Source organism: Ambystoma mexicanum, chromosome 10 (assembly GCF_040938575.1).
Source record: "Ambystoma mexicanum isolate Mex_15411 chromosome 10, UKY_AmexF1_1, whole genome shotgun sequence".
NCBI classification, from domain to species: Eukaryota; Metazoa; Chordata; class Amphibia; order Caudata; family Ambystomatidae; genus Ambystoma; species Ambystoma mexicanum.
The window spans coordinates 262,873,330-263,017,508 of record NC_090932.1 but is presented as its reverse complement, the minus strand read 5'-3'; positions in this window follow the sequence as shown (position 1 = coordinate 263,017,508).

The following is a 144,179-nucleotide window of genomic DNA, read 5'->3' as shown; positions in this document are numbered from 1 at the left end:
GGCGCACGCGGGCGCACGCTACCTCGCTCTGCTGCTCGCGTGCGCTGCCTCTGCGCTAAAATCTATGAATCACCCCGAAGGTGTCAAGTGTCTGCTCCCCTGTCTACTGCCTGTCTGATGACTCATCAGTGGATACAAATCATGGGGGAATATGCAGCCTGTGTATCAATGGTGCCATGGGCACAAGAATCCTTATCAAACCCTTACTGCACTATATGCTGCAGAAATTATATGCCCACGTGGGTCAGAATGAGACCCGGATCCCCATGTCAGAGAAGGGTGCACAGTCTCTTCAATGGTGGATAAAGGAGGAACGTGTGTCCACGGAGTGTTTAATGCAAAATCCCAACCCAGTGATGATAAAAAACTGATGCTGGTGTACTGGGTTAAGGTGCAGCCCTTGCGCATGACTCCTGCAAGGTCTTTGGTCTCCAGATGGAGATGCATCCCAGTTCCCTGATGGCATCTCAAGCTCTTGCAGATTATCTAAGCAGGAATGACCTCCCATTGCAGGTATTTACTCTCTAGCCCTGAGTTTTCCGCCAGATTTGCAGTCACTTGGGGCATCCATGGATGGACATGATAATCGCAATGGTCAACACTCGGGTGTCTAGGTTCTGCTGCCGCCTCTTGGAGACTGCTGTTTGGGGGTGATATGTCATATCCATCCCTTGGCTGAAGAAAAATCTTGTACCCTTTTCCCACAAATCCCTTGATCCCTCCGGTCCAGTCCAAGGTGCAGAGGGAACAGGTGCAGGCTCTGTTGGTGATTCACCAGCGGATGAGGACAATGGGGGTTCTGTGTGTTCTGTGACTTGCTTCCCTCTTTCCATGGGCTCTCCCAACAAATCTGTCTCATCTGAGTTTTCCCAGCCTGCCTCAGAGCACACTTAGAAGATTGCATCTGTCAGTTTGCAAACTGAATGGGCGGGGGAGGGGGGTTTGATTGCTAATAGTATTTCACCCAATGTAGCAGGTCCCTTACAGAGAGCCCTCAAGTTGTCTACCCTTAAGGTTTATGCAAGACATTGGGTTCTTTCTCAAATTTGTGTGAGAGTTGGCACCACTCCCCTCGGTCGTGCAGTCCACTCACAATTCTTGATATTTTGTGAGATGCGTTCTCATTTGGGTTGGCTCTGTCATCCCTCACAGTCCATCTGTCTGCAATCAGGGTAATGAGGGAACCTTGGGGAGGTATTGCTTCTGTGGACACTTATTCATCCAGTCCTTTTCATTCTATCATCGTGGGATGTTGCTACGCTGTTTGAGGCTTTCAGGGGGCCTACCTTCAAGCCTCTACAAGGGGTATCAATTAAGTTGCTTCCCTTGAAGGTTGTGTTCCTAGTAGCCATTACTTCAGCATGCCTATTGGGTGAACTAGGAGCTTCATAACTCTCCATGCCATATGTTCACTTTCAGATTCTGGGATGTTCCTAAAAATTCATCCTTCCTTTAGGCCAAAGGTCGATTCAGAGTTCCATGAATGGTAGGACTAGTGGTTCCCCCTTTTTCCCTCCTTTTTCCTCTTTACGCCGTCTGGGTGTAGAGTGAAGACTCAAGGCATACATTGTAAGGCTGGCTGTTTTTTACTCCTGCAACTCTTTGTTGGTCCAGGTACCACAGGAAATACACTTTTGGTGGCTGCTATTAGCCATTGCTTTTGAGAGGCTATCTCAATGGACTATGATCTCTAGGGTGTCCCTTTGCCCTGGGTTTTCAGGGTAGTTCCACTAGAGAAGTGGCTGCTTCTTGGGCAGAATCTAAAGGGGTGTATCTGAGATTTGTCAAGCTGCTACTTGGGTGTTGCTATGTTTGTCGTCAATATAAGATGATCCTCAGAGAGGTATCTCATGGTTCATTTTGTACCGTTCTGTGTGGTGCTGATTCTGAAACTGAATAACTTGAAGTTATCATAAATAAATAGGTGGTGTTTGTTTTGCATTCTTCTTGATGCTTTAGCCATCTCAGTTAAATGTTCTGCTTGGTGCATTCTCATTGGTTTGGATTGTCATAAGGAAGATCGGACGAGGAGGTAATGCCATAATTACTTACATTTAATCTTCATTACTCCAAGTCCAAGTCTTCCTCTTCCTAATCGCCTTGCCTTCCCTCCCTAGTATCCTGACTGGACTAAGATTCAGGCTTGTTATTTTCAGGCAAGGGTGTGCACAACGGGTACTATATGGTCCCTCCATGGATGTGACTGGACTATTTAGGAGAGCAAGTGAAGAAAGACTTTCTTGAAAAGGGTCAACTCAGGGCCAGTGCCCCTCATTGGGATCGGACTGAGAAGAGAAAGACTTGGACTAGGAGTAATAAAGATTACTGGTAAGTAATCACACCATACAATCATCAGTAAATAGGGAAAAGGGCAACAAATTGGCACCTTGCATTCTCCAGCAATGGGACCATCTTAAATGAGCCATCAAGTTTGAAACAGCACCCACGTTGTCAATGCCAGTAGTCAGTAACAGCAGACGCATAGGAGGCCTGTGTGCGATGGTAAGGGGCGGTAATGCAGAACACCTATTAAGTCGAGTATCAGTCGTGCACTGGGACACACGGAGGTAGAGGCATATTTTGGTCATTAGCAAAACAGGTTTAATGAACAAACATACGACTTGTACCAAAGGGGAAAAAAACACCTATCAAAGTAACAGGGCACAGACATGATAGTTAAATAGTGGACACTGTTGACTTTTCAGAATAATTTCCCGCGTGTTCTTCTAATTAATAAAGAGTGGCAGCCTCAGTGCAGTAAATGAAAGAAGAACTTCAGGGAACATACATGGAACCATGGAGGGCCCTATGCAGCGCACATGGCTGACACACAGCAACCGTATTCTGGCAAAACAGTGACACATATTGTGTTTAAAAAGTGAAAGAATAGCCAGCAAATCTACATTAGGCCGTGGCACGGCTTTTGCTAAACATTCTGCCATTCGTCATTATTGCAGGCACTAAGAAGCTACCGCCCTCTTAATTTGTGCTAGCCTTTGTGGTGTGTAACGCACTGCAGACCTCATGTTGGAAGTATCTTTCTATGGTTAATCTTTTGCCTCGTGGCCCCATTGTTTTTTTCAGGATGCACACAGACCTCAGACGACTATATGAAGGTTTCATAGTGAGAGATATGATTTAAAAAATTGAATGTAATAAACAATTTAAGAGAAAGCTAGAAGAGACGAAATGGAATGGAAAGAACAAATGGTAGTTCAAGATGATGGATGCTCTACTCTACTTTTTCCTAATGGAATTCAGAGTACACACATTTCACACTATTTCTTTAGATCAAAGAGAGGAGTGGATACAAAGGATAGAGCCTCGACATTTCTTGCAAAATGTGACCTTGTTGCGGCAGTGAAAGAAATATACCACACAGAGGTAAGTGGAAGAGAATATATAGAATAAATATGGTTATTTAAATAAAAAAATCCTTTTAAATGTATATTAATTATGGCAAGAAGTTATTGCCCGATTTTTAAACGTATTTCTTGGCGGCGTAAGTGAACTTACTCCTAGAAAAACGTGCAATTTATGCATTGAAAAACTGGGCCTGAATTACAAAAGCAAAAAGAAGCGAGTTGAAACGTTGTGAAAGCATTGATTTGGGTACCTAAATTAACGTGATTACAATTCAGTAGCTTAACATAGTAGTCTCAATGGGGAAGATGAGGACTACATGGATGTCAAGGCAGTGGCCACAGATAAGTAGTAACAGTTGAAGAAGTCACCCCAGATAGGTAGTGCTTGTTTGAGTCCAGTGACACTCTGAATTCAATATCTGTGGTTGCATGCTCAGAAATGGTTCATGTCTTTGGCTTGACGGGGTCTTAAAACCTCTACCTATAGGTGAGCAATACTGTGCCCTAGCCACGGGGATAACTGCTCTCATTATTGTTTCATTTCCGCGTGGCATGGCTGTCAAACCTGTAATGCAATCTATCAACCCCCATTGGAATTAGGGTTTCTGTTTACAAGCTGCAAGTCACGAGCAATTAAAATACCCTCAAAACAAAGTGTGCGCATACGGGCAAACAGTTACGACCTAAAACTCTGAAATATATTTATCATTCAGCTAAACTAAATGGCACTAGTTATCCTGCCTGATTGGAACCTTGACACCATAACACAGAGTGGAAAGCCAGAGCTTCCCTTACTGAGCTACAATGCTTGCAATAAATGAAGTCCCAATGCAAACTATCAGTTCCAGTTGGGGTCAAGGTTTCTGTTTCTATATACAAGTAATTTGCAAAGAAAATAAGAATAACAAGTTCAAAGAATTTGGAACTAAAAATAAAAAATCGGAGGCTTTTTTGTTTGGTGTGAAGCTCAACTATATGGCAAGAACAACTTTCTGGATATTGTTTTTTTTCTCCTTTTCATGCCAGTCAAAAATGTAAGGAGGGAAGCGCCATCTGCAAACTATAAATCTTAATTGGAATCATATGTTCAGCTGCTATCAACAAGTCATATAGAGTATATATTTTTTTTATCATAAAAACTATTCGCAGCCAGGGAAGGTGGCTGAGCCAATCAGGTGGCTGGAACAACGGGAAAGAATACACCTTCTCCACCCGCTGTTTCCAGCGACTTAAGGCCCTTCCACGGGTGGCACCATCTTTTTTATTTCTGAAAGTGGGGAGGCAAAAGGGAGCACAGTGGTCGAAGTGTACAAAAAGAAGTAGTGGAAATATGTTCCATTCTGGCTTGCTCCCTCTCCCCACAAACCCCACCGCCATGCCCCCTCCCACGCAGAATACAAACCCACAAACACATGCACCTGCAGTTTAAGGGAATGTTCAGTGCAGTGCACTGAAAGTGCGAGTTTCAACTTCTTCCTACACTTTTTGTTTTTTTAAATGAAATCATTTCGGTATGGTTTCTTTCTAAAATAAAAGTATAGGAACAGTAAAACTTAATTAAAAAAAAAGTGAAGGAGGACCGCTCCCAACCGCTCCTGCCCACTTCGACCACCACCCGAGTGAAGCAAGGATCCCTTAACAAGGGCGGTGGTGCCAATAATGGCATGTGGTCATTTGTGTTAATATTTGTGATGTCATCTTTGATGTCCTGGGTGTTAGTCTTATCAGTGCACAGTGGTGGCGCGAGTTATGGTTGCTTAGCTTACCATAACTTGCGAATTTCTGGGGTTTTCCAGTTTTACTTCGAACCATAACGTCCCTTTAACAATGTTTTTTTCACCGAATTTCATAGGATTTTAGTAGCGCAACTTAACTATAACGTCCCTTTAACAAAGTTTTTTTCACTGAATTTCATAGGTTTTTAGTAGTGCAACTTAACCATAACATCCCTTTAACAAAGTCTTTTTCACTGATTTTATATATTGATAAACTTTCTGTATTAGGTACAGTAAAAAAATATATATATTTCTTTTTACACAGAAATGTCTACTACTTTAGAATGGCTGGAAGAAAATGTTCCTCGTGATGAAATAAGTGAAAACATTGATACTAACTTTGCATCAGGCCATGCAGTTGGCTGCCTGATGTGCCAGCCTCCAGGGGGGGCCACCACCAGCAGGTGTGAATGAGAGTGTGAACGAGGTGCAAATGGGAAGCAAAATTAACACGCAGGATTAAAAGAAGTGCTTTTAATCCTGAAAGTTAATTTTGACATTTCAAAAATACATGGCCTGATGCAAAGACCGGCATTGGCCACACACACAAACACACACACAATACACACACACACACACACACACTCTCAGACAAACGTGCGCTTAACGCACTTGGCGCCTATGCTGAACCTTCAGACACCCAGAGACGCCTGTGGCATAGGAGTTAAACGCTGTGGGCAGACTCGGGATGTAGCACCAGGCCACACGTGTGTCTGAGGAGCAGGACTGGGTCCCTGTCAGGTTGAACCTGCGTAGTCACTCGTCTCGTAGCACTTAACTTAGATCTCTGTGCCTTCTAGAATATGTGCTATCATGCATGTATAACCGAAATTGAAAACCCAAAGAACCTCAATTTAAACTGGTAGGAGTTAAGAAAATAACCATTTGCTGAACGCCTCAATACTGTGGCCACCATGAGGTGTTCTCAGAAATAAGGGAAAGTCTTCTTAAAAATATAGGGCACACACATGCTTTAGTTTACCTAAACACCCACACGTGGTAACACCTCTGTTACAAAAACAAAGCACACTACTGGGCATAGCAGAGTGTGAAGAGCAGTCACACAACCTGCCGCGAGCATGAGTTTTTGATGAACACTTGCATAGCTGTCAAGTGCTCCCATATTATGTCCGATAACACGAGCCTGTTCTTACTTTTGACTTTAAATGCTGGAATTTGTAGGCCCATACTTAGCACAGGAAAGATGAAACTACTAATCCATTCATGCAATGAGAAAAGCCAGCAATGGCTCTTAGTGGCTCACATGGCAGCTATGCACTTGGACATCAAGTAGTGGCAGGGAGTTTGGAAATGCAAGCAAGGTTCCAAAGTGCACTGACTGGACAGCAGGATAGGAAGACGACCATTGAATGTACCGTGAAGCATATTGGACTGAAATCAATGTTTGGCAGACTAGTTACTGATACAGTCATTGGAAGCATGTGTGCATTTATGCATTGAAACAACTTCCTTTATAGCACAGACATCCTCCTTTGTCATGTTTGAAAATGCCAGCATAGTCAGTTGTATAGAACCTCTTACCAGAAGTCTGCTAAGTAAGCTCACAGTGTGACAACTCGTGGCATTCCTTTTATAAATGCCTGGCATTCTATGACCGGCCCTCCTAATGGAAAACACCACACTTCTCTATATAATCAAATTATTGCCCATTACTTTATGTGTCCTTTCCCCAAAAAATGTTTTAAACACACCACTCAGACATTTAAAATAATACAGAAACAGAACTTAGAAAATGGATCTATTAAAATAATAGTGCACTCAGAAATATTATTTTACCAAGTGTTCAAGCATGTACTTCTAAGCATACATTGATCGATCGTACAAACATTTCCTATGCGCCTTACTGTACTTTTACTCTTTTTTACACATGCAAAATCAGGCAGCAGGCGCGGCCATCTTGTGATAATCTTATCCGTTCCTGCATCGCCCAAGGTGAACTGCCCTGGCGGCACCAATGAATATGCCCCGCCCTTGAGTTTAACATCACCAGACCTAGCGATATGCTCCACCTATCTCCAGAACATTAGTATACAGCGTAGTAAAACGCACCCAATCATCACCTACATCATAACGTTACTTGACACAGAACCTGGAATATCAACACACATTATCTCACAACACAGCGCGTCCCAATTTTGAATATGAAACCACACTTTTAAAGGAAATACCAAATTGTATAATTTGTAAAGTACTTTTATTTCACAATAAACGCTCCAAGAACATCCCGAGACTTACATATACAAGCAAATAGGTAACTGTTTTCTTAGTTCTCGATCCACAAATGTTTATCGTGAGTCACACGATATTCCTGTGAAGCCTTTGCATGAACTTCCTCTAGGCCACCACAAAACATATGAAGTTGCTCCTTATTGCTCGTATGGCGTACGGGCATATGGGCCTGTGCCGATCATCCCAAAAAAGGGTCACTGGCATCCAACTACTGAGGTATATCTGTAGCTGACGTTTAAAAAAACATCAGTTGGTATCTGGAATCCATGACAAATGCAGAAACTCAAGATGTAGCTGTTTAAAAAAAAAGAACACAAAAATGTGTCTCAGTAACCAATCTTTTTACAGTTTATCCTTTTAACCATCAATTTGGGCCCCTGTTACAACTATTGATAAACATGGACGTCAAACAATGATAACTCAAACAAAAGAACGTGCACATTACTCTTCAGTTTGCTGTACACGTTAATGCTACAGAGTATGGTGAGCTCGAAATAGGATACTAATGCTGACGCTGCAATCAGAGAGCTAAATAAAACCAAAAAGAACAGATACACAGAATTTTAATGAAATATTAGCGTTCAATTACTCGTTTGTGAACCTGGGGGAACCCACGACTGCACTACACCAATCTCGATGCTGCACTCCTCATATCCCCACGACAAAAAAACTGCAAACACAAGTTCTAATTGCGTGTCATTGCAATATACCACACACAATACAATTTATCCCACCAATATTGTCACCAAATTATAATTTGACTAGTTCATGTACAAAATCCTGCAAAGTAAAACTTACATGATATTCAGCATTTCCATTGTATCGGCGTAAAGTAAGCACTCTGTCCACTTCAATGAAATTGCATGTTCCTTTCTCAAATGTTTGAATGGTGAACATTATCATATCTGAAAGTCTTACATCCCTCCCTTCATGCATTCCGTTTGCAATCCTCCCTTTGTTTCAAGGTCAAAAAACAATTGAACCTTATACTGTGTACCATGCGTGGGTCTGCTCAGCTAGGAAACAAAAATTCTACGGCACTGACCTTCACTCAGAATGGAAGCAGATAGCGATTCACAGCACAGAGACATTACAAATATTTTTGAAAAACATATGAATTGTTTGCTACCATTCACCAATGTTGGCGACCCACAGTCACGCCACACCACCTGTCAGCTCAGCCCATCTCCTGTTCACACAGTAACTCAAAACCAACATCATACTAAAGTGAAACAGCCAGTAGTGCATTGATTATATCCACGGACAACCACTACGGCCGCGGACATGGCGAACACATCAGGGGCACCTGCCACCTAAACAAATACAGTATTTGACCCATCTCCTACTCGCCAAACCCCCCCAAGCACTTCTGCACACCAACACACTCCTCAAAATTGCATTTTGCCTCTGTTCACTGCCACGCTGTCAGTACACCTTCAACAAAAACAGCAAAATTACTTCCTTCTAAATTAGTGAAAGGCATTTGTACAAAGTAGTTTGTTTACGATTAGATCTCAAAGAAAATGTACACAATCATACACCACAATCTAAAATATTTACTTCCAAAGGTATCTTATAACGCAGTTCTATTACAAACTGTATAATCTTAACTGCATATCCTACCCAAACCTTAACATACAAACTCTACAAATGAAACAGTACACACACTTTTGCATTCTGGATATTTGATGAATGTTTGATTCTATGGGTGTGTTATGCTGCAGTGGTTGTGTCCAGGGCGTAGAGGCTTGGGTGCATGGTCTATGGCCTACGGCCTTTGGCCACGCACCCAATACTCTATGCCCTGGCCCAACTATCGTAGCATAACACACCTATGATACCAAACATTTTGACTGTGGGATGTGGGCTGCTTATAGGGGATATTGACAGCAGACATGGCGAACACATAAGGGGCACCTGCCACCTAAACAAATACAGTATTTCATCCATCTCTTACTCCCCAACCCTCCCCAAGCGCTTCTGCACACCAACACACTCCCCAAAATTGCATTTTGCCTCTGTTCGCCACCACACTGTCGGAACCAAGATGGGGGGCGCATTGAAACAATGTGACGCACCTCACGCCTCACCCCAGCTAATCAGAGAACACGTTGCATGTCTGCGGACATAATGCAAGCTGATTAGACAATCAGTATCCTGTCCGCGGAGCGAACAGGAAAGTGTGTCAGCGGAGCGGACATAGATATCACAAATTGCATTTTGGCCGTTTATTAAAGAACTACGGATGAATCTACACCAAATTAACAAAAGCATGCTTTCGGGACTAAGCCGCTGCTCCTCCATCAATTTTGGGGGTAATCCGTCCAGCGGTTTGAGCTGCAGGCGTGCGCACATTTTTTCCCCATTATGTCTATGGGAAAAAAAGAAGTTTTGGGTCCGCCCCCCTACAACTTTGCCCCCCCTGGACCAAACCTCACCAACATACAGAGTGGGCCATATACTTTTTTTGCAAAGTTTGGTGAGGATTCGTCCAGGGGGAGCGAAGTTATAAACCACCCAAAAAGTGCTCTTCCTATGGAATTAGCAATTTAACCATGACTACACAGCCACTACCGTATGGTAGTGGCTGTGTAGTTATGGTTAAGTTGCTATAGGAAAAGCACTTTTTGGGCGGCTTATAACTTTGCTCCCCCTGGATGAATCCTCACCAAACTTTGCAAAAAAAGTATATGGGCCACTCTGGGTTTCTTAGCAAAGTTTGGTGAGGTTAGGTCAAGGGGGGGCAAAGTTGTAGGGGGGGTCCCAAAATTTCTTTTTTTCCCATAGAGTGATTGGGGAAAAAACTTTGCTCACGCCTACAGCCCAAACCGCTGGACAGATTTTCACCAAATTTGCGGCAGGAGCAGCGTCTTGGTCCCGAAAGTGTGCTTTTGTAAATTTGGTGAAAACCCATCCAGTATTTTTTTAAAAAAATATGAAAAAGTAGGTCTCAAAAAATTTGTGATATCTATGTCCGCTCCGCGGACACACTTCCCTGTTCGCTCCGCGGGCAGGACACCGATTGGCTAATCGGCTTGCGTCATGTCCGCAGACATGCAAAGTGTCCGCCGATTGGCTGGAATGAGGCGTGATGTGCGTCAGATTGTTCCGATGCGCCCGCCATCTTGGATCCGCCGACACGCACCGGCGAACAGAGGCGAAATGCAGTTTTGGGGAGTGTTTTGGTGTGCAAGAGTGCTTGGGGAGGTTTGGGGAGTAAGAGATGGGTGAAATACTGTATTTGTTTAGGTGGCAGGTTCTACTGGTGTATTTGCCATGCCCGCGCTGTCCGGGATTTTCGTAATTAGTGAAAATGAGGGGTGTCCTAAGGATCGTATTCCCGTCCGTGCTGTCCGCAGGCAAGTTGAAACTGTTCTAAGGACAAGCACTGTGTCAGTGGACATAAAAATTGACCATATGCCGCAGTTAAAATGTTTGATTCTATGGGTGTGATATGCTGCGGTAATTGTGGCCAGGGTCTAGAGTCTTGGGTGCATGGCCAAAGACAATGCACCCAAGACCGAAGTTATAAGTACTGAAGTTATAAGCCACCATGGGTGTGATATGCTGCGGTGGTTGTGGCCAGGACCTAGCCATGCACCCAAGACTGAAGTTATATGCACTGAAGTTATAAGCCAACATGGGTGGCTTATAACTTCGCTTTCCCTGGATGAATTCTCACCAAACTTTGCAGAAAGTGTGATATGGGTGGGCCCATGTAGACAGTTAAAATGTTTGATTCTATGGGTGTGATCTATGGGTGTGATATGCTGCAGTGGTTGTGGCCTGGGCCTAGAGTCTTGGGTGCATGGCCGCAGGCAGTAGGCCATAGGCCATACACCCAAGACTCTAGGCCCTGGCCCCAACTACCACAGCATATCACACCCATAGATCACACCCATAGAATCAAATATCTTTCAAATGTTTGTAAATCTACAGTTTGTGTTCTTTTTGATTTGTATAGTTTGTTAAGTTTTGGCTACGTCATGTCATTAAGATTGTAGAGTTTGGTAACAGGCACTGTAGTATAACATATCAATGGAAGTGAACATTTTGTATTGTGGTGTATGGTTAGATGTTTCTTCAATGGTTCTATTATGCAGCAGTATTTATGTGTTATATTAGAATATACTTACAGTTTGATTTTTTGAGATTGAATATATTTTTTTCATGAGTTGGGTAACTGGAGCACATATTCTTTTTCAATTTCTGTGATAAAAGAAAAGAGCATGTTAGTGTAAGTATTGTATAAAGACTTATTACATTGCATAATAGACATTTCAGCTTTTTTATTACCCTCATATTTAGTAGTTTACAAACCAGTGTACTGTGCAATTTGCTCAGTTTCTGTGTTAGTCTTTCAAATCATTGGGTCTGTGGGAAAAAAAATCCATGTTGGATTAAAAAAAACCTTTTTGTTATGCTACAATCTATTTGTTTGTTTGTTTCCAGTGTTCACTTGCTGTTTCTGGCTAATGTTCTATCTTTTGGCTTGTTGCACATTTTTGGAGCAGTTACATGCCTGTTGGCGTATTCAAACTGTCTATTTTTTGTTATAATTTAGTGGTATTGATTTATCTGTTTGGTTGTTGCAAAATCTTGGGGCAGTTAGATACCTGTTAGCGTATTCTAACTATTTATAGTTTTTTAATTGAAGTTTTGTTAATGTTTAAGTACAGATTAGTTATTAAATTTTGGTTTTAAGAAGAGTAAATAAGCGTTTGTAAGATTTGCTGGTAATCTCTGCTTTAGAGTAATGGTACTATCATTACATTCGAACCATCCACATATCTTTTTTATATATGCAGTGTAGTGACCTGCATTGGGGTTGTGGCTCCTGCGTGGTAGATTATACCTATTGTTGTGAATGTTTTCTTAGCAAGTGATACTTGACCATGTGTAAATCCAGTCAGCTTGCAGTTGTTTTTGCTACCATCTGCATTGTAACGTAGAAGCATTAGTATTACGTATTTACTATGTGTTTGTATTAGTAAGGGGGAGCAATTATCTGAATTGCAGCTAGTACATAATCTACCATGGTTTGCATTTTGTACAAGTTGCTGAAATGGAACAGATTCACAATTAGGTATGGATACATACACGAAGCGCTCATTGTGGATTTATTCCTGTGTCACATTGTTGCAGAGAGTGCATGCATGTTTCCACATGTATGAAATCTGGAAGATTTCATTTATAGGTATGTTTTTGTTTTCCAGTACTTGTAGTAAGTACATTAGACATTCTTGTGGATCTTCTTGTGAGTTTATAGTGAATTTCACCATTCCAGCACAGTAGTCCAATTCTTGTCTTATTCCATGAACACTATACGTGTTGTCAGGATTGTTTGTTGTGTTTCGATGAAGTACTAACATTTGCAAACACAATTGGTCTGTACTGTGCAAGTAAATCTTGTCAACAATTGGTGGCAATTGTAATAGAATATTCATTGCTACATTTGCTTAGCAACTTACACCAGTTATATTTGAACATTTGAATGGACCAGATAGTTATGTGTCCAAGTCATTTTTTCAGAGTGTCTGTTTCTTCTTTGAAGAAGTACCTGAGTTACTTTGAGTAATCGGTTCTTCTTTGGTTGTGGTAATTGATGAAGTATTAGCTTCTTTTACTCTCTTTGGATGATTTGCAGTCAGATCCTGTTGCATTTCAGTTTGAATTAGTTTTCTTTTACACCATTTTCCTTTTTGCGGAACAGGATATGTTTTTAGATGGGGGTATATAGTGAACGTAGTCTATTGTATTCTAAAATGCAAGGAATATCAGCGTTTACTTTACTTGCATCAAAGTTTATTAGAAATAGACTGTCAAATGTACGTAAGAGTGATAGTGCTATGTAGCTCATGCCTTCTTTAAAGATTGTGTTACCAATATCTATTAATGCTTTGTCTAGGGTAAGACCTTGTGATTTATGAATGGTGACTGCATATGCTAGAGTTAGAGAAAATTGTTCTTTGCGTACATACATGTCTTTGAAGAGAAGGAATCAAGCTGTTGAGCGCCCTATCCTTTTAACTTCTGAAAGTTTGTCAAAGAGAATATTGACAAACTGAATGTTGTTGTCACATGGGTATGCTTGAAAGCCAACAACTGTACCCAGTGCTCCATTAACTAGTCCTTGCTCCACGTCAAGGTTACGTTTAAGCATTACGCTACAGTTTAGGGATAATTGTTACATTTTCTACAAACCAGCTGTGTTGGAGATAGAATTTCCTAAGGTATTTAGTCTTATTGTGGCTTGTTGACACATGGGTAGTGTCATACCATGTACGTCCAGTTTGTCTGTGGAGCAAATTTCAATTATTGGTTGCATTTCTTTTTTCAACATTGTTTCATTGAATTTGGAACAGCTTGCAAGAGTTGGCATTAAGGACATCAAATTGACATTTTTGTGCAGTAATTGTTCCATAACATCACTAGCACATGAGTTATGGTCATAAAGTGCATGGATGTGCCAGGTTTTTAATATTGATTGTGCTTCCTGAGATAGTACACCAACTCTAATACTTTTTAAAATGTTGGCGTAAGTAAGGTCTGCAGATTGATGCATGTTTTCTGTTCATTGTCTTTATTGGAAATGTTGCCAAAGGTTGACATTTCCTATGCTGCCAACAGTTTTACAGCAGAGTTTGTGTCCTAAGGTTTTAAAAATAGGTTCACCTTTCACTGGTGTCAATTGAAGAAGATCTCCGAAAACAATAATGTGTTTTCCTCCAAAGAGCTCTTTGTAGTTTGTTTTAAGTACTTCTTGCAATCTGAGGTAAATCAAAGCCAACATTAGGTTGGAGACCATGCTCACTTCATCTATTAGTAGCATTTTCATTTGTTTTAACACTCTGCATAGTTCCATTGCAGCTTCTGTAGAACAGTAGTCCTACTGTTTTTAATATTCTAATTTGTTTTGGTGTTCTACTGGAAGGAGTAGTAATCGGTTTAAAGTGGCACTGCCTATGTTGTAGGTAGCTAAATCTGTGGGGGCAGTTACAACAGCTGACTGTTTGTTGTTTGTCAATTGTTGAAGGAACTTGCTGATGATTTTGATTAAGAATGATTTGCCAGAACCAGCTTCACCACTGATATATAGTAGTATAGGTTTGTAATTTTGGCAGGTACATTCTTTATTTTCATGTTGTACACCATGTGCAATTTATTTTGTTACTTCTTGAAAAATGGTGTGCTGCTCTTTGTTCAGTTTTTATTGTAGTACAGTTAAGTCTTCTGTATCTTCTTCATAGTGACACATGGTTCTCTCTACTTGTGTCATAGCTAATTCTGCCTCATTTGCTATTAGTGGCTGTCCCAGTGGTTCTTGACTTCCTGTTACAGAAGGTTGACTACAGTCGGCAGTGTCCTTATCTAGTTGGGCCTGGAGTTCTTCTTCGTGTTGCTGTTCATTGTGCCACAGTGTTTTGTATTGCATAAAGTTTCTATCGGTGATAGTACTTTCATTTGCTTTGAAAGCATCTTCATAGGAGTCATAGTTTTCTATTATCTCTTCTTCTTTTCTCCATGGTTTAAACATTTCTAGCAGGGACATGTAATATAGTTCTTTCAGTTGAAGAGTTTTTAATGACAATTTGATATGATTAATTAAGGTTCGTTTGGTAAGTTTCACTAAGCTGCCTTCACAATCGGTCACTCTATATCTACCTTTTTTTTCATCAGCTTTTATATTATTTTTTGTATGTGAAGTTTTGGGCTATGTGGTATAGACACATGGGGCCTCATTACAACCCAGGCGTTAAGGGGTTAATGGCACCGTAAAAGGTGTTGGCGCCGTTAAACCCTTAACGCCTGATTACGAGGTCCCTTTGCGGGTTGCACTTTAACGCCTGCTTTTAGCAGGCGTTAAAAAACCAACCCGCAAAGGGACCTAGGAGCTAATTACGGCACCGTAATTTACGGTGCCGTAATTAGCGCCTTCCCCATTCCCATTGAGCCCTATGGGCCAAAAATGGGAATGGGGAAGGGGCCATGGTGAATGGGGAATTACCGCCCCGCCAACCTTGGAATGGGGCGGTAATTCCACCATCACCATGGCGGACCCCGGCATGGACCATGGTGCTAATAGCACCATGGTTTAGCGCCAGGGTCATAATGAGGCCCATTGTTTCCAAAGTGGTACTCTTGTTTGGTAGTATGTGTCTAGTAAATTGTTTTTCAAAATGCCATGGCTGTTGGGCTCATTTTTGGCTATTGTTTCTATGTCCTCTCTGAACTCGTTTTCTAGATTTAGCAGGACCAAGACTTAGCTATACTATATGTTCAGATTTTCCATACAAAGCAATTCTGGTGAAACAATCTTCAGCTTCATAGGAGCTACATTCTCTATGAGAGAGCATTGTTATGCCTAAGCTGTACAATTTCTGAGATAGTGTTTTGTCTGATGATAGGTCATTCCAGGGGTCTTGAAGCTCTGTTTTTTCTGCTTTTGTTAAGTAGGCCGTAACATATCGTGCAATTGCAGTGGAATTGTCTGCAATGTTCTGTACATCTATGTTTGCATTCCATAAGAGGGCAATGATTGCATTGTAATCATTGATATATTTTGATTCTTCTGTTCTTTTTATGTAATACGTGTTCTTTGGTGATTTACCTTCAACAGTATATCTAACTGAAGACATGAAGTTGTTCACTTCACCTGTTTCTGTAACTGGTCTAGGGAAACCAAAGCGGCATTTGGTGAAGTATTTCCCTTTGTTTTTGTATTTGCGACGACAATATTTGCCACATTTGTGTCTTTGAAATTTTACAAAGTGTGCATGAAGATCAGTATTTGTTGCTTTTGATGGAATTTCAGAAGTGACATATTTTTCGATAAACTGTAAAACAGTGGAATCACTGCCTTGAACAAAGGTAGGTGCATTTTAATCCATAAAATCATGTGGATATGTGGTGCTCCTCTGGCTTGGTATTCTTTTCTCCAAAAGAACTGTTGCACTTCTCCGAGGAGAGGAACAGTTTTATTACAAATAAAGTGTAGCATAGCAATGAAACGATGATAGAAATATCTTGAAACATTAACAGGATCTAGAGAGCAAAGTTCTCCAGGTGTTAGTATATCTATGTTTGTTTTGTTTTTGTTTGATATGTGTAGGAAATCATGTAAATCTTCCCATGCATATTCTGCACAACTTAATGTAACAAACCAAGTGGGTGGGCCAAGGTTTCTTATCATACAACGTACATCTCCCTGACGTCGGAACCAGTACTCTTTCGTACCATGCATGTTTGCTAATAGATTTGTAATGCTTGATTGTAAAACCTCATCTTTTTCTTGCACTTTTTATGAAAGTGGGTTCCTGATTTCAATATGTATGCAACTCCGTAACATAGAGTTGCTAGTTAACGTTCAAAGAGTAGGTGGAATATTTATTCCACATTTTGTCTAAATCTGGGATCTTGAGAATACATTTGTAACGAGCGGTATTCTGATGCTGTTATCTGAGTGGGTCTATCATCGTACCTTCCTCAGTTGCCAGTAGGAAAGAGTAGAGGAAAAGCACATGCTTCTATACTTTTTTCCCATATGCTGATTGGTGATCCTTTGGTTTGTCGCATTTGGTACGTTTCTAGTGTGTCATCTATGGTGTCATTAGAGTGTAATGGATACATTGTAAAATGGTCTAAAAAATATTGTATACTGTAGCTGGATCTAGAAGTTCAAATTGACCAGTTTCTGGTGACTCTTGAATTATTTCAGTTATTTCCCTTAAGTTTTCTTCAATATTTATTTCTTTGTAGTATTCATTATTGTCTTTTATATTGCAAGGCTTGTCTAACTTTATGTAAGTCTATGAGTTGTTGCCAAATTGTTTTGTCTTTTGTTGGTACACCATTTACTAAGACAATTAAAGATTGCTCTATTGGACGTTGCACTTCCAGAGTGTGCGCATTTTCTTTCAGATCTAATGGTAAATAAACTACTTTGCGATGAATGCCTTTCACCAATTCAGAGGGAGGTAATTTTGCTGTTTTTGGTTGAAGCCGTATTATTGTTTGAAATGGGTGCACTGTTTGAATTATGATGCTCTCATGTAAATTGAGTTGTTGCAGGGGTTTTGGTAGTGGGAATAATTCCAAGTTATTTGTGATAGCATGTGAAGGAGTTTGGTTGTTGTCAGGTTTTGTAGTGCAGTAACTGCAAAGTATTAAGGGGTCAGTTATTTCGTATTTGTTTTCTGCTATAAGTTAGAGAGCTAGTTCAAACCATTTGGAATCTTCATTGTCTTCTATTTTGTATGTAATGTCTATAGTTTTTGTGTTACTTTTATAAAAAGTTCTGTGGCAACACACACACACACACACACACATGGTTTGGTACTTCAGCAGATGTACTTTTAAATGTTCGTATTTCTTTTTTGTATGTGTGTAGTAGAAGGTTGCCATGTGAAGAATTGTTGCTAGTCTGTTGTAAAGCTATTGCATTTTGTGAGTGGCTTTCACTTACAAAATAATTTTTCTGGATATTGTTGATTTCTTCGAGTAGGTCTTTGGGTGTACCATGTAGAAGAGTGTTATTTAAATTGGCTAGTGCTGAAGCAGGACTTTTAGTATAGTACAGTTTATAGACTAGATTTCTTATAGTTGAATGATGTGTTGATATCATTTTGATATGATGGAACGTGCTTTTGCAAAAAGGTCCTGAAATGCAGGCTAATGAATGTCCTTGTAGTCCTGTGTATTTGCGCACTGGACAGGTATCCATATTCTGAAGCACTTTAATTTTGATTTTGTCTTTACCTTTCACATACTGTTTGAGGACCTGGCGTAAAGATTTGAAAGATTATTTGGGAATGTTACACTTTGACGTGCATGGCCATTTGTATACCGGACGTTCTGGTTCAGTCGAATGGAGAGGTAATTCTGAGTTTTCTGGGGATATTTTAGTAAGCAGTATTTCTTGTTTCATTATAGTATTATTAATTTTTTCATAACCTCGTCCACTGCTATGTATGGCAATTGTGTTTGTTTGGTTTTCTTTGTATGTTTCTTCATTAAAATATGGTTCTGTGCTCGTGGTGTGACTGCATTCACCTCCACAGATATTTAAGAAGTTATTTTTGTTGAAATTCCATTTATTGAGAAGTTTTTTTTGTAATTTAGTAGTTAGTTTTGTTAGTACTTTCATTCTGTTTAACACTAATATGAATAACTTTCTTTTGAGAAGGAATGCACTGCCTATTAAAGCTTCTAAGATTAATTTTCTACGGTAGGTTTGAAGGGTTGTGCATGATTTGTCTCCTGTTTTTATAAGATTCTGAAGGACTCTGTGGCGGAACATTTTTGCTAAAATACTTTTTTTGGTATGGTTACTTGCTAGTATATCAAGATTTATAGGAGCAGTTTTAGCAGTAGTGGTAGCCGAATTCTTGTTAAGCATTTTTCTTTCGTTTTACATTTTGATAGAGGAGGCAAAGTTTCTGTACAGGAAGCTTGTATTGTTTCGTTAAATGACTGTATTAGCTGTTTTGTTTGAATGTTTTGTACAAACTCTGGTAGAGATGGATGCTTATTTTGGAGAATTTTATTTTCATTTGCTCTATTTCTGCGTTGCTTTCTACGGACTTGCTTTTTGGTAGGCATTCTTTGGGGTCTGTTAAAAAAAAAGAAGGTATGGGTTGGGCCGTTCTGCAATGTATGTGGGCTGTCTGCATGATTGTCTGAATATGATGGGAAAGATGTATGTGGTGGTGTGCATTGGGCGTTACAATTATTTGGGAAAGCTATTCTTCTATTTGTGTGTTACTAAACTGCGGTTCAGATGAGAGCAGAAAGTGAGCTAGTGGTGATGAGAAGCATTAACAGTAAATCTAATGGTATAAAATTAAAACAGTTCTTTGTTTTGTAGTACTAACATTCTAAGGGTTGAGTATGTTATTTGTGTTCCAAAAAAACAGGGATTTGTGTGCCATTCTGCCTGCTAATCTCTGAATAAATGAGGATTTGTGGGCAGAATGGTTCAGAAATTGCTGTTTTTTTGGTGCACAAATTACATGAATGAACCATACAGTGTGTTTGAGGAACAGTAAGAATATTAAGGTAGTATTGTACTTACTCTTTTTTTGTGGAATGAGCAGGTTTCTTCGGATATGTTATTTGTAGTTCAGATGCTGCTGATTTTCAGGAGAGTGGTCTTCACTGCAATTGTAAAAGAATGAAGTTAGTAATTGTGTGTGTTTATAGCACTGATGTTAATGTAGACGTTGATTTTTATGTTTTTGTGGTAGTATTCTTGTTTGATATCTGAACATAGTGTATGCATGCATTTCATTTGACTATGTACAGCCTTTATATTTTATTTACAATATGGTAGTTCAACATGCTTTGCAAATGAGTAGAATTGTAAGGGCATGAAATTCACTTGGTTTTTTAAAGGTGTGTTGTAGATAGCAGACAGGTTTGGAAGTGACAGTTGATTATAGTAGATGGGAAAAATGTCAATAAGTTCATTTTATAGGTAGACATGCCAACAATCGGGAGCACCTGAGAGGGAGATTTCACTACAGCAATTGGGAACATTTATTTTTACCATAGGATTGCATTTGATTAGCATTAATTTAGGTGGGAGACAGTAAAAAATCGTGCGATTTTTCAATGAAAAATCCGGAGTCTCGCCCTTAAATCGGGAAGGTTAACATATATGTATAGGCTATGCAGGTTTAGTGGCATTACTCTGTTTATATGGATTCATAACAGTTGTACATGTACTGTGACTAAAATATGCATACCTGTAGTTGTATTCATGCATGTGGACATGCATGGAGCTGTAAGTAGAAATCTTGGAGACTTGTACAGTGGTTTTTGTAGTAGGTGCTCTCCAATGATATGAGACTTGTACTCAGAGTGATCAACAGTACATTTGGAGTGCGGAACTCTGATGATGGAGTTAGATGTAGAGGTCTTGGATGTGATTGGTGGATGGTTGTGTGACTGCTTACCTGTATCCAATGAGGGAATGGCACCGAGAGTGATGTGGAAAGGGTATATGGGCTGGCTAAGAGTTACGTGCCGCGCGGACACCGCGGCTGTCCGTGGGTACGGCGTGCCACATGCAGGGTTTTCCAGCAAATCTAGTATTTAAAGGGGACTGTAGGGATCAGCCAATCAGATGTTGATGTTGTGGATTTGTGTAAAAAGAGAGTGTCTGTAGTGAAGATGGCAGAGGTGGAGAAAGTCAGGGTGTTGCTGCTCGGAGATATGTTTGTCCATGGTTTACAGCAGTATGCTCAATGCAGACTTGTGGCAAACAATTTCCATGTTAAAGGAGTGGAGGTGGTGTGGAGCGCTGTGCCGTATTGCAATGTAGAGGGAATTCTGCAAGTTTGTGAAGATATGCACATGGTGAACAGTCCCCATCTGGTAATTTTGCACTATGGTGCTTTCCATTTGGGCTACGACAGTGCCCCTACTTTGTTGGAAGATTTGGAACACTTGGTTGAAGCAGTAATGAACATCCTTCCAAATGCGAAAGGAATTTTTTCTGGATTACTACCTGGATTACTACCTAGGGCAATGTTGGACAATAGTTCTGTTTTTTGTCCTCAGCAAAACATTGCTAGATGTGCAATCAATCGAGGCATTTGTGCTTTCATGCTTAGAGCTGGTATGTTTTTCTGTAATAATGAGAATATCGATTCGAGTAATGCTGTTTATTTTGAAGAAGATGGCATATATTTATCTTTTTTGGGAAATGCCATGCTGTTTTGGAATGTAAGGGTTGCTTTGGAGAAGGTTATGTGAATATTTTAGCTGTGAAGTAAGAAGGAAAAACCCACAAAAAATACAAAATAACAGATGTCTGTCAGGCATCTGCAAAAAAAACAAAAAAAGGCTCTTTTCAGAGCCCACCTCAAAGGGGAAATGGGGCACACTATTTAAATGTACATTCACCACGCTCAGATTTTCAATATGTCCGCGGACATGGCGGTAGTCTGCAGACAGCGCATATTACATATGGGGATTCTGGAGTGGAGAGGCATGCAAATGAGAATGAGCGGAGGTACGGATTGGTAAGTAAAGTTTACTGGGTGTGTTGTGTAAGGAGAGATTTTTCCTGAGAGAAGAACAGATAGCTATGGCTGTGTGTTTCCGAAAACAGATTATCTGGATTTTGGGAGACACATGGATACATTGTTTGGAGGTGCATGCAGAACTCTGTGGAGTAGCTGTAGATCTTGGATTTCCTCATGTGAAAGTGCACTGGCATGGAGTGCGTGGAATGAAGTGGCTGGACTTGGTACCTCTCTGTGCTACTTTAGAGACAGAGCATCATCCGAACATCATTATAATTCATTGTGTAGGGAACAGTTTAGGACATGTGTCTGGAATTTCTTTGCAATTTGCAATGAAAGAAGGACTTTAGAAGGTCATGGACATGTTTCCGAATTCCCAAGTAATTTGTTCTCATATTGCACAAAGACAAATGTGGCTGTGTTCTTCTTTCTTTATTTGGTCCACAAATGGAGAAAGCGAGGCGCAATGTCAATAAGGCTGTTTGTGCCTTTCTGAGAGATGTTGGCATGTCCTCTTTTCACAATGAAAATGTTATGTTTCGTACCACATACATTTTTATGCTGAGATGGAGTCCATCTTACTTATGCTGGCAATCAGATTTTTCTGAGAAATGTGCAAAATGCATTTTGACCTTTTTTGGAATTATAGTAATCTATTTTGCAGTAGATTTTGTAGCCTGGGAAGCTACAGAAGTATGGACAGAACAGAATCATGATTTTACTGAATATGTGGTTATCTGGCTTCGATATATAGATGACTTATTTGTAATTTGGAAAGGGACAGAGGTTGGTTGGTATGATTTTGTAAAGCATCTGAACCAAAATGAGAACAACTTAAGATTCACAGAAACACACAGTCATTCCTTCATAACTTTCTTGGATGTTAATTTAAGAATAGTGGAGCAAACTCTAAGATGTGAATTACACAGAAAACCCACAGGATCAAATTCGCCACTACACGCAAAAAGCAGGAATCCTAAGAGTTTGATCTGGAGTGTACCATATGGTGAATTTATAAGGTTAAGACAGAACAGCACAACTTTAGAAACATATGATGCAGAAAGCAAAATCACAGCAAGAGGATTTCGACAACAGTGTTACCCTAAAAAAGTCATTGAAAGAGCATATTTAAAAGCCAGAAGTCATGATAGACAAATCCTCTTGGCAGACAAAGAAAAAGCTATGAATAATGAGAACGAGGAAGTAGGACTCATACTCACGTACGATAGCCAAACCACAGAGGTGAAACGTGTGTTACAGAGACATTGGAAAGTTTTAACAATTGATAAGGACATTGGAGGACTGCTGAAAAAACATCCAGACATCAGTTACAGAAGAAATACTTCAATCAAGGATAATTTGGTCCACCGTTTCATGGATAAAGAAGTAGCCAAGGACATGAGTGCCTGGTTGACCAATCGGAAGAAAGGTTTCAACAAATGCACTCTGTAACGCTCACCTGATTCCCACAGAGGCGCCGGTCTTGACTGGGTGAATGCCGTATCTTCAAAGGTGATGCGTAACACACGGTTGGCTCTTTGGGCTGGACCTCTGTGCACTGTATGTCTGACTCGAAGAGTAAGATGTCTGCAGATAGAAAATATGGGATTAATGAACTGGGGTTATTGGGTGCCTCTCTCCTCTTCCCTTTCTCTTCTCCTGTAGAACCCCAAAGGTTAACGCCCTCACCTTAGGTAAGTGAACGCCGAGCTCTCCATCTGCCTCGGGGCAGGGTGCCGTAACCAGTTTCTTCACTGGATAAGGGTGCAGGCCTCTTGACCTCAGAGGACTGCTGTCCGTCGTTAACTGCACGAACGGTAGGTTCTGGGCACTTCAAATGTCTTAAAAGTCTTTTTTAATGATATCTCTTGCTTTGCAGGGTTCCGGCGATGGCAGAGGGCGGGCTGATGAGAGTTGAGGATCGAACCCGCGTGAGGAATAGAAGCGCCTGGAAGCACGTAAGTAAGCGCTTGTAGCCTGCTTCACGATGCGCACTAACTGTCCCTTTTATCTTGCAGGTACAAGTTCGGAGCTTTAGAGAAGTTGAAGGGTGCTGGAATACCCACTGGATTCGGCGTGGGAAGGAGTAATGGCACGTGAGTAATAAAGTTGCCCAATGTCTTTAAACGCACCTTATTTTGTCTTTCAGATGCGGGATGCAGCGCCGAAGGCCTCCGGAGCGTGCGAAGAGCTGGTAAGCTTTTGTCTTTCAGATGCCGGAATGCAGTGCGAAGACCTCCGGAGCATGCGAAGAGTAGGTAAGCCTTTGTCTTTCAGATGCCGGAATGCAGCGCGAGGCGTTGGTGACAGCCGATGGAACAGGTAAGAGATGCGGTGCCACTGAAGACCGTAGTGCTAACCTGTTCTTTCTTTGTCTTTACAGGTGCTGCTGAAGACTGGATTCCAGGATGGTAAGCCTTTGTTCCTTTAGGCCCAGGATCAGAAGCAGAAGACACGATGAGCGTTCTGCTGCAGAGAATGCAGAATAACGCAAAGCAAGATTCATCCATCGGGTGTGGTTTAAATAGCCTCCTGTAGTGCTTAGGTGTCTCCTTCCACAGCCACGCCTAGGTAAGAAAAGAGTTCCTGCTTTCCAGAAGAGTTCCAGTGTTCTGAACCTAGGGAGTGGCTCCTGCCCCACCCAACAGGAAAAGTAGTCCCAAACAGAAGAGGATCAGGGGTTCAACTGGCAGGTAAGTAAGCAAGCATGGTCTACTGCAGGTAAGTCCACCCAAGCATTATGAGCCCGGCGCTTCCAGCGCTGGGACTGGGCATCTTTATGAGCCTGGTGCCACTGGCGCCAGGACATGGTCCAAAAGGTCTCAATTGGGACTGGCTGGCACTCGGAACCGGGGTTATGGGTCTGCTTCCAAGGGAGTCGGGCAAGTCCTGATCTTTTGGAAGCAGAGATCATGACAGCACCCCCCCTCAAGGCCCCTCCCAAACCGGGCTTCTCTGGGGGTTTGGGCTTGTTAGGAAATGTTCAATGAAATCTTTTGATTAGACGAGGCGCGTGGACATATTCTGCAGGTTCCCAGGATCTTTCTTGGGGACCGTAGCCTTTCCAGTCAATCAGGTAAAATAGTTTAGATTTGGAGATCTTGGAATCCAGGATGCTTTTGACTTCAAACTCGAGTTCTCCATCAACTAGAATAGGTTTTGGAGATGTAGTTAGTCGGGTTTGAGGTTGCACGGGTTTTAATAGAGAGACGTGGAAGACCGGATGTATCTTCATGTGAGGGGGCAAGTCCAACTTGACCGCTACTGGATTTACTATGGTAGTGATGGAATAGGGACCAAGGTATCTTGGGTTGAATGTGCGTGGTCCTTTTAGAGGTAGATATTTGGTGGATAACCAGACTTGATCTCCTACTTGATATTGGGGGGCTTCCTTCCGATGTTGGTCTGCTCCTTTCTTGTATTGTTCTTTAGCCCTTTGAAGGTGAGAAACAGCTTCCTTAAAGACTTGGGTGATTGTAGAATGCAGGTGGTCTACTGCTGGTGTTCCAAGATCTTGGAGTGGATCCAACTCCGAGGTTCGAGGGTGACTACCGTATAAAAGAAAAAACGGGGTCTTCCCAGTTCCCGAGTGGACAGAGTTATTGTAGGCATATTCGGCTATCCAAAGGATATCTTTCCAAGTTTTTTCAGTTTGTTGTAGCATGCAGCGCAAATACTGTTCCAGAGTTTGATTGGTCCTCTCGGTTTGTCCGTCGGTTTGAGGGTGGTGGCTGGTCGAAAGTCTCACATCAATTTGAGCCGACCGACAGCAACTTCGCCAAAAATGAGAAATAAATTGACTACCTCGATCCGAAATTAGAACTGAAGGAAAACCGTGCAGTCGGACAATGTTTTCGAGAAATTCTCGGGCCAGAGTTGCTGCTGTTGGTAAGCCTTTGATTGGAATGAAATGCGCCATCTTGGAGAATAGGTCCACGATTACTAGGATCGTATTGTATCCGGAGCATGGAGGTAGATCGGTGATGAAGTCCATAGAAAGCGTATGCCAAGGGCGAGGCGGGATGTCAATAGGGCGTAAGAGGCCGGCTGGTTTTTCCTTTTGACTCTTGTTTTGGGCGCATACTCCACAGGACATTATAAAGTCTCTGATATCTTTTTTCCAAGACGGCCACCAAAAGTAGCGCTTGATCTTTTCCGAGGTCTTGGTCATACCGGGATGTCCTTCCATTAAAGAATCGTGATAACAAGAGATTACCTTTTTCTGTAAATCTGTGCTGGGCAGGTATAACCGTTCTTGGAAATATAATAGGTTGTCATTCACCGTAAAGTCCTTTCCCTGCAGATGCCAATTCTGTATGTCTGCTGGAGTTACCAGTAGCCTGGCTTTATCCTTAACTTCCTCTATGGATTGTGTGGCGATTACACCTAGAATTCTTTGTTCGGGAATGATAGGTACAGGTTTAGGATTGATCAAATGTTCTTCCACTCCCATCCGAGAAAGGGCATCAGCTTTACCGTTTTTTGTACCAGGTCGATAGGTAATTATGAAATCAAACTCGGCAAAGAATAGTGCCCAACGGAGTTGCCTAGAGGATTGAGCTTTTGCGGTTTTCAAATATTGCAGGTTTCGTTGATCTGTAATCACAGTAACGGTGTGTCGGGCCCCCAGAAGATAATGCCGCCAAGCCTTAAAGGCGGACTTGATAGCTAGAAGTTCCTTATCAGTAATAGTGTAATTGATTTCAGGAGGCGAGAATTTGCGGGACCAAAATGCCATGGGATGCAACTGATTGGTTACTGGGTCCTTTTGTGATAGAACTGCCCCCATGGCAAGGCTCGAAGCATCAGTTTCAACGATGTAGGGGAGTTCTGGGCGAGGATGTTTTAAGATCGGTGCAGAGATAAATCTAGTCTTCAAATTCTGGAAAGCTTGTTCCGCCTCGGTAGACCATTCAAAACGTTTGTTTTTCTTTAACAAGGAGGTGATGGGCTGGACTATTCGAGAGAATTCGGGGATAAACCTGCGGTAAAAGTTAGCGAAGCCTAACATGCTTTGAACACCTTTTACGGAGGATGGCGACGGCCATTTGAGAATTGCATCGACCTTCTTTGAATCCATACGCACTCCGCTAGGTGATAATATGAATCCCAAGAATTCAACTTCAGTCACGTTGAAAACACATTTTTCCAACTTAGCGAAAAGTTTGTGTTGACGCAATCTCTCGAGGACCATTTTCACGTGTTTCCGATGAAGAATAAACGAGGATATCGTCAATGTAAACAACAACACACACATCTATGAGCTCTCTGAGGACATCGTTCATAAAATATTGAAAGGCGGCCGGGGCATTGCAAAGTCCGAAGGGCATGACCTGATATTCAAATAGCCCATACTTGGTGCGGAAGGCCGTCTTCCATTCATCGCCGTCTTTTACTCGTACCAAGTGGTAGGCTCCTCTAAGATCCAGCTTTGTATATATGCATGCTTTTCTGACTTGGTCCAGGAGTTCAGGGATCAAAGGTAACGGATATCTATTCTTAACGGTGATCTGGTTCAGGGCGTGATAATCTATACAAGTTCTAAGGTCCCCTTCTTTTTTTGGAACGAAGAACAAAGCTGAGGAAGCAGGGGACTTGGAAGGACGAATAAACCCATTCGCTAGGTATTGATCCAGGTATTGTCGGAGGTGAAGATTCTCAGGCTCGGTGAGGGCATAAATTCTATTACAAGGAGGAGTAGATCCAGGTATCAGGTCTATCTGGCAGTCATAAGACCTATAAGGAGGTAGAGAGTTAGCCTGATCCTTCCGGAAAACATCTTGGAATTTTAGGTATTCAGGAGGTAACTGGGGAGCCTCCGAGGAAATTGCTGCCAGTGCAACACCACGTCGAGGGTGACAAGTAGAGACACATTCTGGAAACTGAACCGTTCTTGCTCGCCAATCGATCTGAGGATTGTGCTTCTCTAACCAAGAAATCCCTAGAATAATCTGGAACTGAGGGTCCTTGATCACATTGAACACGATCTTCTCATGGTGTCCATCTTGACTTACTAGCGTCACTTCTTGGGTGGTATGCGTTACTGGTCCGGAGGCTATCTCCGTACCATCCACCGTAGTAATGACGTCCTTTACAGCCTTTGGACAAAGAGTCAGATTCATCCTCAAAACCATTTCATGATCCACATAATTGCCGATGGCACCGCTGTCGACGTAAGCTTCAATCGCATGTAATCGATCCGGATGTTCAGGGCTAATGAGGACCATAGGTATCACGAAATGCGAGGTCACGGAACTGGGTTTAACGCTCGGCAAGAGGACCTCTATTCTTGTCGGGCGAGGTCGTTTCCCTGCTCAGAGTTTGTGACCCTGGTAACTGCAGCTCCTACTGCCTTCTTGGCTGGTTTCACCGGACAGTCTCGAAGAAAGTGCCCCGAGTTTCCGCAATAGAGGCATAATTGCAGCTGTTTTCTCCTTTCCCGCTCCTTTTGTGTTAGTGGTCCTTTCAGGCCCCCTATTTGCATGGGTTCCCCGGAGTCTACTCCTTTGGTAGGAATTGGTGGTTTGGAAAATACTCGAGCATCAAACTTGGAACGATCAGCCTTCCTGTTCTGCAGTCTGTGGTCAATATGAACGACTAAGTCAATATAGTCCGAACAGTCTTGCGGGGGATTCACTACTTGGGCTAACACATCTTTGAGCTCTCCACGTAGACCTCTATAAAACAGCGTAATCCTTTTGTCCTCAGGCCATCGAGTTTCCACTATCAGTCTGTTGAAAGACGCAATATAAGCCAAAAGGTCTTGATTACCCTGTCGCAATGAAAGGAGCTCATTGTCCAAGGCATGCCCCGGTGAATGTCTTGCAAACAGTTTTTCCATACTGAGCTGAAAAGCTTGAAAATCATGGAGAACCGGATCATCTTGATTAACTAGAGGGATCGACCAGTCTGCCGCATTGCCACTGAGGTACGAAAGCATGAAAGCTACCTTAGCTTGATCAGTTGGAAAGGCTGCTGGCCGGCATAAGAAGTGCAACCGGCACTGGTTAATAAATACTGCAAACCTCTTTGGGTCACCAGAAAATCGTTCGGGCGGAGCCAGAGGTCCATTCCCAGGTAGGTTGATGCGGGTAACGGAGTTTGTCCGGCTTGTGACTGTAGCAATTGTCTAGCGAGATTGTCTGTTCGCTCCTTGGAAATAATCAGTTCCCTTCTTAGAGCATTCGTTTCCTGACGGGCTGCATGCACTTCTGCTCTTAGTTCCCCAAGTAACTGGGCTAGCTGGTCGGTAACCGAGGTTTCCATAGCGCCTGGGTGGGAGTTTTGCGGTAGGCTTTGCGTTCAGTAACGCTCACCTGATTCCCGCAGAGGCGCCGGTCTTGACTGGTTGAATGCCGTATCTTCAAAGGTGATGTGTAACACACGGTTGGCTCTTTGGGCTGGACCTCTGTGCACTGTATGTCTGACTCGAAGAGTAAGATGTCTGCAGATAGAAAATATGGGATTAATGAACTGGGGTTATTGGGTGCCTCTCTCCTCTTCCCTTTCTCTTCTCCTGTAGAACCCCAAAGGTTAACGCCCTCACCTTAGGTAAGTGAACGCCGAGCTCTCCATCTGCCTCGGGGCAGGGTGCCGTAACCAGTTTCTTCACTGGATAAGGGTGCAGGCCTCTTGACCTCAGAGGACTGCTGTCCGTCGTTAACTGCACGAACGGTAAGTTCTGGGCACTTCAAATGTCTTAAAAGTCTTTTGTAATGATATCTCTTGTTTTGCAGGGTTCCAGCGATGGCGGATGGCGGGCTGATGAGAGTTGAGGATCGAACCCGCGTGAGGAATAGAAGCGCCTGGAAGCACGTAAGTAAGCGCTTGTAGCCTGCTTCACGATGCGCAATAACTGTCCCTTTTATCTTGCAGGTACAAGTTCGGAGCTTTAGAGAAGTTGAAGGGTGCTGGAATACCCACTGGATTCGGCGTGGGAAGGAGTAATGGCACGTGAGTAATAAAGTTGCCCAATGTCTTTAAACGCACCTTCTTTTGTCTTTCAGATGCGGGATGCAGCGCCGAAGGCCTCCGGGGCGTGCGAAGAGCTGGTAAGCTTTTGTCTTTCAGATGCCGGAATGCAGTGCGAAGACCTCCGGAGCATGCGAAGAGTAGGTAAGCCTTTGTCTTTCAGATGCCGGAATGCAGCGCAAGGCGTTGGTGACAGCCGATGGACCAGGTAAGAGATGCGCTGCCACTGAAGACCGTAGTGCTAACCTGTTCTTTCTTTGTCTTTACAGGTGCTGCTGAAGACTGGATTCCAGGATGGTAAGCCTTTGTTCCCTTAGGCCCAGGATCAGAAGCAGAAGACACGATGAGCGTTCTGCTGCAGAGAATGCAGAATAACGCAAAGCAAGATTCATCCATCGGGTGTGGTTTAAATAGCCTCCTGTAGTGTTTAGGTGTCTCCTTCCCCAGCCATGCCTAGGTAAGAAAAGAGTTCCTGCTTTCCAGAAGAGTTCCAGTGTTCTGAACCTAGGGAGTGGCTCCTGCCCCACCCAACAGGAAAAGTAGTCCCAAACAGAAGAGGATCAGGGGTTCAACTGGCAGGTAAGTAAGCAGCATGGTCTGCTGCAGGTAAGTCCACCCAAGCATTATGAGCCCGGCGCTTCCAGCGCTGGGACTGGGCATCTTTATGAGCCTGGTGCCACTGGCGCCAGGACATGGTCCAAAAGGTCCCAATTGGGACTGGCTGGCACTCGGAACCGGGGTTATGGGTCTGCTTCCAAGGGAGTCGGGCAAGTCCTGATCTTTTGGAAGCAGAGATCATGACACACAAGATGCAATATGTGTAAATTTGTAAAGAACTGCAACACCTTTGAGCATCCAATAACAAAATCAACTGAATATATCAATGAAGAAATCACGTGTGATACCGAATATGTAGTATATATTCTGATGTGCAAATGTAAAAAGTGGTATGTGGGCAGTACCAAATGCAAATTAAAAATAAGGGTGCAACAACATGTGAGAGCCATACAAAACAAAGGTGCCAACTATCCGATGGCAAAACATTTCACTGAATGCCATAAAAGTAATATGGACAGTTTTGCTTTCTTTGGTATCCATGCAATTGAAAATGGCCCGAGAGGGGGAGATCGAGCAAGAAAGCTCCGACAACAAGAAACCCGTTGCATCTTGGACTTTGAAAAAAAACAACTGCAAGGCCATAACATAGACGAAGAACTATACACTTTCTTAGGGCACTAATATAAGCATTATCATATACAAAACAACCTGGCACTTCTTACCAATAAGGACTGACTGATATAAAGTGTTTTCATAATTGGGTTTTAAAAGTGAAAATCCATTATTGTCTGTATTTTTAACTGCACTTTTTTGATAATATGTTGTGTATTTTGGGGGTTTTTTATGCACCTTTTTTTATATTAGTCACCATGTATGTTTTATTCTGGTTATTGTGAATGTATTTTACTGCAGACTAGAGACATTGAAGAAAAACCGGGGAGGTAACTCAGTGTAAGTGCACCAATAGATTTCTACACTGATTTGAAGTTGAAAGCACTAAGCACTTTATGATAATCGAAGGCTGATATGCACTAAAGCACTAGGCACTTTAGTAAGCTGCTAGCACTAGGCACTTTTTTCATGCACTATGCACTTTAAGTACAAAGGCACAAAGCACTTTATTTAAAGAGATTGTGCAGATTGGACCATGTTGAGGGACTTTTTTAAGGATCTAATGTAATGGATTAGTTGGTTGGACAATTTATATTGAGTGAAAAGTAAATCCTTAAATGATTACTCAATCATGGATTAACGTAGCTTAACTTTGTAGGGATTAAGCCCTGTTCAAAGATGTCCGCCGGCCGTACCAACACAATTAAGTCCCCTCTTTTATGTTCATGGTTGTTGAATCCCCTTGTCCCATTTCTATGTCTGCAGACAAGTTTTATGTATTTAAACACTATGGTGGTAGCACTTGTGTGTTGTGAGCAAGCGGCAAGTAACGCCGCGAAACGCGTCGACTTTTCTGGGAAGCTACAATGCTGTATTTTAATGAATAAAGAAGCCATTATGGATTTGCTGGTCACAGACTAATTATTCAAGCCTGGTATGAAGGAGAGTGCTCCTCGCATTACTGACGTTCAGCCAGTCCTTTTGAAAAAAAAAAAAAAAAAAAAAAAAAAAAAATATATATATATATATATATATATATATATATATATATATATTACAGGCCCTGCAGTAGCAGCCCTGTAGTTATGGTTAAGTTGCTCAACCCATTGGAAGAGCACTTTTTGGGTGGCTTATAACTTTGCCCCCCCTTGGTGAATCCTTACGAAAACTTTGCACACAAAAAAAATAATATATATATATATTACACAGCCACAGTAGTGGCTGTGTAGTTATGGTTAAATTGCTAATCGCATAGGAAGAGCACTTTTTGGGCGGCTTATAACTTTGCTGCCCCTGGATGAATCCTCACCAAACTTTGCAAAAAAAGTATATGGCCCACTCTGAATTGTTTTGCAAAGTTTGATGAGGTTTAGTTCAGCGGGGGGCAAAGTTATAGGGGGTCCCAAAATGTCTTTTTTTCCCATAGACGGAATGGGGGAAAAACTTTGCACACGGCTACAGCTCAATGGCTGGATGGAATTTCATCAAATTTGCGTGAGGCGCAGCGGTTCGATCCCGAAAGCACTTCCCTGTTAGCTCCACGGACAGGACACCGATTGGCTAATCGGTCACGTCATGTCCATGGACATGTGACGCGTTCACTCATTGGATGGTGAAGAGCGTGAAGTGCATCAGATTGTTCCGATGCGCAGGCCATCTTTGATCCGTGTTTTGGTGTCCGCGGACATTGCCACAAAAACATATAAAAAAACACAACATTGCAGTTGTTAAACTTATCAAATACTTTCCGGGGAGGTGAGGGTTGATGAGGATGGGATGGGATGTGGCAGCAAAAAGCAAAAATTTGGTGTTTTTTTGTCACGAAAGTCATACGATATATTTGGAGGTGTTCCTCAATATAATGTGCATAAAGTACAGGCGAAGGACTAATGTGTCTGTGTTACAATGTATTTAAAATAATATAGGAGTCAGACTGGTGCCCCCTAGAGTCTGGCATCTGAGGCAGCCACCTGCAGTGTTTGATGGAAACAGCGGCCCTGCACGTGTATGCGAGTACAAGTTCTCTTGAATGCGTTGAGCCATGTTGTTGCAAAGTGAGAATGTATTTAGATTCTGAGTGAAGGTCACCAGCTTTGATTTTTTCGTTGCGAGCTAAGGAAGCCCATGCTTGGGACACAAAGTATAAGGTTCCATTTTTTTTGACCTGGAGAGAAAGGGAATATTCCATAAGGAATGCAGTGAGAGGAGGTTTGCAATAATGAACATTTGATAGGGTTATGTATTCAAAAGTGTGTAAGGAACATGTAAAATCAGTTCATGAAGATTCTTTGGTGTGTGCGCAGTGAGCATTACGGTCTGAGTTACGCCAAGAAAATGGAAATGGTGAATATCATGGAAGTTTGATTTTGACGACTGTACACTGGAACTTTAACTTATTATTATCTGAAGATTAATTTTGGCAATGTAACTCAAGTACTTTCTGTGTGGTTGTCTTTTTTATGTGGTTATGGGGAGTGCAGAATCTAGGTGCATGTAGACTATCACTAGATTCACCCAGGTTCAACGCTAATATTCATTTAAAATGTCATGTATGACCATATCGAATTGTGTATCAGTTTCCAGGTTGTTTTTGTCTTTTTTTAGATTGTTTGATGTGTGTGCTAATCGTTAGTTTAAACTCTGTGCTGAATTAAGAAATCAATAGACATATTGTAATAAAGGTTGGGTATTGATGCATATTTTCTGTTATGTTTTCCAAATAGCTACATGCTGCCTTACTGCGATTGCCATAGATTCCAGATGCCAAGTGATGGCTTCTTCAATCAACAGATGCACGTAGTCGTCAACGGCTGGATCACCGTGACTGTTTTGTGGGACGATTGCCCAGGGCCCATGTGCCCAGACGCTGCACTAGTGATTAGGAGTAACATAACATCTTTTATGGTGGTCTAGGCCCAAGTTGACGCAGAAGCCCTGGAATTCACTGTGCGACCCAAGCGGCTCCTTTATCGAAAACAAACTCATTGTGTATGGCAAAAGAACAACGTGTGCCTCACGATTAACATTTGGATCACGAAAGCTGAAACAAATTTGCAATTTGATTGAATATGGGAATAGTCGGATGTTCTTGGAGAGTTTATTGTGAAATAAAAGTACTTTACATATTGTACAGTGTTATTGTTTTCTTTTAAAGACCGATTTAAGATTTCGAATTGTGACGTGCTATGTTGTAACTTAACCATAACATCCATTTAACAAACTGTTTTCATTTTTCATTAAATATATATATATATTACATGGCCATGGTAGTAGCCATGTAGTTATGGTTAAGTTGCTGTTTCCATAGGAAGAGCACTTTTTGGGCGGCAAATAACTTTGCTCTCCCTGCACGGATCCTCACCAAACTTTGCATAACTGCCGAATTTCAGGTTTTTTTTTCGGTTTTACATTGAACCATAACGTCCCTTTAACAAAGTTTTTTCACTGAATTTCATAGGTTTTTAGTAGCGCAACTTAACCATAACGTCCCTTTAACAAAGTTTTTTTACTGAATTTCATAGGTTTTTAGTAGCGCAACTTAACCATAACGTCCCTTTAACAAAGTTTTTTCACTGAATTTCATAGGTTTTTAGTAACACAACTTAACCATAATATCCCTGACCTCATATACATGTAACATAGAACATACTAACCCCCTCTTAGTGATTTTCATGTCCGCGGACTACCGCCATGTCCACGGACATATCGAAAATCTGAGCGTGGTGAATGTAAATTTAAATAGTGTGCCCCATTTCCCCTTTGAAGTTGGCTCTGAAAAGAGCCGTTTTTTTTGTTTTTTTTACAGATGCTTGACAGACACCTGTTATTTTGTATTTTTTTTCTTGGTTTTTTTTGCAACCCTTACATTCCAAAATAGAAAGGCATTTCCCGTAAAAGATAAAGAAATGCCATCTTCTTTAAAATTTACAGCATTACTGGCATCAATATTCTCATTATTACAGAAGAACATACCAGCTCTAAGCATGAAGGCACACAAGCCTCGGTTGATGACACACCTAGCAATGTTTTGCTGAGGACAAAAAACTGAACTATTTTCCCATATTGCCCTAGGTAGTAATCCAGAAAAAATTACTTTCGCATTTGGAAGGATCTTTATTACGGCTTGAACCAAGCGTTCTAAATCAGCCAACAAAGTAGGGGCACTGACGTTGCCCAAATGGAAAGCACCATAGTGCAAAACTACCATATTCAGACTGTTCATCGTGGCCATGTCCTCACAAACTTGTACAATTCCCTGTACATTGCAATCAGGCACAGTGCTCCACACCACCTCCACTCCTTTCACATCAAAGTTCTTTGCAACATGCCTGCATTGAGCGTACTGTTGTAAACCATACACAAACATATCTCCAAGCACCAACACGCTGACTTTCTCTACTTCTGCCATCTTCCCCACACACAGTCTCTTTCAATACAAATCCACAACCTCGACATCTGATTGGCTGATCCGTACAGTCTTCTTTCCATGTTGGATTTCCAGGAAAAACCCGGATGTAGCACGCCCTGTCCACGAACAGCCGCGGTGTCCGCAGACGGCGTCCACTTTACTCTCTGTGCCATTCCCTCATTGCATACAGCTAAGCAATCACACAATACGAATAAAGTCCTCAGAACACCCCCATTTTGTGAATTTTCAAACATTTAAGGACAATTATCATTTCATTATTCAACATATTAACATCACAAATATTATACTTTCATCTTGTACTCTGCACACAATGCTATGTTTCTCCATTAGTAGCTCAGTATACTAGATCGAATCCTATAATACAATGCTATTTATATCAATGCATCGTTCAAAGCACTAATAACGGTATATTTATTGCAATATCCTTGACACATTTTTCGCAACATTATAATAAAAATCCCTAGTACACAAATTCCATGAAAAGTACATACATATGTGATGTCATCAGTGATTTCATTAATGACATTTGCGATGTCATCTTTGATGTCCTGGGTGTTAGTCTTAGCAGTGCACGGTGGTGGCGCGAGATATTTTTCATAGCTTACCATAACTTGCGATTTTCAGGGGTCTTTCAGCTGTACTTAGAACCATAACGTCCCTTAAACACATTTTTTTTAATATCACGCAAACAATATACAAACATGGCGTGCAAAAACCAACTTCTCACAGATGGCTTTACACAGAATGTTGCAAAGTAAGAATTTATGCTCGTTCACAGTGAAGGTCAGCTGCTTCCATTTTTTTCTCAGGCCCCGGAGAGGCTCACAAAGCGGACTATAAGGTTGTATTGTGTTTTAACCTTGACAGACAGAGATTGTGATGAAAGACTTCTCTTGAAGGAGTGTTGCCAAAACGTAAGAGAAGATAAGGATGACATTTCTGAAACAAAACCACTTTTATATATTATATCACTATGCGAAAGATCGTTCGCGCACGCGGAGTCGTATTTTGGAACTGCACTACTCGTAGACAATGGAAATTGCAATTGTACTGTAAGTAACCCTTTAGATTATTTTATACCACATATAATTACAATAGCGTAGCATTAAAGACCGCTCAATTTGAACTTGTTCGTTGAAAGTGGCATAATGTTTTCTACCGCGCACTATAACCGCCGAATTGATCCTCTGTCGTTTAGAGGGCTCTGAAAAAGGCAGATGACACAGGGTGGGTTAATAGAAATAATTTAACCGGTCTATAGGCGGTCAAGCGCTCTACTCGCTGTGCCACTTCAGTGTAGCCTGTCAAGTGGCACAGCGAGTACAACGCTCGCTTTGACATCCATGCACAGCTTTCTAACGCAAGTTCGAATCCCGGCAAGGCCAAACTCAGCCTTTCATCCTTCCGTGGTCGATAAATGAGCACCACACACCGTGGTTAATAATAAGCACCACTTAGATACCTCACGGTTCTTAGCGCTATATGAATGGGAAAATATTATTATTTTATTATTAACATACTCCGTTGCACTATCTTCAATAGCAAATAGTTTCACGCCCTAATAAATAAAATGATGATTTTTAATGAAGATCGGCTGGTGAGACTGCCAGGTGCAGGTCCAAATATGCAACTTCATGACCCTCACCATTTTATGGGACAATCGCCAAGGACCAATATGCCCTTACACAGTACTAGCGGCTACAAACAACATACCAACCAATAGGGTGGTCTACTGGCTCGTTGTTGGAGCAACCTTCCGATTATCAGAGTGACCATTTACTGCTTTTATCATAAACCAACAGCCTATCTACCACAAAGGAACAACGCGTGGCTCAAAATAAACTTTTGCTGATCGACAGCAGAGACAATAGCAAATCGCTGAATATTCACTAAACATTTCATGTGAAATAAATGTACTTTACCAAATGTACAATCCTGCTGTTTACTTTTAAACCACAGTTTCATATTCCGAATTGTGGCGCACTGAGTTGTAAGCTGATCTAACACCCTCTGTACCGCAAAGGAACATCGCGTGACTCAACATGAACTTTTGCGGATCGACAACAAAGACAAATGCAAATTGCTGAATATTCTCTAAACATTTGATGTCAAATAAATGTACTTTACAAAATTTACAAATTTGCTGTTTGCTTTTAATTCACAGTTTCATAATTCGAATTGCGGTGTGCTGTGTTGTGACATAATATGTGTTGTCTTCCCGGTTCTGTGTAAAGTTACTTAGGACTGCAGAGAACTGGGCGCGTTTGATGACGTCACGGAGAGAGGCGGGGAATATGAATGCTTTGATAATATCAGGCTTAGGGGCGGGAGATATGATTTAGTGTCGCAAAAGCAAGTTAGCCAGGTCAATAGCGCCAGTCATAGGATTATCACATAATGTTGGCGCACACCAGCCAGATTTATCGTTTCTTTAGTGGACAAAAAGTCGGTTGACGCCCATAGGAAATTGTACTATTAGCGGACAAAAGGATAGGTCTTAAAACACTTTCACCCTGACAACGAACAATACAAACAACTTTCTCAGAACACCCCGTGCAAACATTCCAAGACCCCACCAGTGTTCTTAGAACACTTTCAAGTTGACACCGAATCCATTCTGTTTATTTACGAACATTCCAGAACAGTCGTGTTGTCCGCAGACAAATCGAACACAACAAAAGCATGTAGCACATAAATAAAATACAACTTTGAACCTATGTCATACTCACCCGTCCTCCCCAAAGACTTCTACACACCAACACACTCTACTAAATACACATTTTGAACAAACTTTCACTGCGCTGTCTGCGGACGTCTGCAAATGCAAGATGGCGGGCGCGACAGAAATTCTGACCCGCATCACGCACCACGCCACCCAATCAGCGAACACGTCGCATGTCTACGGACATGACGCAAGCCGCTGGGCCAATCAGGGTGCTGTCTGCAGAGCGAACAGGGAAGTCCGTCCGCGAAGCGAACACAGATATCACTAATTTTTTTGCCTTACATTTTGGTCATTTTTTAAAAAACTACTGGACGGATTTACACCAAATTTGCAAAAGCACGCTTTCGGGACCAGGCCGCCGCTCCTGCCGCAAATTTGGTGTAAATCCGTCCAGCGGTTCGGGCTGTAGCCGTGCGCAAAGTTTTTAACCATTCAGTCTATGGGAAAAAAAAAAGTTTTGGGACCCCCCTATAACTTTTCCCCCCCTGGACTAATCCTCACCAAACTTTGCAAAAAAATTCAGAGTGGGCCATATACTTTTTTTGCAAAGTTTGGTGAGGATTCGTCCAGGCGGAGCAAAGTTATAAGCCACCCAAAAAGTGCTCTTCCTATGGAAACACCACTTAACCATAATTACATGGCCACTACCGTGGCCATGTAATATATATATATATATATATATATATATATATATATATATATATATATATATATATATATATATATATATATATATATATATTGTATATATATATATACAATTCAATGGACAAACATTGTTGCAGGGACGTTATGGTTACAGGTAAAACTGAAAACCTCCAGAAATTCCCCAGTTATGGTAAGGTACGCAACCATAACTCACGCTACCACTGTGCACTGCACGACTAACGCCCATGAACTCAAATATGACATCATAAATGTCATTGATGACATCACTGATGCTATCAAATGTTTCTTTAGTTTCCATAACAAGCCTCCACAAGGGATTGTCAATATAATGTTGCCACAAAACTATCAGAGGTCATTGGGAGACCTATCATGAAATACATAATTCATTACACAATCCATTGCACTACAGACTTCTTTCCAGTATAGCAACCGGCTCATGCAGAAACGTAGGCATTGTCTGCGGCATGCACCATAGAGGTCCAATATTCAAATGTTTGCCATGTTAGATAATATAATGATGAATATTTTATTTTGAAAGTTTCGTGTTCTGTGAAATATGTAATAAGTAGCTAATACCTCCTCACTTACTACATATTTGTACTACTACACAGAAAACATAAAGAGACCACTATGAGCACAAACATGCCCATATACCGGGAAAGTACAGTAAGCAAAAAAGCAGCAGTATTACCAGAAAGTGTTCATAACCTAACTGATTATCTTCATGCACAGAAATGATTGCTATGTTTCAGGCCTGCTTCTTTCCCTATGTATATGTGTCATATGATGTGACTGAACCCTTAGGAAAGGAGTTTAAGGACATATATGAAGGTTAAGGTCTACAAATATAGTACCTTTTGAATGTTTACTTCCTGACTGTCAGTGAAGAACACCACCTGCCCTACATATGTCAGTAAACAAAAAAAAGAGGGAGCCAGACATGTGATTTATTTTATTATTATTTTATTTATTCAGATTTATTTAAAGCGCACGTCAGCCCGGGGGCATTGTGGCGCTGTTACATGAAGGCATACATAATCTGGTTACCGTGGAAGGAAGATGGTTACAAAGCAAATTTTCATTACAAGACACATTTCGTATCAGACACATTTCGTATCAGACGTATGCGAGCTGGTGTGGGTGAAGGAAGGATGAAGTCAGTTGAATAGAGTGGTTTTGAGAGATTTGCGAAAGGAATACAGAGAAGGTTCTGCTCTATGATGGCATCTGTGATGTTATCAATGATGTCATCTTTGAGGTCATGGGCGTTAGTCCATGCAGTGCACAGTGGTAGCGCGAGTTATGGTTGCGTACCTTACCATAACTGGTGACTTTCTAGAGTTTTTTCGGTTTTACCTGTAACCATAACGTCCCTATAACAACGTTTGCCCATTGAATTGCGTAGGTTTTTACTAGTGCAACTTAACCATAACAACCCTTTAACAATGTTTTTTGTCAGTGAAATGCATTGGTTTTTAGCAGGATACCCTTAGTTTGTAAAGATGTACTGTGCAACATAGTGAAACTGCTGCCACCATGTTAGTGCGGACAGCAGTAGCGGACTATGCGTCTGTTTGTGGAGATCGGGTGGCATCCAACCTGCTCAGGAAGGCAACTGCTCTCTTACAAAGTGGTACCAATAACCAAACTGAAAGAGCATATACAAATAGCACCATGTACAGGAATTGCAAGGGAAAAAAGAGCATTTTTGCAAATTGTGTACTTAGGAAGCAAACAGGACAAAGGCATAGGGAGTACACCATAACGGAATGCATCAACAACAGAAGTGACGTCTGCCCTCAGCAATTTTACCGCCCTGCTACTGTAAATGGGAACAAAGAACAACCGGCCAAAGTAAGGAATATAAAAGTACTAATACCGGAGCGTCACTGCAATGTAATAAGGACACTAAACTTTGTCTAATAATTGCATAGGTGCTGCAGTATACAATATTACAGAAGCACAACGTGTCTTTGTTGTAACGCAGTAATGGCAATCACCTTAGAGTGGCAGGAAGAACATTTCCCTAATGACGCAATGACTTAATGTAGTAACCCCATTGGTATGCACAGTAGTGTGAACCATACATTATGTAATATATATTGCTGCATGTACACCAGACTCATTTTCTTTTTGGTAAGAGAACACATTGGAAAGGAAAGCAAGGCAGTACAAGCAGCAACCCTTCCACAACAGCATACAAGCATAGGAAAGGAAAGAAACTCTGTGCATAGGAAAATGGACAGCCTGGAAGCCAAAGTGGATGAATTGGTGAACAAATGTGCTGCCTTAAAGATTGCTACAATGATATATTTTGGACAAAATGAAACAGCACTGGCACACCTGCATGTGTACTCCTTCCCCATGTCAGAGGCCACCATCCCCTCAAAATCTGTGTGATGGGATACGTTACGATGATACATCAATCTCTTCTTCCCCTCACAACCAAGTTGTGGAAATCCCCATTTCCCCACAATAAGTATCCACTTCTACTACCCCTTCCCTTTGCTAAAGGTGTGTTTGAATGTGTAAAAGTAAACATTAATAATGAAAATGTTGCTGGGTGTATGTGTGGTATTTTTTGTTTTCCTGAAATGCCGTTCTGACTCATCGGTACACAGTCCTCATTGCAATGACCGCAATTAAGAAAAAGGTAGGTGTCCTACGGACACCACAGCTGCCCGGCCTATCCACAATGACAATGGAGGCATCTGTATGACGCCAGCAGGCTCTGCATGTCCTCATGTTGTCCACCACCTATCAATGCGTGTGGGAGCGGACGTTTGTTTGTTGTGCAAATACACTCATGTGTATGTGTTCCTCCGTGTCCTGGTAACATCGGCAATGTGCAGCATATGCAAAGAAACGTTAATTAGGTCGAGGCAGCCACCCACGTCCTACAGGTAGCTATACAAATTAACATCCCACCTGCTGTACCCCATAAATAGCCAGTGTCTCCCAAAATGATTGGCACACATGTGGTGCACTATTAGTCAGTAGAGCAGTGGCAACGGTGTGCATAGGACACCCATGCACATGCGCACAACGTATTCCGCCCAAAACCGGTCCAGCGGACAACCGTCCCAAAAGGAGAACAGTGGTGATGTCACCATGCGACCGCATCCATGCTGCTCATGGGCCCTTATTGCGGGGACACGAGCCGGACCCTCGAACAGAGGCAAAGTACAGGGTTGAGCAATGTATGCAGTGTTTTTTGGACCTACACACTTACATACTCACCGCAATGTGCAGTTGTACATGTATGTATGGTTTTGAACAATGTAGGCCTATTTTCCGGCTGAAAGTTCTACACAGCAACCCTACAAAAGGGCACACTCCAGAGCTGCTCCACAATATGTTTGAAGCTTTTCAGAACAGATTATCAGGCCACATAGGTTTGCCCTGTAAGTGATAGTGCTCCAAATCTGCTGTGCTACAGTGTATTTGCAACTAATAGCAACCATTTCAGTCTGGCTGAGTACGCACAGTAATGGAGAACATTAAGTAAAACCCTTGCTGTGACCCACACCCGCAGCAACGATAGTCCCAATTGTCCCAATCTCATGGGTATGTAGCGGTAAAGAGAAGTATGCGCATGTGCGTTTCTCCAAGGATGGCGAGGGCCGTGTCCCAGTGAGGCACAAACATTCCTTCTTCCCTTTACACTTTCTTCTTTGCAGCAGGCTGTCATTGTGTACTCTTAAAACGTTGCACATGTTTCCACCAGTGACATTGAAGAGCTCTCCATGTAACAGTATCAGTTCTGTACAACAGTCCTCTGCATACACACCATCTCCAGAAAAGTTGTGCAATCCCTCTGCCTCCACAGTCCCATTTTCATGGCCGCCATTCTGAAAATCCCTGGATGTGGCTTTTATGCTGCGTGTGGGCGTGGTGGAATAAATTGCAATCAGGGTAGCAGGATTTTGTTGTAAGGGAAAGCTCTGAAAAGTTTTTTTTTTAATAGATGCTTCCAGAGAAACACTTTTTTTCGGTTTTTATTTGCTTTTGTGTTTTCTTGTGCTCACATTATTACAGTAAACTCCTCACTGCATCATGTAGACGGGCAAATAAAACTGCATTACCAATGGGTGACAACAAAATGCCATTTGCTTGGAAAAACTCTGCATTTCCACAACAAATGAGGTCATTGTTGCAGAAGAAAAAAGACAAGCAGACAAAAAAGTATACATGCTTCTGTTGATGAGACCCCTTCCGACCTCTGGCTGGTGACAGCAATCATTGGAATAGGCCCATACTAATCTTGGTGGTATACACGATAAAAGCACCTTGGCAGTGGGAACTACTTTCATCGCCTTCTTTAGTTGACGGTACAGACGGGAACAAGGCAGGAAACTCAAATGCAACACTCGATAGTGCACGACCACACCATGTACAGTAGCTAAAGTGGCCACTCGTCGACATACTGCAAGCACAGTCCCAAAACTGCACACATCGCCACAGCACCACAAAGCCTCCACTCTCTCCAAATCGAAATTGCCATAAATGCCTTTTTCAGCGGCATACTGGAACAGATGTTCCATAAAGGCATCACCGACTATCAAAACAGTGCGTCTCTCCATCTCTGCCTGCTGCCCTCAGTACACATAGTAATGGAAAAATATGCTGCCGCCCTTTCCTGTGCCTCACACAATGAGCACCTGAGAGGACATTCCCCACAGTCCCATTACCATTGGGCAGCATGGTGAAAAGCGCAGATTGCGGCACGTGAGCTACCCCAAGTACTGTGAGGGCTGCGCCCCAGTGAAGCAGGAGGAGTCCTTCTTCCTATTGCCGCACACCCTGAGCAACTGATTGGAAAATCCCCACAGTCCCATTTCCATGGCCACCCTCCTGAAAATCCCCAGATGTGGGTTTCATGCTTCGTGCGGGCGTGGCAGAATAACTTGCAGGTAGGGGGACTTCGTTGCAAGGGGTGGCTCTGAAAATACTTTTTTTTTTAGATGCTTCTAGAGAAACACCCTTTTTCTGGTTTTTATTCGATTTTGTGTTTTCTTGTGCGCACATAATTACAGTAAACTCTTCAACGCATCCTGTAGACGGGCTAACAAAACTGCATTACCAATGGGTGACAACAAATGCCATTTTCTTGGAAAAACTCAGCATTTCCACAACTAATGAGGTCATTGTTGCAGTATAACATTCCACAAGTGGACAAAAAAGTGTACATGCTTATGTTGATGAGACACCTTCCTGCGTCTGGCTTGGAACAACATCCATGAGCATTGCCCCATACTCTTCATGGTGTTATGGATGAGAAAAGCCCCATGCAAGTGGGAAAAAGCCTCTTCACTTCATTCAGCAATCTCCTCAGTCGATGGAACAAATCTAAGCAAGCCACGTAACCCATATGCATGCCGCTGTAGTGGATGACGATAAAATTGACATTAGCAAAAGTGGCCAGGTCTTTGCAAAGCGCATGCATATCGCCGAAACTGCACTCATAGACAGCGTTCCACAATGCGTCCACTCCTTCCAATCAAAATTGCTGTCAAAGTGTCTTTCTAGGGCATACTTGTGCAGATCTATGACAAAGGGATCACCTACAGTCAACACAATGCATTTCACCATGTCTGCCACCCTCACTATGCAGAGTATAATGTACAACAGTTGGACCGCCCCTTCATGTGAACCACACCCACAATACCTGATTGGATAATCCCCACAGTGCCATGTCCGTTGGGCAGCATGGTGAGAAGTGCACATTGTGGCACGTGTGTTTCCCAAAGTACTGCAAGGCCTGCACCCCAGTAAAGCAGGAACAGTCCTTCTTCCCTGTCCACTACCTTTTGTCCACCACTACCCCATTGGATACAGGTAAATAGGTACAAACAATTCCATGAATGCCATCCAAGACGTTAGCATCTAACACTGTCAGTTCTGCACAGCACTTCGTAGGTACCGTTAGAAAAACAGCCTGCTAGTGTGCTGACAATGGACATCACGTCCAGTAGAAAGTTCAGTAAAAGATTGCAAGATTAATGCATCCACATTCATCCACATGAGCACCCATCACCAGAAAATGGAGGTACGAAAACTTTTTCTGCAGTATGTTTCGAATTGTGTTATAAGTGCCTCTGCACACGTTATCTGCCACTGAGTGGCCATTACTTTCTTTACAAGCATACTGGGTTTTTTCCCATCCCCTACCATCAGTGGTAAGTGCTTAGAACGTTTTCATTTACCCATATCATACATTGTAATATTGAAACAGGAACTCTCTGCTTTCCTTCTGACAATGCTACGAAATGTGTTCCCAGTGAGGCACAAACATTCCTTCTTCCCTTTACACTTTCTTCTTTGCAGCAGGCTGTCATTGTGTACTCTTAAAACGTTGCACATGTTTCCACCAGTGACATTGAACAGCTCTCCATGTAACAGTATCAGTTCTGTACAACAGTCCTCTGCATACACACCATCTCCAGAAACGTTGTGCAATCCCTCTGCCTCCACAGTCCCATTTTCATGGCCGCCATTCTGAAAATCCCTGGATGTGGCTTTTGTGCTGCGTGTGGGCGTGGTGGAATAAATTGCAATCAGGGTAGCAGGATTTCGTTGTAAGGGACAGCTCTGAAAAGTTTTTTTTTAATAGATGCTTCCAGAGAAATACCTTTTTCAGTTTTTATTTGCTTTTGTGTTTTTTTGTGCTCACATTATTACAGTAAACTCCTCACTGCATCATGTAGACGGGCAAATAAAACTGCATTACCAATGGGCGACAATAAAATGCCATTTGCTTGGAAAAACTCTGCATTTCCACAACAAATGAGGTAATTGTTGCAGAAGAAAATAAACGAGCAGACAAACAAGTATACATGCTTCTGTTGATGAGACCCCTTCCAACCTCTAGCTGGTGACAGCAATCATTGGAATAGGCCCATACTAATCTTGGTGGTATACACGATAAAAGCACCTTGGCAGTGGGAACTACTTTCATCGCCTTCTTTAGTTGACGGTACAGCCGGGAACAAGGTATGGAACTCAAATGCAACACTCCATAGTGCACGACCACACCATGTACAGTAGCTAAAGTGGCCACTCATCGACATACAGCAAGCACAGTCCCAGAACTGCACACATTGCCACAGCACCACAAAGCCTCCACTCTCTCCAAATCGAAATTGCTATAAATGCCTTTTTCAGCGGCATACTGGAACAGATGTTCCATAAAGGCATCACCGACTATCAAAACAGTGCGTCTCTCCATCTCTGCCTGCTGCCCTCAGTACATATAGTAATGGAAAAATATGCTGCCGCCCTTTCCTGTGACTCACACAATGAGCACCTGATTGGACATTCCCCACAGTCCCATTACCATTGGGCAGCATGGTGAGAAGCGCAGATTGCGGCACGTGAGCTACCCCAAGTACTGTGAGGGCTGCGCCCCAGTGAAGCAGGAGGAGTCCTTCTTCCTATTGCCGCACACCCTGAGCAACTGATTGGACAATCCCCACAGTCCCATTTCCATGGCCACCCTCCTGAAAATCCCCAGATGTGGGTTTCGTGCTGCGTGCGGGCGTGGCGGAATAACTTGCAGGTAGGGGGACTTCATTGCAAGGGGTGGCTCTGAAAATACTTTTTTTTTTAGATGCTTTTAGAGAAACACCCTTTTTCTGGTTTATATTTGATTTTGTGTTTTCCTGTGCGCACATAATTACAGTAAACTCTTCACTGCATCCTGTAGACGGGGTAACAAAACTGCATTACTAATGGGCGACAACAAAATGCCATTTTCTTGGGAAAACTCAGCATTTCCACAACTAATGAGGTCATTGTTGCAGTAGAACATTCCACAAGCGGACAAAAAAGTGTACATGCTTCTGTTGATGAGACACCTTCCTGCGTCTGGCTTGGAACAACATCCACGAGCATTGCCCCATACTCTTCAAGGTGTTATGGATGAGAAAAGCCCCTTGGCAGTGGGAAAAAGCCTCTTCACTTCATTCAGCAATCTCCTCAGTCGATGGAACAAATCTAAGCAAGCCACGTAACCCATATGCATGCCTCTGTAGTGGATGACGATAAAATTGACATTAGCAAAAGTGGCCAGGTCTTTGCAAAGTGCATGCATATCGCCAAAACTGCACTCATAGACAGCGATCCACAATGCGTGCACTCCTTCCAATCAAAATTGCTGTCAAAGTGTCTTTCTAGGGCATACTTGTGCAGATCTATGACAAAGGGATCACCTACAGTCAACACAATGCGTTTCACCATGTCTGCCACCCTCACTATGCAGAGTATAATGTACAACAGTTGGACTGCCCCTTCCTGTGAACCACACCCACAATACCTGATTGGATAATCCCCACAGTGCCATGTCCGTTGGGCAGCATGGTGAGAAGTGCACATTGTGGCACGTGTGTTTCCCAAAGTACTGCAAGGCCTGCACCCCAGTAAAGCAGGAACAGTCCTTCTACCCTTTCCACTACCTTTTGTCCACCACTACCCCATTGGATACAGGTAAATAGGCACACACAATTCCACCAATGCCATCCAAGACATTAGCATCTAACACTGTCAGTTCTGCACAGCACTTCATAGGTACCGTTAGAAAAACAGCCTGCTAGTGTGCTGTCAACGGACATCACGTCCAGTAGAAAGTTCACTAAAAGATTGCAAGATTAATGCATCCACATTCATCCACATGAGCACCCATCACCGGAAAATGGAGGTACGAAAACTTTTTCTGCAGTATGTTTAGAATTGTGTTATAAGTGCCTCTGCACACGTTATCTGCCACTGAGCGGCCATTACTTTCTTTACATACTGGGTTTTTTCCCATCCCCTACCATCAGTGGTAAGTGCTTGCAACGTTTTCATTTACCCATATCATACATTGTAATATCGAAACAGGAACTCTCTGCTTTCCTTCTGACAATGCTACGAAATGTGTTCCCCACTTGCCCACCATAAATCGCAAAAATATGCAACCAAAAGCAGCATTGCAGGTATCGTACGAACCGAAAGCAACTGTCCAAAAGATCACTGTCTGCAGAGCTGTATTCTTTCTAGGCTGCACTATTGCAACAGGTTTTTAAAAAATGTGCCCGCTTCTATTGTCCGCACTCTGGAAGGCATCCAGAAGAGGAGGCCTCCAATAGCTCCCAGTGGCTGCGAGGAATGAAGTGAAAAAACTCAGCATTATGCAGAAGGCCTTCTGGGTCCTGGGACCTCAATACCTTCAACTCTGACTTCCTATATATCGCTGTGCGCAAGCTCTTCCCTCATCCGCTTCCAACTCCCTCAGGGTCAGTTGCTTCTGCAAGAAACCAGTTGGTGGTAGATGTTTTTATTTCACCTGGGCCCTCCCTCTGCAACAGACTCCCTGCCTCCCTGAAACTTGAGGAGAACCATCGCCGGTTCCGGAAGCACCACAAAGCTTTCTCTTAGCGTCTGCTGTTTCTGCTCCTCCCTTGCCTTGTTGCGCTTTGCTAAATGTATGTATAAGTGCATTACAAATGCCATAGCATACAATTACACATCAATGATATCATACACACAATGCATTCATAACAGTAGGATGCATGCCACTTACTGTGTACACTGCACCTTTTTTTTGTGTTCCGCAGTACCCCACTTACTTCACACTTTTAAAAAAATCAAAGAAATACATATAGGTCATGCATGCAACCAGGATGCCTGCCCTTTACCTTGCACACTTCCACCATAGGCTTTTGCACTTCTTTGTACAAAGAGACCTTCTGCCATAGTGTGTGCGTACACACCAGAACCACAAACCTTATACAGCAGTGTCTTTCGCTCCACAGTTTCGTTTCTATGGCTCCCATCATGAAAATGGCTGGATGTGGCAGGTGTAATCGTGAAAGTACAGCGTAATCCGCTGGGTCTTCCTGCTAGGGGCGGAGCGGAGGGTGGGGGAATATAAAACAGGGTAGGGGTTTGGGTCTGTAGTACTGTTTCAGAAAAGGTATGTTTTTTATGTCCTGTTTTTGGTATGTACGTGCTTGCGTACATTTTCTTTTATATCTCTTTCTGTGAGTTTCTGTTTGCTTCTCCTGCTGACATTTGTATGGACTGAACGTCAATGCTTCTCTTACATTTCTACATGATTATCTGCAATGCTCCGTGCAGAGTGGCTAACAAAACAGCATTGCCAATGAAGGTAAAAAAAAAATACAATTTCCTTGGAATCACTGCAAATGTTGCTTGTTAAAGCTGTCATAGTTGGTGCAGAACATCCCAACAGTGCACATAAAGTCACACATGCTTCTGTTTATGAAACACCTCCCGACCTCTGGCTGTGGATAAATAACACCGGCATGGTCCCATGCACCTCTTGGTGGTATGGATGAGGAAAGCACCTTGGCAGTGGGAAAAATCTGTATCACTGCTGTCATCAACTTCTTGCAGTGACGGAGCAAACATGCGCACAGCATTTACCCCAAATGTAGTGCTCCATAATGCATGCCCAAAACTCCCACGGTGCAGACAGAGGCCACACATGTACAAATGAGAACCATGGCACCGAAACCCCACTCATAAACTGTGCCCCAAAAAGCCTCCACTCCTTCCAACTGAAAGTGAATATCAAAGCCTCTTTCCACAGAATTCTTGTGCACATCTTGCACAACGCTATCGCCCATGATCAGCACTCAGCATCTGTGCATCTATGCCAACCTCACTGCAGCAAGGTTTTGGGAAATATATCACCACCCCTTCCTGTGAAGCACACCCTCGACACCTGATTGGATAATCCCCAGAATTCCATTTGCAAAGGCTCCATGGTGACTAAGGGCAGAATGTACCATGTGCACCTTCCCAGCTGCAGCTTGGGCCACAACCCAGTAAAGCATAGCCACTCCTTCTTCCGTTTCCACTATTCTATTTGCAACACTCCCACAATAGGTAGTATTAAATAGTCACACATGCATGTAGCATTCACATCCAAATCCTGCACATCGAACATTATCCTTTCTGTACAGCACTGCAGATGTACTGTTACAAACTAACAGTACAGGTCTTGTGTCATGTGAAAGCACTTCCAGGTAACAGTTCTCCAAACCTATCTACGTTTTCAGCATCCACATTCACCCAGAGCAGCACCCAGCACCACGAACTGCAAATGGCAATATTTATTTTCCTCCCAGCACTCCACCACCTGCAAAGATACAATACTTCAAAGTGCAGTCCAATAGTTACTAATCTACGCAAAACACGCTACCCAAGGACATACAATATACAGGTGAACCCTATGCACTAGTACACACACACTTTCTCACCACAGCACTCAGTGGACACACTGCTGTACTGTTTACTCCAAAAGCTGCTGCCATCCACTGGAAAATGTACCATGTGCTAACAACGAGCACACCCATGGAATCAACAATGCATGCACAACTCACAAACCACACACAAAATGCAAAACACTCTGAAGAGTAGTTGCAAGCAACCCACACAGCTGTTCCTGTAAAGCCTCCTGTCATGCATCCAAGACGCTAGGGCCTCACCACCCACAAAACCCCCTAGTGCACCCCGTGTTTAACTCCTCATGTCATGTGTAATGCACTCTTCATCTGCAATTACGCCTGCCAACTTTCACCCTGGCCGCATCTTTTCATGCATGGCTCCCTGGTGTGATGTGGCCTGTGCTGAATGGTATGTGAGTGGTTGTGTACATTTTCCATATTGCAACTTGCTGGTGCTAATGACGTCCTTTTATGGCACAATATGTCAAAACACTTCCTCAAGCAAGGGTCTTGTAAAGGGTATCCCATGGCAAACGGAAATGCTAACATTTGGCTTCATAATGTGCAACACGTGCAATGACCTAAACCATGTGCTCGTGAACGCATAGCACCTCACTTTGGTTGTTCCACCAAGTGTAAAATGCTCTCCACACCCATTATTCAAAGGTCACATCCTCGGAGAGATGCAGAGGCAACTCTGCATGGCTGCATTATGGTGTGCTGGCTGTCGTCCAGGGGATAGGCTCTTCGGTGCATGGTACCCAATAGTCTAGTCCTTACCCACACCCAGCACAACATAATGGCCTCATGATGGGGAACATTTGCCAAATACCACAATCCACAAACGTAACATAGGATGGGTGGTGCAAAGGGCAACTCATGCCAAACGCAAATAGTGCCATATGCCTCTTTAATGTCCAAGGTGGTGGCATAATGTACACCATATGGTATTGGACGCATGTCAGGTCACTTGTGCTGTTCTACCACGTCTACATGGTCCTGCAGAACCATTTTCTGAATGTCACCACCATCGGAGACATGCATACTTAAAACTGGATGTCTGCGTTATGGTGGTGTGCTATGGTGCAGGCCTAGGCTCTTAGGTGCCTGGCCTACGGCCTATGGCCTCTTGCCATACACCCAACAGTGTAGGCCTTGGCCACACCCAGCACAACAGAACAGAGTCATGCAGGTGAAAAGTGACCAGGTACATGCAGGTCACCCTTAGCCACTTCTAAGCATCCACTACTTCACCACTGCACCCACAGGACACACTAGAGGAGTCGTCACTCAATCAGGTGCAGGCATGTACTAAAAGTGTAAGAATTGCAACCAATCCCCACAACCATGAAAGCAACGTTTTATGCAATGATCACAAACCGTACCCCAAAGGCAACAATATGAAACCTACTTCACCCCAGGGCACATATTTGGCGGTGCAAGGTGGGCACCCATTCATCGAAGAGGCTATGGCCTTGGCACACGCAACACACCGTACTGCAGTGTACGTTTTAAGTTTCATGTGGTCTTCATTGTACTCCCCTTCTGACATTGCTCTACCATCACTGACTGCTAGGGCCTCACCACACACAGCACACCCTAGTACAACCCATGTTGTACTCCTCACGTCATGTGAAATGCACTCCCCATCTGCAATTGCGCCTGCCAACTTTCACCCTGGCCACATTGTTACATGCATGGCTCCATGCCGTTGTGTTGCCTGTGCTGAATGGTATGTGAGTGGCTGTGTACATTGTCCATATTGCAACTTTCTGATGCTGATGGCTTCCTTTCATGGGGCAATGTGTTCAAACACTTTCTCAAGCAAAGGTCGTATAGGGGCCTAACCATAGCAAATGCAAATGGTGATATGTGGCTCCCTATTGTGCAACAGGGGCAACGATGAACACCATATGCTAATGTACACATAGCAGCTCACTTCTGCTGTTCTACCAAGTGTACAATGTCCTCTACAACCATTGTGTGCTACTCACCAACGTCAAATGCATGCAAAGTGACAACTGCATCGCTGCATTATGTTGTGGTGGCTGTGATGAAGGCCTAGTCTGTTGGGTGCATGGCCTACGGCCTACAGCCTTTGGCCATGCACCCAACAGACTAGGCCTTGGCCAAACACACCACAACATAACAGAGCCATGCAGGCGACCATGTAGGCATGTGCCAGAAATCACAAAGGCAACATATGCACCAGCACTTCCACCCAACCGATGCACCATAAAGCAGGGGGCAAGGCACATGTTCCACTTACCGTAATGCAGAAACATATCACTGTGTTTCACACAGCTACCCACTTCCAATCACAAAGCATTATAAGCATGCCAACCAGACAAGACAATCTTCACATCATTGGGCCTGTTCCCAACACTTTAGTATGTGCATAGAACCAATGGTGCGTAGTGCACTGCAACACTAAATAATCTGCGCAATGTACACTACGCAAGCACATATAAGAACCTGTTGCACCGTGACGTCTTCCATATATGCACTATTGCATTAGTTCACCCGGTGGACACACTGCACGACTGGTCACTGCAGCAGCTCCATCCATACACCGACAACTGTAGGTTGTTCTACCAATCACCACACCCATGCAACAAATATTGTGTGCACTGCAGCCAAACCAGACACAAAAAACAACAATGGGGCACCTACTTTAAACCAGTGGACATAACTTTTCAACCAGTGGACATACTTTTCTGTGCTGGGCTGCAGCCATGCATCGATGGGGCTACAGACTTACCTCACACAGCACACCATAATACACGTTATGTTTAAGTCCTCATGTCTCGTGGAATGCACCCCCCCTTCTGCAAATGTGCCTGCCACCATTCATCACAGAAAGACATTGAGGCTGCAGCTGGCATGCCATAACGAAGGCTGCCTGAAATGCCCACACAAGATTGTTGCCTGTTGAGGTATCCGCGCATTGGCAGAGCATGCACGGATAGGGATGGCACACCACTGTCTTCTTCCAATTAAATATATCACATGAAGCACTTCTCACTCCTGCACCCTTTACATCCTTTCTTCCCACCAGCAGATGGTGTACACAATTTTTTTCAGGCCCTTTCGCCGCTGCATTGTCCTCCGATACAACATGCTGCCGTCATGGAACTCTTTTGACACATATCCCGTCACCGCACACTGCGTTGCAATCAAAATGTTGACAGCGCAGCAAATAGGGAAATGGGATGCCAGAGCGGAGCCAGATATGACTAATTGTAGTGCGCCCACTGCTACGATAATGGCTTAGAGCCTTGCCACACACAACACACTATCCTCCGATACACCATGGCAGGGTTTCCCAAAAACTTTTGATGCACAGCACGGTTCCCTCCAGCCAACCACCGGCCGCATCCAATGTTCTCCGACATCACGGCGTACTGCAGGCGAATGAGATTTCGGTCCCTAGAGTGAACAGGGAAATGGATCCGCGGAGCGGACCCAGATATCACTAATTTTTTGGGACATACATTTCAGTTCTTTGCAACAAAAGTACTGGTCTGATTTCCACCGAACACACAAAAGCATGCTTTCTGACACAAGCCCCCGCTCTAGCCGCAAATTTGGTGAAAATCCATCTAGCCGTTTGGCCTATAGCCATGCGCAAAGTTTTCCCCCTTCAGTCTATGGAAATAAAAATGTTTGGGACCCCCCTATAACTTTGCCCCCACCCCGGCACGAAACCTCACCCAACTTGGCAAAGTTAGATGATGATTCCTCCAGGGGGAGCGAAGTTATAAGCCGTCGAAAAAGTGCTCTTCCTATCAGTTAGCAACTTAACCATAACTGCACGGCTGCTACTGCGGGCCGTGTAATATATATATGGCACAGTAGAAAGACCAGCAGAAAGTGGGAAGACCGCACTCCAGGGACCTCCTAGTCAATGCAAAATATGGCAGTCAGCAGTGGAAAAAGTAAATCCTTTATTGAAAGTAGAAAGTCTCAGGGAGGTGGCATAAAAACGAACAGCAATGTGTTTTGCACTGATTGGTGCTTGTTCACGCGGCTAGATCGGGCGAAAACACTGAATAAATGTGGTTATAGTGCAACGTTGATTTCTATGCCCCACGTAATTGCTGTGCTGTTATGTAACATGGCAGCCATTTTTTGTGGAGTTAACATCCCACTCAGTGCTGGGAATAACATGCGCTGACATGTATTGTAACGAGTGACTGAGGCACGAAAATACAAAACCATCATACATATATAAACATGCTTTAACAGTTCCTCTTACAATACTGTATTCCCGACAGAAATGCAATGTAGTGAACATTAGGAATCACATTGCATGGATAAAATATCCCATTGTCGATACCAAGGGGAATAATGCACCGATCTGTGGCAGAGAAAAGGTCTTCAGACTGAAGTCCATGGATGAACAATCAGCGTGTCCAAAAGCGTGCTATTTATCCCCCAAATAGGGTATGATTAGCCACAGTGGGCCTGACCCACACCATGTTAATTAGTGCGACTGATGTGTATGAATAGGCACTCAGACTATCGGTAAGCATGACTTTTGTGCAGCCAACAGCTGACCAAACCCATGTTAAATCAATAGAAATACATGTGACATGTGTACTGACACAATCGCAGCATAATAGCTGTGGGTCCCAGAATACATCGGGTGCTTCATGCTTTGCAGTGGCAAATGTAACATAAGAGCTAGACTAGGAGCTGCATGAGCCCCGGAAAGATTGCTAATCAGCCATTTCAATATCAGACGAAATATAATCTGGTGGCTACGAGAGTATTCCCTGAATATATGCCGCATTTTAGCTACCAACCAAAAGATGCAGAAGCACTCACATTTACCAGGAGCACTACAATAGGTAATTAGTGATACAAAATAGCCAGTCGTATATACATGATGCTACTCTTGAGGATTATTCATATTATTGTACTGTGCATGACTCTCATAGTAATACTAAATACTAAACAAATAGATGTACCTATATTCAAAAACAGTTATCATGAGACTATAACTATGTCTGTTAATCCTGGGAAGCAGGCCCCACCCGTATTTTTTAATATTCAATTTTTTATACACTCTTGAAAATATATATTCGGCTCACCACAGCTGCCCGCTTAAGCAGTACGCGGTGAGACAATGCAATTAAACAAAGACCAAGGACACCATCCCCAGTGCTGTGTCTGGTCTTACCTTGCGGATATACTGATGCTATTCAGTGTCCATATTGTTGAAGAAACAGTACTTATTATGTAACTTAATTTAATATGACAATAACACCCGATCCAGCAGACCGGATTGGGTGGTAATGGCTTGGGGCCCAAGTTAATGATGGTCCGCAGTGCCGTTACCTCCTGATCCAGCCCGCCGAATCGGGTGTTATTTCCATCAGCACCCCGTGTTTCCAAACCAGAAACCAGGGGTGCTGATAGCAATGTATTTTGTATGAATGAACAGGGTGTGCTTGTGGTGTCCCGTTCATTCATACAACTACTTACCTAAAATGGCTGCTTTGTAACTGGAAGATGAGGCTCTGTCCAGAACCCCTCGTCCATTTCCATGGCAGCCTGGAGTGGCTGTGACACTAAATTAATAAGGTGAGTGTGGTAGGGGTGGGGGAAGGGCGGGAAAGAGTGGTTGGAGGGCAGGGGAGCATGGGGGGAAGATGGCATGGTGGGGAAGCAGCCTTCAGGCTGTTTGGAGCATGCACTTGGTCATGGAGTTCAGCCAACAATAAGAGCAACCTGATTGGTTGCCTCCCACGCACTGGGTGCTAATAAAGAACTGAAATCCAAAATACAGACTCAGTTGGAGACAGCCAAATTGGTCCATTGCATTTCGGATATCCCATATACATCTTCAGGGACAACATCTGTAATATATGTCTCACAAAAACATCCATCCGTGATCCCATTGAAACTAAACAAAATAATATAATAAAATAAAAAAATATTTAAAAAAAAGTGAAGTTAATTTCTACTATACCTGTTGCCTTCCTATGTGGTCCTGTGTGACCCAATAGAAATCTACATAGATGAACATGCAGTTTGTGATGAAGATATGGCAAAACACATTATATATATTCCGAAACTTCAACACATTTGTATGTTTTCAAATGTTTAAAAAAAAGTGTCTTGCCGTGATCAACAAAAAACATTCATCACCATTAATATTATAACTATAATTGACGAGGCAAAAAATACCTATCATCTAATTTCTTTCAATACATTGTGGAATCCTGCAAAAGAATTTTAGTTATAAAAAAAACTTTTAAGCCACCTAAATTGTCTAGCTTCTCTTATGTATAAATAAGCTGTTGCTTATATCTTAAATCTTATAAATAAGTCACACCTCGAGTATACTTACAGAGATCTTGTAAATAATACTTCTATGATGATCTTGGATAATCAGAACTGCAAACTGAGCGTGGCGATAACCCGCCAACATGTAACATTGAGTACAACACACGTTGCATTTTGTTAAGGTTAGCGCGATGACATCACTATGTGTGACGAGATGAAACCATCACGCACATGTTTTTTTTCTCCTTTGGAAAAAAGGGAAGGTAATGTATTGAAATAATAACAATATTAAAAATATATCAAGTGCTCTTTGAGGACAGTGTGGTCTATACATCCATTCAATTGATTTATTATTTATTTATTTATGCATTTTTTTCAGCGTGCCTAACCCGGTAGCATCTGGGCACTAGTTACAGTAAGTGCATAGTGCAGTTAAAAGGTGCAATGATACGTATATGAAATACAGTCATAGTAGTTGTGTATGTACATTCTGGCAAAGCCTCACCTCGGGGAGCGTGAGTTGGAATCAGGTGTCTAAACAGGCATAAAGGACATATGGCCTCATTACGAAGTTGGAGGTAATGGAAAAACGATGCCGGTAAGGGATTACCGGCACCGCATACCGCTCTGGGCTCTTCCGACTCAAGAACCTGGTATTAATGGCACAGATGATACCCTTTTTCCACCCTACCGGCATGCTTGCAGGCACCCGGTCCTTCGGTCCGGAAATACCGGGATGCCGCTAACAGGAGGACGTCACAAGTCAGGCGGACATGCAAATACCGGCATCATGAAGGCACTAATAATGGATACCAGCATGCCGGCAATGCCGGCATCGCGAACCACCCCCAAACAGCTATGTGCAGTGTTCCCAACTGCCACAGGTGCACACAATCAGCACAGGTAGAGGCAATGGAGTCTGGCTCAGCACAAAAGGAGAACACCCACACACCACACCCCTTTCTACACCAAAATGATCCCACTTGTAGTAGCAATACTGGGGCTGGAGAACATGCTTGCATTGCTACACCAGCAACAACAACAACAAGAGGCACCACAGAGGAGACGCAGGAGGAGAAGGGGGGTGAGACAGGCCCAGTAAGCCCCACCAGTGCAGCCAGTGCTACAACGCAGGCAGCCCCCAATCCTTCTCATCAGAGCCAGTCCATTCAACCTAACCCCTGAGCAGATCCACACCCTGTACTGTCTGGACCGGGACACCATCACCACCATTGTGGACATGATACACAACAACATTGTCAGCCTGGTTGAAATAAGCACCTTCATTCCACCTCTACTGAAGGTAGTGTCTGTGCTCCACTTCCTGGCAACAGGCACCTACCAGCACACAGTGGGGCAGATGCATGGCATATCACAACCCTTATTTTCTCGAATGCTAAACCAAGTGCTGGATGCCCTCCTGAAGCACTCAGGAAACTACATAACCCTACCACGGACTGCCCAGGAGATCTTTGACAGGAAAGTTGCCTTCCATGCACTGGCAGGCATGCCAAATTGTATTGGTACACTTGACTGCACCCATGTGGAATTGGTGGTCCCACGTGCAACAGAGGTGGTGTACCGCAACCGTAAGCTATACCACTCCATCAATGTACAGATGGTATGTGCCTCCAGCAAGATCATCACACATTGTTGTGCCCGATTTCCTGGATCAACTCATGACTCAATGGTCCTGCGCAACTCCACACTACCACGCTACATGGAGCGACATGCAGGACGATGTGCCTGACTGCTTGGTAAGTTGCATGACAGGCACATGGCAGTGTAATGGGGGTAGAGATGCACACACCACCATGGTGTCATTGTTGCGGTGACTGCACAATGTCCACATCCAAAAACACTGTGCTTCAAAGCATCCCAAACTGAACATGACAACCAATCCCCATAGCAATGATGTAAGCTGCACACCAAGCACCACATGCCGAACTTCCTACCACCCCAGATCCCACAACATGGCCACCACCCATCATCAGTACTCATCCTCCGTAACACAATCCAGCAACATGCTTTGTGTATGCACAATGTAAATGTGCGCAGCAAATCACTACACAGGATAAGCATCCATGAGAGTGCACAAATCAAAACCACCAAGGGAATCCACTGCTTGTCACAGGGCCACCACCACAGTAGTGCAGCATGTCACCATGGGAATAATAAGGGCTGAATGTCAAATAATGCAGAGACTACTGCCAACGCTGCCAGTGAGTAAATCATACTGAACACTACACATCACATATTCAAAACAAATACAGCGGTATGCGTCCACAGTGCATGAGCAACATCAAGGCAGTGTACACTGTGTATCATCTTGAAGACGCAATCCACACCATAAGTCCATGGCACAGCACACATTGTGGCAAGATAAAATGTGTGCATACAACCAGGGACATGTGCATGTGAACCACAAAAATCTGCAGGCATGTGTGATAAGTACAGCTGTCCATCATCATTTGACTGACACCTACCTTATTTTGCACCCATGCATGTGATAGTGGCTATCCCTTGAAGACGTGACTCCTCACCACTGTCCGGAACCCGCAGAACAGGAACGAAGAGGACTACAATCGTGCCCATACCCGTACCCGTGTGGTCATCGAGCAGACCTTTTGTCTGTTGAAAGCACGTTGTTGCTGTCTTAGCCGGTCGGGTGGGGCACTCCTCTACAGGCATGAGAAGGTGGCCAAGATCATCATGGCATGTGTCATGCTGCACAACATGTGCATCCGACGGAATGTGCCCCTGCCGCCTGACATTGAACAGCAACCGCCAGGTGATGATGAAGAAGATGAAGATGATGTGGGCGCACATCATTGCGGTGGAGATGCACAGGAGACATTTGCCGTGTGCCAGTCTGTGAATGGGCAATATTTCTGAGACACATGGGTGCAAAGGGTGCCATGAAAGTGGGACTGAGGGCACTGGGTGTGGGAGTACATGGACACTATGCACTGTAAACCAATAAATGACACATACACAATAAGGAATGTCCACTCAAGTATTTTTCCAGGTACACAACGGGTGTATTAAACTGTAAATAGTAAAAAGTGCTCATTCCCTCCACCTCTAACATTCTCCCCCTCCCACTTCCCCCCACAACTCCCCCACACACACTCTCCCCCTCCCCTTCACCCCACAACTCCCCCACACACAATCACCTCCACTCCCGCTCCCCCACCACTCTTCCACACACCCTCTTCCCCCTCCCCCTCGCCCCACAACTCCCCCACACATGGTGTTCTTTCGGAAGCTGCAGGTTGCACCATCAATTGCCATAATAAGGCTGCCCCTGCTACTTTTTCCCACTTCCCACATCTGGTGGCGGCATGTCTGAGTGCCGCAAGGAGTACGCAGACCGGCGAAGGGGGCTGGTCTGAGTGGAGCTGGAAGAGGAGGCTGTGCCCGCTTGCTCCAGTCTCGGGGCAGGAGGCTCTACCTCCAAGGCATCCCCTATACATCAAAGGACCTGCCTAACAGCAGGCAACTCCTCACAGATACGAGTTGTGCTGGCCTCAATGGCCTGTCTGAAGGAGGCAGTGTTGTCCCGACTCTCCTGCTTGCCTGGGCACCCCGTCTGAGACAAATTGTCTGACCAGGCCTGACAGCTCCTCCTGGCGCTGCTCCATCTGTGCCAATTGCTGCACCCCAACCCGTACACCAGTGGAGGTGGATGCTGCATGTGGCACATGTCCAAAATCATGTGGCTCCTCTGTGGGGCTCAAGCTTCCTTGCCTTGGCTCCCCACCAGACTGCTCCTGTGTGCTGCAATTGGTGGCGCTGAATGGTGTGATCTGGGGTGATGGCGGGGGACTGGGTGTGGCAGGTAAGTCTGATGACTCATCCTCTACAGGGACACATACCTGGCCTTGGCTCTGGACATCCTTGGCACTATGGGGTGCCATGGCTGCCGCCTCCCCGACAGAGCTGTTGGCAGCTGAAAGGGCCCCATCGGCTACTGGCTCCTGTGCAGTGCACACAGCTATTGTGGGGACTGTGGCAGTGGCCCTTAGCCGCCCCAGTGACATACCATCCTGTGCTTCCTTCCCCTTCTGTGGCAGTTGTGGCTTGCCTGTTGATGTCGAAGGGCTGTTGCCTTCTTCCCTGCCGCTGGCCTTCTTCGTGGGAGTTGGTGCCTGCACCGCTGAGTCACGGGCCTCGCTGTCAGGATCTGAGCCTGTGGGGGACTGAGAGAGGGACGGCATCAGTGATGGTTCAACATGCATCATGCATACATTGGTATTGTCCATTGTCCACAAGGCCTTCTGGGGCCTGGGGCCTAAATGCCTTCAACTCTCTCTTCCTAAATATCTTCTTTCCCGAGCCCTTCGCTCATCTGTCTCCAACTCCCTCAGGGTCAGCCGCATCTCGAAGCAACGAGCTGGGGGTAGATCTCTCTCTGCGGCAGGGGCCTCCCTCTGGAACAGCCTTCCTGCCTTCATGAAACTTGAGGAGAACCATCTTCGGTTCTGGAAGCACCTCAAAACCTTCCTCTTTGCTTCTGCTTTCTCTCTCCCTCTCCCCTGCTAAATTCTTCATTGAAACTGTACTGAACCTGCACCTGGGCCACTCTCACTGACCTCGGTCCTTGGCCCAACCACTCTCCACTTGCACTGCCTCCCTGGCAACCCCTGCACTGCGGTACTGTCTCTGCATCCCTACAGCCCCCCCCTCCCAGCACTTGTCTGCACTTACCTTGCACATGCCACCAGCTGGCCCTATTTATTTATTTATTTATTTATTTATTTATTTATTTTTTATTCTACTTACCCTGTTCAGCACTTCCCCCTCTCCCCTTCCCCTTGCACTTTTTCCCTTCCCCCTACCGCTGCACTTGCGCGATCTGAATGACACCTGGCCTAGTAGGATCGTTGTCTGTCTTTCCCCCCTGTTCCCTCCTCCCTGCCTTGTCGTGCCTTGAAACACTTGTGTATAGGCGCGCTACAAATGCCATATCATATCATATCATATTATTGTTGTTGTACACATTAGAAGGGATTATGTATTGGAGTGTTGACATTCAGATTGCTTGCTATTTGGGGGGAGAACGCAGGCATACGTCAGAGTCACATATGTTTGAGATGGTGTATGCTGTGTGACATGCTTTTCTGTCGTTGACTGCGTGCAGTGTGACTAATGCCATTTCCATGTTTGTGGGGTGTGTCTGAGGTATGGCATTGCCATGCTGCATGCATGTGGATGTGTCAGTGCTGAGGACGGCATCTAGGCAGGGATGTGTCCATGCGTCTGTAATGGGCCATTCATTGCCTCGTGGCACAGTCACATTGGTGGTTTATAATCATACTTTGTATTGCAGTGTTTTATTAGAACACTCACCTCCATCTGTGAGGTGATGGCCTCACAGATGGAGGTGATCGGTTGGCCGACATGATGTTTCGCACTCTGAGGAGTAGGTCGTCCTACCGTTTATGCACGTCCTTCACTGTGCGGCGGGCGTTCCCATCTGCACTCACTTTACGGCTACTTCTTCCCAGGTCTCTTTTTTCTTGAGCTGGGCTGCTGTCTTGAGGTTATTCACAAAGACAACCTCAGCATTTTCAGCCAGCGTGTCTGCTAGCATTGTGAGCTCCTCCTCCAAAAACCGCTCCTTACGCTGTCCGGATGCCCCTTCTTTCACTGCCTTTGGCATAATGCTGGTGTGTGGATGTTTTTCTAATGTCTGAATGAGTCTCCAGGTGCTGTGTAGTGAGGATGGCAATGCATTGTGTTTTTTAAAGATGGCCAGCGTGCGCTTTCCCATTCTGGCGCAATGACGTTACTTACGGTTCCGCCTATTAGCGTTGACCGCTAATAGCGTTGGCCGCTATTAGCCTTACCCACTATTAGCGGTGCCCACTAATGCTGTAGCCATTGATGCCGGGCACGTTATTTAGTGGTTGACAGCGGCGGTAGTGCTGTCTGAGCTTACCATGATGCTGCTAATGGGCATTTTTTGTGACTTTAGCAGCATGCTGGTAATGTCGATACCGGCATGCCGCTACGCTCGTGTACGAGAACGCGTAATAGGCCACTGTTAGCGGCCTCTTTCCTACACGGACACAGTATTTGCTCCATGCCGGTAAAAACTGTTTTTTACCTCCAACCTCGTAATGAGGCCCAGAGACTTAAAAGGTGGTTGCGGTTAAATTCCATAGGCAGCAAAGGCTGCAACAAGTCATACCAAGTGGTTGTGGGTAAATTCCATGGGCAGCACAGTCTGCAACAAGTCATATCAGGTAGTTGTGGGTAGATTCCATAGGCAGCACAGGCTGCAACAAGTCATATTAGGTGATATCGCTGAGGTACAGCAGTCTGGCAGTACCTGCAGAAACCTTTGTTCCTGTACCTGGCTGAGTCTCTCCTCACTATCAACTGCCTGTGCAGATCCTTCAAGAACGCTCCTGGTCTGCGGAGCAGCCTCAGAGCTATCGCTGAGGTAGAGCAGTCTTGCAGTACCTGCAGCAACCTCTGTTCCTGTACCTGGCTGAGTCTCTCCTCACTATCTACTGCCTGGGCGGATCCTTCAAGAACTCTCCTGGTCCAGGGAGCAGCTGCAGAGCTATTGCTGAGGTAGAGCAGTCTGGCAGTACCTGCAGCAACCTCTGTTCCTGTACCTGGCTGAGTCTCTCCTCACTATAACCTGCCTGGGTGGATCCTTCAAGAACTCTCCCAGTCTGCGGAGCTATCGCTAAGGTAGAGCAGTCTGGCAGTCTGGCTGCTACGGCTATAATTGCTACCTCTACCCAGAAGGCGGAAGACCTGTGGTTCCTCTGCAGCGGCCGTCGCAAGTGTGATGGACTGCGGGATGCGATTCAACACTCCAGACCGCCCCCTCGACTACAATTAGCCTCGGCAACAGCCGCGGTCCTGGACTTTCCCCAGATGGAGCATGGAGCTTGTGGTAAGCCAGAACGTTCAAACTCCAACTATAACCCTTCAACCTCCCCTCTAATCCCACCGCTAAGATCCCCCATAAAACTCCTTTGAACATTTCTCGGGAGGCTGATTACCTTCCGGGGGCCCTCCAATCCGCTTGTTTTGCAGCTGAGTGCCCTGGGGAGGTTTGTCGAGTAGAGGAGGTGGAGGTTCTGCCACTTTCATCGGATCAGGACAAAAAGGTGGGGGGCCAGTATTGGGCTGGACCTCATTGGAGACCAACAATCAGGCACTTGATAGACCCAATATGTTTATAGAGGGAAGTCCGATCCAGTCCTTACAAATTTCTGGAGAGGGTGAGAAGAATCTGGGGCTGATACTTGCCTATCCGAAGAAAAGAGAAATGGAACTCGATAAGCAGAAAACGGACAGTACTGCACAGAGGGCTTTAATGACAAAAAACTTGGGCATGAACTTCAGCCCTGTCTCACATCCCATTAAAATTCAAGCAGAAGTCCACCCAGTTACTGTACCAAAAGACTTGTCTAATAAACATTACGATCCTAATGACTTCAACAACACTCTCATTACCGAAAGATCCTGCGAGGAATCGCTACATGTAGAAAATCGGAACCTGGGTGACTCATGGACCAAGACAAAGGAGAAATTATAATAAAAGACCAACTGATGGAAAAATAAAGACAAGGGAAACTCACGCCATCAGCATCAGAGGCGAATTCTGAAGCACTTTGTGGCCAATCTCCACACATTCCTGAAATTAATTCAGAATCTGAGAGACGACTTTCTGAAAGAGAACTTCTTAAAAGCCTGCCACTTACCCACGTTGAAGGACACTTTGCTTAAATCGACTCAGTCTAAATCAAAAGATACAACCCCGATTCGAGGGAGATCTACTCGAAATTTCAGGAAACCAACTCCAAGACGCCACACGAAGTCTACCACCTTGGAAATATTTTTCTGTAAACTAGAAAAAGTAGGCCCGGTGTTTAAGGGCGAACTATCTGATGCGGAAATCCTAGAGGTTACAGAAGAACAACCTCGAGGGGATAACATAAGTAAATCTACCCCAAATAACAGTGCACTAGCCAAATATCTATTTACTAAAGATCCTCAAGAAAGCTTTCCCTCTGCTATAAGAGAAACATACACAAGGGATTTGGTTTGCCCAAAGTGACAGGTAGCAGACTCAGGCAATCATAAGAAACAATCAAACAACGGGGGAAATTATTGCTACCAGGGGGTCTTACCCATGTTGGTCATATTCTATCCAGACCTAATTGGGGACCCTCAGTATTACTAATTGAATGAATCAAAAAATTGAAAAGTTTGTCTGAAAAGAAACACATAGAGGGGCTGAGGAGTGGGTTCAAATAAATATATTTGAAGGTGGAGTTAATTTTCACAAACGATAATACATAGTTGAAAAAATAGGTTGACACCCCTAAAGGTGAAATTGCTTCTAAATTAAATCTAGTGCAGCAAAAATATCATAATGAACGAGAGCTACTATGAAAGAGTACACGTGATACACAGACATAAAATTAAGTGGATATAAAAAAACAATATCTAATTGGATACGGTTGCCAAAAAATGACAGTTGGAATTCTCAAACAATAAATCACAAATCACCTAAGTTTTACCCTTAGGTGTTCACCAGGAAAAAGAAGATACGCTGTTGCATAAATCACAGAGAGTATACATAGAATATGGAGTGCAGGCTAGATTTGCCTCTACCCATTGAGATAGAAATTCTGTGAGTATTATGCCACCATGTAGTCCAACTGACAATGATCCTACCGAGCGGTTGGCATAAACATTCGATGTTGCATGCTCTGTAGTGAGCAATGGTATATATTGATTGTTTTCACCAAAAGACACACTTTGCCGATGCTTCATGGGGTAAAACTGAATAAGTCCAGTAGGTAGATGCTGACAGTGGGGGTCATTACTAGGTTGGAGGTAATGGAAAAACGATGTGGTAAGTGATTACCGGCACTGCATACCGCTGCGGGCTATTACGAGTCAAGAACCCGGTATTAGCGGCACCGCTGATACCGTGCTCCCCCCTATGGAATGCGCGCGGGCACTCGGCCCTTCGGTCCAGCAATACCGGGATGCTGCTAAAAGGAGGACATCACAAGTCAGGCGGACATTCAAATACCGGCATCATGAAGGCGGTAATAAGGGATACCGGGATTCCGGCAATGGAGTCTCGGCCAGCACAAAAGGAGCACACCCACAAATCAGACCCCTTTCCACACCAAAATGATTCCACTTGTAGTAGCAATATTGGGGCTGGAGGACATGCTGGCATTGCAATACAAGCAACAACAACAACAACAACAACAGGCACCACATAGGAGACACAGGAGAAGGAGGGTGAGACAGGGCCAGCAAGCCCCATCAGAGCAGCCAGTGGTACCATGCAGGCAGCCCCCAATCCCTCACATAAGAGCCAGTCCATTCAACCTAACCCCTGAGCAGATCCACACCCTGTACCGTCTGGACTGGGACACCATCACCACCATTGTGGACATGGTACACGACGACATGGTCAGCCAGATAGAAATGCATGGCATATCACAACCCTTATTTTCTCGCATGCTGAACCAAATGCTGGATGCCCTCCTGAAGCACTCAAGGAACTACATATCCCTACCATGGACTGCCCAGGAGATATCTGACACAAAAGTTGGCTTCCAAGCACTGGCAGGCATGCCAAATTGTATTGGTGCACTAGACGGCACCCATGTGGAATTGGTGGTCCTGCATGCAATGGAGGCGGTGTACCGCAACCGTAAGCTATATCACTCCATCAATGTACAGATGGTATGTGACTCCAGCAAGATCATCACACATTGACTGATTTCCGGGATCAACTCATGACTCAATGGTCCTACACAACTCCACGCTACCATGCTACATGGAGCGACATGCAGGACGACGTGCCTGGCTGCTTGGTAAATTGCAATGCAGGCACATGGCAGGGGGGAGAGATGCACACACCACCATGGTGTCATTGTTGTGGTGACTGCACAATGTCCACATCCCAATACACTGTGCCCCAAAGCATCCCAAACTGAACATGTCAACTAATCCCCATAGCAATGATGGAAGCTGCACACCAAGTACATCATGCCAAACTTCCTACCACCCCAAATCCTGCAACACGTCCACCACCCATCATCAGTCCTCACCCTCCATAACACAATCCAGCAACATGCTATGAGTATGCACAATGTAAATGTCCGCAGCAATTCACTACACAGGACAAGCATCCATGAGAGTGAACAAATCATAACCACCAAGGGAATCCACTGTTTGTCACAGGGCCACCACCACAGTAGCGCAGCATGTCACCATGTGAATAATGAGCACAGAATGTCAAATAATGCAGAGACTACTGCCAACACTGCCAGTAAGTAATCATACTGAACACTACACATCACATATTTAAAATAAACACAGCAGACTGCATTCACAGTGCATGGGCAACATCAAGGCAGTGTACACCGTGTATCATCTTGAAGACACAATCCACAACATAAGACCATGGCACAGCACACATTGTGGCAAGGTAAAATGTGTGTGTACAACCACGGACATGTGCATGTGTACCACAAATATCTGCAGGCATGTGTGATAAGTACAGCTGTCCATCATGATTTGACTGACCCATACCTTATTTTGCACCCATGCAGGTGATAGTGGCTATCCCTTAAAGATGTGACTCCTCACCCCTGTCCGGAACCCACAGAACAGGCATAAAGAGGACTACAATCCTGCCCATCCCTGTACCTGTGTGGTCATCGAGCAGACCTTTGGTCTCTTGAAGGCACGTTTCTGCTGTCTCAGCCGGTCGGGTGGGGCACTCCTCTACAGGCATGAGAAGGTGGACAAGATCATCATGGCATGTGTCATGCTGCACAACATGTGCATCCGACAGAACGTGCCCCTGCCCCTGACATTGAACAGCAACCACCAGGTGATGATGAAGAAGAAGAAGATGTAGGCGCACATCATCGCGGTGGCGATGCACTGGAGGGACGTGCCATGCGCTAGTCTGTGATTGGCCAATATTTCTGAGATATATGGGTGCAGGGAGTGCCATGAAAGTGGGACTGAGGGCACTGGGTGTGGGAGTACATGGACACTATGCACTGTAAACCAATAAATGACACATACACAATAAGGAATGTCCACTCAAGTATTTTTTTCAGGTACAGAACCGGTGTATTAAACTGTAAAAAGTCAAAAGTGCTCATACCGTCCTCCTCAAAACCACCCCTCCCCTTCCCCCCACGACATCCCCACACACCCTCTACTCCCTCCCCCCACAACTCCCCCACACACCCTCTCCCCCTCCCCCCACAAGTCACCCACACACCCTCTCCCCCTCCCTCCACAACTCCCCCACACATGGTGTTCTATCAAATGCTCTAGGTTGCAGCATCAATTGCCATAATCAGGCTGCCCCTGCTACTTTTTCCCACTTCCCGCATCTGGTGCCGGCATGTCTGAGCGCCGCAAGGTGCGCGCAGACCGGCAAAGGGGGCTGGTCTGAGTGGAGCTTGAGGAGTAGGCCATGCCCGCTTGCTCCACTCTTGGGGCAGGACGCTCGCCTCCAAGGCATCTGCTATTCGGGAAAGGACCTACCTTACTAAAGACAACTCCTCACATATGCGAGTCGTGCTCGCATCAATAGCCTGTCTCAAAGATGCAGTGTTGTCCTGGCCCTCCTGCCTTGCCTGGGCACCGTCCGACAGACACTGTCTGACAAGCCCTGTCAGCTCCTCCTGGCGTTGCTCCTTGTGTGCCATTTGCTGCACCCCATCCTGGACACCAGTGGAGGTGGATGCTGCATGTGGCAAGTGTCCCAGATTATGTGCCTCCAATGTGGGGCTCCAGCTCCCTTGCTCTGGCTCTCCTCCAGACTGCTCCTGTGTGCTTTTTTTGGTGGTGCTCAATGGGGTGAACTGAGGTGATGGGGGGCTGGGTGTGCCAGGTAAGTCTGATGACTCATCCTCCGCAGGACACACCCTTGGCCTTGGCTCGGTTCATCCTCATCACTCTAAGGTGCTGTGGCTGCCGCCTCTCCGACAGAACTGTTGGTAGCTGAAAGGAAACCTTCGGCCACTGGCTCCTGTGCAGTGGGCAAAGCAGTTGTGGGCACAGTTGTGGTGGCAGTGGCCCTTAGCCGCACCAGTGACATAGCATCCTGTGGTGCCTCCCCCTTCTATGGCAGTTGTGGTTTTTATGGGCCTTTTGATGTAGAAGGCCTGTTGCCTTCATCCCTGACCTTGGCCTTCTTCCTTGGAGTTGTTGGCTGCGCCGTTGAGTCCCGGGCCTCGCTGTCAGGATCTGAGCCTGTGCGGGACCGAGAGAGGGACGGCATCAGTGATGGTTCTACATGCATCATGCAGACATTGGTATTATTGCTGTTCTACACATTAGAGTGGATAAGGTATTTGAGTTTTGACATTCAGTTTGCTTGCTATATCAGGGGAGCATGCAGGCATGCGTCGGGTTAACACATGTTTGAGGTGGTTTATGCTGTGTGACATGCTTTTTTGTTGTGGACTGCATGCATGTTTCCATGTTTATGTGATGTTTCTCCGGTATGGCATTGGCATGCTGCATGCATGTGGATGTGTCAGTGCTGAGGATGGCATCTATGCAGGGATGTGTCCATGTTTCTGTAATGGGCCATGCATTGCCTCATGGCACCGTCGGATTGGTGGACTATCATCATCTTTGCATTACAGTGTTTTCTTAGGACACTCACCTCCATCTGTTGATGATGTGGTGCAATGTTCCATCTTGCCCACTCCTTCAATCAATTCAATGCCGATAGTGCTTGCACAAGGCCTCCTTCCAGCGGCTCAGTTTAATAGGAGAGCTAGGGCCACCGCCAGTAACCAGGCTCTGGCTCCGGTTGGCTGACGTGATGTTACGAACTCTGAAGTGCAGGTCATCCCACCGTTTACGCACGTCCGTCACTGTCCGGGGGGTGTTCCCAACTGAGCTCCCTTTATGGGCTACTACTTCCCAGATCTCTTTTTTCTTGAGATGGGCTGCTCTCTTGCGGTCATTTGCGAAGTCAACCTCAGCATTTTCAGCCAGCGTGTCTGCTAGCATTGTGAGCTCGTCCTCTGAGAACCGCTCCTTACGCTGCCACGATGCCCCTTTCTTCACTGCCTTTGGCGTGATGCTGGTGTAGTAGATGTTTTTCCTCTGTCTGAATATGGCTCCAGGTCCTGTGCAGTGAGGATGGCAAAGCATTGTGTTTTTATAGATGGCCGCCGTGCCCTTTCCCGTTCCAGCACGATGACGTTACTTCCGGTCATCGCTATTAGCGGTGAATGCTTATGCCATATCCTTTGATGCCGGGCCCGTTGTTTAGCAGTGGACGGCAGCGGTAGTGCTGTCTGCGCTTCCCATGAAGCCGCTAAGGGGCTTTTTTGGGACTTTAGCGGCATGCCGGTAATGTCCTTACCAGCATGCCTTTACGCTTGTGTACGCAAACTCGTAATGGGCTACTGTTAGCGGCCTCTTTCCAACACGGACACAGTATTTACTCCATGCCGGTAAAAACTATTTTTTACCTCCAACCTCATAATGAGGCCCAGTGTTTCCAGGGAGTCCAAACTTGTCAGCCTTAGGGTTATTTTGTGAGTTCCCCCTTGCTCAGTATGCGTTTTGGCGGCAGATATATACCAGTCCAAGTAGAACAAATACATATATAGTGTTTGGAATAGCTGCCTTCTTCAGGGCGAGGAAAATAACCCCTGTAAGAAAAAAAGGAAAGGGTCCTAATTTAGTTCTGTGTGTTTCCTTCACGGACACTAAAATGCATCAAGTAATACTTTTTTGAATGGAAAAAAATCATAAACTTTACATTTTGTGTGCAAAGGGAAGATTGGGAAGACGGTACTAGCTCAAACAGACCGTGGTGAGGTGGAAAGAATTCCAAATCGACTCACTATGGAAATCCTAAAAGTGTACTTCACAAGAGAGCGCCCCCTGGGATGCTGCTCTCATCTCGGGCTGCCTCTGTAGTGGTTTTTCTTGGTGAGCTCTAAGCTAATAGAGCCAAAAAGCACTGGTCAGTTGAGTAGAAAATGCAGGAATTTGGCTAGTCCAAATTCCCTGAAATAAGGAAGTGGGTGTCATGTGTTAATGGTCATGCCGTTCTGCATTGGTGTACATACTGCAACTAAGTGCTGTATGCTATGTTATATCGTTCTGACATGAGAAATTACCTGTATATGCCCTCCTATCATGTCCCATGGACTGTTCCAACCTAAGTCGTTGGGTAGGTGGTCCCTTGTATTTTGTATTGTAGGCGCAGGAAGCGTTTGTTCAAGGTCCCTTAGTGCGTCTGTCCATGCGCTAAATATAAACAACAGAAGACTGAGGTTGGTCAAATATAGTGAATACCATTGGTCATGTCATAGTATCAATACCTAATCTAGATCCACCTCTACCACAAGTCAGAGTGGGATAAGAAACCCAAATGCTGGAACATGTATGCCAGCAGCATTTACCTTTGTATGGCTGCAGGTGTTGGAAAACGTTTGATCCAATACAGTAATTCCGAGCCGCGTGCAGTCCGTACTCTATCCCAGAATCACCTCATGGTGCGGGCAGCCCTTCTAGTGGAGCTGGTCCCGTGGAGAGGCAGCCAAAAGGAGGCTGAATTGCGGAATGAGTTTACAGCGGTGTGCCGGCAAGGTCCCTATGTGTTAGGACACCCACTAGGGCACCTACATGTCCTGAGGCCAGGGAGTGCCTCACATCGATTCCAGTCCTGGAGATGGTATCCCCATTTCCGGTGGTGGTATCCACGCTCCGCGTTGTCCTCTGTTGCTTGAGGCAACGCTGTTGTTAGTTCACGCTTGCGTGTGGCTACACTGTTTTCTTCGCGCATGCGCTGTGGGCTGAGGCACGTCAGCTTGCTTGTCAAGCCTCGTTTTCACGCCCAAATTGGCTGCCTTCGCACATGCGCGTTGGAGCGGCAGCGCGTTGGCTTGCGAGTCAAACCTCATTCTCACGCGTGCTTGCCATATATTGATTGGGCAAGAGGGCATTGCGTTCGAGCCCTCGGTGTCCCCCTGACACCTTATCAAGCAGGCTGAATTGGAACTTGTTGCATCTCAACGTGGCTTGGTTCTCCATCCGTTGCGCTCCTGTTCTGGTTTTTACCGCGCCTTGTCCCCTATGTCCTTCTGTTCCTTGTTACCTTGTGGTTTCCCTTGGCTCCTAGTTCCTGGGTCCTGAGGTCCGTGGGCCTTTCTTGGGTTTCCCTCTCCTTGGATTCCTCCCTTCTTTTCCAGTGTTTCCTTACTCCTTGCCTCTTGCCCTTGTCTTTCCCTTGTTTTGGGTCTCCCTTCTCCTGTCCTGGCCCTGGGTCCTTACCTAGCCATTGTGCCCCTGATCCAGTTGGAAACCCTTTGCCTGACCTAGTGTGCCTCTGCCTCCAGCCTGGGTACTTGCCTTTGTGGACTGCTACCATTTCTTCAGAACAACTAGAAGCCACATCTACCATCGGTTCTTTACTTCAGCTGGAAGCGGCCTTCCCTGGCAGTGCTTGCACTGTTCTAGCGTCACGTTAAAATACAGGGAAGCGTTTATCCGTGGAGTAAGGAGCCGGTTCCCCTTTCACCCTGTGCAGTTAGGGTGGAAGTGGGACTGGTTCTTTGCGCTACCCTTCGTCGTGCCATCACTGCGCCATCAACCAACGTGACAGACTGGCAACATCTCAACGAACACTTCCTGGAAGCACATGTACGCAGCGTCCCCGGGACACATATCTTGACACTATTCTGGGTGTGTGTGTGGCATCCAATCAGGAGAGCAAGTGTGCAGAGCCTGATTGGGTGACACATCTGAAATGTGGAAACTAAAATCCTCAGGACCAATGACCAATCAAAGGTCGTCTGGGTCCACACGAAAGAGTGGGTGTGTATGGTAATGTCCAAAAAGGTGGATTGGCACGTCTTACCTGATTGGATGTTCTGCCTGTGTTTGGAGGCTGAGAAGGATACGTTAGGAGACAGTTGCTTCAATGCTTCGTTAGAGACATCTCCATCCTCAAAGCGCCCATCGTTGGTCCCTCTGGGAGAAGATAGAAGGTATTGAGAAGAATTGGAAACAATTTTTTTGTAAAGAAATGTGGACAAGAATTTTCCGCTCGTAAACACTGCTGACATTGTGGGAAACATAGCAATGAGCATAACATGTAGCAAGATAGTTAAGAGTAGAACCCATGTCACCCGAAGTAACTTCTAGCATCGGATGCTATCCTATCAGAGTTGCATAGCCACCAGAGAGTGGGGGTTGTGCTTGTGGGGGGTGGTTTAATAAGGGGGCTGATTGAACGCACCATAACCACTGCAGTCCAGGTGGTTGATTAAGAACAGGTGTTCCTCAGTGTGCCCGTAGTGGTCTCAAAGGTCAGTCATTACAGCGGGTACTTGGTGCTAGGCTGAGTGAGTAGATAGATAGTGTGGAAAAGTTCTGATTTGGGACCACACTCAGTGGTACAGAAGGAAATGTTCATTCAATCCCTGTGCCACAGAGTCCATCCTATATATCCATTTGCATTCCAGATCTAGTAGGCATCCTTGGATGTTTGGGCCAGTTCGGACCCGTTCGAGGACCCACCATTTTAGATTGTTAGGGCTGTGTCGATTCTCAACATAATGTTGCAATAATGGTGAGGTAAGATTTTTACACAGAATCCTTGAGGGGTGTTCCGAAATTCGGATGCCTACGTTTCGCATAGTTTGACCCACATACCTTAATCGACAGGGACACTCGACACAATACACAACTTAGTTAGTTTTACAATTGGACAGATCTTTAAGGGTCCATGTTCTTTAACCCACTGGGAAGTGTTTTATTTAACTTGTGAACTGACAAACCAAACAGGAACCACAGGGGTAATGCACTGTCAGTGTGCGGAGATTCCAAAGACTCCCCTGAGCCATTTTCCTAGTGTACATTGAGCAAACCAGATGTTCCTTCAGGTTGTGAGACCTTTTTAAGGCAAACCTTGGTTTCTATTCGTTCAGTATGCAGAGTCTGACTATTGGCCAGAATTTGTAAATTATCTTTTGATATTGAATACATGTTGGCCATGTGTAACCACACAGGTGATTTGATCTTCTCCTTCCTTAGGTGTAGGTATCTTAGGAGTTAGGAGTGAATCCCTGCAAATAATATGGGCTTGTTTCCTGTATCGGGAGACCAATTTGTTGGGGTATCCCCTCTGGCGGAGTCTGCTACTCAGAAGTGTAGCATTGTGGTAAAAATCATCCAGTGAAGTGCAGTTTCTGCGAATCTTCAGAAACTGTCTGTATGGCAAGTTCTCCTTGATGTGTTGTGGATGGACACTAGCGAAATGCAGTAAAGTGTTTCGATCCGTGGGTTTTCGGAAAGTATTGCAAACACGTTTCCCTTTATCATGACCAATTACAAGGTCTAAAAAGTAGATTGTGGAGTTACTGTGTTCAATTGTAAACTGGATATCATTACTTAGGGCCTCATTACACGGAAGGCGGTGAGCCATGGCGCTATTAGCGCCATGGCTCATGCCAGTAAAATACCGGCACCGCCTTGGCGGAAAGGGGATTCCAAGGTTGGAGGGACGGTAAATCCCCCTTCCGCCATTGCCCTTCCCCATTCCCATTTCTGCCCCATAGGGCTCTATGGGAATGGGGAAGGCGCTAATTACGGCACCGCAATTTTGCAAAAAGCAGGCGTTAAAGCACCAACCCACTAAGGGACCTCGTAGTAAGGCGGTAATGGTTAACGGTCACCGTTACCATTAACGGTGGCCATTAACCATTACCACCTTCTGTGTAATGAGGCCCTAAATGTATTCAGCCATGCAAAGAAGTTCTTCAATGCTTCCTCTAAGCCTTCCCATAGACAAATGACATTGCCTATGTAGTGACGCCATTGTTTGATACTGTTCCGCCAGGGGTTAGTTTGATTGAAGATGTATTTGCTCTCAAAGGTGGTCATAAATAGAATGGCCATTCGCTGAGTGAATGTCGCTCCCATGGCTGTCCCCTTCGTTTGTAGGTAAAACTGGTTGTTAAGCACGAAAAAGTTTTTACATGGGGCCAGGGTCATCATTTTGATAATAAATGCTGGGGGGTCCCTTGTCTGCAAATTGGCTATAATAAGGTTTTCATATATACAGTCTATGGCTGCCTGTTGCAGAATACTGGTATATAGAGACTTGATATCAAGTGTCATCAGGATTTGTTTTTGTGGGTCAAAGTCCAGGTTTTCAAAAATCTGTATACTATGCATCATGTCCCGGATATATGATTCCGTCGTAACACAAATCTGTTTCAGGAAAAAATAAACAAATTTGTACAGAGGCATATGAGAGGGCATATCAGGAAAATAGGTACTAGTGCTACTTGCCCTAAAATAATCTGCCCAAGTGAGAAGCCTTGCTCTAAAAATGAGCATCAAGTGAGCCAGCCTAAAAACATTAAACGTTCCAATCTGATGAGTAAGCTGGAAATCACTAGTCCTTTGACACAGACTCCAGAACAAAGAACTTCCAAATTCAAAGCGATCCCAATGCAGGATCACTCTAAATTTTGTCAGCAAACAATTGAAGTACCCCTTCAAATGGAGCAAGCTACCATCAAAAAAGCAACCACTCCACACATCGGGGGTCGACAAACAACCTGCGACAACTACTCCCTCGAGGAAACTGCTTTCACGAGACTTCACCCGGATGGTGGGTAAAGAGACCTCCACAAAGAAACCAGACATTTTTTGCATAATGTCAGCATTCACAATAGCACTTGTTCCCTTTAGAAAGCTATACGAGTCTAAACAAGACCTTAAAAGATCATACTAATATGACATCTGTAATGCATACTAAGCTGATCCATCTGGAGGGCTATGTAATTTCTACTGAGGCCTGGAAAACAAATGTAAGAAATCAAGGAACCATCATGGATACCACGGAAAAAAGGATTGTACAATGGAAACCAATCGTGGCGAACCAATATGGTTGGAGAAGCCACCTAAACCATTGGTGGATAATGCTGGAGTCCACAAACCACAAAATATTAGTTGTGTGGACGTGATCAAATCTAAAGAAGCGCTATCGAAAGAGAACCCCTGAAAACAACGTAAGTGGAAGCTAAGTGCTAGAGAGGCGCATACATCTCAGGCAATATTAAAACCAGACCTAGAAAATGCCAATAAACCTAAAAAGACCCGACCGGTGGTCAGTCAAAATCTCGAATTCTAAAATATCGAAAAATAAAATCTCGAATTTATTATACCGAAAATAAAAAATCTCGAAAGACAAAATCTCTAATTTTTTCAAGTAATCTCGAATTTATTAACATGAGTAAACATCATATTTTTGACAAAGGTAAGTCAAAATTACACTTTGTTTTCTTTTTATTTTAGTATCAACTTTAACTGTAATTTTGTTTATATATTAGACGAAAAGGACCAATGACCAATCAAAGGTCGTCTGGGTCCACACGAAAGAGTGGGTGTGTATGGTAATGTCCAAAAAGGTGGATTGGCACGTCTTACCTGATTGGATGTTCTGCCTGTGTTTGGAGGCTGAGAAGGATACGTTAGGAGACAGTTGCTTCAATGCTTCGTTAGAGACATCTCCATCCTCAAAGCGCCCATCGTTGGTCCCTCTGGGAGAAGATAGAAGGTATTGAGAAGAATTGGAAACAATTTTTTTGTAAAGAAATGTGGACAAGAATTTTCCGCTCGTAAACACTGCTGACATTGTGGGAAACATAGCAATGAGCATAACATGTAGCAAGATAGTTAAGAGTAGAACCCATGTCACCCGAAGTAACTTCTAGCAGCGGATGCTATCCTATCAGAGTTGCATAGCCACCAGAGAGTGGGGGTTGTGCTTGTGGGGGGTGGTTTAATAAGGGGGCTGATTGAACGCACCATAACCACTGCAGTCCAGGTGGTTGATTAAGAACAGGTGTTCCTCAGTGTGCCCGTAGTGGTCTCAAAGGTCAGTCATTACAGCGGGTACTTGGTGCTAGGCTGAGTGAGTAGATAGATAGTGTGGAAAAGTTCTGATTTGGGACCACACTCAGTGGTACGGAAGGAAATGTTCATTCAATCCCTGTGCCACAGAGTCCATCCTATATATCCATTTGCATTCCAGATCTAGTAGGCATCCTTGGATGTTTGGGCCAGTTCGGACCCGTTCGAGGACCCACCATTTTAGATTGTTAGGGCTGTGTCGATTCTCAACATAATGTTGCAATAATGGTGAGGTAAGATTTTTACACAGAATCCTTGAGGGGTGTTCCGAAATTCGGATGCCTACGTTTCGCATAGTTTGACCCACATACCTTAATCGACAGGGACACTCGACACAATACACAACTTAGTTAGTTTTACAATTGGACAGATCTTTAAGGGTCCATGTTCTTTAACCCACTGGGAAGTGTTTTATTTAACTTGTGAACTGACAAACCAAACAGGAACCACAGGGGTAATGCACTGTCAGTGTGCGGAGATTCCAAAGACTCCCCTGAGCCATTTTCCTAGTGTACATTGAGCAAACCAGATGTTCCTTCAGGTTGTGAGACCTTTTTAAGGCAAACCTTGGTTTCTATTCGTTCAGTATGCAGAGTCTGACTATTGGCCAGAATTTGTAAATTATCTTTTGATATTGAATACATGTTGGCCATGTGTAACCACACAGGTGATTTGATCTTCTCCTTCCTTAGGTGTAGGTATCTTAGGGGTTAGGAGTGAATCCCTGCAAATAATATGGGCTTGTTTCCTGTATCGGGAGACCAATTTGTTGGGGTATCCCCTCTGGCGGAGTCTGCTACTCAGAAGTTTAGCATTGTGGTAAAAATCATCCAGTGAAGTGCAGTTTCTGCGAATCTTCAGAAACTGTCTGTATGGCAAGTTCTCCTTGATGTGTTGTGGATGGACACTAGCGAAATGCAGTAAAGTGTTTCGATCCGTGGGTTTTCGGAAAGTATTGCAAATACGTTTCCCTTTATCATGACCAATTACAAGGTCTAAAAAGTAGATTGTGGAGTTACTGTGTTCAATTGTAAACTGGATATCATTACTTAGGGCCTCATTACACGGAAGGCGGTGAGCCATGGCGCTATTAGCGCCATGGCTCATGCCAGTAAAATACCGGCACCGCCTTGGCGGAAAGGGGATTCCAAGGTTGGAGGGACGGTAAATCCCCCTTCCGCCATTGCCCTTCCCCATTCCCATTTCTGCCCCATAGGGCTCTATGGGAATGGGGAAGGCGCTAATTACGGCACCGCAATTTTGCAAAAAGCAGGCGTTAAAGCACCAACCCACTAAGGGACCTCGTAGTAAGGCGGTAATGGTTAACGGTCACCGTTACCATTAACGGTGGCCATTAACCATTACCACCTTCTGTGTAATGAGGCCCTAAATGTATTCAGCCATGCAAAGAAGTTCTTCAATGCTTCCTCTAAGCCTTCCCATAGACAAATGACATTGCCTATGTAGTGACGCCATTGTTTGATACTGTTCCGCCAGGGGTTAGTTTGATTGAAGATGTATTTGCTCTCAAAGGTGGTCATAAATAGAATGGCCATTCGCTGAGTGAATGTCGCTCCCATGGCTGTCCCCTTCGTTTGTAGGTAAAACTGGTTGTTAAGCACGAAAAAGTTTTTACATGGGGCCAGGGTCATCATTTTGATAATAAATGCTGGGGGGTCCCTTGTCTGCAAATTGGCTATAATAAGGTTTTCATATATACAGTCTATGGCTGCCTGTTGCAGAATACTGGTATATAGAGACTTGATATCAAGTGTCATCAGGATTTGTTTTTGTGGGTCAAAGTCCAGGTTTTCAAAAATCTGTATACTATGCATCATGTCCCGGATATATGATTCCGTCGTAACACAAATCTGTTTCAGGAAAAAATAAACAAATTTGTACAGAGGCATATGAGAGGGCATATCAGGAAAATAGGTACTAGTGCTACTTGCCCTAAAATAATCTGCCCAAGTGAGAAGCCTTGCTCTAAAAATGAGCATCAAGTGAGCCAGCCTAAAAACATTAAACGTTCCAATCTGATGAGTAAGCTGGAAATCACTAGTCCTTTGACACAGACTCCAGAACAAAGAACTTCCAAATTCAAAGCGATCCCAATGCAGGATCACTCTAAATTTTGTCAGCAAACAATTGAAGTACCCCTTCAAATGGAGCAAGCTACCATCAAAAAAGCAACCACTCCACACATCGGGGGTCGACAAACAACCTGCGACAACTACTCCCTCGAGGAAACTGCTTTCACGAGACTTCACCCGGATGGTGGGTAAAGAGACCTCCACAAAGAAACCAGACATTTTTTGCATAATGTCAGCATTCACAATAGCACTTGTTCCCTTTAGAAAGCTATACGAGTCTAAACAAGACCTTAAAAGATCATACTAATATGACATCTGTAATGCATACTAAGCTGATCCATCTGGAGGGCTATGTAATTTCTACTGAGGCCTGGAAAACAAATGTAAGAAATCAAGGAATCATCATGGATACCACGGAAAAAAGGATTGTACAATGGAAACCAATCGTGGCGAACCAATATGGTTGGAGAAGCCACCTAAACCATTGGTGGATAATGCTGGAGTCCACAAACCACAAAATATTAGTTGTGTGGACGTGATCAAATCTAAAGAAGCGCTATCGAAAGAGAACCCCTGAAAACAACGTAAGTGGAAGCTAAGTGCTAGAGAGGCGCATACATCTCAGGCAATATTAAAACCAGACCTAGAAAATGCCAATAAACCTAAAAAGACCCGACCGGTGGTCAGTCAAAATCTCGAATTCTAAAATATCGAAAAATAAAATCTCGAATTTATTATACCGAAAATAAAAAATCTCGAAAGACAAAATCTCTAATTTTTTCAAGTAATCTCGAATTTATTAACATGAGTAAACATCATATTTTTGACAAAGGTAAGTCAAAATTACACTTTGTTTTCTTTTTATTTTAGTATCAACTTTAACTGTAATTTTGTTTATATATTAGACGAAAAGCATTCTAATTTAACTGTATTTAATATATTTTTATATGTATTATTATAAACCTGCATATAGTCTATGTTAAACTTATTAAAAATGTTAACATGTAATACATCCCTTTTCCTCTTGATGGTGCTATTGTATCAATAATAACAGTTGTATGTATTGTAAGTTTGTCTTTGTTTACTTATTTAAATTCACGTTACGTGTTTCTACGTAAAACGTAAGCGCCATTTTTAAAGTTCATATTCAACTGGTTTCTGCTGCGGTCGCGTCTCCTGCAAGATGCTCCTGGATTTTCGTGGATTTTTTTCTTTTTTAAATTCGAATGGGTTTTTTTCCACTGGATTTTTTCGGGTTACATTTCCTGGTTTCGTTGGACTTCGCATCTCCGGCATGCTGTTCCTGGATGCTGTTCCTGGTTTTCGCTTCGCCGGCAGGCTGTTCCTGGATGCTGTTCCTGGTTTTTCGTGGATTTCGATTTTATTTTTCCATGGATGGCTTTTTTTTCACTGGATTTATTCGTATTACATGGACTGTGGATTTCTACAGGATTGGCCGGATTTGGTGAAATATGGGTTTACAGTGGATTCACTTGCAGTCGCTGGATTCTGGATCATGGCTACAACGTCTTTTTTTGTTACTGGATTTGCATCGGTTTTTTTGTTTTCATGAGGACTTTCTTGGTTTTTTCCATGGATTTTCCTGGTTATTTTTTCCTGGCTGGCTATTTTGCTTTATTTGGATTTATTTTGGGTTTCATGGCACAGTGGACTGCAACTTCATCCGAAACGTGAGTTACATTTTTTAACATTTTAAGTTGAACGCTATAGATTCTAAGAAGGTTTCTTGGTTTTGGGGGTCAAAAGCTTCTATTAATTGTATTAGTCTTCCTTCATAGTCTCTGTATATTTTTCTCGTTTGTGTCTGGTTAGTTAAGGATATGGTTTGTGCCAATTTAAACTGTTGGTGTTGTTCTTCTTCTTGCAAGTCGCGTAGAAATTGCCACAAAGTGGGGTTGTTGATGTTAAAATGCTTGTTTAACCTGCTGTGCCATCCCTCCAGGGCGTTATTAGTTCTAGGTGTTTTTTCTAGGGTTGCCTGATAACAATTCCAATAATTTAATGGGTATTTAGGTCGTCTTCTTGTGCCACTTCTTGTCAATTGTCCAATCCATGATTTTTCAAAATAGTCTAATAGATCACTAAATTCTTCTTCATGATTCTTGTAAAATGTACTGTCAATTAAATGTTCATAAAATTCAGTCACATAATCTATTGGTACGAAAGCTAATGCAAAAAGTTTTTTAATATTAATCTGGTAGCAACTGTCCTCAGTGTATTTTGTGTTCAGGCCTAATTTCTGCATTTTTCGCCATATACTTTGTGTGAAGTGGAAAAAACATCCCTGAATCCGTGTATTTTCGAAAATTGATTTAAATCCGTTGATTTGCGCCGTCTCGTAATCCATGATTATAGTATTTGGGTTTGCCTCAGGGATCGTTTGTTTTATTTTGTCAAAAACGATTTTGTACGCCTCTTCAGTCTTTTTCGGCATCAATGTATATACAAGTGGAATTGTCTTGCCGTTTATTGTTCCATGAATAGTATAAAACTGGTAGAATGGTTGCGGGCATATTTTAAAAGTTGCGTCACTCTGCCACTTTTCACTGTTCGTCAGATGGTGGAAATTACTTGCAGTTGCGAATATTAATATTTTTTCTTGGTGTAAATCAATTGTTGCTTGGTGAAATATGTCTCCATTTTTATTTGTTTTAAATACATCAGGGATTGTAATGTCCTCAAAAAGCCTTGGTACAGGCGGCATATTTTCTTTTTGTTTTCTCGCTCTGTTTATTGTCCGTTGCATTAACTTTTCACCTGGTAATTGTCCAGCGATATGGACTGGTAAATGGTCACATACTTTTGACACAACCGAACCACTTGTTTCCCCGAGATTTTCTTCTGCCCTTCTTTTCAGCTCCGAGAGGGTTTTTTTTATAATTATATTAGACTGGTCCGGTAGATGATTATGTTCGTTTTTACTGCGCACATTTGTTCCTTCAGTTATTGCGCGAGCCGGGCATGTATTTCTTTTATATTCGGCACATTTCCAGTATATACGCTCATTCTTCTCATATTCCTTATGATAAACGTATCCATTCAGTGTTAGCTGTTTTCCTCCCTTTTGGCTTGTTATAAATTCCATTTCGTACTCTAAAAAAAAAAGAAGAAATGTTTCCTGTCATATATGTCTTCGTAAAATGTTTTTTTTTTACTGATATTCCACTTCAATGTTTTATAAATATTACCTGTTGTTTTCCGAAGTAAACGCAAGTGTTTTCCCGCAGTACAGCATCAAATGTCGTCCTGTCAGGTAATGACGGTTTGGCATTACCGTTATTCCAATCCTGGTTCCTGAACAAGGTTCTTTACTCTTGTTTTTCACCTATCATTTTAACCAATGCTACACTCGTGATTCTAATACGTTTGTTGACAACACTGTGGGTGGGGGGGGGAGTGGGGGTAGCGGGCTGCCGGGTAAGGGGGTGGTCGACAGGGGGGGGGGGTTTGGGGGGGGGGCTCCCTCCCCTATCATAAAACGCTAATTTCGTCACTTTGTTTATTTCTATTTATGCATGTTCGGTTTTTTTTTTTTCGACATTTAAGTATTCGAGATATTGACCCTTTTAATGACATGTATACATTTTCGATATTTTAAATTTCGATATTTTTTTTTCGAGATTTTGGTAGTTCGAGATTTTGTTTTCGGTATTTTGACTATAAACCGACCCGACCATCTCGGAAGGGGATAGCCGATGGACCACACCAACCTGATCCATTTCAATTCAAAGTCCATAAAAAAGCAGTTAACCAAACAGAGTTAATGATGTTTCTCTGAAAGGACAAGATCTCTCTCCACATAGAGTCAAGACCATGGGCCTCATTACGAGGTAGGAGGTAGCCATGGTGCTATCAGCACCATGGCTACCCCCTTACAATACCGGGTCCGGGTTCTCAGAATGGGTACTTACCGGGTCATTCCAACCGTGGAGGACCCGATAAATCCCCATTCTGAGAACCATTCCCCATTCCCATTTGAGCCCCCATAGGGCTCAATGGGAATGGGGAAGTAGCTAATAACGGTACCGCAATTTGTGGTACCGATATTAGCTCTGAAGTTCCTTAGCGGGTCCCGTCCTTAACACCTGGTCAGACAAGGCATTAAGGAAGGGACCCGCTAAGGGACCTCGGAATATGGAGGTAGGGCATTACCGGTGCCGGTAATCCCTTACCTCCTACCTCGTAATGAGGCCCTATGACTTTAAAACTTTCAATGAACCCAATAGAAAAAAAAAAGAAGAAACAAATCATAAGGTCAAACAAGTAAACCAATTGGCACCTATCTTTGAATGAAGAACAATTGCTTGTACTTCAAGTAAACTGAGTTCTGTAAGCCCCCAACAGGAAAAACGGGCAGAGTTGTCATACAGCTCGACGGATCTAGAAGAAACCAAAATGACAATAGACCTTATGGACTTGAGCCAGTACTCCATAGAAGAGTCTGAGTCAAAGCTACCAGATCCATCTGATCATAGAAGAAAAGAGAGCACCGAGACCGAGCATACACCTGACGAACCAAAGAAAAAACTGGCTTTAATGGAACCAGACCCTCCGGTCTTCCTGTCAATGAACGAGAAACGAAAACTCATAAAAGAAGGGAAGCATCCCCATACAAGAACTTGATATAGTCCACCAATCTTTCCAAGATACAATGGGAGAATAGAGCCCGCAAGGCAGAGAAACAAGCACACTAGGACTGAGCCAGAACTAAGAAACACTCAGCGCTACCAGACTGATTCAAAACCCAAATACAGTGATATAGCAGAATGTAAAGACAAAACACTATACAATCGACTGGCTAATGAAAACAGATGACACCCACATGATATTCGCAAGGCTCAAATAAACAGGATATCAACAAGAGAGAAAACGTTATTCAAACCGAAGAACCGGTGCACCAGAATGTTAAAATAGGAAAGAGCCCTTGATAAAGGGGACAAATTAATGCTCAACAGGAAAAATACACTCCAACTATTACAACACACTGAACTCTGTGAAATAGGAAGATATAAAAATTATTGAATTCAGTGAGAGTGGACAAAAGGATTCCATATATTTACATCTTACCTCCCGCACTGTAAAATCAACACTGTTGAGTACTGTGACAACCCTACGTAGATTAGGCTATGACCTAAGAGAAGCTAACCAATCAGAAACGGGTTTGGAGGACCGAGAGGAGGATGTAGAGTCCACTCTTCACCTGGAATGCTAAGGGGACAATGAGAAGCATAGAGCACCAGAAGGACGTGACTATGAGAAGCGAGCCCACCATCCCTGAAACTATGATATAGGGACAGTAAGACCATGAGACAATTAAGAAGAGCATTACCAGCGAACACTAGAGTACTAGATGGTTGCCGAAAGAGAGCAGTAAGCCCAGCTAATTCAAAAACACGTAATAGGGACAACAAAACTGCTAGAGATTCAAGTAGACCATTTCTGGCGAGTAGATACTATAATCACCAGGTAAAAAGTCAAGTTGGTATGAACAGGCCACAGAGAATGGACTATAGTCCAGATGGTGCCCGAGATCCAGAACGAAAACCAACTGGGCCACACTCTAAACTTAAAGTGACCTTTAGCTGAAATAGACCAGAAAATGACAAAACCTCTTCAGCAGACGTTCACTTAAAAATTCTCCAAGAAATGGAAGTGAAGAGATGGGCCTGGATGCCGGAGAGGTTGGCAATTAATGTACGTCAATAGCCATAATTAAGAGCAATCAATTTGGATCCAGCAGAGTCAAAACAATGGAGAATCAAGTAAATACAAATCTAACCCTAGGATCATGGAACACCAGATGACATGGCCACTTAACCACTCCTGGGGATATCAACTTGACTGAGTTTGATCTGATATGCCTCCAGGAAACTTGACTCATAGCTCCTCCAAGTATTGGTGGGTATGAATTATCAAACTCACAAGCAATTAAAAGCCAGGAAGGACGCCCGACATCTGGATTACTAGTCACGGTACGATCAGGAAGTTTGCTAAACATTCACAAAGAACAGCTGTCCTCGACATTTATTTAAATGGTTTTGGTTGGTTGGACCCACTCTACAAACCTCTCTAAGAACATCTTAGACAACTGGATTTTGGTGGATTCTGGTGACCAATATATACTGGAATCTGAAGGTACAACCAATAAAGATCTTCATGGAGAACCTTACTTTAGCTTTGGATGAGGCCAATGGGGTATAGGATATTCATCACAATATCATCTGTGGAGATTTCAGATCAATCATCTTGGAGGTTGGAGACAAAGGAAAAAAAAACTACAAGTAAGAAGGAGACCCTAAACACCTGGCATCAACAAAGATCCAAGCGGCAAAGAAACCAGTGGTCAAAATTCATGGACCAAAGAGACATGCATAATCTCCATCACATGACTGACGTCTCCAAGCCCAGAATACCAACATGGGAGTGAAACGGCTTGGAATCTACAATAGATCACATTTATGCCTCAAAATGTATGTGAGCAGTCATTGAAACCTTCGAAGTGAGGAAAACTATTCATAGCAATCATAACCTCCTTATTACCACCTGGACAGATGTGACAACTCCAAAGCACTTCATGAAACTACCAGTAGAAGTAGGCAACCAGGGAATGAGATTGAATTTAACAAAGGAAGCGATTGGGGAAATAACATAATACATGGCAAAAAAGACAACTGAGCTGAGCACTTCAGAGTCTCCAATACTTGATTACTTTCCACTGTTAACCCCTTCCCAGTGGCAAAGCATAAAAAGAAGAAATCCTTCTAAACAGCATTTGCATGCCTACAATAAAGACCTAAATGATAGAAAAAAAAGCCATGAGAAAAGCTAAAAGGAAAGCAATCAACTACCTGACGGGGGCAAATCAAGAACATGCCTTTAATGCAATCAAGTCCTACAAATCATGGCTAAGGAGTCAACGCAAGAAGAAGTACCAACCAGACTTGGAAGTCATGCTGAGGGCAGTTTGTAGTAAAAACTCACAAGACTTCTGGTCAACAATAAAAACGACAGTAACTTCAAACAATGATAACTTACAGAATTGCCTAAGTGAATCAAATAGACTCGGGCATTTTTTGTACCTCTTTTCCCAGACACCACCACGGGGACGATTTTCAGTCTGCCAAAACAACACAATGGGATGTAAAGTATGACAAAGAATCAATATTGAGGAAAATAATTCCCATTTTTAAGAAAGGAGACAAGTCCAACTCAAAAAACTACTGGCCTGAAGCCCTCTTGGACACAATAAGTTAGCTATTTGGCTCACTGCTTCTGGATGAATTTCAAATTTGGTGCAAAGAGGCAGGCTGTGTTAATCCCTTTCAATCGGGATTCACCAAAGGGATTGGCAGCAATGCCAACATAATGTTCATAAACGCACTTAAAACAAAGATCTTGTTGAGACGACCCAGAGTCTATCATGCGTTTATTGACTTGTCACAGGCTTTTGACTGGGTGAACCGTGGAAAATTATGGTCAATACTGGCCAAATGGAATTGTCTGGGTTCAATACTAGAGCCAATGAAGTGCCTGTTCTCTGAAACCTCAATGAGGGTAAGGTTAAACGGATCAGGTCTACGATCGAAACCTGTAATCATCACAAGAGGGGTTAAGCAAGGGTGCCCACTGGCACTGGCTCTCTATAATGCGTACATCAGAGATATTGAAGAGAGTGAAGCTGCAGTTCAATCTTTCCCGCCAACTATAGGAGAGGAAAAACCTCTCACCTCCTATATGCGGATGACATAATTTTGCTGGACAATCAGAAGTTGGTCTCCAGTGACAGCTGAACACTCTTTCAACATAACTGAAACAAAACAATTTGGAAATTAACAAAGAGAAAACAAAGATCTTGACACTGGGCAAAGGAGCGGAGGAGTGGTAAAATATCACTGGAATCTAGAGGGAGTGACCCTAGAATCATTTCCAACAAATATCTGGGTGTCATAATCAACAAAAGTCCAATAGAAAGCCTGATGCAAATGGCTATCCATGCCAAAATTAAGATTCTTACATCACAAGCGATGATGATCGACAAAAAATATGGTTGTTTCTCCTTAACACTGATACTAAGCTTCTACAAAGCTAAATTGGTGCCAACGATCACATATGGAGCTGAAGCGATGACTGGTATTCCAAGCCAACTTTGAAAGAAACTGGAAGGCCAATTTTTGGCGGAGAGTGTTGAAACTACCTACTCCCAATGTCAGTATAAGGAAATAACTAAGTTTAGTCTTGCTACAGGGGCACATTGATAAAGCCACTCTAAAATTCTATGGGAAGATCCAACAAAGCCCTTAACCCAAAATTCTGGACTTAATTAAGAAGGAAATTGAGGGAGGACAGAACACCACTCTATCGGACTGGGCGAAATGGAATCTAAAGCTTCTTGATGAAATAGGAAGCACATTAGAAGTACTTGATTGTGATCCTGCAAAAGTAAACTTGAAATGTATATGCTGGGACTGGATCCAAACACTAGAAACCACCTCAAAATACAACCAGACTAAGCATCTCCCAACTAATAGCACACAAAAGATAAATGAAGTAAGAAAGTACTTTGAAAAATGTCCTGATAGAATCAGGCGCGCCACTTACCTGAAAGCATGATTAAATGTGCTAAAATGAAGGAAATATTGAAAATCAGAGGTCAATCTGTAACCAACAGCTGTCGGTTTTGTAAAAATGAGAACACCATAGAAACAATTAAACATCTTCTACTGTCATGCCCCGGCTCCTTTTAATTAAGAAAGATCTACTTGACTTCTCATATGGAACACATAAGGTCATACGACGAGGAATCATGGTGGGCAAGGCTGATGAATGGACACAGTAGAAACTTGTGATTGAGGTTTCTAAGATTTTACAAGCGCTGGGGTTGGAACAGGAATCAGGCTCCAGAAATGGTAAGAAATATATATTACCAGCCGCAATTGACCCATGTTCACTCAATCTATAACCCTCCAAATTAAGGAGGATTCATCTGGGTCTTTGTAAAAAATTGGTTTAAAAAAGCAATTAAATACAAATCATTTTTTTTTAATTCATATTAGGTGATTGCAGGTAAATTCCATAGGCAGCACAGACTGCAACAAGTCATAATAGATGATTGTGGGTAAATTCCATAGGCAGCACAGGCTGCAGTAAGTCATGATAGGTCGGTTGTAGGTAGGTCTATGATTAATGCAAATGTGATTAGGTTCTGCCTACTAGATTAGGCACGTGGTCAGGGAGGCACAGAATACTAGAAAGGGACATTAAAATGAAGCCCATGCCAGAAAGGCCTCATCTGGTGCTGAGGGCTACATCAACAGTGTAAGACAAGGCACCCTAGGAAACAAAGTCACCAGAAACAATTAAAAGTGTTGGAAATAAGGTGATGTGCACGTTGTAGAAAGTACAAGATCAGTGTTTTGAGTGCAATAATCAAAGTGAGATTGCTGTAAAGGGGCGATGATGTGCAGGGAAGAAGGTGGATAAGTGAGAACGGGGCATCGTAGCAGTTTAGGATTACAGAGTGGGAATGGGCCAGTTTGCATGGTTGAGGGAGATAGTGAAGATAAAGCAATGCTATTGGACATGAGTGTACAGAGAGATTAAGAGAAGAATCTGGATTTGTCTTACCTTATCAGATGTCATTTAACTCCCGGAATGGAAAACAGCTTAGCAAAGCAGAGCTGTGTGAGGGTTACAGGCATGCTGGGTGGCGGATATGACAACAGGGACCGGTATAGATGGTAGGACGAGGTGGCATGGTATAAACCTGCTCAGAGAGACAGAGACATTATGGGCCTCTGAAAGGGGCATGCATCGCCTCCTGGCTCCGGGTGAGCATGTAGTGAAGATCAGGTGCAGCCCATTCAAATTCAGGTATCTTGCTGGGTGTATCCACAGCAGGATGGCAGCAGGTTTGAAATGCCCATACCACTGCGGCCATCTTAATGGAGAACTTCAATTCCTCCAATGTAATGGGGAGAGCTGGGGCATCTGTGGTGTGTATCACAGTTTTAGTTTGTTGATGGGGATTACAATAGTGGTTCTGTTATAATGTTTGTTTTCGGAGAATCAGTGCCCAGAGAACAGGTCCTCACCTGAAAAGGCATTACGCTGCAGCGGAGACCTAAAGGAAGCGTTACAGTTAGCAATATTTCTAATTCAGTTTGCCATGGAGATCTTCCCTAATCTTTCAGCCTGCCTCGCCCAGGGTCACTCGGATAAGGACCACTTCAGCAGCAGACAGCCTGCCAGCACTGAATTCCGTCTCTAGCCAGTCCTCTGTTACTTCATCTCCCAATGCCCGAAGATGAATGAAACTGTACCCCCTCTCCAAATCCTTTTTATCAAATCCCAAAAGCCTCCATCGGAAGTCCCACCCCTAAATTGCCTATATGTTGGTTGCCGGAAATAGTGACAAGTAAGACACCTGTAATGAGGCCTATAACACGGGCAACATTTGAAGCAAAGTATCCATTAAGAAGACCATTTTTTATGTACTCACGCAGAACCGACAGCCTCTTGAGAAAGTTCCCTGAGGAGTACGTGAAGACGGATTTAAGAAGAGACTGGTGACGTCACATGAAGAAAGTGACAGACCTCAGAAGAGATGACAGGAGAGAAGATGAATAGACAATATAGAAACTGATGACAAAGTAAGAAGCAAGTAAACATTTCATTTGCAGAGTGAAGATCGCACGTGTAAAAAGCATGGAAGAAAATGAGAACCATTTTATAATTGTACAAATGCAGTAACGCAAGTAGACAAAGTAATCATAAGTCTGGCTATACGTAGTGAATAGATTGCGGCGATGCGCCAAGGTATATATACATAGGAATCTGGAAGTTCTACATCGTATTTGAGCCAACTGGACCCCATGAATAGAAAGGCTGCAAAGATGTGGCACAGCAGCATAAACTCAGCTGAGGATGGAAGGAGAATCAAGAGGCCCTGCTTGGCCCAGTGTCAAGGGGTGAACCAGCCAAGAAACAAGTTAGTTATCATGGAATGATGCAATGAGCGAGAGAGAAGACGAGAGCTGGGCTCCTATTAAGGTGCGGCAGAAGGCCAGTGAATGCCAAGTTATATCCATTTAATAGTATTCAATACAGTGGAGGAGCTAAAAAGCATAATCTGCAGTCACATGGTCAGATGAAAATAGACTTTTGGGCAAGCTACACCGAGACCAGAAGATAAAGTCATGCTCACACTTTGCAAGATCAAGTGCAAAAACTATTCTCATGGCAGACAGCTTGGGTGATGATGGATGATGGGCTAATTGGGTGGTAAGGCATGGACAAGTCCCACCCACCAGCACCTGGGGTACCAGCATGCATGCTGCTAAACAGTGGAATATTCCAGAAGGGTACAAGAGTGCCATTCAATTGTAAACGGCCACGTAGCAAAGAATCCTACAGTTTAGAGACCCAATGAGATGTCGTGGATTTTATGACACTAGGGGTGGGCAGAGTTGTCCACCTGACAGTAGAGACCCAATCACAACACCAACCCTCATAGAAAATAGACCTAGATGTTCCCCGTTACCCAACCACAACCCTCCATAGGTGTCTGAGTTTGCCACGTAGGATGATGTCACTTACTATATAAGCATTTTTTTTATGAAATGCAAATGAGACCATACTGTCAAACGTCGGATGATGTCCGTTGTATTCCCCGTTTTAGATAATTGTTATTAAAACAGACCAAGTCTTTTGCCAACTTCCTGAGTCGGTTTTATTATTGATGATTGAGTAATTTCTCCATCCCCATCCACCCTGTAGAGTGTTCCCTCATCTTAAAGGACCTAAAATGGTTCACTTGGTAGCAAAAAGGGATGGTTAGATAAGGCCCATCGATAAGTAGGTCTTTGGAATAGTCGGAACATCGGACACCCTCTGCCATCCAACCAGATGAACGCAAGGTTTCCTGTGGAGAACGGCCAATATGGACAACTTGCAAGTAAAGAAGATTCAGGTGGGAAGGGCCCCTCTTTCACGAAATCCCTCCTGGTTTCCACAGGCGCTGAGCGGACCGAAGGTGACGGTGGCCAATTGCAGAGGGGGTGATCCTGAGAGTCTGTAGCCGAAAGACGAATGGGGAGTGGATTGAGGAAACTGGCAAACTGTGAGAATGGGGTTGTGGTACCACATAAGTAAATAATGGTGGGTTGGTGGTTATAAGATGAGGAGCGTCAAAGGGAAAAATAGTTTTGGATGGTAGTGTTCCATACGAAAAAGCCCAGAGACTTAGTTCAAGGAATTCTAGAACGAGTTGTCTTAAAACCCAAGGGGGTAAAAATAGGCTGCACACAGATAGATCTGTGAGAGATGACAATTCGAACTCCTGAGCGTAGTATTTTAGGGGCTAAGAGAAAGAGGAGTATATACCATGGTGTGTATGTAAAGAGTCGACTAATTTGTTTGTTTGTCTTTATATTTTTTGTAGTTAAAGAGTGTCGAAGAGCAACAAAGATAGGTTGTAGTACGTAGAAGAAAAGGTAATTATTAATCTTAGGTCATTGTCGGTGCCGACCATATAGATTCGGATTATTGAGAAGTAGAGGCTTTGTGTGGTGATTGTTGATGTGCGCTCATATTTGGTATTTTTCTGAAACGTATTATGTGTAAAATCACTGGTAAGTATAGGCAGTCAATTGAGACTTGTCATAATGGGAGAGGCTACACCACGGATGCACATGTGCAAGACACTACCGAAACATATGCCCAAGATCAAACAGTACAGTGCAGAATGGGTAAAGGGAACAGCAGACAAACTGTTCATGCCATGGCCACAAAGGGAATCACCGGCAAAGGCAGTAGTGAAACACATGACCACATACCTGCATGCATCGTACATCGGAAAGAAATTAGAGAAAAGGTTAGCTATTTTTGAGTTCTGGAAAATGTACCAGGAGGAGCATGGAGATCCGCCCGCTGAGGAGTGGATGCTTAATCAGAGCAGGGAAGAAGGTGTTGAGCCTTCTGCTCCCCTTATTCCACCAGAAGTAAATGGCGATAGTACAGAAGATGCAGGACTGTATCCATTAAAGGAACTGAAAGTGGCAACAGGGTATAGTAACCCTATATATGAACCGCCCGCTTATGGTAGAGACGAAAGTCAAGAAGAGACTAGAAGAAAGGAAGAGACCTTTAAGGTTTTGTAGGGCAAGGAAGAGAAAAGTGAATGACCAAATGTAGCTTTAGATATAGAATGAGAGATTAAAAGATTGAAAGGAGAATAGGATAAAACTGACGAGATTACGCTCATACAGAACGAATGGATGGGTGGACAGATATTATTAAAGCTTGATGGGAAATGTCTTGAGGAAGTTAGACAAAAGGAAGATCAAGGCAAACAAGATACAAAAGACATGGAATGAGAAAGAAGATTAAAGGAAAATGAGAACAAGAGAAAGAATAGGCAAAGACGAGAGTAGATGTATTAGGAGGAGCATCTAAGAAAGGAAGAAAAGGCCGAGGAGCAAAGAATGTAAGACAACAGGCAGAGTGCAGTCGAAGAACAAGACAGGTTAGAAAAGAAGAGAAAGACGAAGAAGAACAGAAATGACAAGATAAAAGAATGCAAAGACGAAGAGATGAGAAGTGCGTAGAGCAAACGAAAAAAGGAAAGCGAAAAGAAAAGATGAGGAAAGAGTTAGATGGGAATGGAGCGAAAAAGGAGACAGAGAGCACACAACATTGATAACATTCAGAAACCAAAAACAGTTAATGGAACCAAGTCCAGTAATATCATGGAATCATACAGATAAGTTCCTCCTGTCACAGGGAGCAACAGCAGAACCACTTGGAATAAACTTAGAGGAGTTTCTCTCATTGCAAGAAGCAATGCCAGGACCATCTAGGGTAACCCTAGATGAGAATTTTGATATAGGAAGCATCAGGGGTAGGATCGATAAAGCCAATCAAGAGATGAGGGCGAAAGCTGAATTGGGAAATAGGGAAAAACACGACTGATCTATGATTGACCAGTTGCGAGGCAAAGAAGGAAGCCCGTTTAATCTCGAGCATAGAGCATTGTCGTTACACAGGCTGAGGTTAAATAAAGATGACAGAGATGAGAGCTATACTGGTTGGGGATTAGATATGTCTGACAAAGACAGAGAAACTTTCTGTGGGGCGGAGGGAGAAAACGCATGTGGGCCTGAGGGATGCACACTGTTAGACATGGAAGTAAGATGGTCTGACCTGGAACAACCTAAGGATATGATGCAAGATCTCGTAGCATATCCTGGGAACCCTAAAGGACAATCACATAGTGAGAAAGGAGAATCACCACCATATGTGAGCAGGCTAAGGTCATTGGCAGGTAGAAGGCAATGTGGAACCATTGTCCCTACTATAGATAGCCAGACAATGGGAGCCGAGGGCGGAATTGGGTTCACACAGTTCACACTATTTGGCCCCAGATGGACAAGGATAATTTGAGATGTAAACTCCCTAGTTTAATGGCTGGTGCGGGAAAATGGATTTATGATCTAGAAAAAATGACAGGAGGAAATACCCTAGCCACAGGGGACATTAAGGGTCTCATAGCAGTCATTCTTGGGGAAAGGGCTGATGACATCTGGATGCAAGCAGGTTACTCAAGTGTCACGGTCCAGAATACAGCTCATGATGGAGCGCCATTCAATAATTGTAGGGCAGCAATGTGGAGAGCTCTTGGGGTACAGCATCCTGACACATCAGATATGGGTGCAATTATGGCATGTAAGATGCAAGAGGGTGAAGACCTACTTGCTTATATTAAAAAATATTCAGGAACAGTAGACTTTGGAAACTAGCGAGCCTTGGGGGAAATCAGTGGTAGTATTTTACCACATTTTATGTCAGGGACTACCGGAGCAAGTACAGAGACAGCTCAAGAAATTAATGTGAATGGGAGCAAGGCCTTGGGCGGAGATACAGTTGACCATAGTGCATCACTGTCGACTATTGCAAGAGAAAAACAAGAAGAAGGAAGAGGCTAGGAAGCTAGAGAAAGCTAAGTTGGTTCAGAAGAAATTGTCAAAATACACAATAGAAGTTGTGTTATTGTCAAGCGGAGAAGGATTGGGAATGCAGCAACAAATAGCATGTGCATCACAGGCAAATAATCAACGCCAGATGGACCAAGGAGGAAATGGGTTAATTCCGAGAGGCCATGGAATGGGCTTCCGAGAAAGAAGTAATTTTCAAAATAATCAGAGTGGCTTTCAGAATATGCAGAATGATAGCCAGAATATGCAAGTAGGGTTTAATCAAGGAGGGCAAGTTAGAAGAGCTTCTCCTATATTTTGGATGTGTGGCATGGCATGACAAGTAGCACGTATGTGTGGAAGCCAAGGATATGTACAAAATGGCCAATTCTCAAGAGGGGGGACAGCTTATCCTCCTGCATGTAGCCCACAAGCTAGGAACGGGTTTGCTTAAGATCAGACGGTGTATCAAGCACAAGTGCCGCAAATGCAACCAGCGCCACAGATACAGCAAGCACAACAGCCACAACAAGCACCATTGAATCCACTGCAAGGACAATCACAACATGCACCCATGCACATACAACAGAATGCAAACACAGGACAGTTATTAACTCCTAGAATAGGGGGTATTTCTATAGTGGGAGGAAGTCTTTTCACAAGTACAGGGATGAGCATATATCCACAATAGGAAAGCTCACAGGGTGACCTGATGTGTTCAGTACTATCAGTGACACCAGACCCCCAAGAGGGACCAAGGGTTGATGTATCAATAGGATGCACATCTTTCTTTCTTTTTTAGTAGACACAGATGCAGCTCGCTCATGTATACGAGAGGGAACATTTCCGTTATCGGGAAATGCCATGAATGCTCAAGGCTTCTCTGCAGCTACAAGTAGAGTTCCTTTTATTGATGAATTACCAGTCTCAATAGTAGAATGTGACATGTCTCTTCCATTATTGTATTCACAGCAGATACCAGTTAATATTCTGGGACGAGATTCAATGACAAAGTTGAAACTGATGATTTCTTTTACTGATGATGGCATAGTGTGGCATACACTATTTGAATGTGGGTGAATTTATTATGGCATTTACAGGGCACATGTCTCTGCTGGGAGTGCCAATGGAACCTGAAGTCTTCCATTATGGGATATGCGTTTTGTTAACATGGCTAGCCTGCTTAGTGGGAAAAACTATGAGAATGCCTGATGAGTTTTTATTCAGGCCACATACACCTATGGATGAAGAGGGGAGATGAATGGTTCCTCTAGAATTAATGGCAGCCATAGTATGAGTGGAACTGACCATGCTCGAAGGATTTGACAGAGGCAGGCCATGGAGAACAGTCATTGCCATTGGGGAAGGGTATAGATTGACTGATGTCACAGATGAGGATATGTTTAGAGATGATCCCCCCAAAAACAAAGAAAAAAAGAAAAGAAAAAAAAAAGCATTAGATGGAAATCTTTTAGATGGAAACATTTCGATGGAATGACATTAAATGCAATGGTTTTAGATGAAATGACCATAAACCATCTCAGTGACGTATGAGGAATCACTGTTGGTGGGGACTAATGTATTGGTGCCTGACATATGTCTGCACAGCAACTATTATTGTTTTCCTGTTTCTACTAATGCATGCTGTTTATCTTGCCGGTCCAAAGTAAACAGCAGTCCCCTTGATTTTTCCTACACCAGTGACCCTTACAGACATAACTATTACACAAAGGCCAAGACCATATGTGATTATCCCTACACCAATGACACATGCAAAGTCACCTATTTCACTGACAAGTGTCCCTATGATTACCCCTGTAGGAAGAATGTATACTGATGTATTTCATGAGTTGCTTGCACATACTCTTCTTGCAAGAAAGAGACCTAAGAGGGGTATAAGAGAAGGTGATTATGAATTAAATAATTATCTAGACAGTAGAGCGCATTTGGGGAACAACATGTATCAGCACATGAAAGAAGTAGGAAAGAGAACTTCTTAGGAGAGCTGCTATGTTTGTGCTCTTCTATCTAATGCATTGGGGAATTCTAAGATATTCATGGCTATAGAAATAGATGTCCATACAGCACATTACCTAATACACCTTGCACTTCGCTATACAAGAGGTCAATTCCAGGGTCGTACAGCAGCCTTGGTATGGGTGACAGAATAGTCAGCACCAGAAGAAGATGATTATGTTCAAGATTTGAAAACAAGAGCAAGTCCACACACAAAGGATCATCTGATAAAATACGAACAGCCTGGAATGAAGTGAGCAGGAATCAGATGGGAGATAAATAAAAAACTCAATTGACAAGGGAAGACTGAAGAAGACATATGAAGATGCAGGAGAGAGGCCAAATTCAGATCTGGCGAACTGTACTTTCACCAGATTGATGGGAAAAAGACATAGTCATATGCAGAGCAGTGGCAGTGACTGGACATAACAAACCAGTTATAGAACGTGGGGGGAAGGGATGCAAACCTCTCTGGCCAAAGCTTGCCAAACTACTGACCTGGGTTGAAGATAAAGGAGGCCAAGTGCAGATAGTGCCTCTAGCCAACGCAGAGCTATGCTTCAGAAACAATGGCACAAGAAACGTTGGAGAAAATCAACAATGCGGCCGAATCTTTGATGTAGCAGGAATGAAGGATGGGACAGTAGTCATAATGGACCATAATGGACCACTATTGGGCCTGTGGATCCAGAGTTTGCATGAAGCTGCCCAGAGATTGGGGAGGACTGTGTTCCATGGTGTTTATTCATGTTCCAGCATTAGTGATCCCGAGCAGTGACTTGAACATTGGAGAATTTCCAAAAGCTGATGCTCACCTGAGGAAGAAGGTCACTTGGATTTCTCAATCAAACAAAGAGGGAGAATTACTTCTCTGCCAAGTCAATAGAAGTTTTTAATGCTATTCCATATGAGCATAAGTTGTTCAGCAAGACTGCATCAGTATTCACAACTATCTTTTTGCCAGGGATCCAGACAATGGTGAATACCAAATCTTTACAGATTACCAGATGGGAGCTAAACAGCTCACAGCAGCTACTTTATTTTGCAATATCTCTTACCACATTTCTGTCCTTTTATGCATGTCAAATATCATTTTTTTATCATACAATAGAAATATGCAAGTTACACAAAATAGCAGTTATGCTGACATTGTATTTCACAGTGCAAATACATTTCAATGGCTGAACTAAGATGAGTCCCAGAATGTGCACTATCCAACTTGTTTAATGTGTAGACCTAAGGTTTGTGCATACATAAAGTTGGTATACAGAACTCAGATATAGGTTAATTAGTCTTTATTCCAAAAAAGGCTTAACCCAGTCTCTGCCTATGTCTGTAGAAAAATAGTTTATTCATCACAGTTTGAAAATATGTGCCCAATCTTAGCCAACACGTGTTTGGACTGACTTCGGTCTTTTTCAAGGCAGGGCCTATTTACTATTATCCATTACATCACAAACAAAAAACAAAAAACAATCATTCAAACATGATGAGTTAAGGTAAAAATCATAACCCGAAATGGATCAACAGATCAAATTACAAGGCGAAAAAGAAAACAAGAGGGAATACAGATGAGACAAATTATACAGAACATATTCAATGGCCATTGGCGTTGGAACAATGCCATTCATGTGCAAAGATAAAATATACATGTACAAAACCGCACCATATGTTATAATCATGGAATTGCAGTGAAACGAGAAATTAGATACAGAGACAAGAGTGAAGACACATTTGAAAAAGAAACGAAATGCAAAACCTGATTAGTATTGAAGACAAATCCTTTTAACAACATTCTTGTTTGTGATACAAATGAATAAACTTATTCCAATATCAACGTGAATACTCAACCCATAAAATAGTATGAGAAAAAAGACAAAGGACTACTAAGTAACACCTGAACATGTCTGTCCCTGTATCCTGTATTCTGCACATGTGGTAATGACAAACAGGCAATTAGAATCACAGTGCGTCTTGAACAAATAAGATTGAATGTGCCATCTATCAAGTTGGTGTTGTTAGTAAGGACCTTATTTGTATAACAGGGTCAGTGTCTGTCCCCAAAGCAGTAGCATAGAAGAGAGATCCAGTTGTGCAGTGTCTCAATGTAAAGTATTGAATAAACGATGAGTGAGCATGTCGCGGGTGACACATTTTTCATGCATTGTGTAAATCTCAATAAATAATAGGTGATCACCTGTTTGTGATTTACCTTATGGTATCCATTATGCAGCTAATAGTTGACATCTATCCTACGCAGGGATAGAAGAAGATAATATATATTGTAAACATGGATACTTAAAAGATCAATGTTGGGGACTGTTTGGGTCCTGTATTTTGAGATATCTCTTACTACACTTCTGTCTTTTCTTGCATGTCAAATAAAAGGGACTACATGCAGAATAAATGTAATAAGACCAAAAGTTACCTTGAAATCTGTTTTTTTATCGTACAATAGAAACATGCAAGTTACACAAAATAACAGTTATGCTCACATTGTATTTCACAGTGCAAATACATTTCAATAGCTTTCAGTGTTTTACCAGTGCCAAGTCTTGCCAAATGTCCTTGGCAACTTGGAACTTGGCAAGGGAAATAAACTTTTTTTTTTAAATACGGCGAGGCTTTTCAAAATATAAATGCAGGATTACACGCACGTTAAAAATAGAAAGCATCTAATATGAAGTGACCTACCTAATCTCGACTACCTGGGCTCATTCTAAATAGCAGCCCCCCACTTAACCTCATATTTACCTAGATATGTTGGCCGTATTTCTGATTCAGTTTTCCATGGAGATTTTCCCCAATCTTTCCACCTGCCCCGCCCAGGGTCATTCAGATAAGGACTGCTTCAGCATCAGACAGCCTGCCAGCCCTGAATTCCGTCTCTAGCCAGTCCTCTGTTACTTTGTATTCCAGTGCCCGAAGATTAATGAAACTCTACTCCCTCTCCAAAACCTTTTTTATCAAATCCCCCTGTCACTCAAGGGAAACACCTCTGCTTGAGAAGATCATTCCACTGAAATGGCACGTGATTTCATTGCTGGAGAGCAGAAGATACATCTCTCCTTAAGCTTCCTGCTCTAATACAATGCCCTGTTTTCAGTGGAACTGATCTCCATTTTTTTTTATCACCCAGCGCAAATGCAGCCTGCACATTTAATTTCCCATTTAAAGAGCCTCATGCATTTTCCCAATCTGCACTCAGCCACTTCATCATGGACTAATTTACACTAAATGTTATTAAAGGATTCAGTTACACATTAAATGGAGTTGGGCTAGATTAGTATGTTAATTTATATTAGTATTATGTTTAGTGCAGCTCAGTCCGTTCACATATCCCGAAGCAAAGTGAAGTTTCAAGCATGTGCTCTTTGCATTGACATCTATTTAATTCTGCCTGAGACTCATACTCTTGACTCCAGAAATGAGTTTCACCCCCGGGGCACCTATTGCAGTTCAAACCCATGCTAACATGTGCATGCTAAAATGGTGAACCTAACCGTTGAAATGTATCACAAACATCATTAGCAGATGATAATTAACAAATTCAATAGATAACAGTGAAGTAAAATTGTTGTTAAAATAAATGCGAAAAGGTGTTTTAAGGATATTACAGAATAAAAGACATACCAAGAAACAGGTAGGGGGTGTGGTACAGCAGTTGCGGTTCAATGTAGGTGCACAATAAAAATAAAAGAAGAAATGGACAATAATCAAAACAGGATTCATCAACATAAGTTAAGGTTAATACCCTATTGCCATCTCTAGACTAGTTATGGCCAGCACCCCGTGGCACAACCACATGCGAATCCAGACACCAAGAGAGTTCAAGTGATAACCAAAGATCTAGATAACCCCAAAGCAATAATTGTGATATTTAAAGGAAGAATACACTGATTGGTAACAAGAGGCAACTTGAAACACCAATTATATAAAATCACAAAATCCTATAATAAGGAGTCCGTCAAAGAGTAATGGGACACAATAGAGTCACTTACCACACAAAGCTACAAATAATCAGGTCAATGGCGATATCCTATTAAGGAAAGAAGTAAAATAGACCTCAGTTCGGAGGCTTCAATGCATCCTGAATCAAATAATAGAGACTTAAATAAAAACACTCACCGATTGTATATGCTGAGTGGTTCCCGTCAATCAGGACATATTACGAGTGAAAGAAAACAAAAGACAAGATGCCACATTGGCCGGCAAAAATATATAGCCTGAAAGATGACCAAAGTTAGTGAGAAACTGCGGTATTAAGGTGAGCAAGAAACAGATACTCGCAAAGAGATAATTACTTACTCGACAAATCGAGTGAGATTCAAATATAACAGGACAAATCCAACCTTCGGTAATCGTGAACGCTCCGAAATAATAAATGCTGCCGGAGACGTCACAGAAGTGATGCCGACGGAAACGTTGACACGTTACGTCACTGTAGTGACGTATTATGTCAACAAAGTGATGGTAGCAGAAAGAAAAGCAACCGCAGTCGCAGGCAATGACGTTTAGTGTCAACACAGCACCGAAAAAAGTTCCAGATACCGGCGATTGCCGGAACACAATACAAGATCACGGTGAGGTTCAACTAGATCATCCTTTCCAACCGCAGAAGCGGAATAAAAAGCATGTGAAAGTTGTTTGTTGTCCACTCAAGTTGAGAGCAAATCGTATACGGACTCCATCTGCACAGTAAACATAGAATATCCAAATGACACTGCTAAAAGGTATGGTAGGTGCTGGCGATTGGACGCGCATCAGTGGTGCGCCACAGTGATGACTGGCCACAATCAGACAGATCAATGATGCACACACCTGAGAACGCATGTAAAAACGCAGAATTTAACATTAGTAGGTGAACTGGATTCACAAAAAAACGTGCATTTCATGGTCAGAATTTAATCCACGTGTGGTGCATCTCAGAAGACATATTAGTTTTGCTTCCATCTGCCGCAGTTTAAGCTGGAGATTCCCGCCCCTTTTCCCCTTATGTGCTTTCATCAATCCAATAAAACGCAAATCAGCGATTGAATCAAGTTGATGCTCTAATTGCCAATGAATTGCTAGAGGAGATTTTGGTTCACACATCCGGAGACTGGCCAAGTGTTCTCTAATACGAATTCTAAGCTGGCGAATAGTACTGCCCACGTAGAGTCTGCCACAAACACATACAATGGCATATACCACATGGGTTGTCCTGCAATTAATAAAATCCTTAATAGTCACTATAGATCCAAACTTATCAGTGAAGGTTTCACACTTGGGAAAAGCCCAAGGACACTGATTGCAGTTCCCACATTTGCGAAAACCCGTAAGTTGCTGTAGCCATGAAGGATAAGCCATTTTGTTATCAAAAAATGAGGGAGTCACCCGTGATTTAATAGTAGGTGATCTCAAATAAGTGAATTTCGGTTTAAGTGTCAAATATGGCTCTAAATCCTTGTCGAGTCTCAGGATGTGCCAATGTTTAGCAACCATTTTGTACAACATAGAAGAATCAGCCGTAAATGGGGTAACCAAAGAGATATGTGGTGAAGAGTCTTTAGGTTTGGGCGCCTTGTTCAAAAGGTCCGGTTGAGTGACATTAGTAAACTTGGCATGGGCTACATTGATTACAGAGGCTTGATATCCTCTATATATATGTATAAAACTCTTCAGGCTACAGAGCCTGTCCACAAAACTTTGCGGTTTTCCTGAAGAATTCTCTCCAAATCACATCTGAGGAGTAAAGCCAAAACCTTTTCTTCACTACATAGGCCCAAAACTATCTTCAGACATGCCTGCATCTCCCATTCAAGCACATTTATGCCTTTCTTTGCAACATATATCTTGTCCTCAGCATAGCATCCCTTGACCATGAAAACACCCTAGCAGAGTGATTCTCTCTCCTTCATACTTCTCGGGTGCAGTTCAAGCTTTCATCAAACTCACTTGACTAAAATGTGTTCTGCAAGTGTCCAGAGATATTATGCTCATAGTAGCACCAGATTCCGCAACCAAATTGACACACTTGCCATTAATCTTCACTTTAGAACGTGGTAATTGGTTCTTCTTAGTGCTTTTGCCATTCATGCCAACTATGACCACATCTTGTTCGCCATTAGAGTTGTCCTCTGCATCGCCTTCTGCAGATATGTTCACCCATCCTCTTCTTCCCCATCGACATGTATTTGCAAAATGACCCACAAGTCTACATGTGCTGCACTCTCTATTTACTGCAGGACACATCCTGCTTGATGCCAGGTGTCAAACATTTCCACAGCGATAGCACTCCCTGGATTCTCACTTGACACCCCTTCCTCCCCTTCTCGCATTAGTTGCACCTGCTCTCAACGTCATCCTCACAGGCCTTTCGTTGACATAAGAACACCATGGACTCTCACCGACATGTTTATCCAGAGCTTTCATTCCACTGGCTGACACCTCCATACTTTTTGCTATGTACACTGCCTGCTCCAAGGTGAAACATTGTCTGTCCTTCCAGACCCAAAGCATTAACAAGCAGCTCAGCCCTCTTTTCAGGTTTAAAGTTCACACCATCCCTGGCTGCCAAATAGGGTTCATATGCTCTGATCCAGACACTCCATTTCACTGGTGGTTTGGCTGGAGTGGGTAGAAATGGTGGTGGCGGCTGGGCCTGCTCACTGCTGGATATTGCTACACAGGTGTGGAACTGTAATATACTGCACAGTATCTTCATATGTCTCCTGGCACCTTAGAGTGGCCGACAAACTTTACAGTTATATAAATAAAAGCTTTTATCTCCACACAATAGTTTTTTCTTCAGTGTCGTCGCAGCCAGTATGCGTCCTCTAGTGGTCACAGATTCCCTCAGTATATGCTTGAGAGTCTTTGTAAGTGCAGTGAGTGGAATAGAGCTACACACCCCCATCTCTCCTCTTCATATCACATTACATACAGTCTCCACCTCCCGAAACACTCAACGTCCCCTCCAACTTACATCATCTCTGCCAGAGGGTCGGAGTCTACAGGGCCTCTCTTTAAAGTCGGGCTCTCTTGCCCTCCAGCACACCAGCCTCCACTACACCGGTGTGGGCCCCACACAACGTGGGTACTTGTCGCCACTTGTGGCCAATAAAGAAAGTGCTTGTTCACTAGAAAATCTTTTAATGCGGCCTGCATGGAGGCCAGAGCCAACTGCCACCACAGGTATAAAACAACCAACTGCTGAATGCCCCAACTCTCACCCGCCACGCTCCCCCGCCCAACGTTCTAACCCTGTGTTCCATGGTGCGCGGCAAAGGCTGCCTCGCACCATGGAACACAAGATCCAGTTATGACCTGTAGCTGGATGAAACCCCTTCCAGATCAAAGGTGTCTTTGGATTCCCCGGCGCCGAGAGGTACAGAGTAAGCTGTTTGAGGCAACATACTGTTCTTCACCATGATTTGAAATGAAAACACAGGAATTATAGAAAGTACAAGCTGTTTAGCTGTTTTCTAAAGTCTAGAAAAGATGAGGTCCTATGGGGGAAGATGTTTAACATAAATGCAATAAAGGCACAACTTTATAGGGGCACTGTCGTTCCCTTGTGGCTTGTTAGAGAATTCTCCTATGGTTTGTGAGTACTCACCTGGTTCGTTTGCTCAGGACAGGCGGTAACCATTTGAAAAGGGAAACGATTCGGCACCCCTGAAATGATATCCACAATGCAGCTTTAATTTACTGTTGCGTCCACTGGCCCTTTCATGGACAGAAGATGTAATTTTCAGAATTGCTGTGATATATATTTTACAGTTGAAAGGAAAACTACAGAAAAGTGAAAACCTGTGTTTGGAACCTATTTCTGAGCTCTCATAGTCAGAGCTCATGGTTATTAGCAGAGAAAATAATGAGGGGCCATAAATAGTTTCGAGATCTTTTTAGATCAACACACCTGTTAATTGGTGATGTGAAGACACCCCCCAAAGCGTTGGCCAATTAATCCAGGAGTGGTACATAAAAGTCATGAACAGCTGAAGAACTTTGATAATAAATATTACTCTGGTTAAAATTGGAGAATTATTTCAAAACTAATAAACATTCAGAGTTTAATTTTAAGATGGCTCTTGCCTGAACAGATGGTAATAAGGCAAAAGGTCTAATTCCCACAGGAATTAAGGCTCCTCGCAAATTTGACCCTATTTAGAAGAGTGGCTTTCAGACCTGGTGACAAAGAGTATGAAGTTGTCATAGACTTTCATCTGGGAAGATGCCATAAACATTACCTTTAAAAAAACAGAACTCTTAAGATGTTTTGCTGAGCCAACAAAGGCTTTGCTTGCACGAAGTTTTCCGAAGGATCAGCAAGACAGCAAGGCCATAGTTTAGGAAGGAAGAACGCCGAGTGACGTCTCGAGTTTGAGGATATGCTCTCACCAGCGCTGTCAAGGCAGGATGTAATTACTTCTTCAGCGAGTCAGGTCAGCATTTTTGGGGTGCCTACTTAGGCTGTCAGCATAAATGTATCTCTCAATTAAAGCGGTGTTTCCACTCAAACGACTGCTCGCCTACCATAGCAGTCCAGCTTTAGATCATAACATTCAGTGGGGGCAGGTGGACAAAGTGACCCGCCTCCACTGCATTCCTCGTGCCTGCACTACAGTTTGCAAATTAATAGTTCTGACTAAAGGCCAGATTCAGGTAAGGGTGTAAAACACAGAATTTGACTTTAAGAATAAGTGTGACAGTTTGGGTTTTTCACACCTATTGTGAACTTTACCGAAAGTGCCTCTTGACTCAAATACTTGTTTTTATTAATTTGCAATGTTTATTTTATTGTTGTTTTGTAAAGCGCACATTTACAACAAATTGATGCGCTGCACATAGTCCGCGTTTATGACGAGAGTGTCCTTTGCAGTCTGGAAACTGTCTTGACAGAAGACTGATTTGGAAATGTGTTAGAACCACATGCATTCTTGTGGCCATATTTCAGGAGTGTGCTACGTGTGTCTCTCCAGATGTGTTGTACTACAGTACTACAGCTCCCATGATCACTTGCCATTGACTATCCTGGCTTCAGGTGATTGGAATTGAAGTCCAAAACAGGTTTTGTTTTCTGAAGTGCCAAAGGTTGCAGACCACCGCCATATTACTAGTGTACCAATACTGGCAGTGGCATTGACAGGCATGCCCATCCATACTTGCAAAGTTTGTGTTCACATGTCTACGTTGGCCAGCAAGCCTGGCCCCTTTTGATTTTACCGCCCCCCCCCCAATCCCCGATATTTACTGCATGTGCAAGCACTTACCAATCATGCTGTTGATACCAATCAGTAGTTTCATGAAATTTTACTGACACCACCATGTGCCCCACATTTCAATTTGTGATGCATTTCCAGGCGTTCATGTCTTCCATGCCTCTGCCCTCAATGAGGATGCCCAGGGCCACCTCAGAAAAAGAGTGGTACCTGGGTGCATTGCAACATAGTATGAACCACTCAGGTTGTTCTTTTTCAATAAATGTTTTTTTTTTCAGAATAGAACATTGAATTCAGCATAAATTGCTCTAAAACATGTAGACAGCAATCAGTTAGGTATTGTTGATTTGTAAGACATCCTCTGCATCAAATCTGCGTCGTGGTGCCCCAAGGAAAACATTTGGGTTGAAGGAGGGGACATCAAGATAGCAGTTAAAAGGGCACAAAGTAAGACGGCTCTGTGAGGCACTGTAAGGCAAGCTGATCATACAAGAGCGACCATCAGTACGAGAGAAAGAGTTTTGTAAATATGTAGTATGTACCAGGCTGGTCAATCTCAGTTGGCACATTCCACATCAGTTGGGGCAGGGTGAGGCATGTGAGGAGTGGAATTAAAATATCATCATAGGACAGCACCATAGCATCCAAGCTCTTCCTGGATTCCAGATCCCAGTCGGAATATGAGGGCAGGAAGTATTGGGAAGGCCAGTTATGGCCATCACAGAAAACGATTTGGAAATTGTAGTCTTTCGGACCGGCCAGGGTAAATTTTTGGCAATCTTTTATAGTCCTGGAAATGATCTCTCTTTTCAGACGAGTAAGGGGCGTTAAAAAGAAGCGATAGCCCCAATAGACCAATGTCTGCTGTGGGACCTTCAAGTGTTGAGTGTCAGTTTGTTACTTCCAGCACCAGGATACTGGTGCGGGGAGTAAGGGGCTAACAAGCAGTCTTGCGGGGTACAAGGAGAAGCTCAGAAGAGGACTCTTCAGCAAATGGTGTTTACTGGGTTTCTAAACCTAAGGTGATTCTCTTTTTTTGGATTTGTTTTAGGGAAGAAGGCATAATGTGAAGTAAATGGTTCATGTGGGAGTTGCTGCAGGCCGGAGCTGGGTGCAGTACAAAGGATTGCACAGGATCTGCAGTTTATTTAGTGCAATTTCAAAAGAGATCATGTTATGCTGGGTCCTGTATAGCATCACTGATGTCCTAAAATCATTGATTCAGGATCATTGACACTGAAGTTGAAAAACTCGGGAGATTTTGGACTCTCAGTTACTTCTTTAGTGGGGTGAAGAAGAAGAACCGGGCTCAAAGGTCACATACAACCTTTACAGTGGCTAGACATCTATAGAAAGCCTTATGCTACTCTGTGACACGCAATCAAGTTTTAGGCCAAACCGACGAATGGAGAGAAGACTTCTACCTGTCTGAGAGTGACCTAACTGATGAAGTTTAACAAGGCTGAAACACGTGTCTTGGGTTGCTTCTGGTGCTCTTGTTCAGAGGAGAATTGCCTAGCATTTTGGTGCTGGACTACCTTTGTGGGTGGGACCAGACTGATATGCTAATGTATTTTTCTTCTCTGTCAAGGGTGCAGCGAGCTAAAATGTGGGTGTGCCCATTGAACACAATATTTGAACAATGTTCGTCTTCAGTAAATGGGCCCTCACACCCTTATAACAACAGTACCAAAATCAGACTGTTTTTTTTCCCGAGTGCAAAATGCTTTAAGAAGCATAGACTGAGGCAAAACATGTTTCATTCATTGTGTATTACAGAAGCAGCAACACTGGTGCTAAGTATATCCACTCAATTTTAAGTACTAGTGAAAAGGTTTGATTACCTGCCACCTAGCTTTTAACACAACTTGGATTCGGATGTTGTTCTTGGAAATGTGACATTAGAATTATTTGTATTTCTATTTTGTATTTGTAAAATGTATACAACCAAAGCAGTGCACAAACAAAGAAGAGCACAAACAAAGCAGAGCACAAACAAAGCAGTGCCCAAACAAAGCAGAGCACAAACAAAGTAGTGCACAAACAAAGCAGTAGACAAATAAGTGAATATACAAATGATACTTGATCAAAAATATGAAGGGATTAGGGGAGGAACAAATATCAGAACTAAAGGTGAAAGCTAAGCAAAAAAGATTTAAGACAAGAGCTGAAAAACTAAAGAGATGGGTAGGTGCTAATATCAAAGGACAGGGAGCTCCAGAGCTTAGGAGCCGGAATGGAACAGGAGCGGAAGCGGGAATGTGCACAGGGAGGCTCAGGGAAAGAGTAGTAACTGGTTGGCGGAGCAAAGAGACCTAGAGGGTGCGTAAAAGGAGAGTAAAGAAGAGAGGTAGGGCAGAGCAAGACCATGGGTGCATTTCCAGACAGTGGTGAGCAAGTGGGACATTGTACGATTATCATTGCCCATCAGAGGAAAGAGGGAAGACTAAACTGGAGACCAAGGAGAGAGCAGACAGGCAGGGTGGATATGAGAATCGCGAGTTCCCTTTGCTGCTTTAATGATTTGTAATGCCCCTTGCGGGAAAACGTAACTTTAAGGTGCAGGGAAAAGTAGAGTGGGGGGAGGGAGAGGTACACAGACTGTAAATGCAGCTACATTCAGGCATATTAACAGCTTATCGTTTTGAAGGATCTACGCCGTTATTTCAATCATGCTACTGTTACTAACACATTTACAAAGAGATTAAAACAATTCTGATTTACATTTAATGTTACAATAGAACTTCATTTGTTTCAGAAAATAGTGTGCACCTATCCTGTGTCACGGCTACGAAAAACATAGAGCATAATCTTTTAAGTGCAAAATATAAACGCAGGCTAGAAGGAACGTGCTGTGTCCCATTAAATCAGCAATGTGAATGATCAACCATTCACATGGCCAAGAAGAGAAAGGAGCTGTTCAGAATGGGGCACGTCTATAAGCGGTCACTTCTGGCACGCCTGTAAGCGGTCACCTCTGTGGTCCAAGAAAGCATCAAATGAGTAATGCCTGCTCCTGGCATTTCAGTTATTCTCACATACATGTCACATGCATGTCATTATAAGGGCATCTTTTCCCTTTCAATTAAAGTCCTTGGTCACATGGCATCATTCCAACCATTAGACATCAGATTACACCTAGTGCAGTTCACACAGGGGTCGGCCGGCGGGAGATGCCTAGTGCTTTAGGCCCCATTGGCCACAGCTGAAGCTGCACCTGAGCTCACATGCAGCTTTTGGAGCTGTGCGTCATTGCTTAAATGCTGCCAGCTGGCTTTCAGACTTACTATTGATGTCTTTGTCGCTATTTAGGAGAATGCACGGCCAACTGTGTTGGGCCTTGCCCTAGTAAGGACCCGACACACACAGGCTGAGGAGGACACCATCTCTTTATTACCTCCTTCGTTGAACATACATACAGGAACTGGCGTTCCAACTTTGACTCCCCCTCTTCCCCTTTCTCTTCCAGCTTCCTGCGTGGTGTCCCGTCTGTGCCTTACAGGTTTGAGGCTTGCAACATCAACCCTGGACAAATGTTCTGAGGTCGGTTTCAACATTCCTCCACCAAGCGCATGGGCTTCCTTATGGTGTGTTGTGGGCTAACCCATGTTTCACTGGATCCGGCAGTCTCCGGGTCTCTGGGCAGGTCCGGCAGTGTTTTTTTGCACTCCCTCCAAGCGACATCTCAGGGTTCTCTTGTCCCTGGTTCACGGTCTGACGGGAGTGCCTCAGTCTCTTTGCTTTTGAGGAGGTGTTTGAATTGCAAGCTGTTTCTCATTATTTCTTGAGTTGCATTATGCACTATTACCATGGATCCCTTGAGGGCTACCACCTTGTGGGGGTTTGTCGAGTACCTTGAGTCTGTCTTCCTGTTTATTGTTTGTCTCACCAGGACCTCGTCCCCTACCAGGAATTCTTTGGGCACGGCTCTCCTTCTGATGTCTGTGTCATGCTTGACCCATTTTTACCAATAGTGTCTGTCAGGATAATCTCTTCGTCCCCTCTCTCTTGGTCATCAGTGTTTCTCACAATCCTGGAGTGTGCTTTGTAGTGCATCATTATTTCTGCTGGTGATTTGTTGCTGGCTTTATGTGGTGTATTTCGATAGTCTCTGAGCATCCTGCACAAAGCTTGGTGTGGGTTTGTAGCTTCAAAGTATGACCTTTAGATGGTGTTCTTGATTGATGCCATGAAGCGCTCCGCTATCCCGTTGGCTTGGGGCCATCTAGGCGTGATTTTTTGGTGGATGAATCCCATGTGCTTTGCGAACACTGTGAAGTCATTCCCGTTGAATGGGGGTCCATTGTCTGACTTGATTGTGCAGGGTATGCCCCACTCACTGAGTACCTCGTTGAAGATGGCGGCCACCTGGGGGTATGGGGTTGTTGTACATTATTTAGGATGGGGCATCGTGAGTATTTATCAATGAATACTATTAAGTAGTCTCCCAACTACATGGGTCCATAGAAATTGATTGCCACTCAGTCCCACGGTCATTCTGGTATGTGTGTGGTTTGAGTGGTGTGGGGCCTTCCACCCTCGTGGTGCATTGGGATGGTAAGCAGTTCTTCACCCAGCTGTCCACTAGAGAGTCCATAAATGGGAGCCAGATGTGGCATCTTAACTGTTTCTTTGTGTTGTCGGCCCCCGATCTCCCTCGTGTGCTGTTTTTTATAACTTCAGCTCTGAGCGTGGCAGGGATGACTGGCTTGCAGCCTCGCAACAATATTGAGTGATCCTTGACCACTAGTTCATTGTAAATCTTTGCAAGTCTCTCTATCTCCTCCTGGCCCACCCCCGGGTGACTCTTGATGGTGCTGTGTTAGTCTCTCCACTTGTTGTTTGTGAGGGTAATGGCCAGGGCCATGGATGGGTCCGCTGCCAATGCATTTGAGATAGTCTCAATAGAAAGTGCGGATGGCAAGGTGTTAGCCATGACGTAATTGATATGTTCTTCTTCCCCTTTTCCGTGTGGGTGCCGCGCCTGCCGGGTGGCACAAGATGTAGTCCGTAGGATTTCTGTCCCCTCCCGGTTTGCAGATGATTGTATAGTCGTATTCCTGTAGGCGAATGCCCCATCTTTCAATTCTGGGTGACATTTTTGTGTGAGCATTCCCAAATAAGGCGAGCAAGGCTTGGTGATAGGTCATCAGTGTGAACCTCTTGCCAATGATGAAGTTGTGGAAATGTTCACACGCCCAGACTGTGGCTAGGCTTTCGTTTTCAGACTGGGAGTATGCTGACTCGGTGGGTGAAATGGCCCTGCTCGCATGGGCAACTATGTGCCTGGGGTGTGTGTCGGCGCCACTGGTTTACGTGAGGATGGCGCCTAATCCTACCGGGCTGGCATCCACAATGATCTCTGTGTGCTGCATGGGATCGCAAGCCATTTTGTTTCTGTGAGTGCCTTTTTGATGTTTTCGAAAGCAGCTTGGCACTCCTCGGACCAGTGGAACGTGGTATCCTTTTGTAGTAGCCTCCTTAGAAGCTCAGTGTGGGTCGCTTAGTGCAGGATGTATCTGGCACAATAGCCGGCAATGCCAAGGAACAGTCTCAAATCTGCCACTGCGCTTGGAGGTCGGTAATGGTGCTAATATTTTCTGGGTCTGGAGTCATTGTTGAGACTTGAGTGTCGTGTAGGCAGTAGAGGCCTCCGTCCCCAAATGCCGCACAGGGAGAACTTAAAGCAACTCTCTGTGCAGCCGTTGAGGTCACAGGCGAAGATGTTCAAATGTCCAAGTCCGGGAACGCGAACCTCTGGGACCCCACACTGCTGCAAGAAAATGCGGATTAAGTACCAAGCAAGAAACAGTAACTACAATATTAGAATAACCGGAAAGGTCTTACCAATCAGGGTCAAGGAGGGGATGAGGAACCTAGTGGAGAGGTCCAGGACCCACGTGGACGGCAGTACCCCAAGAGGAGTAGGCTCAGTTGTTCGCCTGTCAGCAGGAGCTGTGGAGCTGTGGAACTGTGAGGCAAGGAGTTCAAAGAACCAGGGTGCAAAAGGGTGATCCAGGAGGCAGTCCAATAACAGTCCGTGGTCGAGAGCCGTGTATCACTGTGCAAACAAATCCGAAGGGGTAAATCCAAGAGGAGTCCAGTAAAGCAGGCCAGGTCGATTCCGTGAGTGATCCAAAGATGATTCAAAGTCCGTAGCGCCAAACAGAATGCAGAGCACAGCTGAGAAGCAACGAATACCCAGGTTTCCGGGTTTATGTACTCGCGCTTCTGGTCACGTGATGCGTGGCATGGTCACGTGATCGGGCAAGAGCATCACGTGACCTCACAGTCCCACGATGCGGAAGCTCAGGGTTAGCCCTTCGCGATCCTATGCGCCAAGGCAATTGCCAATGTAGAAACGGCCGTAGTCTGACAGCCGTCCTATTACGGACCAGGCGCGGGTGTGCCCGCAAGACGTGTGTGAGTCCACGTGAGTCCCGGGGAAGGGGGGAAGTGAGAGAAGGGCGGGACTGGGGATGAGGGAGTGCCCTGGGGACCGCATGATGAGGGATCGTGACAGAACCCCCTCCCAAAGGCCCACGACCCCGTGGGCAGGAAGGGTGATCCCGGTGGAAGCGAGCCACCAACCGGGGAGCGTGGACATCAATAGCAGGAACCCAAGAGCGCTCCTCCGGACCATAACCGACCCAATCAACCAGGTATTGCAAGCGCCCCCTGCAGACCCGGGAGCCCAGAATGGAGGAAACCTCATACTCGTCTGGGGAAGCCAAGGACACCGGGGCAGCAGAGGCGCGCAAGCGGGACGGGGCCGGACACGGTTTGAGAAGGGAGACATGAAATACAGGGTGTACCCTCCAAGAACCCGGGAGAACCAGTCGGTATGTGACAGGGTTGATAACCCGGGAAACCACATAGGGACCCACAAAATGGGGCAACAACTTCCTACAACCCACTAGCCTCAAGTGACGAGTGGAAAGCCATACCCAGGAACCCACCGAGAAAGACGGAGCCAACAGCCGTTTCTTATCTGCCTGGACCTTCATGGAAGACTGAGCCTCACGGAGATGTAAAGCAGTCTGGTCGTGGATAGAGGACAAATCCCTAAGACAGGCGCTGGCGGCCGGATTGGTGGAGGCCGCAAGGTCAGGGATCGGTAATGTGCGGGGATGTTGGCCATAGAGAACATAGAAGGGGGAGAACCCAGTGGATGCATGAACCGCATTGTTATAAGCAAATTCAGCGTGTCAGAGGGCACGCAACCAAGAGCACTGTTGTTGCAGGATCAGACAGCGGAGATATTGTTCCATTGTTTGATTAGTCCTTTCGGTCTGACCATCCGTCTCCGGGTGGTAGGCCGAAGAGAACCGGACATCGATACCCAACAACCTAGTTAGAGCGCGCCAGAAGCGAGAAGTGAATTGCGATCCCCGGTCTGATATAAGGACAGAGGGTAACCCAAAAAGACAAAAGACGGTATCAAAGAACAGGGTGGCCAGGATGGAAGCAGAGGGGATACCCTTGCAGGGGATGAATCGTGCCATCTTTGAGAAGGAATCCACCACCACCCAAATAGTGTCGTAACCCTGTACCCGAGGGAGTTCCGTGACAAAGTCCATGGTTACCGTATGCCATGGTTTCGGGGGCACTGGTAAAGGGAGAAGCAGGCCTAACGGGCGACCCCTACGGGTTTTGCATTGTGTACAAATGGTGCATGTATTGACGTAACAATCCACGTCCCTCTTCATGCCCGGCCACCAACACCAACGCTTCAGGAGGGATAACGTACGGCGTTGGCCAGGATGACCATTCACAGGGGCATCGTGCGACCATTCCATTGCCATGTTGCGTGTGTCGGCAGTGGGCAAGAATAGGCGGTTCAGCACAAACGGGAGGCCATCCTGGAACACCGGATCCCACTCAGATAGTTGGTCGGGATGTAAGGACACCCACTTGCGTACTGCGTCCACTAAGGGCATCGAGGGAGTACATAGACAAACGACCTTAGTGTCGTCCAACATTGTGTTAGGGTATACGGGAAGAGAGACCCCCCCGGGAGAGCGGGACAGCGCATCGGCCTTGCCGTGTGCGGAACCAGCCCGATGCCGAATTTGGAAATCGAATGCTGCGAAGAAAAGGTGCCACCTCACCTGACGGCTGTTAAGGCACTTCAGGGAAGCCAAGTCCTGCAGGTTCTGGTGATCAGTAAACACCGTGACTCGATACTTGGCGCCCAAGAGATGGTGTCGCCACACGCGGAAAGCGTCCATAACCGCCAACAACTCCTTCTCGGTCACGGTGTAGTGTGACTCGGGGGTGGTAAACTTGCGGGAATGAAATGCAACAGGGTGCAGACGACCCGTGGCCTGACATGCTTGGGATAAGACAGCACCAAGAGCGAAGGAGGAGGCGTCAGCTTCCACGATAAAAGGGAGTTCAGAGTCGGGATGCTGAAGAACAGGGGCTGTGGTGAAAGCAGTCTTCAGTGAATCAAAGGCCTTCTGTTGTGTATCAGACCAAAGGAAGGGAACTCTAGGACTGGTTAATGCAGTGAGGGGAGACACGATAGAAGAAAACCCAGAGATGAATCTCCTGTAGAAATTCGCAAAACCCAAAAAGGACTGAAGGGCTTTCAGGTTCGCAGGAATAGGCCAGTCCAAAACCGCTTTAACCTTGGAGTGGTTCATGGACAACCCCCCGGGAGTGATACAGAACCCGAGGAAATCAACATTACCAACGTGGAACAGGCACTTTTCCGGTTTGGCATATAGTGAGTGTTTCTGTAAGCGTGTTAATACCTCACGAACGTGTCGCACATGCTCTTCCAGGGATTGAGAAAAGATTAAGATGTCATCGAGGTAAACCACGACGTAAACATCTAAGATATCGCTCAGGATATCATTCATAAACCTCTGGAAGGTCGCCGGGGCATTACACAGCCCAAAGGGCATGACTGTATATTCGTATAGGCCGTACCGGGTACAGAAAGCGGTTTTCCATTCGTCCCCGGAACGGACGCGGACCAGGTTGTAGGCTCCGCGGAGGTCCAGTTTTGTAAAAATGGTAGCGTGTGTGAGTCGGTCCAGCAAGGGCGTGATGAGGGGAATAGGGTACCGATCTTTCCTCGTGATAGCATTCAGGCGTCTATAATCAACACATGGGCGTAGATCGCCTTCCTTTTTCGGCACAAAAAAGATAGGGCTGGCTGCAGGCGAGGTGGATGGTCGTATGTGCCCTAAGCTCAAGGACTTCCTAATGTACTCCTTGAGAGTCATTTCCTCGGATGGCGAGAGGGAATAGATCCGCCCCGTGGGAACCACTGTATCAGGGAGTAGATCGATGGGGCAATCGTACGGGCGATGTGGAGGCAGTGTTTCAGAGGAGCCACGATCAAAGACAGCTGCGAAATCTTGATAGACCTGGGGAACGTCTAGTGCCACTAACCCAACTACGTGTTCTGATGGTGTATCTTGCGGATCCTGTACTGTAAGATGAGCTATAGCCTGGGCAGGATTGTCGTTGTGTGCGTCTGTGGGAAGACAGAAATGCTGGCAGACAGCCGACTCAAAATGAACCAAACCCAATTTCCAATCAATGAGGGGATTATGTTCCTGAAGCCAAGGGATTCCCAGGATGAGCCCAAACTGTGGCGTGGTGATAAGGTCAAAACTAATGGTCTCCCTATGTCTGGATTGTATTGTTAATAGCAAAGGGGCTGTTTGTTGTTTGACTGGGCCCGAAATCAAGGACGAGCCATCTACAGCCTGTACCGGTTCAGGCCTGGTCTTGGTCAAGAGGGGCAGGTTTAACAAACGGGCCAAGGAAATGTCGATAAAGTTTCCCGTGGCCCCAGAGTCAATTATCAGAGTAACAGGATGTGAAACGGACGCTGTGGGCTGTAGAGTGGCTTGTACATGAATGGGCCGGATACGCCCGAAAGAGGGTGTAGGGTTCGGGGTGTCTGTGGTATAGCTCGATCCCGTCCCCGGTACTATGATCGAGCTATCTGAAAACCCTGTGGCTTGTTTTTGGGACGACGTGGGCATTCCTTAACAAAATGACCTAGGGTGCCGCAGTAGTAGCAAGCGTTATCCGCCCTCCTGCGTTCCCTTTCCAAAGGAGATATCGGACTCCTGACCCCCCCGATCTGCTTGAGTTCTTGGGAGGAGTCAGAAGAAGGAACTGTCATGGGAGAAGTGGAGGAGTGAGTGAAACCTGCTTCCGCTCTTCTTTCGGACCTACGTGCGTCCACCTGGAGTGACAAGTCAACCAGATCTTGGAATGCAGTGGGTAATGAGGGTACTACTGATAAGGCGTCCTTCATAGGGTTGCTGAGGCCCCTATAGAAGACGACTGCTTTCTTGCCCTCTGGCCAAGAGGTTTCAGCGGATAGCTGGTTAAAACGGGTTATGTATTCAATGAGAGAACCCCTACCCTGGCACAAATCCAGAAGTTCCAGATCTCGAGATTGGGCCTTGTGTCTAGTATCAAAAACCCTGGACATCTCGGTGACGAGGAGATCGAAATCATATAAGGCCGGGTTATCGTTCTCCAATAAGGGGTTGGCCCATGCAGCGGCAATCCCAGCCAAATGGGAAAGGGTAAATGCCGCTTTCGTGGTGGAATCTGGAAAAGCCTGAGGCCGGCACAGGAAATGCAACTTGCATTGGTTTAGGAAGGTCCTAAATTTCTTGGGATCCCCGTGGTATCTCTCAGGGGCCGCCAATGGGAATGGAGTAGGTAGCATCATGGGAACGGGATTCTGGGGAACAATCGGAGGTGGAACAGGTCGAGAAACAGAGGGTGTGTCTCCGAATTCAACATCTGGGGGTAAAGGGTGTCTGGCACTTTGTATGTGGTCGAGACGTTGATGGATAGCCGTGTTGGCTGCCGCCATATCGGCTCGTAGCACTGTAATGGCTTGGACTATAGCAGACATGGGGTCTTCAGCGTTCCCCTCCATTGCCTACACGACTATAGGCTTCTCAGTCTGTTGAGACTTGAGTGTCGTGTAGGCAGTAGAGGCCTCCGTCCCCAAATGCCACACAGGGAGAACTTAAAGCAACTCTCTGTGCAGCCGTTGAGGTCACAGGCGAAGATGTTCAAATGTCCAAGTCCGGGAACGCGAACCTCTGGGACCCCACACTGCTGCAAGAAAATGCGGATTAAGTACCAAGCAAGAAACAGTAACTACAATATTAGAATAACCGGAAAGGTCTTACCAATCAGGGTCAAGGAGGGGATGAGGAACCTAGTGGAGAGGTCCAGGACCCACGTGGACGGCAGTACCCCAAGAGGAGTAGGCTCAGTTGTTCGCCTGTCAGCAGGAGCTGTGGAGCTGTGGAACTGTGAGGCAAGGAGTTCAAAGAACCAGGGTGCAAAAGGGTGATCCAGGAGGCAGTCCAATAACAGTCCGTGGTCGAGAGCCGTGTATCACTGTGCAAACAAATCCGAAGGGGTAAATCCAAGAGGAGTCCAGTAAAGCAGGCCAGGTCGATTCCGTGAGTGATCCAAAGATGATTCAAAGTCCGTAGCGCCAAACAGAATGCAGAGCACAGCTGAGAAGCAACGAATACCCAGGTTTCCGGGTTTATGTACTCGCGCTTCTGGTCACGTGATGCGTGGCATGGTCACGTGATCGGGCAAGAGCATCACGTGACCTCACAGTCCCGCGATGCGGAAGCTCAGGGTTAGCCCTTCGCGATCCTATGCGCCAAGGCAATTGCCAATGTAGAAACGGCCGTAGTCTGACAGCCGTCCTATTACGGACCAGGCGCGGGTGTGCCCGCAAGACGTGTGTGAGTCCACGTGAGTCCCGGGGAAGGGGGGAAGTGAGAGAAGGGCGGGACTGGGGATGAGGGAGTGCCCTGGGGACCGCATGATGAGGGATCGTGACAGTCATCCCTTCGTCTAAAAAGATGTCACTGAAAAACTTGAGTTTCATCTTGCTGAACTGGTATTTTTCCAGGTTTAGCATCATGCCAGCATTGTGCAGGGTGGCACAGGTCGACATCAAGGCCACGTCGTGTTCCTCCTGTGGTGTACCGAAAACCAGGATGTTAACGCTGTAATTTAAAGTCAATTTGATTGGGTGATGACTTGTGGATGATGGCCTCCTGGAAAATGTCTGTGGCGGAGGAGATGCCAAAGTTCAGCTAGTGGTAGCAGGAGAGGCCCTTGTGCATGGCGAAAGTGGTGATGCCCCTCGACTCTGGGTGTAGTTCAAACTGGTGGTATCCCTGCACGAGGTCCAGCTCAGAGAATGTGGTCACTCTGTTCAGCTGCACTATCATGTCCTCGATACACTGGCCTGGGTGTCGTTCCCGCTGGATGGCGGTGTTGGCCATTCTCATGTCGACGCAGCGTCCTTTGCACCCTCCTTCGTTTGGGACAATTACTATCAGGGAGACCAACGGGGTGGGTCCGGTGGCAGGTTCTATGATCTCATTGCGGAGTAGCTGGTCTAGCTCCTGTGAGACAGCATTTTGAAGGTGGAAACCCACTCTCCTGGAGTGTTGAGGGACTGGTCAGATTGCCTCATCGACATGCCATTTGACAAGTACTGCTTTGAGCTTCCTGAGTCCTTTGCATGGATCAGGAAATCTGGATTGGATGACATTTTCTGTGGTAGTCCCATTCACCCCTGGGTTTCTGCTAATCGCACATACAATTTCTCTGTTGCTTGCGGTTGTCATGGTCGACTGGATCACCTTGCCCTCCTTGAAGTGGATATTGATGAGTCCAAAGCAGCTCTCTGTATGGTAACTGAGTAGGCAGCAACCTTGTGTTGGTCTTCTTATGACGTGGATGGTGGTGTCAAGCATTAGTCCATTAAGCATCAATCTTCACCGGAACGGTCTGATTGAGTGTCGAGGCAGTGCCGTGCTCCATTGGAATATTCTCATGTTGTTCTTCAAGAGTTCTGGTCTCTCTGGCATCTGTAGGAATTCCTTCACCTTTCGATCATCTCGGATGAGGCTGACGTATTCATAAGGTTGTGTCTGGTCATATTCATTGCCACAATCATGTTGGAAGTTGGGCTGTTGCTCCCCATAGAACTGATATGGGTATGGGGGTTCATTGTATTCATCACCATACAGGGTGTACGGGTCATGTGGGTCATATCCTTGGTGTGGATCTTGGATCAGTGTCTCTTCTAGTGCCCTCATGTATCTTCTTTGGCCCTAGTAGTGTGTTGGGTTGGGCATTGGCAGGTAGAAAGAAGGTGGAGGTGGGCGATTCTAGGGCCTCCCCAGTGGTTGTGTGTTTGTTCAGGGTGTGAGAAATGGTCTCCATTCTCTGCAGACAGATTGAAAATGTCCTTCTCTCCCGCAGTTAGAGCACTTTTGGGTTAGGGCTGGGCCAGTTCAAGAGTGTGGGAAGTTCATACCACACGGTAGCATTGTCTGTGTGTCCTGAAGTGTACCAGGTTGCTTGGTCCTGCAGTGAGTATTCCCTGGTCTTCAGATCTCAGCGGTTGATCGCCACAATCGTCTAGTTTTTCTAGTGCTTGGTTCCTGGGTTGCCCATAATGGAGGCTGTCTGTGCATCCACTCTCTTGAATATTCTGGCTAATTCTCTCACCTCATGGATGGTTACAGTTTTTTTTGAGTAGTTGCTTCCTGAAAGGAGGTGATGTACACCTTTCAATTACACGAAGTATGATTGCCTCATCGGAGGAAAACAGGTAAAATTGGCAGTGAGTGCTCTTCAGGCAGAGGCGTGTGATGAACTTGTCGATGGTCTCATCAGGTTTTTGTGTGCCCTGGTTAAATATGTAGCGTTCATAGTCACGGTTAGGCTCGATGATATGCTTTTTGTTGAGAGCGGTGATCAGGGAGGCGCAGTTGTCTTTCTCTTCTGAGGGAATTGTCTTGACAATGGTTTTGATCTCCCACCTACCATTAATGAACATGTCACACAACGCAGGGGATTTCTCCTCACCTGGTGCTTTGACAAAATGGTAAAAGTCCTCCACCAACTCAATCTATCTTGGCCCTTTGTCTCTCTGTGACATTAGTGTGAAAGGGAGTGGTTTTTGTAGTAGGGCCCCTTTGGAAGTGGGTGGCGTGGCAAGAGTTTGTGCCCCAGGCGGACTGGGGATCCTGGACTGCTCATCGTGGCTGTGTGGTGTTGAGCTGGTCACTTGGGACCCAGTGCGGAAACTGCAGCGCGTTTTAGGCCATTGGGTAGGGTGCAAAATGCGGCTCTGGCACTTCTGGTTGAGGTGTGTCACCACGCGTGTGTTCGCTTTTCTTTTTCTGTCCCACAGGATGTGGGTGAGCCTCCTGGAGCAGGCAGTGTGTTCTGCCTCTCTTCCTTGGTCTCTCTGGAGTCGGTACGTGTTGTGCAGCACCTGCTGTGTGTTGCATGCTCTGGACATGTCCTTGTTGCGTGTCATGCAGCGCCTGCTGCTTGCTATTTGTGAGCGGCTGGATCGCTGTGTGAGGGATGTTCCTCGGAATGCAACCGGCGGGTCGCCACTGGAAGTGGTGGAATGGCTGTCATCCGTGGAAGGATGACTTCTGGTGGGAACACCCCGCAGAGGAGGCGTCAGTATGCTGAAGGAATGGGTGCATGGCAGGATTGCTGGGCGCACCAGGGATGCTGGAGCGGAGGCAGAATTGCCTTTGTAGGAATGGGAATGGTGGGATCACTGCCCTGGAGTCGGAGAAGCCCTGCAGGCCATTGTGCGGGTAGAACACCTCATTTCCAGTTGGTTGGGCCTTGCCCCATAAGGATGGAACACCGGCTGAGGAGGACACCTTCTCTTTATTACCTCCTTCGTTGAACACACATACAGGAACTGGCGTTCCAACTTTGACTCCTCCTCTTCTCCTCTCTCCTCCCTCTTCCCGCCTGGTTTCGCATCTGTGCCTTAAAGGCCCAGAGGCTTGTAACACCATGTGAGTTTCTAGTTTGAAAAGGGAATTGCCAATGAAGAGAGAGGAGCGTCTGCAGTTTTATCACTGTAGAGACTGTTACACAGTGGAATAATGTACTTAAAACCTAAAATAACAACACTTCACATGAACTGAACCCAGACTGTGACACAAATGTCAAAGCTTTCAACTTTCAATTGACTTGCACAAGTGAACCACAAACCCTCAGGACACTCAACCACTGAACCTTAACAAAAGGACATCAGAAAATGAGAAAAGAGCTGGCGCCAATGCCACAATACTGGTGACCTCTTAATACTCAAGGAACCCCCTTTAATCCCCAGACGACTAATCATCACAGCACAGACCACGTATTAACAGAAGATCATAAACAAAGCTGATAATGGTAGCAGAGCAATATTTGAATGCTACAGGTGGCAGCATGTCTGAAATTACTACCCAAATTCAACCACATTACACTGACCCTCAAACTGCACTGGCTCTTGCAGCAAAGGCATTACATTGAAATCATGCTGCATCATCTGCAAAGCAGTCATCTACAGGTCTCTCAGATACCTTGCTGTGAAGCGCAGGATCTCAGGAGGCCAGAATTCTACCAGCAGCCAAGTTTCAGCAGGCTAGAACAAAACCGCTACAGATTGGAAAGTGCCAGGAGACAGACCAATATCTGTTTACACCTTCAGACTCTGGAGCCTCGTCCCTGTCAACTTTAGACTTGCCCTGATGCTTCTGAAAGTCAGGAAGGAGCTCATGATCTTCCTCCTAAACACATATTTTCATCCCGGCTCTCCATGTGGACTGGACACTTCAGGTCATTTTCGGCTCCAGTCCCCTCAAATTGGTTCATCCCTCTTGACTGCTTCCCTTGGCCAGTGCAAGCCATAACCCCCCTCCAATAGAGCCTCCATGATGTGTTTCCCAAATCAGTCTACCTGTATCTACTTTACCCTCTTCTATTTTAATCCCTGGTTGTTCCTAATTTTCCTAGCTCTAGCCCTCTGTTGCCTGCATCTTTGCGTGTGAACCCTGCCACTTCATCACTCCCTCCCTGCTCCTATGATATAACCCCGTTACTAACTCCCCTCTTCCGGCAGCTTCCCCTATTATTCTGTAAAGCTCTCTGTTGCTTTCCGAAGCTAGGTTTGCGCTCAATAAATAGCCAAGTAAAATAAATAATGAATAAAACAATGACACAATGGGCCTCATTCCGAGCCTGGCGGTAACCCTGCTTGTGCTACTGGTGGGTTGCCGCCAGACTCGGAATAACTTACTGGTGCCTGACCTCCTGGTGCCACCGGCTCATTCCGAGTACAGCGGCTGGGAAGTCAGGTACCGGTATATGTATTAATCGGACCGCTGTCGAACACAGCGGTCACTGCACGCAGACTTGTAGTTTGCCGGTCCAGAAACAAGGGTGCCTGTGAGCTTACCGGCACCCTTGTTTGCGGACCAGCAAACTTATAAAGAGGCCCAATGTGTAGCCTTAACAGTAGCCATACTTTTAGTCATTAGGCTTCTGTATAACTAGAGGAAATTACTGCATCAGAATCGTAGTTTACACTGACAGATAATTGAATGGGCCTTATCTAATACTCCGGAATTTGTTCAACATAACAGAAATTAATCTGGATGCAAGCAGTGCAATGACCAACATCTGTATTTGCTGGTTTAAAGGGATCCATTTTAAACTATCTTGGTGCATGGCCAAGATGGAAACCGTACCAACGTATTAACTCTGCTCCTTGTCTCACCATTCTTTGTTTACTTATATTTATTTATAATATTTTCACTCACAAAGTCTCATATAAGACTATGGACTAGACATCTAATCCATAAACACAAGAATACAAAAAGATAATTCCATACAGTAGATCGATAGCAAAAGCAGGAGTTATACACAATCCGAAGAAAGATAAAGCAAAGAACTGGAGGAAAAAGGGGAGAAGTGCAAAAGGTAAACGGTGAGCCAAACTTGAACAGGAAGTACACATAATAATGCATACATGTTCATACATATAAATCATTAAATGGGCCCCATATTGCATTATAATCATCCAGAGATTTTTTCAGTATGAAAGACACCTTTTCCTATGCTGGCAATAAAACCATACCATGCATCCATTCTTTGTGCAGTGGCCTATCTGAACTCGTCCATTTCCTTAAGATCATTTTCTTGGACATTATCAAAGCTCTATACAACCAGTATTTTGTCTCATAAAACACATTTGGAATCAGTGACAATTGACCCAAAATAATTTGCATTGGTAGCCTAGTACTATTGCAATTTGTCACTATCTCCATTCTATTAATAACATAATTCAAATAATCCCCAACTTGCTACATTCCCAAAACATATGCAAGCGTGTGCCCTTTTTGCGACTTCACATGACCAGCATAAGTCCGCTGGTAACAGTTTAGAGTCTTGCATCTTCTATGGCATCCAATACAAATAATGAACTATTCTCTGTTGGGTGTATCTCAGATCCAGATCTACCTTCATTCAAATGATGTTGCTACAAATGTCTGACCAAACAGCGTCTGATATAGGGACTTGAAGTTTGTTCTCCAAGATTAGACGCTTCAAGTCAGCAATACAGAAAGTTGGAAAAAATAGATGATACAACATTGAGACAGACATGGGGGTCTACCCTTTACTTTACTTTACTTTACTTTGCTTTCTTTTATGTTATTTGTAGGGCGCAGCCAGGTGGCCCAGAGGCATAAGGGTGCCAAATCCTATTAGGATGAACAGTAGTAAGGGAATGCAGCAGCAGCAGCAACTGCTCTATTTAAAAAAGGTGAGTTTTGAGTTTGCTCTTAAAGATCTCTACTGTGGGGCAATTTCTTAATGCTATGGGGAGGGCATTCCACTTAGCTGGGGCTGCCATCCAGAAAGCCCCCTTTTTTACTAACTCCAAAGAGGTTTATAGTATGTGCAACTTTTTGTCATTATTTGATCGCAAGCTGCGTACCATTTGATTGGTTTTAAGTCTTTTGACTATATAAACCGGGAATTGGTCTACCAACGATTTATAAGTGATAACCAAAAGTCTAAATTCAATTCTCTCTGCGATTGGCAACCAGTGCAGTTTTCTCCTTAACTCTGACACATGCAAGGATTTTCGTAAACCCATAATAGCTCCGATAGTGCTATTCTGCACCACTTGGAGTTTTGTTAGCTCAGTTTGTCCCACTCCACTAAGGAGGGAGCTGCAATAGTCAATTTTAGCAGAGATTATAGCTCCTGCAATGGTTTCACAACCCTTTTGGGATAGGAATGGACGGATGTGTGCAAGCAACCTAATGTAGTAGGCTGATGCTGACACCAGGCCGTTGACATGATCTGACATGCTCAGTATCTGGTCAAATGTTACACCTAGGATTTTTATTTCATCTTTTGTTGGAATATTACAGTCCGCAATGTGAAATGATTTGTATTCTGTCATAAGCTTAGCTAATCTGCGTCTGGTTCCAATTGTAAGAGGATTCAATTCAGCACTACAGCCAAGTTAACGCCTAGTCTAGAATACTGAATGAAAACCCTTATTGATATATCTTTAGGTCCAGTTCATGCGTTCTGGATGACTACCCTTGTATAACACCCCTCTCTTGGAATCCCCCTGACCCCACTGAGCCAAGAAGTAGTTCTGTTTTGCAAGTTTAAAAGGTTTATTTGATAATTTAAAATAGATTTATCACACTTTATAATAAATTAATAATTGAATAGCACACTTAATCTGATATGATAAAGATTGACAACAGAGAATCTGGCACTAGCACACTTCTTTATAATTACTAAGGAGTGAGATGAAATGGATAAGGTAGCACACTGGTAATTAGGAACAAAAGTATAATGTGGTAGAGGATGCTTTATGTAAGCTCAGGTGGATGCAATATTCAATGAATGCAGTACAGAAAATACTCAATATGATTTCAACCAAACAATGTAATCACTTTTCTCTGGCTATTCACTCCCCCCCTCTTTATGCAATGCAAGGAAATGGAAGGAAGCACACAGTTCTCAGAGATGCAATCGATGTAATCAGTCCACCCCAGCAAGCTTAGACAACAGAAACAGATAGGAGTTTTGAAATCACAGGCCCAAATTGCTTTGATATGTGCTGGCAATGAATGAGAAATATGCTGGAAACGCTCTTAATTCCCTTTTAGAGGTTCAGGATGAGTGGTATCTAGTTAATATTAGTCCAGGCTCACACTAGCAATGATGCAGGGATAGTTAGCAGGTTAAACGAATTTCTGGCAAATGAAATCAGGCAGCAGCAGTTTTTTTACATGTGAAGAAATTGCAAATCGCGGCAAAATTCGCGGATGCGCCGAGCGCTATTACAAAGGAACCGCAAGGACTATCTCTACCGTTTTGGGGTCCTAGGAAAGCCTAGGATCTCAGGTTCCAAATGAAAGTTATTGCAAGTCTCTAGCCCAAACGGTTGCGGAGATATGAGCAATTTAGTAAAGGTCGTTTTTGGTTTTGCCAATTTTAAACGCACACTTTGACAAGTGACAAATTTTACTAGAATTGACAGGTGACAGCTAGGAGGCAGTTCTACTTAGGTTAAATAGATTGAATTAGATGAATTTAAACTAAGAGATTGGTTTGGTACAGTTTGGCGGTACTCACAAGAGATTTTAAACAGGAAAGTGACTTGGTCACGGACTTCAGTCTGGTCAGGTCTCTCTGGGTACAGCACTGCTTTCTCTCTGGTCTGGTCTCTGCTAGGCACAGCACTGCTTTCTCTCTGGTCTGGTCTCTGCTAGGCACAGCACTGCTTTCTCTCTGGTCTGGTCTCTGCTCTGGATAGATTGAAGTCTCTAGTTTGGCTTTCTGGAGTTTGATGGAGGTAAGTATGGATTTTTCCGGCAGGGCTTCCAGCGGCAGATGAAATTGAATGTCTCTATGTGTCCTGACTCTCTGCTTTTATCTGTTTCTTGAGAATGGGTGTATGTGTTGCATCACTAGACTTGCCCCTCTCATTCGTCATTGGTCAGGCTTCCATTCCTCCGCTTGATTGGCAAACTGAACTGTGAGTCAGATTGATGTCATTTTATGATCTCTTGAAACAACCTCCCTTATCATCTGTGCACCCAAATATATATATGATCAAAATCCATACTTCAGAGTTACACAGTTGTTTGAAATTACATATACATGGTGTGGCTGAATTTAGCCATGTCTATGTCCAAATCTGCTCATTCTCGGAGCTTGCATTCAAAGAGTGTACATAATTGACTTTTTAACTGCTTTTTCAATTTCCGACATGGACCCAACTTTACATACATGTGTGCAGGGGGTAGGGACATTAACTGATGAAGTTTCAGATTTTTAACATGCACACATTTAGAGTAATATCCACTTTTCCGCTAAAACCCCCCTGAACATACCACCGGTTCCTACCACGTCTTAAACTGTGGGCAGAAAAATCACAAGAATTATGGTATCATTTATAAAATTTTCACATGTCCGCACTATGAATTATCCCCCTTTTTATAAAACCATATCCTTGCTGCAGGGGTGTGTCTTTTCAGGTCACATGGTACAGAAACCAGTCTTTCCAGTTTCTGCCAAGCCAGCTTGCTTCTCACAGGCAGTGCCCCTCCCAGCTTCTCCAGGAGGAAGCCACTTTTTACGACGTCTGTAATAAAAACCTTTGCCTGAGTGGAGAGGGCTTTGTTCACTCTCTGGCAGAGCACAGGAAATTCAATTATCAGATAGATGGCAGATCCTTAGTGGGGGCAGCAAAAGGAACATTGGCCTGGGAACATAGTTGTGACTCAAGTTTCACTACACAATCAGCATGAGTTCCGTTTTACTTTGGTTCAGTGCCATGCCATTGCTGTCCATCCAGTCATGAATGAGATCATATACCTCCAACACTGTCTTGACATCCTTTGCATAATCGCCAGTGAGTGGACTAAGTCATTGTGAATCATCTTCATAATTTGAGAAACATTTCTTCTTTTCCTCCAGCAGATGACAGAAAGGGGCTGTGAAAAGATTATATATAACAGGGGAAAGTGCCGCCCCTTGGGGAACCCCATAGCTGACTAGAACGGGTTCAGCTTCTGCTTGCTTGCTGCAGAAGCGCATGGCCCTCAACCCCAAAAAGTACTGCATCCTAAGGACTAAAATTAGCAAAACTTTGTAGTCTGTCCATTCGAAGAAGATGGTCCACTAAGTCGAACGCTGAGGATAAATCCACGGACATCAATAACATTGTTTATTCCCTCATTAATATTGGTCATCATGTTCGACTTTAGTTCTAGCAGGGCTGATTCTGTGCTAAAACCTGGCCAGAATCCTGATTGTGCTTCGTTCAGGGTAGGTTGGTCTTTTATATGCCATAAGAGTTGATCATAGGTTATTCTGTCAACGATCTTTAGAATGAACAGTGAATTAGAAATGGGCCTGTAGTTAGTAGCAATTTTTGGGTCCAGATTGGATTATTTCAATAATGGGGTGACCCATGATGCCTTCAATCTTGTGAGGACTTTGCCCTCCTTGAATGAGGCATTAACAATCCTCGTTATGGAATTAATAAGGAGTTACGAGCAGGTCTTAATGGCGGTGGCTGGGAATTTATCTCCTTTACACACCAAGGGCTTGAGTTTAGCCAGAGTGGTACGTAATTCATCCTATGATATACTCCTAAAGTTAAACTTAGGTATGATGGGCAGAGTAGCAGATGGTTGGTCTTGAACTGGCTTATGAGGGTCAGTAGTTTGTGAATTTAGAAATTGGGCGCTGCCATTTTTTATTTTATTGGTTTTGGTGATCATAGCATCTTGTATTTGCTTACACCACACCTGATCTTTGACTATGGATTCCTGATACTTAATATCAGGTTTTTCTAATTACCTGAGAATAGCAAATATTCCCTGAGAAGACAACTCAAATATAATTCATTTTTAATTTTGCATTAAGCTGCAAAAATATAGACACAAGGATGCTGCACAGTAATAGATACTTCTGTACCTCTGATACACGTAACTTATATTTGAAGTGTAAAAAGCCAATTAATTTCCAATCAAGACATCTTTAAGTTTCCAAATGCCAGCACTCTGCCAGGAGCACCAATGTATATCAAAAAAGTCTCCTAGGTAATAGCCGGGTTGTACCAGAGACATGATTCAAGCAACGACATCAAGTTCTTAACATTCTTTTCTTTATGGACATTTTTCCAGATTCTATAGTATGATATGATATGATATTTTATTTGTATTGCACTCGTACCCAAGTGTTTCAGAGCGCGACTCTGCAAGGGAGGAGTACAGGGGAGAACACAACACAACAACGATCTTACTAGGCCCAGTGACATTGAGAACACGCAAGTGCATGGAAAGGGAAAAAGGGAAAAGTGCATGGAAGGGGGAGAGTGGAAAGTGCAGAGCAGAGGAGAGCAGAATAAATAATGAATAGAACATTGAGGCAATTAACAGTGGTAGTGCAGCAAGCAAGTGGCAAGTGCTGTGTTTAAGGCAACAGACTGGGTAGTCTGATAAGTGCAGAAAAAGAAGAAAAAAAATGGGGGGTGGCTGTATGGGTACAGATACAGTCCCCAGTGCAAGGGGTGGCTGGGAGGCAATGCAGGAGGGTGGCAGGGTGAGCAGGTACCTGGGGCCAGGGGACAGAGGGTGGCCAGGTGCACAGGGCCAAGAGAGAGCAGATCAGCAGGGGAGAGGGGGAGCGAAGGCAGAAGCTAAGAGGAAGGTCTTGAGGTGCGTCTGGAACCAAAGATGGTTCTCCTCAAGTTTTAGAGTGGCAGCGAGGCCGTTCCAGAGGGAGGCCCCAGCCGAAGATAGAGATCTACCCCCAGCACGTTTCTTTGAAAAACGATTGACGCGGAAGGAGTTAGAGGTAGAGGAGTGAAGAGCTCGAGAGGGGAGATATTTGCGGAGGGATAGCTGAAGGTATTTTGGACCCAGGTCCCAGAATGTATGATGGACTGTTGGTGACACTAATCCATTTATCTGATGTTTTTTCATTGTGATCAAGCAGTCCATATGAGCATGAGACACAGATCATTCTTAATAGAGACTCAAGCCGCATTGGAGTAGGAAATCGGATTTAGCCATCCATGAAAGAATCGTAATGTTTACACCAATTCTTCAACAATGGATAACCGAACCCACCGTCCTTTACCGGAAGTCTCAAAATCTTCATGGGGACATGCAGTCTCTTTGTTGCATCCCACAAGGAATCATTAAATATCTTCTGCACCCCACTCAAAATCTTGCTTAGAAGTGGAAATAGCATCCTATAAAATAGGTAGAGCAATTTAGGGAGAGAGACATTTTAATGGTACCAATTTTACCCCATAATGTGAGTTTCAATTTAGACCAACGGTTACATTTGGAGATAATGGAGGTCATTACTAGGTTGGAGGTAAAAAAACGTTTTTACCGGCATGGAGCAAATACTGGGTCCGTGTAGCAAAGAGGCTGCTAACAGTGCCCTATTGTGAGTTGTCGTGCACGAGCGTAGCAGCATGCTGGTATCGACAGTACGGGCATGCCGCTAAAGCCCCAAAAATGCCCCTTAGCTGCATCAGGGGAAGTGCAGACAGCACTACCGCCGCCGTCCACCTCTAAATAACGGGCCCGGCATCAATGGATACGGAATTAGCGGCTCCCGCTAATAGCGGGGGCTGCTATTAGCGGTCACCGCTAATAAGCGGAACCGGAAGTAACATCATTGCGCCAGAACGGGAAAGCGCACAGTGGCCATCTTTCAAACACAATCCAATGCCATCCTCACTACACAGCACCTGGAGACTCATTCAGACATTAGAAAAACATCCACACCACCAGCATCATGCCAAAGGCAGTGAAAAAAGGGGCATCCCGGCAGCATAAGTAGCGGTTTTCGGAGGATATGCTCACAATGCTAGCAGACACGCTGGCCGAAAATGCTAAGGTTGTCTTTGACCTCAAGAGAGCAGCCCAGCTCAAGAAAAAAGAGATCTTGGAAGAAGTAGCCCGTAAAGTGAGTGCAGTTGGTAACACCGCCCGCACAGTGAAGGACATGTGTAAACGGTGGGACGACCTGCGCCTCAGAGTGCTAAACATCATGTCGGCCAACGGCTACTGGCGGTGGACCTAGCTTGTCTATCAAACTCAGCCGATGGGAGGAAACGTGCGCCAGCACCATCGGCATTGAGTCCATCGAAGGTGTGGGCGAGGTGGAACATGGCGCCACATCATCCACAGATGGAGTTGAGTGTCCTAAGAAAACACTGTAATGCAAAGTATGATGATATACCACCATGAGGCAATGCATGGCCCATTACAGACGCATGGACATATCCCAACCTAGATGCCGTCCTCAGCACTGACACATCCACATGCATGCAGCATGCCAATAACATACCTCAGGCAGACCCCACAAACATGGAAACGGCTTTAGTCACACTGCACGCAGTCCACAACAGGAATGCATGTTACATAGCATACACCACCTCAAAAATGTGTGACCCTGACGTATGCCTGCATGCTCCCCCCATATAGCAAGCAACCTGAATGTCAAAACTCCAATACCTAATCCCCTCTAATGTGTACAACAGCAATAATACCAATGTATGCATGATGCATGTTGAACCATCACTGATGCCATCCCTCTCTCGGTCCCCCACAGGATCAGATCCTGACAGCGAGGCCCGCGACTCAGCGGTGCAGGCAACAACTCCCAGGAAGAAGGACATGGGCTGGGAAGAAGGCAACAAACCTTCGACATCAAAAGGCCCAGGCAAGCCACAACTGCCACAGAAGGGGAAGGCAGCACAGGATGCCACTTCACTGGGGCAGCTATGGGCCACTGCCACAGTCCCCACACCAGCTGTGTGCACGTCACAGGAGCCAGTGGCCAATGGGGCCCTTTTAGCTGCCAACAGCTCTGTCGGGGAGGCGGCAGCCATGGCACCCATAGCGACGAGGATGTCCAGAGCCAAGGCCAGGTGTGTGTCCCTGTGGAGGACGAGTCATCAGACTTACCTGCCACACCCATTCCCCCCCCATCACCCCAGATCACACCATTCAGTACCACCAATGACAGCACACAGGAGCAGTCTGGTGGGGAGCCAGGGCAAGGAAGCTTGAGCCCCACATTGGAGCCACATGATTTTGGACATGTGCCACATGCAGCATCCACCTCCACTCATGTCAAATGGCACAGGCGGAGCAGCACCAGGAGGAGCTGACAGGCCTAGTCAGACAATTTGTCTCGGACGGTGCCCAGGCAAGGCAGGAGGGCCGGGACAAAACTGCGTCCTTGAGACAGGCCATTGAGGCCAGCACAACTCGTATCTGCAAGGAGTTGTCTGCTGTTAGGCAGGTCCTTTGCCGTATAGCAGATGACTTGGAGGCAGAGCGTCCTGCCCCGAGACTGGAGCAAGCGGGCACAGCCTCCTCTTCCAGCTCCACTCAGACCAGCCCCCTTTGCAGGTCTGCGCGCACCTTGCGGCGCTCAGACATGGCACCGCCAGATACGGGAAGTGGTAAAAAGTAGATGGTGCAGTCTGAATATGGCAATTGATGCTGAAACCTTTAGCATTTGATTGGACACCATGTGTGGGGGAGTTGTGGGGAAAGGGGCAGGGGGAGAGGGTGTGTGTGGGAGTTGTGGGGGGAGGAGGTGGGCAGGGAGGGTGTGTGGGGGAGTTGTGGGGGAAGGGGGAGAGGGTGTGTTTGAGGTGGAGGTTATGAGCACTTTTAACTATTGTACTGTTTAATACACCCGTTGTGTACCTGAAAAAGAACTTGAGTGGACATTCCCTATTGTATGTGTGTCATTTATTGGTCAACAGTGCATGGTGTACATGTACTCCAACACCCAGTGCCCTCAGTCCCACTTTCATGGCACCCTCTGCATCCATGTGTCTTAGAAATATTGGTCAATCACAGACTGGCACACAGCACGTCCCACCTGTGCATCTGCACAGCGATGATGTGCGCCCACATCTTCTTTATCCTCTTCAGCATCACCTGGTGGTTGCAGTTCAATGTCAGGGGCAGGGGCATGTTCCGTTGGATACACATGTTGTGCAGCATGACACATGCCATGATGATCTTGACCACCTTCTCATGGTTGTAGAGGAGTGCCCCACCCGACCGGCTGAAGCTGTGCAAACATGCCTTCAACAGGCCAAAGGTCTACTCGATGACCACACGGGTACGGGTATGGGAACGATTGAAGTCCTCTTCGTGCCTGTTCTGCATGTTCCAGACAGGGGTGAGGAGCCACGGCTTCAAGGGATAGCCACTACCACCTGCATGGGTGCAAAATAAGGTATGTGTTAGTCAATTCATGATGGACAGCTGTACTTATGACACATGCCTGCAGATATTTGTTGGTCACATGCTCATGTCCCTGGTTGTATGCACACATTTTACCTTGCCTTAATGTGTGCTGTGCCATGGTTTTATGGTGTGGATTGCGTCATCAAGATGATACACAGTGTACACTGCCTTGATGTCGCTCATGCATTGTGGATGCATACCGCAGTGTTTGTGTTATATATGTGATGTGTAGTGTTCTGTATGATTTTCTTACTGCAGTGTTGGCAGTAGTCTCTGCATTATTCAGCATTCAGCGCTGATTATTCCCATGGTGACATGCTGCACTACTGTGGTGGTGGCCCTGTGACAAGCAGTGGATCCCCTTGGTGGTTTTGTTTTGTGCACTCTCATGGATGCTTGTCCTGTGTAGTGAATTGCTGCAGACATTTACATTGTGTATACTCACAGCATGTTGCTGGATTGTGTTACGGAGGGTGAGGTCTGATGATGGGTGGTACACGTGTTGTGGGATGTGGGGTGGTTGAAGGTTTGGCATGTTGTGATTGGTGTGCAGCTTCCTTCATTGCTATGGGGATTGGTTGTCATGTTCAGTTTGGGATGCTTTGGGGAACAGTGTATTGGGATGTGGACATCATGCTGTCACCACAACAATGACATCATGGTGGTGTGTGCATCTCTCCCCCCATTTCACTGCCATGTGCCTGTCATGCAACTTACCAAGCAGCCAGGCACGTTGTCGTGCATGTCGCTCCATTGAGTCATGAGTTGATCCAGGAAATCGGGTACAACAATGTGTAATGATCTTGCTGGAGTCACATACCATCTGTACATTGATTGAGTGATATAGCTTACAATTGCGGTACACCACCTCCGTTGCATGCGGGACCACCAATTCCACATGGGTGCTGTCAAGTGCACCAATACGATTTGGCATGCCAGCCAGTGCATGGAAGCCAACTTTCATGTAAAGATCTCCTGGGCAGTCCATGGTAGGGATATGTAGTTCCTTGAGTGCTTCAGGAGGGCATCCAGCACTTGGTTCAGCATGCATGAAAATAAGGGTTATGATATGCCATGCATGTGCCCCACTGTGTGCTGGTAGGTGCCTGTGGCCAAGAAGTGGAGCACAGACCCTACATTCAGTAGAGGTGGGATGGCAGTGCGTATTTCAATCAGGCTGACAATGTCGTTGTGTATCATGTCCACAATGGTGGTGATGGTGTCCCGGTCCAGACGGTATAGGGTGTGGATCTGCTCAGGTGTTAGGTTGAATGGACTGGCTCTGATACGAGGGATTGGGGGCTGCCTGCGTGGTACCACTGGCTGCACTGGTGGGGCTTGCTGGGCCTGTCTCACCCTCCTTCTCCTCCTGAGTCTCCTCTGTGGTGCCTGTTGTTGTTCCTGGTGTAGCAATGCAAGCATGTCCTCCAGCCCAAGGATTGCTACTACAAGTGGAATCATTTGGGTGTGGTAAGGGGTGTGGTGTGTGGGTGTGCTCCTTTTGTGCTGTGCCAGACTCCATTGCCTCCACCTGTGCTCAGGGCCATCTTAAGCATTTTTGGGGCCCTGGGCATAGACATCATTGGGCCCCCCCTCCACCAAACCAAAGGAATTAAGGGATCAAGAATGCTGGTCGCGCCACCCATCGCGCTGACACCCTATAGGTTGATATGCTGTCTCACACCATAATAAGCACGTTTACTCCCTTTAAGTCGCCTTACCCTCTTGATTGTTGCTCTAATCAGAATGATAAACAAGTAGCATTTGAAGGCCAACATTAGCAACTACGAAGAGGTTACTTCTCTTCTAGTATAGAAACAGGTTACTTTTTATCCATAGCATCCGGGTAGGTATGCAGCCTGTATTATTAATGCAGGCCTGTATGTAAAAGGTACTTGTAACCCAGAATAGGCAGAAAACTCACATTAGCTGCCTCAGAGAATGCAAAAGTGCTCGAGCATGGATAGAGTGGACCAATTGTAAGGAAGGAGAAAGCTACACATAGCATAGCATGGATAGCGTATGCAGATTAGAAGTTATCAGGAAGGTGTCTCTATCCAGGCAGACTGAGATTAGAAGTCGGAAATGGTTTTCAAATAGTGTTGCCGTTAAAGATCAAGGGATGTGGTGTGTAGTATATCAATGCTCACTATTATAGTGGAAGCAACCCCATAGCCAGTGAAACCACAAGTGAGGCTTTTATGAAGATCATAACCATGAGAATGAAATCACTTTGAAGGGCTGACAATTTTAAAAGGTTTAGGGACTGGCAATTCTGAGAGGTTAGGCAATAAAAGATTAAATGAGATGCCCAGGATCACACATTGCTTAAGGCGTGAAGCTTGGATTTGTGCCAACTATTCAATTTTTGCATTTGAACACTTTCTTTTCCAGCTCTTACCATGTACTAAAACAATCTCATTTTATAAAACTACTTGCAAAGTACAAAAATCCCATATCCAAACCTGGTCATTTTTAAAACCAAAATATTACAGAAGGGTGTTACGCAAAATGGGAATGATTCCAGCTTCATTCTCTCCATCATCAAGGGAAATATATAGGTATAAGCATACCAATTGAAGTGATTTAAGAGATTATGGCCATCATTACGACTTTGGCGGTAGCCATGCCGCTATTGGCGGCATGGCTGCTGCCAAAATCGGGTCCGGGTTCCCAGAATGGGGAATTACCAGGCCATTCCGAGTTCAGGAACCCAGGCCCGGACCTACCCCATTCCCATTTCAGCCCCCATAGGGCTGAATGGGAATGGGCGAGGGAGCAAACAACGGGCCGATTACGAGGGGCCCGTTGTTTGCTCCCTCTTTCCCCGGCGCCTTTAACCCCTTACCGCCTGACTTATAATGAGGCCCATTGTACTTTTAAGCTTTAAATACTTCCAAAACAATGGCTTGTGAAATTGTAATTCATAAACATGCAGAAAAACCTTTCACTTTTAAATAAAAAAACCAAAAGTTTTTTGTGTCAGAAGAACAGTCTTTAAAATATGCTTGCCTAAGGCATACAACATTTGGTCCGCTCTTTCCTGTCTACGACCCCTTCCACTTAAATGGCCTATATAAGTAGAAATCTTAAGCAATGAGCTAAACAATGCCACCAGCATACAAGAAGGCAAACCTCACAGAAGACAGCACAGTAATGCAAGAGATATTATATGATTGGAGCAGGATCACTGTATTGTCTGCTGGCAAAGCCCGGATACAAGTATGAACACTTTGGTTAGACAGTCTTGAATTTGGATACTAATTTATGCTCATTTGTGGAGGGGATTGTCTAGGATTTAGAACACCCCATCTGAACAAATCAATTTCTAGACCTTCAGCATATGAATGACATGTTAGTTTTTATAGCAGCCCCTACCTTGTGCAGGAACACTGCTGATAATAGCACCTCTTATGCCGCAAAACCAAGTACATATGCAGGTAGATTTATAAACTTCAGACATAGGAAAGGTTCAGCCAGCCTTTCTGGAATGTGCTCTTCTAATATTTTATATGAACACATATTGCTGCAATGAGTGCTTAACACACTGAGCTAACTTCTGAACCATTGTGGCACTCAATTTATCAATATGGATTTCAACTTTGGCTTGTGCACATGATAAACATAATTCCCACAGGAAGGAAAGAATGCTACAGAAGTTGTGCCATACGGAACACTCAAACTAAGTATTCCACAGTGAATACAGAAAGCATTACATGATTAATTGATCAAAGCAGAATGTACTTGTCAAAACAGACAGGCAATAGGTTTAGCGCCTAAGCAGCATGCCATAAAATCTCCTGACATGTGCTATTTAAGTCTGGTGAACTATGGAATCTTACTTTAGATCAGGCAGCCCTGTGAGGCCCCCTCGAATATGGGGGCCCTGGGCAAGTGCTCCTTTTGCCCTCCCATAAAAACGCCTCTGCCTGTGCTGATTGTGTGCACCTGTGGCAGTTGGGAACACTGCACATTGCTGTTTGCGGGTGGTTCGTGATGCCGGTATTGCTGGCATCCCGGTATCCCTCATTACCGCCTTCATGATGCCGGTATTTGCATGTGCGCTTGACTTGTGATGTCCTCCTGTTATGCCATCCCGTTATCGCCAGGCCGAAGGGCCGCGTGCCAGAGCGCAAGCCGGTACGTGGGTGCACGCTATCAGCTGTGGTGCTAATACCGGGTTGACGAGTCGGAATGGCCCAGAGCAGTTTGCGGTGCCGGTAATCCCTTACCAACATCATTTTGCCATTAACTCCAACCTCGTAATGACCCCCAATATCTTATAACTTGATCTTAATGTTGTAGATCAATAATTGTTGAATATTGCTTGTCACTTGAATCCCCAGGTATTTGAAACTATCTTTGGCCCATCATACCTGTTGATTCCTGAAGACGTTTCTGAAACACATCATTGTGATTGGGAATATGTCAGTCTTTGACACATTTACCTGGAATTTGGAGTATTTACCATAACGTAAAACCGTTTCCAAAATATTGCTATAACAAATTTCCAGATCAGACATCAAAACACAAAGATAATCAACATACAATAAAAGCTTAGATATGTAAGAACCACAATTAATACCTTTAATTCCCACATGAGGTAACTGACAGCTATTCTTAACTCATGATCAGAAAAGCATGCTTCGGTGGAGGCGCAGGTGCTGCTGAAATCACGCTCAGGAGATCCAGTGGTTCAGGTGAGCACATCCTACTTGTTGCCATTCTGGTGCCTCTTCTCTCCTGGTAATCTCGCTGAGCTTTAGTGTCCCACACTGATGATGTATGTTGCAACAAGAGGTGTCAGTGCTGAACATATGGGGAGTGAGTGTACAGACACTGCCCAATAAGCTGCTGTCTCAGGTGCTCTGGAGACTGGGCTTCCCTCATTGTATTATGTGGCTTAGCAAGATCTCCCATCTTGTATCAAATTATTAGTGTAATGCTGTTCCATAGCCATAGAAATAGGACTTGGTAGTATTGGTAGGATCTGTTACTTATGAACTGCACTTTCGCATTGTAAATAGCGCTAATGGTGATGCTGCCACATTGCGCTCAACTGTCCCAGCTTCCTTTCATCTTACAGTACACCCATTTCTTTAAAACTCATATTTTCAGTGTTGCAAATAACAGGGAAAGATTCTCATCATGCACCTACAGCCAAAAAACAAAATAATACTATTGGGAATACATGTGTATCGAACACCACCACATTGACATCCTCTATGGCGATGACAGCACATGTGCATGTTCCCTCTCCATGTGCCAACTCCAAACAGCTCATAACTTATGGGAACAAACAACTGGGCAGACAAATTGCTATTCAGGCTCAGAATGTGTCTTTATTCAGAAAGATATGTACATGCAGAGGGAAAAAGAGAGAATAGGAGATGGGGTTTAGCAAAGATGTAAGCGGATAAAAATACTCTTCTCAGAGATGATAGTGCAAAGGTTCAACAGAAGCTAATGAATTAGAAGATAGAACACACCACAGCAATGTCCGCCTACTGGGCATGGTGAAGGGGATAGAGAAGGGCAGCATGGAGAAGGGATTTCCCCTATTCCTATTTACTGAGGAATTGGACCCCACCGGACATCATCAGAAATAAACCAAGGCCAATTCCTGGTGCTCCACCACATGCAATTATAATAAAACTGTTGCTCTTTCTAGATACGGTTACATACTTTTGGCCACAGGGGAACACAGAGACATTGGGCCTAATTACGAGTTTGGCGGTAGCCATGCCGTCATTACCGGCAGGGCTACCTCCAAACTCGTGTCCGGGTCCTGAAAAAAGGGAATTAGCGGGCCATTCTGACTTTTGCAGGCCCGGTAATTCCCATTTTTGTGACCCGGTACGTCCCCATTCCCATTTGAGCCCCCATAGGGGACACTAAAGCTTAATAGCGGGTCCGTTGTTAGCATCCAGGTCTGTTCGCGTGTGCCGGTAGACCAGACGTGCATACCGCCACCCGCAAGCAAACTCGTAATGTTGCGGCCCGGTATGAACGGTGCCAGTACCTTAACGGCACCGTTCATACCGCGCCCGCCAGGGTCATAGTGAGGCCCATTGTCTACAATGCAACCCACCTATCTCCGTATTCAAATAATAAAATGGACACTCAGAAGTTCACTCAGATCTCCAGTGAATAAGTTGCTTTGTCACAGCAAAGTGAATTTTGCACTGCATACCACAGCTCATCTGATTATTAATCACAAAAGACATTTCCTTGGTGATCTTGATTCATCATTTCAGATATTGAATCATTGCAAAAATAAAGGAATTATTGATACATGCTTAGTCATAGGTAGTGGATTATCTCTGTATCCCCTTTACTGATTTTTCCAATTGCAGTTGGGAATTGGGATAGGTTATGGGTCAAACGCTTGCATTGTGGTCTGTTGCACATAATATACATATATAAATAATTGCACATTTCTGCTGCTAAGCACTATATGTTTACTTATTCATGTATTTATATTTATATATAGGCAAAAACAATGCTCTTCTGATCACAACTGAAAGTACAATAGGCAAGATATCAGATTTGACGGGAAGCAGTGAGCTGCTTACAATGGGGTGAGTTTCAGTGGCATTCTGACCAAGTTGTAAAGGGGGGTAAATGGAACAGTCACCAGGGCCAATACATGGTGGACATACATAGATTAAGGATAATCAACATTTTTAACTGCAGGTTGGCGGTAGGGTCAGCTGAGTTGGGGATGTGACCATGATGAATGAAGTGCTAGAGTGGAGGCAGAGGAAGTGTGGGATAGAGACAGGTTAGTGGCGAGGTTACATTATTAGCTTGAAGGAAGATGAGAGGTAGGTTAAGAGGGTAACACGGAGGCAAGGAGGTAGGCTTTCATTTTGTTTATGAACAATTTGGTGTGGACTGTTTCTTGGATGTCCGGGGGAAGAGAATTCCATATGAGTAGAGAATAAAGAGACAAAGAGCAGAAGTGAGAGGAAACAGAGAATAGATTCCAAGAAGGCTTGTAGAGTTGGAGAGAGGAGGATAGATAGAGTGCTGTTTTACCATGGATAGATTTGTGAACAAGAAGAAGACATTTAAATCTGGCCCTGTTCTACATCGTCAACCATCCAGCCTCGTGATTGGCAAGGGGAGGTATGTGTGAAGTGAGGGAGTTCAAAGAGAGGCTTACTTGTGAAGATAAATATCTTGTTGACAGGACAGAAAGCCTACTTGCGGAGACCAAAGAGGATGCTGGCACAGCAGTCCAGTTTAGAGAAGATAAGAGTGGTTAATAGATTAATGAATGCTTGGCAGTGTTTAATGGTAGCAGGTCCCAGATTTTCCTAATATTTCGGAGAGTGAGGCAAGCCGTAGCTGCAGTTTTGGAAATGTAAGTAGAGCAGGTGTGAGAAGGGCCATAGATAGTAGGCAAGAATGTCAGGTGGGAACTGGATGGGCAGGGGAAGAGATGATAGGGGGGTTTGATGGGGAATGAGAGCACCTATGACTTGGTCAAGTTCAACAACAGAGAGTGCAAAGCTATCCAATATTAAATGGCAGAGTGAGAGAGAGTTGGACATTTTGAAAAGGAAATGAGATGAAAGTTCAGGAAAAGAGAAGATTTGGCTGTCATCCGCAAAGAGTTGTTTCGAGAACCCAAAGGAGGAGATATGTCATACTTTTGTTGCTTTCATGGCTGGTATTGGCGGGTTGGTGGCATTGTGGGGAGGGAGGTTGTATGAATTGATCAATGGGGAAATAACATTAATTACAGACAAGAGTCCTGAGCTTAATCATGATGACAATATTGTGGAGATTACATGTTTAATTTGAAGAAAAAAAACCTATCATGGGATTTCCAGGGAATAAATGATGCAGTAAAAAGCCATAGAATCAGATCATATTTGTTTACGGACAACTTTGAGATAGCAAGGCCACCACAAACCCATTTGAGAGATGCAGCACATGTTGAGCTGTCAGCCACATGGAAAGGCCAATTGTTTTTCACATCTTTCTACTGTGCTGTGCGGAGTGTGGTGGTAGAAAATCAGGCAGGGTTTGTCCTGGTAGGAACCAAATTTTCAATTTTAGAAGGCTACTAATTCTAGACTGTGTTAATGCTAATCTAATCGAGGTGGCTGTGCCATTTCCAGTCTGGATGCAAAGAAAGCCTTTGATTCAGTTCACTAAGAATTCATGTTTTTGATGTGGCAGCATTTTGATTTGGCCTTCCAGCAATGAAGTGGCAACATTACTGTGTAATATCCCTTTAACCAAGGTCAAGACTAGCAACTGCATTTCTGCTCCTGTAGTAATCAAAGAGGCACCACGCAGGGGTGCCCATTTTCATTCCCATTGTTTGCCCTAGTTTTCGGTTGTGGTTTCATATCCTCCCACTCTGACCGTCAAATCTGTTTGGCTGATGTGAAGCAGCTCATATTTCTATATGCAAATTACATGCTATTATAGGTCAAGGGATCTACAAGATAAAATTGCATCCATTACTGCGAAAATGATTTTGCTGAAATTTTGCCAACATTTGTTGGGCATTTAATCGCAAAATGAATGCGGGGGAGACACCCTGCAGCCTGCCCCACATTATTGATACCCAACCCCCCCCCTCTATATTGCGATGAAATGCAGAGGAGCAGATGAGGCAAATTCTACCTCGCTGTAATGAGCTGCCATGTTTTGGTAGGATACCGGTCAAAAACCTGTATAAATGCATAATATGCTAGAGAGTATCAATCAACATGGGCTGGTGTCCACACTATATAGCCTTAACATGCTGTGATTTGGCAGATGTATTTGAGCTCCCAATAAACATATCAGGGGAATCCTTCAAATAACTTTGGGTACTTATCAATGCTAACTTGAACAAGTTAATCAGGAACGTTCTTGCTATACTATCTAAATCTGCTGATTTTTTGGCTGAAATGCTGCTACATCTTATGGGTAAAATCACCATCTTCAGAATGGCCTGCAATCTAAATCTTCGGACATGTTCAAGGTCGTACCCACTTCTGTCTCTATTCGACGTTTAAAATTTTGGCCGGAGAGAGCTAATCCTGTTCATATGCAGCACTCTGTCCACATTTAAGTTGCCTTACAAATTTGGGGGGGGGTCTGCCGCTCCTGACTGTTTTTGGTGTTTTCAAGCTGCACAACCTCAGCATGTGCTTCCCTGAGGGAAGTTGTGCCGCTGCCTGGGAACATGATCCAAACATCTAATGCAGCCTCATGTGGTACTCAGTGGGGCTCACTCTGAGCCTGCCGGTCTGGAAACAACTGTGCCAGTAAGCTCACTGGCGCTGTTGTTTCAGGTCCGGCATATTACTAGTCTGCATGCTGGAGCTGCTGTGCCCGACCGGTCGACCTGTCTGGGCACAATGGACACAGTATACAGATCATCACGGAAGCACCATCACCATCATTGTTAATAACGGTGCCGGTGCTTCCGTCTACTCCATTCTATGGGGAGTTACAATTTTTTTTAAAAAAACCTTATTTATTCAGTGGTCATGTATTCAGCAAATATAATCAAGAAATACATACATTTGGTGCGTAGCGAAATATCAACAACAAAAACAGCCGCTGTTAAATTTTACAGGGGTGCCACCTCGGTAGCTCCGGTACTTTCGGTTTCTGAGTTTGTTGCATTCAAATATAGTCTAAATGGATCCCAGCTATCTTTAGGGGGGAAGCTGAGGATACAGACATAACAAATGTCTCTTCACATTCTTTTACGTATTTTAGCTCATGCAGCCAGTGTGGGGGCAATGACCGGGTAGGCCAACAGCTGACTTTCTCTGCTGTAGGGATCCATTAACCCAATTTTCTTAAAAATCTTCGACCAGGCCTCAACGGTTGTTTTCACTGGGTCAAAGGCGCAGGAGTCTTTATATCTGTCGCTAAATATAACCGAACAAATCTCAGTTGGGGACGCTGTGTATATTTCTAGGGGTACATGTACAGCTGTGTTTTCATCATTATGCCAGTGTCTTCCGAATTGGGCCTGCAATGTCAGATAATATGGTTCAAAATCGGGTGCCAGTAAGTCACCCATTTTGTATGGTTCAGAAAGTTTCTGCCAGCGGATTCTCGCCACCCCGAGACCCCAGACAGATGCGGAAGCCAAGGATTGCAATTTACTGAAAAATGCTTGCGTCGGCCACAGGGGGACATAACCGAAAAAGTATAACAGCTTTGGGAGAACCACCATCTTTAAAAGGGCCACACAACCATATAATGATAGTGGGTGCTTAGCCAACAACTGGAACTTATTGGTCAACTGTTGTATATAGGAGTCATGATTGTCCAGATAGAGCGAGTGTCTGCCAGCTGATACCATGACGCCCAGATACCTGAAGCGCACTGAAGCCCACCTAAACCCTCCAGCATGGTGGGGCTGGGTGGTAGCCGGCTTAATGGGGAACAGTTCTGATTTAGGATCATTAATTTTATACCCAGAGTATCGGGAGAACACATGGATATCTTCTATTATTGGGGCCAGGTTCACTCAGGGTCACGCACATAAAGGAGAGTATTATCTGAGTACAGGGAAATTATCTGTGGGCGGCCATGGATTCTTATTCCCCTAAAGCCATGTTTTTGTCTGACCATTATCGACATTGAATCAATAGCGCGGGCAAACAATAAGCGTGAGAATGGGCTGCCCTGTCTGGTGCCTCTTCCCAAAGCGAATATTGCTGTCAAAGTTTGATTAGTTAGGACTTTACCCCATGGGTGGAATACAATAGTCGGACAGATTAAAAAAAATAAGGGCCCACTCCGAAGCATCAAAGCACCGAGAATAGATATGTCTACGAGACAGAGTCAAATGCCTTCATGGCATCTAATGCGGAACCCACTGCTCTTGCCTGGGGGCTCACCTGAGCCATAACACAGAACAGTCGACGCAAATTCAGAGCTCTGGACCTGAAGGGTATGAAGCCCGACTGGTCAAGATGTACCAACTGGGCCATGAAAGGGAGAAGTCTAATGGGGAGGAGCTTTGCGAATATCTTGGCATCTGTATTAATCAAAGATAGTGGTCTATATGAGGCACATTATAGGGAGGTCTATGCGGTTTGAGCAATACTGTGATAATGGCCTCATGCATGGATTGCGGGAGATCTCCTTGTTCCATAGATTCCTCCCACACTTTCAACACTATGGGAGCGAGCTCGTTGCCAACCTCCTTATATAGTTCTATCCCGAGTCCATCCGATCCAGGAGCCTTACCAGTTGCCAGTGACTTAATTGCTGCCTTTATCTCAACTATTGCCACGGGTTGTTCCAGAGTGAGCCGAGCCTCCGGCAGAAGTGTCGGTAGCTTTATCTCTGTTAAGTATTGGGAGAGTTACTCCTCCATGAACACATCCTGATTAGAATATAGCATGGAGTAGAAGTCTACAAATGAATCATTTATGCCTTTTTCACTTGTTTTAATGGTATTATTAGAGTCCACTACACTGGTAATATAGTGTCTATGGTTCTCAGTTTTGGCCAGTTGAGCGAGACGTCAACCTGCCTTATCATCCTCCCATATTTCCTTGCTCTACCGGAAGCAGCCAAATAAAACATCTACCTGTCTGCCAATGTATGAAACTCACCTAGTGATATGTGTATCTGTGCCAGACTCTCCCCCTTATGCTGTTTCCTGCATCTGTTTTCTAGATCCCTGAGACGATTTTCCAACTTGCCTAGTTTGGATCTGATACTCTTGAGGGATCCAGCTGTTTTGGCCATAATAATACCCCTAACCCATACCTTGAATGTCGCCCAAAGTAATGAGTAGGTACTGACTGAGCCCACATTAATATTGAAAAATTCTGTGATGTTGACTTGTAAGGTCTCGACCTCAACGGGGTCTTTGAGTAGGGAAGAGGGCATTCAGCACCTGAGGTTCAACCCAGGGCAGTCAAACATCTCCAGGGTCAAGAAGATAGTATGTGGGAGGATACTATATTCCTTAGCCATTCTAGACAAGTGTGAGGCGACAAACCAAACATCAATACGGGATTCTGAATTGTGGACAACAGAATAATAAGTAAATTCTGTGCATCGTGGATACAGGGCCTGCCAGATATACGTGCGCAAAATATTTAACATTATCTGGTGTAGTGCTTGTGCAGCATTAGTGGGTCTGCATGGGGCGCATGAGGATCTGTCTAAGGTGGTGTCCATGATGGTGTTAAAATATCCTCTCCCATATCACCCATGTGTCATCAAGGGGAAGCAAGAGCGGCTGCTGTGTGATAGAATTCAGGGTCATCCTGATTAGGCCCATATGTGTTGACGAGCACGACCAAGTGCCTGGCTTTTTCTTCCCATACAATTACATAACACCCCTGTGGGTCGATGCTGCTTCTTGCAAACCGAAAGCCCAATGTGAGATGAATATGTGTGAGGACCCCACGTGACTATTCTGTTTAATATCTCAACGGGCCCCAGTTTTGTGCAAAGGTTTTATTCAGCATTTCCAAAGCATGTGTCTCCTGCAACCTTAATACCTTGGGACCATGAGGTGATACATATGAATTCACTTTCCTTGCCTTAGTCTGGTTATTAAGTCCCCTTATCTTCTAAATCAACAATGTAATCTGTACCTCCCTGACCCTAGTGTCCTCTGCTGCCATACCCAGTACCTTTGCAGGCTGATTCCGGGATCCCAAATATACGCACATTGTTCCTCCTGAATCTTGACTCCAAGTCATTGCATTTGCCCCTTATCTTGGAGAGTTCTAATTTCAGATGTGTTATATCCTGGTCATGTTGGTTCACTTTGGTTCACTTTGTCCTCTGTGACACTGATACGGGCCTCAGCCCCATCTATTCGCCCACTCTCCTTCTGCAGTTTCAACTTGAGTGACCCCATTGTCGCTACTATGTCATCCAGCTTGACATTTATGGACATGAAGCCGGCCTGCACTGTTGTCAACAGTTGATCTACTTGAGCGCTATTCCTCAGGGACGTCTGTGCTTCAGTGTCTAATTGTGGTGGTAGGGCTTATTGCTGAAGTTTGCGAGCTAGTGAAAGAGTCCATTGGTCCCTTCTTCTTGCCCCCTGCGCCTTTCTTCATTTTTGCACTTTCTTAGCAGGAGAAGAGTTTTACTCAGGGCAAGTCGAAGTACGTTGATGTTGCCCTTCACGATGGGTGGATGTGTTCTGGGGATTGGTCGTCTTACTATGACACTTGGACTTGAGTTAAGGCCGCAGGGAAGCTCTCTTGTTGATATAAATGTTAGCCGAGATGGGAAACTGCACCTGCAACTTGCCTGGGCAGGGCTGTGGCAGAAGGCGGGACACTGTTATATGTGTCTCGCCCACCCCCGCACAAGGCCATAGCGGCAACAGCTACTGATAAAAAGGAGTGCTCCCCTTTAATTCCCCCTCAAATATTGATCCTCAGCACACCATGATCTCCCTGTAGCAACACTATGGGTGTACCTCCATCCACCAGCCATGCTCCTAAGCATCTGTTTGTTTATTAGGGGCTGTGAATCCAGTGCAGCCGTGGCTTACCCGTATAATGGTGGGGGCACCGGGGCCAGCAGGCACAGGGTCGTTGTCTCGCAGCATCCCACTTCTCAATGGTGTCGACAAGGAACGGCCCGCATCATGGGACTGATGTGCACAGCTACTGAAGGGGCCATAGTAGAGTGCACCTACTGACGTGCACTGTTGTAATGTTAGCAGGATTAATCACGCTGGTGGAGTTATGCAGTGACAGACTACCGAATCCCCTAAATCCGAGGCAAATGCACCCTTCACTGTTCCAACTTGGGTGTTGTTATGGCCCGGCCCTGTGAGGTTCAACAGTCTC